The sequence below is a fragment of the Eumetopias jubatus genome, unplaced genomic scaffold, assembly GCF_037043125.1.
Source record: "Eumetopias jubatus isolate StellerSeaLion01/CBP00866 unplaced genomic scaffold, mEumJub1_p1.0 scaffold_14, whole genome shotgun sequence".
NCBI lineage: Eukaryota > Metazoa > Chordata > Mammalia > Carnivora > Otariidae > Eumetopias > Eumetopias jubatus.
Genome location: NW_028274820.1, coordinates 90,946,025 through 91,060,115, shown reverse-complemented (window position 1 = coordinate 91,060,115; position 114,091 = coordinate 90,946,025). Strand labels below are relative to the sequence as shown.

Here is a 114,091-nt window from a genome sequence, read left to right as displayed (position 1 = left end):
TCATAAGCTCTGGAATTGTGAACAGAAGGTAAAGGGTTTTGAAGGCAGAGGGCACTGTCCTGCCAGACGCCAAGGATGGACCTTGCCCGGCGTTCCTGTAGCTTGCCGTAACTGCAGCGAAGGGCTCGGGTCCAAGCATTCCAGAGGCAACTAACATCTTCCCAGCCAGCACGATGGGTTTCTTTGCTTTGCTTGTTTGCTTTCCTTTGATTCTGCTCTTCAAAGGAAATAGGGTGTGTTGATGTTTTCAATAAAGAATGTGCTTTCTGGGTGATCTAAATCATCCTGCAACAGAATGGAAAGGAAACAAAGAGGCAGAGGAAGCAAGCCTCATGGAATACCTCGATAGAATGAAAACATGTGAGTTTTTTATATGATGTTATATGACCATGGATATGCCATTCTGCTATGCTGCATCCTTCATCCTTTACCCCCTAAATCACAGACAAAAAAAAAAAAAAAAATCATAAGCAGTGTGACGAATAAGTCTTACCAGGGGTAGAGATGAGGGGTGGGCATATGGGGAACGAACATGCTCGGCACAGAAAAGAACTCACCACCATCACCTCATTCCATCTTCACAACAGTGCAAAGGGTAGCTAGTGGACAAGCAAACAAAAACAAAAACAAACTCTTCCCACTGCTTCCCAAAGGCAGTGAGGACTCTGTAAATTACAAAGCAGCATAGCGTGTGTTGAAGTTCCTTGTCTATTGACCTTAAGCCAAATGCACTTACTCCTGGAAATCATCAGCTTAATAGAGGTCTCGGTTTTTTAGAATAGATGTGGTATAGATGAGATATTTTTAGCTAGCCTACTTATATCAATCTATTAGGGCTATACTGTTCCTGGTACAGTAGTGGATAGGGTGAGTAATGGGATTTTGCTCTTAAGAAGGTTAAATCACATCTAAGCAGCTGCGGTATGTCGGGATAAGGGAGTTGTTTTGCCTTCTAAGGCTAGAGCGGAGAAAGCCGGTTACAAAGGCTATGCAAGTCCACACAGGCCCCTGAGTCCAGGAGCTGGAAAAAGTGAGCACAGAGGTGAGTATTAGACTCTGCCCCTCATTTTTATTTCATCTGACTTAGACTGGTTTTTAATTGCAGTCTGTGTTGATGTAAGAAATGCCGGGGCTTTGTCTACACCAGCCTGAAAACAACTTGAAGACTAGTCAGCTCTTCAACTTATCTCTACAAATGCCAATGTTCCCCGTATTTGCTGACTTTTTCATTCTTCATCCAGATGTTTGGGCGTTTGTATGTTTAATGCATACAGATGCCAGGACGCCCTTGGAGCCAAACATTTGGATGGCAAAACCATGAGAATATACAGATAGTTGACTTCTCGTTCAGATAGATGGCATTGTGTAAAGACAGTTAAGTTTCAATAATAAAGTCTAAGAATGGATAGCGCTGGCTAGTAGTAAGAGGGAATCCCGCTTCATTCTAGGTCACTATGTATTTTAAAAGCCAGTGAACATTTTTTTTTTTTTTTAAGTAGGCTCCACACCCAACATGGGGCTTAAACTCATGACCCTGAGATCAAGAGTCATGCGCTCCACCTACTGAGCCAGCTGGGTGTCCCCGCTAGTGAACCCTTTTATTGGGCCAAAGTTCTACTTGGTCTGAGGCTCCCCCCTATCATAGAGGGCCAAAGGGGGTCACCATGCAGCTAGGAAGAGATCACAGCTGCTGGGGCTGAGCTGAACTCAAATTTGACACAATGCAGCCAAGAACATGAAGAACAAATAACACTGTGATCTAAGGAGTTTTTTGGGCCAGGTTAGAGAAGCCAAATTTTATTGTCAGATACAAAACCAAAGGGGTCAGGAATCAAGGAATAATCATTGAAAGATCAGAAAAAAGAGGAAGGAGGTCCAGGACCATCTCCGTGAATGGGGCTGACATGACTGAGCCTTGTCTTGATCAGATTCATGCTAAGTGCTGGTTTGAAGGTGTAGGTTTGGCAAGGACTGTCTTATAGGACATGAATTTTGGATGTCTGTTCAGAAACAGCTTTCTCTGGGGACTTTCCTGGTCACTGAGAGTTACAATCCATAGCCCTTCCAGAGCAAACACCTCTATAGGCCAATCTCAGCCTGACAAGGACAGATGGTTTCCTTTGGAGTCATGCAGGCCGATACACCAAATCCCTGACCAGGTGGATGGAGAGGATATGAAAAACAGAAATTGGTGCCCAAGAACATAACCTCCATTAAATTTTAGGTCTTTGAGGAGGTAAGGAAGGAAATGTAGTCTAGGCTGGAAATCCTATAGCGAATAATTATAATCATGGACCTCAAATTCGTACATACCAGCATCCAAATCCTAGCTCTGCAACTTAGTAGGTGTTTGGGAACAGGGGACTAACCTCCCTCAAACCTCAGCTATCCCATCTGTAAAGTAAGCATAATAATGGTACCCACTCTACTGGAATTCTAAAAGGCTTGAAGGACGTGGCAGTAGCTGATGTCTGGAGTCCTTACAGTGTGCTGAGCATCTTACATGTATTATCACGTTTGGCAAATGGTAAGAACACAAATGTTTGCTATAATAACCACCTATATTCTAAAATATTCACAAAGGAAATATAGGATAAAGAGTTTTAACCAAGCAACACAAAAGGCAAGTTTTTATTCTTTTTTTTTTTTTTTTTAAGTAGACTCCATGCTCAGTATGGAGCCCAGTGCGGGGCTTGAACTCATGACCCTGAAGTCAAGACCTGAGCTGAGATCAAGAGTCAGCCACTTAACTGACTGAGCCACCCAGGCACCCCAAAAGGCAAGTTTTTAAACTCAAGTCACTACTCATGAACTATTAAAACATTTGTATACAGGGTATGTTTGAGGAACAGTCCTGGGTGCTATGGGACTGCAAAGATGAACTAGTAATGATCTCTGCCCTTGAGGAGTTTCTAGTCTAAAAGGGAAGATCAGATAATTGCTAACTACCATATAGGAGGGTAGATGTGTGCTGAAATCAAGATTCAAAGCGGATTAGGAGCAAGAAAGGAAAAGGGTTCCTTGAATCTGGATGAGAGAATGGAGCCTCATGAAGAAGGGAATGGTATGGCGGACACTGACGAGGCGGGGGGTGCCTCACCCAATGGCCATTCCCATCTCCCTGCCCTCTTGCTCACTTCCCAATTACTCACTTTCCCAGCCTCCCTTGCAGCTAGAGTAGGGGTGGCCGTGTGACACAAGGCTGGACATGAAACATTAAAGGAAGATTATGGAGGCTTCTGAAAGTGGTTTTACTATTTGAAAAATGGGAGATCCATCAATAGTGACACCGTTGCACTTCTTCTTACTCTGGATGTGGACATGATGCCTGGAGCTAGAACAGACACTTTGCAACCATATTGCAACACGCCAACATGTTGAGATGACTGAAAAGAAGTATCCACAGGAATGGGGTCTTCAATGACATCGTTGAGCCCTGGAAAGCCCACCTCTGGACTTCCTATTATGTGAAAGAGTGAATGTTCTTCCTCTCATGGCTGCTGAGGTTTTATGTGACTTGCAGTTGAATGCCTTCCTAACAGATACAGAGGAGGAGAGAGGGAAAACACAGAGTACTTGCAAGGAACGTTGAGTAAACCCTGATTTGTTAGAAGCAGAAGAGGGAACATGGAAAACCAGGCTAGAAAGGCAAGCTGGAGGGCCTCGTGTCAGGTGAAAAGTTTACATTTGGTGGTGGAGAAGAGCTCACGATGGTTTTGCGTAGGGAAATGATATGAAAAGAACTGTGCCTCTGGAAGATGAAACTATGGGTAGCTTGGTTTGGAAGGCAGAGGTGCTGGAAGCTGGGAGAGCTGCTGGTTAGCACGCTGCAGCGGGCGTTCAGGGGGAAAGTGGGGAGTGCCTGGCCAGGGGGTGGTGGCAGTGGGAAAGGAGACAATGAAGGCACAGACTGAATTCTCTTTTAACTTCTCCTCAAATACGGAGAAGTTCCGTGCTTAAAGCAGAACTTAAAAGGACCGTTTTTATGGACTACCTGTATTTCACACCAAAAAATACTCTTATGACTCTCTATTGCTCTTAATAGATAAAAATGCTTTGCTTAGGGCTGGCAACTGCATGCCGGAGTGCTCAGAGAGACCCAACAGAGCCAGCCCCTCAGGATGCCTTCATCTGCCACATGAGAAGGATCCCTGTTTCAAATGAACTTGCTGGGCAAAATAAAACAGAGAAAGCCCTAGAGGTGTGAGGGAACAAAAAAGCACAAATTGTTATTTGCACCTACTTCGTGCCAGACACAGTTCTAAAAGAACATGCACATTTTACCTCACATTTACCGATTTTTAGGACTGGTATTATTCTCTTCCTTTTACGGCTGAGAAACCATGGGTTAGCAAATTTGTCCCTGACTCACATTCCACACCTGTTACCTGGCAGGGCTGAAACCAGGAGTCGAACCCAGAATCCTGTGACAAGCCTCACAGCAGCTGTTATGCACTGAATTGTGTCTCCCCAATATTCCTATGTGGAAGCCTGGATCCCCAGAACCTCAGAACGTGACTGTTTGGAAACAAGATTGTTAGAGAGGGAATCGAGGCAGAACAAAATCATATGTGCAGGCGCCGGTCCAATCTGACTGAGGCCCTGATGAGGGGAGGAGACCAGGACAGAGACAAGCGTGGAGGGAAGACTCGGGAGACTCAGGGAGAAGGCGGCCATCTGCAGATCAGGGAGAGAGGTCTCAGAAGAAAACAGCCGTGCTGACACCTTGATCTCAGACTTCCAGCCTCCAGAACTTCGAGAAAATACATTTCTGTTGTGTAAGTCCCACAGTCTGTGGTACTTGGTTATGGCAGCCAGCAAACTCACACAGCTTTCTGCTCCCCGACGCAGTCACTGTTCCTGCCCCCTCTCCCCAGAAGACAGGGATGCCAGGGGCCTGGTTCCAGGTGAGAAAGGAGGCCTGGCTCAGCATTTTCTGGACCACCAGCATGTTCCAGTATCAAAGGAAGGAGAGATTTATTCCACTTCAAAGCCATAGAAGGTTCCTCAGAGAGCAAAACATATAATCACCATTTGACCCAGCTATTCCCCTCTCTGGTGTGTACATACCCCAAAAAAACTGAAAACGGGTCTTCATACAAATACTTGCCCGTAAATGCTCCCAGGGGCATTATTCATAACGGCCAAAAGGTGGAAACAGCCCAAGGGTAGCCAACAGATGAACGGACAAACGAAACATGGTCTCTCCACACAACGGAATAGTATTCAGCCATAAAAAGGAATGAGCCAGTGATTCATGCTACAACGGCGACGGACCTCAAAAACACGCTACGCGTGACAGAAGCCAGACACAAAAGACCACACACCGCATGAATCTCCTTCTGTAAGAAGTCCAGAATACAAATCCATAGAGACAGAAAACAGATTAGTGGTTGCCAGGGACTGGGAAGCAGAGGGAATGTGGGGTAATTGCTTAATGGGCTCAGCGTTTCCTTTAGGGGAAAGAAAAATGTTCTGGAATGAGATAGAGGTGATGGTTGCACAACCTTGTGGACCGTACTGAGTATCCCTGAGCTGTACCGTTAAAACGGTTTATTCTGTATCCCATGAATTTTGCCTCAGTTTTTTTTTAAGGGCCAGGGGCAGGGAGTAGAGAATGCAGAAGAAAGGGGACCTCCAAAGACATCGGAGGAAGCAGCGTGGTGGTGAGAGGCAGAGACCAAAATGGAGGAGACACCACCTCTGCTGAAAGCAGCCGTGTGACCAGGGGCGAGTCACCCATGCTCTCAGGGCCCATGTTCTCTCCTCTGTGAGAACAGCCAGCTCCCAGCAAGCACATACAGATGTTAGTTATTGTTTGGGACTTTATTATTATTAATGTTATGGATCTATATGGTCTTCCCTAATGACCTTCTCCTAGATGCATCCTGGTTTTTTAAATCAGTTCGCTAGTTCAATCACAGGCAACTTCCAAAACTCCTTGTCAGAGAGACCAGAAGAGCCCGCAGTTCTAATAAACATTCTGTGGAGCATGAGGGGAGGTGACAGGCAAAGCAGAGCCAGCAATTACTGAGTTGGAAGTGCAGGCCTGCTTCTGGCCAACGCTGTTAAAGAAAATACGTTTTTCTTCACCATCTTGCCAAGTCCATAAATCACCCACCGTATAGGATTAAATATGACATTGTATGTAAATGTGATCTGTAAATTCTAAGGCTGTCTACGGAAGAGCTGATCTATAACCATGGGAACGTCTAAGAGGCAAAAACTGGCCGAGCCCATGGGTGGTGACAAAGCCAGTGCCTCGCCCCTGCCAGGGAGCACCTGCAGTGAGGACCATGATGGTGAGGAGGCTTCAGGGCTGCTTTCTCCAGACCAGAAGGGTAACAGGCTGGGCAGGCCCCCGCAGGACACAGCCGCAGACACACCCTGGAGGCTGTGCTCTCTAGGGCATGGTAGAGCATTCCACCCTGTTCCACCTTCCAGAGAACAAAGCCCACATTTTCCCTCCCGGTTGTCCAGGCCACGCCTGCAGGGAAGAACTCCAGCTCCCCCGAAGCACTGCCAAGCAACACTGGCACCTGCAACCCTGCAGGGCAAGTCAGGCCACGGTTGGACGGGAGGCTCCCCTGGGGGGATGGATTCTGCTCCAGGGTGCCGCCCTGTCGTGCCTGCCAACCGCTGGCTAACCCTGGGAGCTCCTGTGCACAAGGAAGAGAAACGTCCAGAGTCATCTAAACACATTCCCCCAGGCCCTGCATTTCCTGATGTTGCCTACATAGGCTTTGTCTTGACCGAAAAACACTCGTATAAGGAAAAAACCAAAACACTGTCACCCGGGTCTACCCTGCTGTCAGCCTGCCCCATGTGCCAACTTCTACACTAGCAAAAATGGTATGTCTATGTCTGTTGCACACCCAAACCCTTGTTAGTACCAACTACGTTACCAGCACTCCTGCTTGGCACAGGGAGAGGTTCATGATAAACAGAAGGCATTTTTGTGAATTCAGGCCCTTTTGAGCTAGAAGGGGCCCAAGTGCCCACCAAGTCCAATGCCCCCTGCCCAGGGACTAGCTCATCAGAATCTCCTGGAGAGCTTCTTTTTTTTTTTTTAATATTTTATTTCTTTATTTGACGGAGAGAGAGAGAGAGAGAGACAGCGAGAGAGGGAACACAAGCAGGGGGAGTGGGAGAGGGAGAAGCAGGCTTCCCGCTGAGCAGGAAGCCCAATGTGGGGCTCAATCCCAGGACCCTGGGATCATGACCTCAGCCGAAGGCAGACGCTTAACGAACGACTGAGCCACCCAGGCGCCCCATCTCCTGGAGAGCTTCTTAAGCACGCAAGTTCCTCACACCCACCAGGACGGGAGATGACACGGGGAAATTGGAACCCTTGTGCATTGTTGGTGGGAATGTAAAATGGTACAATGGCTGTGGGACACAGTATGGCCTGCTCCTTAAAAATTTTAAAATAAAAGTCCCATACGACCCAGCAATTCCACTTCTGGACATCCACCTAGAAGAATTGAAAGGGGGATCTCCAAGACATACTTGTATACCTCTGTTCATAGCAGCATTACTAAATTGTGAAAGCAACCCAAGGGACCATGGACGGATTCACAGGCAAGTAGAATATGTAAAAATAGAATATAATTCAGCCTTATAAAAAGGAAGAAGATGCTGCCGTATCGTACAACATGGACAAATCTTGAGGACACTATGCTAAGTGAAAGAAGCCAGTCATAAAGAAGACAAATACTTTATGATTCCAGTTATGATGAAATACGTAGAGTGGTCAAATTCATAGAGAAGGAAAGTAAAATGGTGGTTGCCAGGGACCGGGGTGGGGAGGGAGAGAATGGGGAGTTGTTTAATGGGTACAGAGTTTCACTTTAGCAAGATGAAAAAGTTCTGGAGATTGGTTGCTCAACAATGCGAATATATGTAACACTGCTGAAATGTACAGTTAAAAATAGTCAAACTGGTCAAATTTACGTCATGGGTATTTTACCACAATTTTTAAAATACAGGTTCCTGGGCTCTGGTCCTAAAGATTCAGACTCAGTAAGTCTGGAGTGGGATTCAGGAATCTGTATTTCTTTCTTTCTTCTTTTCTTTTTAATGTTGGCTAACTGAATTTAAATAAAAATTTTTAAAAAGGAGAAAAAAGGGTATCTATATTTCTAAAGCTCTCCAGGAGCTGCTGATATGCAGCCAGTTTGGATACCTCCAACCCAACCAAGTTCTAATTTTAGAGATGAGAAACTGCAACTCAAGGAAGTAAAATGATTTGCCAAAGGTCACTCAGCTCCCCAGTGACGGTGCTCAGACAAGCCTAGATGGGTGTTTTCTAACCCTGGCCCAACATCTGAGTCATTCACTGGGCCGCAACCCAGACCCACTGAATCAGGATTTCTGGGGGGAGAGGCCTGAGCAATTGAGATTTGTAAGTGCTCCAGGAGCTCTTAACATCCTGACCTGTGGCCAGAATCGAAGCTCCTGACAAAGTCTTTTGGTTCTTTTCACACTCACACCCCGGACACCAGATTCTGACTAAGAACTGAGGACCCTGGGTCTGCTGTTTTGAGGGGGCTGCTACCAGCCAATTTTGGTGGTTTAGCAATCGTGGTTGAGACATAAAGTTTTGAAACAATCAGAAGACCTCACTACTGTGTATTTTGGGGGTCTACTACTTGCATCTGCAGACCAAAGGGCATTCTATCTAGCCTCCCCACACAGCAGCTAGGCACATAAGCTTTCCTGCTCAAGGCAGATCAGATTCCAAGGAGCCACCGGTCTAAAGTTAACAAACCATTCCTAGATTCATTGCCACCAACAGGATGGTGATTCAACCGTGCAAAGCTTTAACACCAACTTGTGGATAATATGTGTGTTTGGCGGTGGTCTCCTGTAGAATAGGCCAATGTGGCTGTCATCAAAAAGACAAGAGACAACAGGATTGGCAAAGGTGTAGAGGAAAGGCGGCCCTATGCACTGTTGGTGGGAATGTGAATTGGTGCAGCCACTATGAAAAACAGTATAGAGGTTCCTCAAAAAATTAAATATAGAACAACCATGTGATCCATCCCTCTGGCTTCTGGGTATGTATCCAAAGGAAATGAAAACAGGATCCTGAAGCGATATCCACACCCCCATGTTCATTGCAGCATTACTCACAATAACCAGGAAATGAAAACAACCTAAGTGTCCATTGACGGAAGAATGATGGATAAAGATGCAGTATGTGTATATGTATGTATGTATATATGCGTGTGTGTGTGTGTGTGTGTGTGTGTGTGTGTGTATACAGTGAAATGCTGCCATTTGCTATAACTTGAATGAATCTTGAGGACATCAAGTGAAATAAGTTGGACAGAGAAAGACAAATATTATATCACTTATTTGTAGAATCTAAAAAAGCCAAACTCAGAGAGACAGAGAGGAGAGTGATGGTCACCAAGGGCTGCGGTGGGGCAGTGGGAAGCAGTTGGCCAAGGGGTACAAATGTTCCATTATAAGATGAACAAGTTTAGGGATCTAACAGCATGGTGACTATAGCTAATAATAGTGTATTATATATTTGAAAGTTACTAGAAGAGCAAATCTTTAGTGTAATTATGTGGGATGGAGATATTACCTAACACTCCAGCGGTAATGATTTTGCAATAGAGAAGTGTATCAAATCAACACTCCGTACAACTTAAAATCACACAATATGTCGATTATATCTCAATAAACCTCAGAAAATAATTAATTAATTTGTAATAATAGAACAGGTCAATATCACCTACACTGAACCCCTGTTGAGGCAGGGAACCCCCTTCTTCCCGGATAATCTCTGCAAGTATTTTTTTTATTTTTTATTGTTATGTTAATCACCATATATTACATCATTTGTTTTTGATGTAGTGTTCCATGATTCATTGTTTGTTCATAACACCCAGTGCTCCACGCAGAATGTGCCCTCTTTAATACCCATCACCAGGCTAACCCATCCCCCTACCCCCCTCCCCTCTAGAACCCTCAGTTTGTTTTTCAGAGTCCATCATCTCTCCTGGTTCGTCTCCCCCTCTGACTTACTCCCCTTCATTCTTCCTCTCCTGCTATCTTCTTCTTTTTCTTTTTTCTTAAAATATGTTGCGTTATTTGTTTCAGAAGTACAGATCTGTGATTCAACAGTCTTGCACAATTCACAGCGCTCACCATAGCACATACCCTCCCCAATGTCTATCACCCAGCCACCCCATCCCTCCCACCCCCCACCACTCCAGCAACACTCAGTTTGTTCCTGAGATTAAGAATTCCTCATATCAGTGAGGTCATATGATACATGTCTTTCTCTGATTGACTTATTTCACTCAGCATAACACCCTCCAGTTCCATCCACGTCGTTGCAAATGGCAAGATCTCATTCCTTTTGATGGCTGCATAATATTCCATTGTGTATATATACCACATCTTCTTTATCCATTCATCTGTCGATGGACATCTTGGCTCTTTCCACAGTTTGGCTATTGTGGACATTGCTGCTATAAACATTGGGGTTCTCTGCAAGTATCTTAAGGAATTCTTTAGCAGCTGTGATCTCCAGGCCACGGTATCTGCAGTCACCCCCTCAAAGAGCAGATAATTCATGAAACAGAGTAGTTACAGTCTGCCCTTTCTTCCACGTGTATCTCTGGTTGTATTTTCAGTTGCAACAAGGAAGTAGAAGCAATGCAGTAGACCCCAAGATATATAATGGTAAGGTCTTCTGCTTTTTCCAAAACTTTATTTCTCAAGAAGAGGCTTTGAACTAATTATACAGCTTGTTAATGGTTCAGCAGCAACATTTTTGCCAGTTTTAGGCTTTAAGGTCCTGAACAAACTCCCACCTGTCACCTGGACCAACAATAAGACAAGACTTCCAACAATGGTGCTCACCTTCTCATCATAACTGAAATTTGGATTTCATCAACCACTTTTCCTTGTCTTCTTGTGACTTGACAAACATCTCCTGTGTTGTTTGGTCTACCCTTGTCCTTCTAACCATCCCTACGGTCTAGTAATAACTCACCATGCATATGCAAGCACAGAGTACAGTAATAAACAGTATGGCTGCCAGGAGAGGGCCCTGCGGGAGCTGGAGGAGAGGTACACTCGGGCTTCGGAGCGGTGCTCTGTGGGTTGCAGCTTTGGAGACGGAGAGGCTTCTGGGCTCTGTTCAGTTGCCCAACAGCCCTGTTCTCCACCCTGATTCCTTTGCTCCTAGAACATGTTGTCACTTCCATTACCAGGGGCCCAGGAGCCCAGGACATGCCCATTTGCCCCAGGAGTGACTAGGGCAACATAGTGGAGACTCCAATCCACAGAAACGGAGGCAGCAAAAGGTACGATACCCTCCTCCCTCAGCACTGCCACCAGCCACATGCATCCCAGGAAAGAGAGTAGGAACTTGAAATTCAAATGTTACAGGTCCAATAACCTACTCTCCCCATTCATACATTCAGGAAGATGCACACACACACACACACACACACAGCCATTTTCCCCCCAGGGCTATATTCATGGCTCCAAGATGGTTGGATCTAGAGTAGTTCCTGAATCAGCCAAACACCATGGCCAAAATTAAGTCCCGGGCCAGAGCCTCCTGCCCTATGGCAAGCTTACCCTCAGAGCCTCCTCTTATGCTTACCTGCCGTCTGACCTCTGTTGGGCAACTCAGTGCACAACATACCTTGCAACAATATTGAATATTCTTTTTTCCCATTGTTACTGAGATAAAATTGACATATAACATTATAAAAGTTTAAGGTGTACAACATAATGATGTGATATATGTTATCTATTGCAAAATGATCTCCACCATAAGTTTAGTTAAAATCCATCACTTCACAAAGGTACTATATTTTTTTTCCTTACTACTACTTTTTCCTTTTTCCTGGTGAAAACTTTGAAGATCTCCTATCTTAGCGACTTCCAAACATACAATGCAATATTGTTAGCCTCAGTCACAGCGTTGCACATTACAGCCCCAGGACTTATTTATCTTATAAACAGAAATTTAAACCTTTTGACCACCTTCACCCATTCCCCCATCCCTCACCCTCTGCCTCTGGCAACCACAAATCTTCTCTCTGTTTCTATGGGTTTGTTTTTTTTTCAGATTCCATATATAAGTGAGCTCATATAGTATTTGTCTTTCTCTGTCTGACTTCCTTCCAGGTTGTCATAAATGGCAGGGTTTCCTTCATTTTTATGGCTGAATAACATTCCTGTGTGTGTGTGTGTGTGTGTGTGTGTGTGTGTGTGTGTATCACATTTTCTTTACCCATTCATCCATCAATGGACCCTGAGGGTGTTTCCATAGTGTGGCTATTGTAAATAATGCTGTAATGAAAAATTACATTGAAAATGAAAATTTACAATGGGGGTGCAGACATCTCTTCAAGAGTAGTAATTTCATCTCCTTAGGATAAATACCCAGAAGTGGAATGACTGGGTCACACGCAAGTTCTATTTTTAACTTTTTAAAGGAACCTCCATACTGTTTTCCACAGTGGCTGCCCCAATTTACATTCCTACCTGAATTTTCCTTTTTTTTAAAAAACATTTTATTTATTTATTTTGATGGAGAGAGAGAGACAGCAAGAGAGGGAACACAAGCAGGAGGAGTGGGAGAGGGAGAAGCAGGCTTCCCACTGAGCAGGGAGCCTGATGCGAGGCTCAACCCCAGGACCCTGGGATCATGACCAGAGCCGAAGGCTTAACGACTGAGCCACCCAGGCGCCCCTAAAAAGCCATTTCATCAATAATTTTCCTAGAACAAAACAAGGGAAAGCAGTCAGAGAGATGAAAATTGGAAAGGAAGAAGTAAAATATATCATTATTTATGGATTCTATGATGATACACCAGGCAACCCAAGAAAACTGACAGAAAAACTACCTCAAACAATAAGAATATTTGGTAAGGTAGAAGGCTATAGAAGTTGTAAGGAAACAATAACTAGTCAGAAGATAGAATGTGGGTGGAAGGAGGCCCCATTTACAATAGGAACCAGAGAGGAAAAAAAATAAAATAAACTTAACCAAAAAGGTTTAAGTCCTGCAGGAAAAAAACAGTTCTGAAGGAAACAAAAGATTTGAACAAACAGGCACGCCATGTTGTGATATGTCAACATTCTCTAAATGAATTCATAAATTTAACACCATATCAATAGTAAGTACCAGCAGCCTTTTTTTTTTTTTTCTGGAGCTAGACAAGAGGATTCTAAAGTTCTCAGAGAAAAATAGGGGCGCCTAGATGGCTCAGTCGGTTAAGCGTCCAGCTCTTGGTTTCGGCTCAGGTCATGATCTCAGGGTCATGAGATCGAGTCCCGTTTCGGGCTCCATGCGCAGCATGGCGCCTGCATAAGATTCTCTCCCTCCCTCTTGCTCCCTCTGCCCCTCCTTGCCCTGCTCATGCTCTCTCTCTCAAAAAAAAAAAAAAAAAATTAAAACTTCTCCATGAAGAAAAACAGCCAAATGATTTATTATAAACAAAGACAAATGACAAATAGAAAAATACTTGCAATTCACACCCCATATATACAAAAAGTTCTTACACATCAACAAGTAAAAAGACCAATGGCCCAAGAAAAATGGGCAAAGGAGAGCCCACTAAAAAGGACATAGAAATGCTCTCCCTCAGACACAATAAAAGATGCAAATTAAAGCCATCGAGATTTCATTTTACCTAACAAATTGGCAAAAATCCAAATGTTTAATAAGGCGGAAGCCAGTAGAGGAAACGGGTCCTCTCCTTATGGCTAGTGGGAGTGCAAAGTGATACAATCTGTTTGGAAGCAACTCAGCGATGTCTGTTAAATCACAAAGGCATGTCCTCTTTGGCAAAAAACTCCACTTCCAGGGATTTACCCCACAGTCATTTTTTCACACATGCAAAATGACCAACATACAGAATTCTTAGTTGAAGTGTTGTATGTGGTAGCAAAAGACTGGTATCAAGTTAAATGTACACCAATAAGAAATGACAGTCCAGCCACACAGTGCAATACCACACAGCTCTAAAAAGGGACAAAAACGCTCGTAAAGAACTGAGATAGAAGATGTTAGGTGTTAAGAAGAAAAAATAAGTACAGGATATAAAGAACACTGTTAGTTGTTTTTTAAAAGCTGAGGGGGGTCGCCTGGGTGGCTCAGTCGGTTAAGTGTCTGCCTTCGGCTCAGGTCATGATCTCAGGATCCTGGGATCGAGCCCCGCATCGGGCTCCCTGCTCAGCGGGGAATCTGCCTCTCCCTCTCCTCCCTGCTCGTGCTCTCTCTCCCTGTCAAATAAACAAATAAAAGCTTAAAAAAAAAAAAAAAACCTGGGAGAGGAAAGACAACATTCACACCTGTTTATACCTTTCATAATGCCTCTTAAAGGCCACCCAAAGCAACTAAATCATATTGGACACCTGCTGGAGGAACAGAAACTGGGAGGACTAGGGACAGATTTGAGCAAGAACCAATTTATCTATTTATAGCTTTCATTTTTAAACCATGGAAATATATGAAAAAAAATAACCTATGGGAATGTATTACCTATTCTTAAAAGAAAATGGAAATTTTTTAAAGACTATGCCAAACAAGGGGGTTAAATGATACTTCCCTTGCTTAACACAAGTTGTTCAAGGCACTGGGATGAACCATCCCATCATAAACAGAAGCGGGGCCGCTGTCCGCTGATTGCAGAGGGGCCACCGTGCTGCCATTCCACTCCTCAACCCGGAGCCTCAGTCCCCAGGACAGGGGACAGTGAACTGTTGGCTCCTAGTCCCTGGTCTAGAGCCCCACCCACCCCAAGCATTCCTGGGTTGGTAAAAAGATATAAAGCAGACGGCCTGGCCCAAGACAGTCTTTCTTTGGGAAACTAAAGCTTATCTCCCAAACCGCAGAGTAAAATTTTAATGAGTTTATGCAAACTCAATACTGGTTATGAAAATGCGACTAAATAATCTGCGGTCATATTGTAAGATAAACATTCCTTTTGGAGCAAGGGTACAAAAGAACACAAAGCCTAAATGCATCTGACATCTCCCGCTGGTTGTTCATACTGTGTACTTTTAAACACGGTGGTGGTTCGCAGATCTCTCAGAAGCAACGCTATCCTGGAGAATGCTCTGCCACTTGCTAGCTGACTATTGGGTGCATTATGCTAGTTCATATGTCTCAGATAACACAGCCATAGGAAATCTATCAATTCCTTTCTTTCCATGAGAACGGTGGCCATTGAAGCCATTGAAGCATATTGACATGGGCTGTCACTCTCTGAGTTAAAATGGGCACATGGAGGCCCTTTGTGGCTGCCCAATGTTGATCTCTCTCCTCCCTAGGCTTGTACACGAAGCAAGAGCGTGTTTGGAAAGCCCGGTTTTACTCTTCTTCTGAGGGGCTAAGCTCCTACTGTAATATTTGCTGTGGTCTCAGCCAGGAGTCCCAAGGTAGTAGGGACAAAGGAAAGAAGGGGGGAGGGCATGAGGAAAGCAGTGTTTCTGTGGGTGCCTGGCATCACTGCTCTCCCCGCTCCAGCGTACTATTTTACCTTCCTTGTCTGCTTAAGTCCTAGTCATTCTTCAAGACAAAGTAAGGTATTACCTCCTCCGAGAAGCCTTCCCTGACTCTCCTGCTGTACTGAATGCCCATCATTATTTCTTCCTCAGTGTCCTGTGCCCATCTTTTATCAAAGCACTAATCATATCATGCTCTAATTGTCTTACTATGTGTCTACTTTCTCCTAAACTGTGAGCTCTCGGAAGCCAGGAGATGTGCCTTATCCATCTGAATCCTCAGACGAAAGAGTATCTCCAGGCACACCATAAGTGCTCAGCAAAGATTCGATAAATGAGTAATGGTTCAGAGAGAGGAAATTGTCACCTACCGATGGTTAGGAGACAGCAGAGTTCAAGCCCTACCTTCTATTACCAGTTAGCAAACACCGGAGGATTATCTAGGAAGCCTGGGGAATGCCCAGGGACCTAAGCTGTCCACGAAATTTCATCTCTGGTTGCATCTTTAAGCGGGTCATTTTAGCTTCCGTGGACAGCTGGGCATGACCAGTAGGACACCACCTGAGCCAGCATGCTTCCCCATAAAGTCCCTGAGTCAAAGAAACTGAACCCACAGGGGCTGAGGGAGCTTAGAACAGGAAAGAGTAAGGTGTTCCCAAAGGGAAGACCCCACGGAAAAGCTGAATCTCAAAGAAAGGACGTTCAAGACCTGAATTGCCAAGGAAAAGGACAGAGGCACATGGCAGGGTGCCTAGGGCTAGCCAACCAGAAAAGTGCACATGAGCCCCTCTCTTGCCCTACCCCCTTCCTGCCCCCCGCCCCCCGCCCCTCCCCCTCCCCTGAGGATTCAAGGTGGACAGATGATTAACGAGATTAGTGAGGCTGTAAGTGGAGTACGTCAAGGTTATGGCAGAATCATCTGTACCGGACCCCTCTCCACCCGGGCCCCGCGTGGTTCTGCACTTGGAAGAAGGAACCTGGCCTGTCTTTAGGGTCTGTGTGCTCTACACTCGGCAACTTTGGTACATGTTTTCATATTTTAACTCAAGGACAACTTTTATGCTGTGTGATGTTTAAGTCCACTGCCTGTAAACTCAGAAGATGTTTAAAGATTTACCGTTCTTTGGGGCCCCCTCTTTTTGAACTCAAAGCATCACTGGCTGTAACGGGCTTTGAATGGACAAGCTCGGAGCGAGCCTCACTCGGGTAGCTCTGCTCGCCAATTTGCAGGCGGGCCTGTTTTTACCTTTTGGCTCTCGTGTAATTATGGGTCTCACTTCACACCACTGATAGGAACCTGGCCTCTGATTGAGTTCAGCTTTGAATCAAGTGTTCAAACTTCATGGAAATCACATCTTTTCTCACTGAACGTTTCATTGAAGGTAAATACCTTACTTGAAAGGAAAAAGCAGCTCAGGAGAGAAATAGTATTCTTCAAGCAATACCCTCCCTGTCCCAAATCCAGTCAACAGGGGGAGGGAGTCCCTGGAAAGCACAGGGCCCCAGACGGATGGGGGTAAGGTGGAGGCTATTTTTAGGCCATGAGATCACCATTAGTGTCAGTGGGCGAAGGAGGGCTGGCCCACGGGACTGTGTTTCTCAGCCCACGTTCCAGGAGCTGTTGGCTGATGAATGGTTCTTTTCTGCAAAGAAAAATGTGCTGTCCCGATGAATGGAGGGTCTGTCTGGGGACTTGCTGGAAAAGGCCTTGGTGTATTTCAAAAGGAATCCTGGCTGAGACCGCAGAGCTCCATTTCCAGGCCTGCCCCAGTCGCCTGCCCTCCCCTCCCTCACTACCCTCCACCTTGGCCTTCCCTTGTCCCCTGCCCTCGTCCCCTTTAATATTGTACCAGACGGTTGCCTTGGCAAGGAGCGGAGGCGGGGAGATACGTGAGCCCCTCAACGGGAGGTGGGGCAGCTGCAGCCCACAGGTCACAGGATCCCTTCCCGGATGAATACGACGTTGCCAGAAACTGGGTGTTTCCATGGTGACGGACGGACGGGACCAGGTTCAGTGACTTCTACTCCGGTTGCACCCAAATGTCACAGGGTATGTATCCTACATCATGTCCTATGAGTAACTTTGAAATGAAAAGTGGTATCAGTTGGGAGGGTGGACATGCAGGATAAAAGAACCCTAGAACCAGGGTAACCGGCTTGAAGAAGACTAAATTCAGGTCAACACATCTTACTGGGGATTCAGGAGCCCATCTATCTCCCTGCCTACAATCGGGCCTGGCCCTTCCCCAGAGCCCAGCGGTGAGGTGAGAATGAGGTTGGAGACAGTTAACCGGCCCCCTCTGCTGGGGTGGGAGAGTTCAGACAGCCAGGCTGGTCTCCGTGGGGTTATTCGGGAGAACTACCCAGGGAAGTATAGCAAGGAACGTGGGCAGGCCTGAGGAGGCCTATGGTCCCGACTCAGAGTCCCCGCCTCTTTCAGAGAAGCAGGTAAGTGCCCTCTTGCCAAAATGGTGGGCAACCAGGAGCCTAGCCTATAATAGGTGTCTGTTATAAGGGCCTCCTTAAAAATATCTCAGCATAGGGGCGCCTGGGTGGCTCAGTCGTTGGGCTAGGTGGGAAGCCTGCTTCTCCCTCTCCCACTCCCCCTGCTTGTGTTCCCTCTCTTTCTGTCAAATAAATAAATAAAATCTTAAAAAAAAAAATCTCAATATATATATGTATCCCTGAATGAAACCTTCTTTGGTTTTTCCATGTTTGCAAACGACGTAAATGGAGTCACTGGGGATGTATTGATCTGTGAATGTCTCCTTTCACTCAGCACTGCTGCTGAGATTTTTTTTCTCCCCAGGTTAACCTATGAGCTGTCATTCATTTATTTTGCACTTACGTAGTACAATTTATATATTCATTTTCTCCTGGGTGGATATTTGGGCTATTTTCCGGTTTTTGTTATTAGCAACAGCCCTGCTATGAAAATTCTTATACATCTCTCCTGATGCTCATTATGGGAGAATTTCTCCAGCGGATACACAGTGGAATTTCTGGGCCATTGAGGTATTGTGCATCTTTGGCTTTTCTAGATAATGCCAATTTTCTCCCACAGTACTAATTTACACTCCTACCAGGAGTGATTTGCTCCACATCCATGGTATTGTCCGAATTATTAATTTTTGCCAGTCCGATGGCATAAAATAGTATCTCCTCCTTATTTTAATTTGCATTCCATGATTCATAATGAAGCCGAACCTCTTCCATATGCTCTTATCTGTGTATCCTTTTCTATATTTTTACTGTTCTCATGTCTTCCATATTTGCATATTATGTGATTTACCGGGTTCTTAATGATCTCTAGGAGTTTTTAATAGATTCTGCATAATAATCTTTCTTTCGTTTCCATGTGTTAAAGATGTCTTCCCACTCAGAGCTTCTATCCTCCCTCTTTTTATAGAGTCTTATAATCGTTTTTAATTAAGGTAGTAGGATTATCAGTCTTTTTCTTGATGGCTTGCACTTTTGTGTAATGCTTAAGAAATCCTTCCCCACCCTGAGGTCTTAAAGATGTTCTGTGTTTTTGCCAAAAGGCTTCAAGTTTTACCTTTTACCTTTCATGAGTTTTTTTTTTTTTAAGATTTTTTATTTCTTTATTTGACAGAGAGAGAGCCAGAGAGCACAAGCAGAGGGAGAGGGAGAAGCAGACTCCCCGCTGAGCAGGGAGCCCAACGTGGGGCTCAATCCTGAGATCATGACCCGAGCTGAAGGCAGACACTTAACCAACTCAGCCAACCAGGCGCCCCTGCCTTTGAGGTCTTAATCCAGCACTGGGTTTTGTACGTGGAAAGATACAGCGCTGCAATTCCATTTATTTTCCATATGGATGATTACCAAATAGTCTAGCACTTCCCCACTTTTCTGCAATGCCACTTCTGTCATTTATCAAGTTTCCACATATGCGTAGGTCCATCTCTGGGCTCTCTGTTTTGCTCGTCATCCTTTTGTCATTGGCCGCACAAATAACTCACTGTCTTAGTTACTACTGCTTTATGATGAGGCTTGAGAGCTGGTAGGACAAATTCCTCCAATCTGTCCTTTTGCTTCTAGACTGTGTGGGCTATTCTTGGACTTTCGCTCTTCCATATAAATATTAGAATCAGCTTGCCAACTTAAATGAAAACCATGTTGGTATTTTTATTAGAAATGCTTTGAATCTCAAGCTCAAATTTGGAAAAAAAATGGACATAATTTCCTTATATTTTTATTGCTATTGTAAATGACAGCTTTATCTAATTAAATTTTCCAAATGGTACTGGTATATAAAAATACAATTGACTTGTTTAAATTGGGTTTATAATTGGCAACCTTGCTAAACTCTCTTATAAATTCTAACAAACTGCCTATGACTCTGCAAACAATTATATCATGTATGAATGACAGTTTTTTTTCTTCCTTTCTAATCCTTAAACCTTATAAATCTTTTTTTTTTTTTTTTGGCCTTATTGTACTGGCTAAAAACTGGTGAAAGCAAGAATCCCTGTCTTGTTTTTAATGTCTAAAGGACCTGCTTTTTTCTATTTCATCATTCAGTGTTGGGTTTGCTGTAAGTTATTTTTTATAGATAGTTGTCCTCGATCAGGTTCAGAAAGTTCTCTTCTACTTCCGGTCTGCTAAGACTCTACCATAAGTTGATGTTGGATTTTATCAAAAAATTTTTCTGCTTTTATTGAGAGAATGCCACATGAATTTTCTCATTTGTTCCATAAACGGGATAACTATATTAGTGGATCTCAAATGTGGAGCCAGTCTTGCATTTCTGGGATATGCCCCCGTTCCAATTTAGCCATGATCTGCTGTCTTGTTATATCTTGTTAATTCAGTTTGCTAAAATTCTGTTTAGGCTATTTGTATCTGTGTTCATGAGTGAAATCAGCCTATAATCTTCCTTTCTCATATTGCCCTCATCTGCTTTGGGAAGGAAGATTTTTTTATGAGCTTCATAAACTGAGCTGGGGAGTGTCCCCTCTTTTTCTATTCTCTGTAAGAGTTTCTGTGATATTTTGAAAATCTGTTTCTTGAAGTCTGTGAAACCTGCTTCTGAAGCTCTCTAGGTCTCACATGTTCCCAATGGGAAGATTCTTTAGTACTAATTCAATTTATTCAATTCAATGATTATGGAAGTAATCCCATTTTTATTTTACTTTTCAGTGTTGATAAGTTGTATTTTCCCATTAATTTGCCCATTTCACCTAAGTTTCTATTTTGTTGGCATATATTTGTGCTTAATAGTTTCTTACTATATTTGTAAGCTCTGCTGTATCTGTTACATATTTCCTATTTCATTTCCTAATATTGACTACTTCTGTCTTCTCTCTTTATCTCTATCAATCTTGCTAGAAGTCTGTTAACTTTGTTCGTAATACCAAAGAATGAACTCTTTATATTGATCATCATTTTATTCTATATTTTATTCTCTATGTGTTTACCATTTCATCAGTTTCTTCTCAAATCTTGATTGCTTTCTTTATTCTACTTTCTTTGGGTTATTTTAATGTTCTTTTTCTAACTCCTTAAATCAAACACTCAGTTCCTAGATTTTTAGCCATTTTTATTTCATAATATAAGTGTTTAAGGCTATAAAATTCCCTATAACTGCATTTCACAAATTTAGATATGTTGCATTTTCATTATTTTCAAATCAGAGCATTTTATTGTTCACAAAACAGCACAGAGCCCCATGATTTATTACAAAATGAACATTCAATTAACCAACAACCAGGTTGAAAAATAGAACATTACTTGTACCCCCCAAAAACCCTGAGCATCCCTTTTCAGTCAGTACACTATCCCACCCTCCCCGAAGCTAACCATTACCCTGACTTTTATGGTTATCTTATCCTTTTTTAATAGTTTTTTACTCTTAAGTGTTCACCCCTAATCACAACAGTTTTGTTTCACAACGTTTTTGGTTTTTCTGTTTGTTTACATAAATGGGCTCATCCAGAATATATTCTTTTGAATCCGGTTTCTGTCACTCAACATTATACTTGTGAAATGTATCCACATGATTGTTTATAGCTAGAGTTTGTTCCTCTTCATTGCCATAGTCCTCGTTGTATGAATATATCACAAATTTGTTATCGTTCTACTCTTGATGAACACTTGAGCTATTATGAGTCATGTTGCTGTGAACAAGCTTGTAAGTCTCTTAGCACATATGTGCCTGTATTTATGTTAATTAAACACCTATCTGTAGAATCACTAGCTCCACGGGTATGAGAATCTTCAACATTGGTAGTAGTGACGATCTTTCTCTAAGAGAGCCATACCAAATTATACTCCCATCAGCAGTGCAGCTACTGTTCCACGATCTCATCAACACTTGAAATTGCCTTTGGTTTCCATTTTAGCCATTCTGATGAGAGGTTTATCATTTCTACTTGCATTTTCCTGATTATAATGCTTCATAGGCTTATTGAGCAGAAGAGAGTATTAGTCACTGCTAAAGAAAGAATTGTAAACTGGAAGATAGATTTAGAGGACTCGGCCAGAATAGAGCACAGAGCGAAAGAAAGATGCTGAAATTGAGGTTATATGAAATGGAAGATAGAGTTAGAATATTTCATGTATCATTTCTTGGAATTCTGGATTAAGATAATGTAAATAATGGAAGAAAGTAATATTTGAGGAGATATTAACTGAATGTTTCCAAGAGTTGATGAAAAGCACTGATCCTCAGAGTCAGGAAGCCCAGTGAATTCCAAGAAGTACAAATAAGAAAAGAATCTGCATTAAGATTCTGATAGTCAGGGCGCCTGGGTGGCTCAGTCAGTTAAGCGTCTGCCTTTGGCTCAGGTCATGATCCCAGAGTCCTGGGATCGAGTCCAGCTGAGCAGGGAGCCTGCTTCTCCCTCTGCCCCTCTCCCCTGCTTATGATCTCTCTCTTTCACTCTCTCACTCTCAAATAAATAAAATCTTAAAAAAAAAAAGATTCTGACAGTCAAAGACAAAATACTCAAGAGAAAGAGAAGATCTTAAAAGCAACCAGAGAGAACAGAAAAATTACCTACGATAGAATAACAATTAGATTGACTTCTGACTTCTCAACAGCAATAAGCCAGAACACAGGGGCATCATATTTTCAAAGGCCTAAGAGAGAATTACCTTCGACTGTCACCTTAGAATGGATATCCAATGATAGTTTCTTTCAGGAGCAAGGACGAAATAAATATCTTTCAGACCAACAAAGACTGAAAAATGTTTACTGACACTAGACTCTCACTAAAGCAGAACACCAGATCATTGGTAAAATATTGTGGGAGCCATTAAGGAACAGGAGATTCAGAGGAACCAGAAAAGAAAATATAATCTTGAGGGCTGATCCAACCCTCCCCTTTTTTCCAGGAACTACAGAAATACAATTTTCAAAAAGTTAACATGATTCTCATACAAATAAACATATGTCAAGATCAGTGCAACTCATGTATGAGGAAATCAGCAGGATGGTGGGAGCTGGCTCAAAGGAGGAGCAGAGAGTGAAGGATTACATCATCATTAAAGAAAGAAAATATTGGAATAAGATTGTTAGATTAGGTACAAAACTAGTTAATGTGGTTTGGGCAATAAAATCATAAGCTTTGATTATATTTTCTACCAGATAGAAATAATTTGAATATCTGCTGGACAAAAATCTATAAATTATCATGTAAGCTTCATAGAATCTGGGTCTTTGATCAGTAGCAGAAAGTGAATCAAATAAAGATAGATCTCCTAGATAATTAAAGAACCTTTAGGTGGCTAAACAATGCTTCAACAGGACATCAAAAGAACGTGCTGTCCTCCTTTTGCCTTATTTCCAAAATTGAGATAATTTTTCTTAACAGAACAAATCTCCACCTAATGAAGTGAACCACAGCGGTAATGTCGGTATCACATGACTCTGCCCCGCTCACAGACTAGGTCACCACTGACCCAACCTAGGTTGCTCAGCTTCTCTACCAGCTATTGGGAATTGGGGCATCCTCAAGGCTCCCCCTTTGAACTAGGGAGCAGTCTGCCACTTTGCGACAACCATGTTTATCCATGCTCATGCCAAAGAAGTAAAAGCTTGTCTATAGAGAAAAAGAACACAGATCAGACATGGAGAAAGAAGCAAAAGAGTCCAGGTGACCCCAGGTGAGAGAGAAGAGTCAGGATAAAAGAACCAACGAGGTTCTTGATGATTTTCCATCCACCATCCAGGCCTTCATGAAGCTTAGGCTGTAGCTCTTGGCCTTGGGTGCTGTAAGATCCTCGAATATTCCCCAGTAAATTCCCTTTTGTGCTTAAGTGGAGTTAAGTGAGTTTAAAAAAAAGAGTAAACTACAAATTGAAAACCGGAGAATCAAGACAGAGCAACGCGAGACTGTTCAATCATTCAGCTCCACAGGTCCAGGTGCGAGACCCCCTTGCTATGTCAGAAGACATCAGTTTTCATGTGTTTCCTGTTAACCCAGGGTAAGGGTATTCCACTGTGCAGTTAAGGGCCACGTGGAAGACAATCAGTTGGGACTTACCATGAGCTAAGAGTTGCACTTGGCTAAGCCCAGGAGCTCATTCCCACAACACATGTGGCAGATCCAGGAAGACAATCACACCTCTCCCCTTTCTAGCTTCTTATCATTCAATCAGATGGCTTATAGCTGGTGTCTCTCAGCTTGCAGCATATCCTCTGTTGCCTATAGTGGTATAAAGAAAACCATAAGAAAATCTCCACAGCTCTTTAGTTCGATTTCTCAGGTCAATTCGAGGGTGCATCATGAAATTAAAATACCCACATGTCGAGCGCATTCTTTTGCTTATATTGAATATTTTTTCAAATCTTCAAGATTCCAAGCCAATACTAGGCTCTAGGACATCTCTAGGAAGACCCGGGGAGAAAGGAGAGAGCCCCACAGGGAGCTGGGGCAGGAAGGGCAGTGGTGCGTGGACAGGAAGGAGGCTGGCGAGGGATGGGCTCCTGTGAGAAAGTCGAGCTGGGGCCGAGAAGACATAAATTGAATCTGATCATCTATGGCAAACAAGGGAAAGCCAGATCTCACCGACTGTTTACCCTGTATGAACCTTTTTAAAATCACCCTTGTGTGTGTGACAGAAAGTAAGAACCAGGAAAGGGGCTTTTATGAGAAAGCTTCTCAGAATGTGTGAAATAACAAAAGGTCTGGTTTTCCATCTCAGCTCTTTTGTGCAGTCACATCAAATGGAAACTCAGCAGGCTGGCGGGCCACCGCTGCTTCTAATTAGGGCCCCAAGGTAAGGCAATGCTTCAGGGGGTATCATCCCAGCAAAACAGAAATTCCACCTCTGTCTCCAGCAGAAGGCTGATCTGGGCTTGGTGTGCTGTGTTTGTTCTCAGCTTGCACTAAAAATGGCAGGCCGCACCTGCCTTCCAGACACCCTCCAAGCAAGTTTATTCTAACGCTGATTCTCTTGTTCAAACAACTCAGAGCACGGATAACAGATGTTAAATAGAGGAGGAATGAGAAGCAAAACATTTCCCCCTTTATGTGTATTTTTGTGTGCCTGTGTGTGTGTGTGTGTACGCGTGCGTGTGGAGAAGGGGTATTGTACGTAACAGGATGACTATTGCTTCCCTTTGCAAAAATGCTGCCCCATCCCATCACACAGGAGTCAACTCTAAAATTTTGGGTGTGCCGGTAAGGAGCCTTATTTCAGCCACATGTCTCAAGGAGGGGGGTTCTCAAACTTTACTGATCATCAGAATCTTCTGGAGGGCTTGTTAAATGGCAGATTATCAGCCTCACCCCTAGAGTGTCTGATTCTGAATCAAGAAGTCTGGGTCGGAGTCCGAGAATTAGCTTTACTAACAACTTAGAGACAACGCTTTGAGAATCACTGTTCTAGGACAATAAAGAGAAAGAGAAAAGGTGAAGAATTATGGGCTCAGTGACCTCCAACCCAGCCTGTGGATATTTTGAGATACAGCCAATAGACAAAGGAGAAAGAGCTGCAGAGGATCTGAGCAGGTTTGTGGAAGGGCAAGCTGAGGGCAAACAGAAGGGTTTTTTAAAGGATTACCAAGTGTGGGATGGTCTGTTAGGAGAAGAGGGTGTTAGCCAGAGAGGGGGCTTCACATTTGCTGCAGGAGTGGGAATGGGTCTCCTTCACCGCCGCCCCAGCTTCCAGGTCTCTACTGAAGCCCCAGGCAGGGTCTCACTCTGCATTTCTTCCCTCTCTTAAAAGCTGTGGATGCCCAGACCCCCAGTGGTTGCCCCGCTCTTGCTCCCCACTTCCCCATATCTCCCCTGGTTGGAAAACCCGGTTGCTGGACAAAGGAGTTTCCTCAGTTTGGTTTCTAGCGAGGAGGGCTGAGAGTCAGCACATTCTGGGTGATATTGTTTCAGGCCTGAGCTGGAGGGTGCTGTCTGCCTCCAACTGCAACCTGGGCCAAACATCCCTCCCAAACTGTCCATCCTGCCAGAGGTGGGTCATTCTATCAATCTTGGGGGGTGGGGGTGGGGAAGGGCATCTGTCGTATAGAGAGTGTTACATTAATTAAACAAGAAGGCCATCAGACTGGGGATGTTCTCTACTGCCATAGTGGCCTACCAAACCAAAATCTAAGCTTGTAATGGTGCAAGATTATGAAATCAAAACACTAAAGGCAACCAACCACAAACAGCCAACTAGGCTCTAAGCTACAGCTAATTAAATAATTTCCTTGTTTTCCTTCCCCACTGTCTCCATATAAGTCTTTCTCCTGGCTCTTGGGGGCAGAGCGCTCCTAACCCCTTCTGGTTTGACGCTGCCCGATTCAGATCGATTTTTTGCTCAAATACACTCTTGGAGTTTTTAAGATGCCTCAGTTTATCTCTTAACAAGGGAAACAAGAATACAGCGTTCATGTTTCCGTGAGGTTTTTCCTTCCTCAGGGCCCCCACTTTCTCACTGGTTTTCAGTGACAGACTCCAGGCAATACTAGTAAAACAGCGACAGGCCCTGATCTTGGCCATACGCAGCATGAATCATGGCAGGACTGACCACATAATTTTCAGGGCCCAGTGCAAAATGAAAGAGTGGGCCCCTTGTTCAAAACTCATTAAGAATTTCAAGATGGTGACAGCAGAGCATAAAACCAAGCATGGAGCTCCTCTATGTATGCAGCTCTGGGCAACCACACCAGTCGCATGCCCATGGGGCCAGACCTGGGCATGGGATCATCTACAGGAGCGTTGAGGTAGGAAGCTCCAAGCTCTCCCTAAACTGGGCTGCTGCCCCCTATTTCCTGTCAAAAAAGTAGGACCTGACCTCAGAGACTCTCCAGGGCCTGGGGAGGCAGACAGACACCAACCACTGAAGAACAGATTCTTGTGTACAACTGCACATGGGTAAAATGAAAAGGCTGACCATTGATATATCTAACTCTGCTTGCTAGCACTGTTCAGCAAGGTTACCTAGGAAAGGTAAGCACAGGGGACCATTCAGTGTCAAGGGCAGGAAAGGGAAAGCTGAAATAAGGAGGCTCAGGCACCTTCTGTATGATCACGGAATTTTGCGATCAGTTTCTGGAGGGCTCTGACAGTATTCAGAATTCTAATGTGCAAATCAGAGAGCCAACCTGCATGATTTCTAGGTGTCTCCCAGCCCTATGAACATATACCCAGCCTTCTTTACAATGAAAGTCCTGGTGTCTGTTATGTAACAAACTCTCCTAAAACTTGGTGGCTTAAAACGACCACCATTGTAGGGCACCTGGGTGACTCAGTTGGTTAAGCATCTGCCTTCAGCTCAGGTCATGATCTCAGGGTCCTGGAGTCAAGTCCCACATCGGGCTCCCTGCTCAGCGGGGAGCCTGCTTCTCCCTCTCCCACTCCCCCTTCTTGTGTTCCGCTCTCACTGTGTCTCTCTCTGTCAAATAAATAAATAAAATCTTTAAAAAAAATAAATAAAACGACCATTTTATAATATCCCACCATTTTGTGGATTTGAAATTCAGACAGGGCTCAGCCATTCAATTTTTCTGCTCTATGTGGATCAGTGAGGGAGGCCCCAAGATGGCTTCACTTACATGCTTGCGCCTTCACAGATATGGCTGGAAGGCTGAGCCCAGCTGGGATGATCCTCTGGAGCTCGCATGTGTGGCCTTTTAAGCCTGGACAACTCAAGGTAGTAAATTCTTACCTGGCAGCTCCCATAAGCCCCATGGAGCTCAGGGCTCCCAGAAGAAATGTTCCAAGGAGCCCAGCGGGGAGTTCCAAGTCTAGCCATGGAAATCCCAGAATGTCACTTCTGCTGCATTCTGTCAGTCAAGAAAATCACTAAGACAAGCTCAGATTCAAGTAGAGGAAAAGTAACTCCACCTCTCAATGGAAGGAGTAGCAAAGCCATTACTAATCCTTATGAATGTGGCCCAGGTAAGAAAGACAACAGGGAACGCCAATCAGCATACCCATGGTCAAAGAAAAAGCCCAGACTCAACATTTTAATATTAGGGAATGAATGTACATTTTACATTTTAAATTAAAATAAAATGCTTAAGATATATAGGTCCTATTTTTATCTTGATTCTACCTTTTTTTTTTCATTTCGACCTATCATATAAGGATCTACTGTAAACTTTTTTAAAAATTCAAGGACCTAGATCCATGACAAGTCCTTATTCGTCCTTCAGGGCCCAAATCACCAAGCACAGAATGTGTTTGCTAATTCAGTGGTGGTGGGGGGGGTGCCCACTCTTTTTTGCCCCAGAGCTTCCTGCCACAGTGTCTACAGTTTGTAATGTGAAGTTTCAATTCTTACTGCTCTATCACCTTTGTTGTAGGCCATTTTTACCCCTTGTCCCCACTGGCAACTTGGCCAAACCTGCCACTTTCCAGGGGGCACCTCAGCCCCATTCCTCTCAAACACAGAGACTCTCTCTTTCCCTGCCTGCTTCTCACTTAAGCTGGGGGATGCTTCTCACTCCAGAATTCCAAGGAAAGCCAGTGTTTTCCTTATACAGATTTTGAAATGCCCATCATCTACCCCCCTCTCTCCTGAAGCCATGATTGCTTGGGGCCCTGACAGCTTCACTAATGATCCAGCCCCAGGTGCCATCATACCCTGGGCTCCTGTAGGCCCTGCCCCTCAGCGGCCACTCCTCCTCTGTTGCCATGGTAACCATCTCTGGGCTTCCGCCCCACCCCCCTCATGGCCATGGCGCCTTCTCCAATAGTCTCTGGGCAAAGAGCACCTACACTTTCTTTTTTTTTTTAATTTTTTATTGTTATGTTAATCACCATATATTACATAATTTGTTTTGGTGTACTGTTCCATGATTCATTGTTTGTTCATAACACCCAGTGCTCCATGCAGAACGTGCCCTCCTCAATACCCATCACCAGGCTAACCCATCCCCCCACCCTCCTCCCCTCCAGAAACCTCAGTTTGTTTTTCAGAGTCCATCATCTCTCCTGGTTCGTCTCCCCCTCTGACTTACTCCCCTTCATTCTTCCTCTCCTGCTATCTTCTTCTTTTTCTTTTTTCTTAAAATATGTTGCGTTATTTGTTTCAGAAGTACAGATCTGTGATTCAACAGTCTTGCACAATTCACAGCACTCGCCATAGCACATACCCTCCCCAATGTCTATCACCCAGCCACCCCATCCCTCCCATCCCCGACCACTCCAGCAACCCTCAGTTTGTTCCTGAGATTAAGAATTCCTCATATCAGTGAGGTCATATGATACATGTCTTTCTCTGATTGACTTATTTCACTCAGCATAACACCCTCCAGTTCCATCCACGTCGTTGCAAATGGCGAGATCTCATTCCTTTTGATGGCTGCGTAATATTCCATTGTGTATATATACCACCTCTTCTTTATCCATTCATCTGTCGATGGACATCTTGGCTCTTTCCACAGTTTGGCTATTGTGGACATTGCTGCTATAAACATTGGGGTGCACGTACCCCTTCGGGTCCCTACATTTGTATCTTTGGGGTAAATACCCAGTAGTGCAATGAGCATCTACACTTTCTAACTGTCCTTCCCCATTAAGCCTCTTCCAGTTAGCCTCACCCATGGCTATTCTTGCCTCATTTTAAATCCCAGTGCTCCCCTACCCTGCTGCCCGTGCCATCTCTCTCCTTGTACCCCATGCATCACATGAAGACGGCTTCTAGACTGTCACGCATCCGTCTTATTGCCCACGAAATCGCAAATGCTTTGAGAACAGAGACCATGGCTTATGCGTGTGGTTTCTTTTCCCCTTTGGGTATAAAGAACAGGACTGGGCTTCCCAATACATGCTCTAAAGACATATTAAAATTAAATATCTAAGAAGTGTACGTAAATTGTGCCAAGCACTAGACTAGGCAATTAATGTGATTTAATTTAATCCATATATTTAATTCTTACCCCGTACCACTATTACCTTCTCTCAGGTCTAATTTTAACAAAATTCCACCAAGAGGAAAGAATTTGGATGTCCCACATAGTTCATTATAATGGGATTTGGCGTCTGGTGCAAGGGCAGCTCAGAATGCCAACTAGAGGCATGCGCATCATCAGGTGGGGTCCATGGCAATGATTTCCTGGCAGGTGAGCTCGAGTTGCATTAGGAGGGATGTGGCTCAGACCCCAGGCAGCGAATGGAACAGACAAGAAGTAGGTTTCCTATTCTAGAGGAAAGGAACCATGCAGAAGTTGTGAGGAGTTGTGGAAGTGATGGGTGGATCCCACTTCCTCAAAAAAGTCAGACTTTAATTGTCTTATTATATATTCTACAAAAATTGGAACCAGGGAGAAAAAGAACAAGCCACAGAAATTCGTTCTTGGCTCCTATCCGACAATTGAGTCCCAAACCACAGTCCCAAAGTCTGTTTGCTATTGAAAAGGCGATTCGAAGACCAAAAGGCACTGGCACGTCTGGTGGGCTCCCCGGCTCAGTTGCCAAGTTGCAGGGTTGGGAACATTTGCCAACAGCCTGCTCTGGTACATTCTGTCCCTGCCCCAATCTACTGCAGTAATTAGCTTTGCTCGTTAGTTTCAAGTAAATAATCTCCTTGTCACAGCTGGGATCCTTTATCAGAACAGTGGATATTAGGGTTTGCAGAAGCAAATAATTTTTTCCCCTTGGAATTCCCTGGAACACTAAGTTATGACCTAGAGATCTGAAGGAGGCAAGTAAACTTCCAAAGATGTCTAAAAATTCCAGGGAGTAGCTCTGCCTAAGAGGTGGAAGACTCAGGCATTAAAAGACAAACACATGCAAAACAAATACACAGAAAACCTTTGGAATGGATATGGATCTTTCCTTCAGTTCAGTTTAATGGTTCAGATCAACAAACATGGGTAAGTATCTGCTATGTGCCCAGAAATGCAGTCCTGCCCTCATGGAGTGCCCAGTCTAGGGGGGGAGATGGACAAGTAAACTGGTAGTAAAGACACTGATGCACTAAGAATGTACTCTAAAGCAGAACGCATGGAGGGAGAGCGCCCTAATCCAGCCTGGATCTTCAAGGAAGACATGGAGATGGAACTCCAACATCAATTTAAGGAAGATGAGAAGGAGCAGTCCAGAAGCCCCTCTGCAAGGCTTGCGGAGTGAAGAGGCATGGAGTTGACGCCGAGCATCTTTAAAACAATTGGCAAAATACATTTTCTCATTCTTTTGTCCCTTGGCATCTCATCATCATGCCCATTTCAAAGAGGGAGAAAGCGAGAAGAGAGACTTCAGCTCTGCTCTGGGTGGCCTACAGGGTTGCAGCTGGGGGTGGGGGTGGTGTGGGCAAGGTGAGGCAGATCCCCAGCCAGCTTCAGAGAGTGCAGAACACCCTGTCCCTGACCCTTTCAGCTTAGCACCCCTCCCCCCCACCCCCTGGAAAGGGGTGCCAGGGACATCGCAGGACCCTTAGTGCCAGGGGGGATCCTAGTTGCCAGAGAGGGAGCCAGCCTGTATATAGCTTCAAAGCCTGCCTGTGCCAAAGCTCAACACCCATTCTCCTTCAGTGCAGCAGATCTTTCCAGGAGTTGAACCCAGGGCTGCCCACCTGAAGAAAGGAGACATGGGGAGTTGGAGGGCAAAAGGGTTATCTTTTCACTTGGATTAATGGGAAGTTACAAACTGAGGAGAAAAATAAGGCAACGAGTTAAATAATTGCATGGCGGTTAATAGCCTGAGCTTTAGAATCAGACGGTGCTGGGTCTAAGTCCCAGCCCTGCTACATCCCAGCTGTACAGGCCCATTCCTTGATCTCCCTGAACCTGTTTCCCCATCTATAAAGGGGGTGTAATAAGAGTACTCACCCCAGTGGGTCGTTGTAAGGATTAAAGGCAATAATATGTGTAAACGCTTCATGCAACATCTAGCACATAGTAGCTACTCAATAAACATCAGCCAATGTTTTCTTCTGTCCATTTGTATCCCCATGTCCACATACAGGATGCCTGAATCAACCAAGGTTTTACCAGGACAACTGACTTTTTTTTTTTAAGATTTTACTTATCTATTCATAACAGAGAGAGAGAGAGGCAGAGGCAGAGGAAGAAGCAGGCTCCCCGAGGAGCAGGGAGCCTAATGCGGGACTTGATCCCAGGACCCTGGGATCATGACCTGAGCTGAAGGCAGATGCTCAACCAACTGAGCCACCCAGGTGCCCAGGACAACTGCCTTTATGGGGTCATTTTGGAGCTAGCCAACAATATTTTATACTAGTTTTTTTTTTAACCAGAAAATGAAAAGATACTTTCTAGTAGCAAAGAAGAGTTCCCAGGGAGACCAGAGCTATGACAAGGCTGTCCGCCAGGAAGTGGGTTCCCATGTCCTTTTGGGCAGAGGACTTATTTAATGGGACTTTGCCTTATCGGCTCCCAGCCTCTGCTCATGGGCACGTTTAGTAATGTGTGATGTCTCACCATGGGCAATCCCTTTGAGCAGCCTGGCTGGGCACCAGCGTATCAAGTCCTAGGATGAGCTGAAGTAGAGATGGGGATGAGCTGAAGTAGAGATGGAAAAGGTCATTGGTTTATTTAGACTAACTCACATCATTTTACTTCGATTAGCAGCTACTGTGTTCAAGGCACTGCTTTAGAAATCACTGTCAAAGCCTGGGACAGTAGGAGCAGAGTCGCCGAATGGGCTGCCCCTAGATGATCAAATCCACGCTCTCCATCCACAGCCGGGATCACGATCTGCGAACAATACTTACCTACAGCTGCATAATCGCTCAGCATTGGAAATACGCATTCATATCCATGGCCTCCCTGTGACAGAGGCAATTGGGATTTTGATTTTATCTTCCAGAGGAGGAAAAGGTCTCCAAGAGCTTATGTACTAAAGTACAGCACCATGCAACTGTGGCCTCCTGATTCCAAAGCTCTTACTGTCACTAAATCAGATGGATTTTGTCACACGGAGGGGGCACACTGCAAAGTCTTTAGCATGCATTCTAGAAAGCACATTTCTAGGAGAGCTGGCTTGTGTCCAGGTACGGGCTGTGGCCCTAAGAAGCCCTAATCTTCATTTATGTCATGATCTATCCATCCAAGGAGGGAATTTTGTAACTGGCTTTATCACGCTCCAAATTCTGCTGTCACCTGAATCAGAATTACTCCGTCAGCTGACCCAACCTAAGTAGAGGGAAATCTCTGGGACTTTATAGGCCTTCTAGGGGGAGGAGGACAGCACAAGTCATTCTTGATGGAAAATTACATCTATTGCTCCAGCTGATCCAAGCTTTCTGACTTTCAAGCCACACACTGTATCTCTTCTCAGGCTTTAGTCTTCAGGAATGAAATGAAACCACACTGACTGCAGGGTAAGCATTCTTTGTGTAGGGGGAGCAAGAGTTCTGACCACTGCTCTTCTGTAAAAAAGTTTTGGGTGGAGGGCTTAGGAATGATCAGCCTGTGCCCAGAGAATCCACTGGAGAGCCATGCACCACCTGGACCCCTCAGCGTTCTTGGTCCCCCCCAAATAGAGGGGAAGCCACACGGGGAACCTGAACAGGGTCAAATATCTGACGGGAAATAAAACATTCAACCACCCATCAAAGTGAACGGCACTGGAAACCCAAACATCAGGATGGTAGAATTTCTTTCAAATGGCAAAAAGGCCCAGAATGCCAGGGCTACACTGAATATGTTCTAGTGATTTTCTTCCGCTTTCTTCAGCTTACTTAACAATGATTCTGAGCCCTCACCGCTTGCCCCCTTCTGCTGTAGGACAGCCAACAGAGTCTCTATCCCAGGTGGCATGCTCAAGCACTAAGTCAGCCTGTCCTGACTGCCTTGCACTTGCTGTCACATGAGACAAAAAGACCCCTTGAGGTTCAAGCCACTGGATGTGGGTTCTCTCCCTGCTGCAACCAAGCAGAACCCTTCCCCTCCAGGCTCTTGTGTGTCCTCCTGGCATCTGGGAGGAGAGAGGTAAGAACTGAGCAGAACTGACTTGCTCTGAATGACACAGAAGAGCGGGACAGGAATTCAGTTGCCCTGACCTTGGCAATGCCCAACCCCGATTTGTCTGGAGAGCTGGGGACACTTCCACTCATGGGAGCCCCAACAGAGATGGTGGTAAAGCAGATAGCTTCACCCCACCCACCCTCTCTCTCCTCCTCCTCCCCCCTCCCCTTCCCCTGTTCTCCTGAACTGCCCAGACCCTTAAATTTCTGGGCTTTCTTCATACTCTCTCTCTGTGGGTCAACCCCTCTGTAGCTCAGTCCCCACAAGAATTACCTAACCTAGGATCCAATAACCAACCCCAAGACCCTGTTCTCAACCAAATGTGGGGTTAGAAAGACTCTAAAGAATAAAATCATTCTAAAAGGATAATGGCTTAATATGTTTCTCAGGTATATGTGCATTTTTAAAGGAGAAGGTCTCTTATCTTAAGACTTAATGGTAGACCTTGGGGGATTATGACAGGCAGTGGGGAAATAATGTGTAGCAAGGGGTTGTATCACCCCTTGGTAAATTCCCACCCCCACCCCTACCCACCCTCCATCCACTGTGGTCAGTCCTAGGTCACTGCTTTTCCTCTGAAATCAGAATCTCTTCATCCAGCTGCTGAGAAGAGAGAACAAAGCTGCCAGCTGATTATTATTCAAGAACAAAGCAGACCATTTATTTTAGCAGGTTCAGAGCCACTATCCCCCCAGGACACATGCTACAGTGTATGCTAGCTTTATCTAGCCACATTTCCCTCTGTCCTCAAATCCTTACAGAGTGTGTTGTTCCTCTCTGGGGAGCAAGACAAAAGGGAACTGGAGAAAGAAATTTGTTGTAGCAATGACCTACAAAATCTCTCTCCTTCCTTTGCTGCCTGGATGTCTCCAAAGCAACAGGATTTCCTGTCTCTTCCCGAAACCCAGGTGAATGAGAGAAGGTAGGAGAAAAGAGGTCCCCGGCAGCCATCTTCCTTCTGAAATACCGGCAGAACCACACCCTCAACCTCACCACCAATCAGCAAGGATTCAGGCTCCTTTGCTGCCAACAGTCTCAAAAAAGGATTGCCAGATAAAACACAGGAAGCCTAGTTAGATTTGAATTTCAGATGAACAGTGAATAAGTAAGTATTTAGTATCTAAGTATATTTCATGCAATATTTGGGACATACCTAAACTAAAAAAGCATTCATTTTTCAGATGTGCTAAACATGGTGACCGACCACATTATCTCTCCCTCACCTCCATCACCTGTACCCTCTCCCCCAGCTGGCTCTGGTCTCCACACCGTCCTAGACTGGACACCAGAAGTATGACAGAATTCCTTTGCTGCAGATGAGGATTTATGCGGGTCCACACCAGAAGCATATAGAATGATGTCGATCTGTGTTGAGCATTGAACAGTGTCAGAGATAAATCCCACTAGGAGATGCTTCACCTCCGGCTGCTTCAGACTTGCTTGCCTGAGGTCATGCCGAATACCTAAAAAGACCAATTGATACGTTCTATGGTCTCAGAAAACACAGGGACTACTTCTCTAGAAGAGACAGTGAAGTTTAGGAGGGAGGCCTCCGGCTTGTCTATGTCAATCTCCCTCCGCCCCATTTGAAAACTGCGAGATGCAAAAAATCCTTTCCTGCTCAAAATTCTGTGAGTCTATCGCCCCTGGCTGGCTGAGAAGTCCAGTCTTCCTCCCTCTGGTGCTGCTCAGCCTTGCTCCAGGCCCAGGCCATCCAGGGATCCGGCTTCAGCCCCAGCAACTTCTCTCACCAGCAGCCCCAGCAGCAGCCTGTCTCCCAACCATTCCTGATGCATCTGACACTTCTCCACCCTCCCATCCTGAAGGTGGGTCCTATTTGGAGGTCCTTATCTGAGTTAGCACCCCAAGCCCTCTGGCTCGCTCACTGGTCCTGGTGTATCTATCTCCCACTTCCCCGAGGGCAACCAGTGAATAATAAGCAATGGTCACACTCCCTAACCAAGTATAGGCAGAGAGCAATCACATGAATCCTAATACAATGAGGGCTCTATGGTGTTGTCCCTGAAGCGCAGCGGCAGCCTGGAAAAATTCACTTTTAAAGTAATATTAACCCAATACCACCCATCCTTCCCTCTTGCTGCCATGTCTTCATCCCTTTTTGGTCCTTTTGTTCTATTTTAACTGTGTTCTCTTTCGCTAGTCACACTGAAATCAATTTGTCCATTTGAATTAATTGACCAGTAAAGTCCTTGGAAAGGTCAGTCCATCTTTTTGTTAAATGAATTCCCCTGTGGGACCTATCTAGCCAATAACTTGCATTTTCTCTCAGCCTCTGCTGGGTTTCTTTCTGCCCAAAGCAAACCATAAAATAAAAATTTCCAGTAACTTTCAAGATTCACTGGAACTTATATTTTGTAACTTTGCATCTAAGGTCCTCTGAAAGCACTTTTTTTTTTCCTACAAAACAAAAACAAAAACAGAAAAAAACAACTCTACCCTCTCAAGCATGTTATTGTTTGGAAAATAGACACAGAAGAGTTTACCACTTGCCCAAAATCAACACTGGTGAAAATTTCTGAAATTAAGAGAAAAACCAAGAAGATGGGATTTTGTGGTAGAGATTTTTCCTTTTATATTTTATTTGTGATTTTCCCAATGCCAAAATTTATGACCCTACAACAAATATACTCCTGAGGTTCTCATGGCTGCTAATGGCAGTATTTGGGGGCTTTTTCCTTTTAACATGAGAATCTCGAGGCTTCACATTCCAGAATGCTGGCTTTACCCCCAGTGAGAAAAATCTCTTTGGTATAGTATTTATTTCTATTGTTTTATAAGAATGAAAAGAAGCCACATAATTAAGCCTGGAGCATGAGAAGAGGAGCTCCAGGAAAAGATGCCTTTGTGGGGCTATGACAGTGGATGACAAAGCAGGAGGCCCCCACTTCCCTCAGATAGAAGGTCATGCAGGTCCTTCCTTTGCCTCTTCTCCAGGCTGGTGTTTCAGAGGATACTAGAAACCCAGCAAGTTTCTGTTTCAGGGTCTCCCAGTGAGCTGGTTCATTCATTCATTCAAAACCATTTATGGCCTCTCTCTCCCAGGCCGAGTACTATGCCATGCACAGAAGACATCAAGGTGAATGGGACCCAGTCTGTGACCTCAGAAAACTTTCAGATTAATGCACGAGACAGATCTACAAATAATAAATGCATCGCAATGCATCTCTATGTATTGAACTGTAAGAACTGGCTCTCTGTTGCCGGGGTTCTCAACCATGGGTGAGTTTGACCCCCTGGGGACATTGGGCAATGTCTGGGGGCATTCTGGGTTGTAACCACTGGGGTGAGGGGGTACTACCAGCATCTAGTGGGTAGAGGCCAAGGAAATTCCTAAATATCCTACAATGCATAGGCCAATGCCCCACAACAAGGAACTACCCAGCCCCAAATGGGGGTGGTGTGGAGGTTGAGAAGCCCGGTGTAACTGAGCGAATATGATGGGGTCATTCCTATCATGGTGGCCACGTGTGCTGTTTCCCTGGCTCTGTCACTGATGGGCTCTTGCCGCTAAGCAAGTTAGTCCCCATCTCGGCTTCAGTTTCCCTGTCTATAAAATAGAGTTGGAGTCTCTAATTTCCAATTCCCTTCCTGTCTAAGAATCTATGGCTTTATTGGGCCAATAGAGCACTTGCTCTGAGCCCTGCTCCTGTTAGGAGAATGCCTTGGCCAAGGACTGTTGACTCCACCCAGTTCGAGGAGATAAACTTGCCTCCTGGGTTAATCCTGAGGCTAAATGAGGGAGGGTGAGTGTGACCTCTGCCCAAGGACCTCCAGTTAGAAACCTCCATCTTCAAAGGCTGTTTTCCCATCAGCAAATAAGAACCACTTAATTCGTCTGCCTCCCTGTGTCAGGAGGAAAGGAATGAAGCAAGATGGAAAATTACCCGGATGCTGCTCCAGTGATTAAGCCCAAATGCTACAGTCCACTTCTCTCCCTCCTGGGGGCTCTGAGGCAATGAACGGGTACGAGAGACTCCTCTCAGGACCAGGTCTGTGGCCTAGGGAGGTGGGCTTGGCTGGGGAGGGGTTAGTATCTCTTTATAGGTCTTTGGAACTGCCTCAAGGAGGATCTCTGTCATTTGTCTCCCTGAGGGGAAGTTAGACTTGGATTCTTGGCCACATATTTGAGGCACTGGGGCTGGGTATGAGTCCAGTGCCCTCAGACACTCTCTCTCTCTCCTCTCTCTCTGGCTTCAAACTCCTTCACCAAACAGAAAGACCCTTTCAGGGCCAAGAGGCTGGAGAGCGAGAGCCGCTTTGGAGCACAGAGGAAGTTAGGCCCTGGGCCTGAACATAAGGCCTTTCTAGTGCTCCCATGGTGCTGGCTGTGGACAGAAAGGCCGGAGCAGGGAGATGGGGTCGGGCTGCCAATGCTACATTTGTTTCTGTGTGACTGGGCTCACTGTGCTGGCAGGAAAGACCCAAGGTCTGTAACTGGACTCTGTGTGTCCTCTCTCCTGCTAGACCATTTGACGTGGCAGCTTCTGTGTGCAAGGAACAAATGAACCCTTTTTTTTTTAATAGGGAGAAAAACTAAAATTCAGAGACATCAAGTAACAAGCCCAAGTTACTTAAAATGCTAGGCAAGGGGACTTCTTTTCGCATTGCTGACTGTTAGATTTGCTTCGTGAGCATGTCAACAATAAATGGACCTAAGTCCCTTAACCACATATTTCCCATTCTCTACGTGTCCATTGTTTGGCTTTTGGTTTTGAGGGTTTTTTTTTTTTCTGGTACAATTTACATTCAGTAAAATGTGCAAACCTTAAGTAAACAGCTCAGTCACACACACACACACACACACACACACACACATTAAGCTTTCATGGGGATAAAAATATAAAACATGTCCATCATTCCAGAAAGCTCTCTCTTTCCCTGTTCTAGCTGGAACCCCCCCGCACAGCCCAGGAAGTCACCTTTTTTTTTAATACTTCTATTGCCATAGTCTAGTCTTGCTTATTCTTCAACATCGCATCTACCTCATATTCTTTTGCTCCATACAATGCTTTTCAGGTTCCTCCATGATGTGTCAGTAATTTGCTCCTTGTTATCGTTGGATAATATCCCACCGTATGAACATACCACCTTTGGTTATCCACTCTCTTATTGATGGGTATTTGCATTGGTTTAGTTTGGGGCTATTATGTTCATTTGATTTTTTTGGTAATTAGTCTTATGTGCATATTTCAATTCTCTATTCCAGTGAATTGTAATGAAAGTCACCCTCCACAGGACACAGCATGATGAGAAAGAAAGACGTACTAGATGATCTAAAGTCCTGTCAGCCATAAGACCCTCTCATCAACCTTGTCCCTAAGAGCGGCTGCCAAGCACCTCCTTGCACCGGGTTATGACAACGTCCTCTTGGAACAGCAGGGCAGAGGGTGATTGCTTCCTCATACACAGGGATGTGACTCTGTACTTCTGGGTTCACCAACAAAGACTAGAAGAATTACAAGAAACACACCTGTTTCTCTTCACCAGGTGATAGCTGTCTCAAAGGAAATATGCTCCCCTGTTCTACCCACCGGAAGCAAGTTGAGGGAGGCCAGCACACACGGTAAGACAAAAATAAATGTATCTACTTCAGCCAACATCTCTGCCCTCCGTGGAAAACAACCATTCTCCCTTGAGTTGTGTGGGAAAGAGCAAGGCTCACGCGGGACCATAATCAGGTCTCCAGAGCATTTCCATCAGAGAGAGTTTACAGACCCTTGAATGAGTTCCTACCACTCATTCTTATTCTTTCTGATTCTTATTTTGTCTAACAACTCCATATTATACCTTGAGAGTCTAACTGCAGGGCACAAACTCTATCGGAAGGTCAGGCATCCATTTAACCACAGCAAAGGACTCCGATATCCTCCTGGACATGCAAAGAAAAGATTGGCAACAATCATCGGGACGATACACGTGAAAAAACAAAAAACATCCCTTTGCCTTAAGATTTATTCAACAGATATTTATTGAGCCACAAAGACCGGACGCCCTAGTAGTCCAAATGAATACTGTTGTGCTCCCGGTGTGCACGAGTTTCAATCAATGACGGCCTCCCTTCTTACATATGACCTCCTCACAGGGAATATACTGGTGGGCAGAGCCGGAGTGGGGGCTGCGTGACACAGATTCACCCCACTCCCTCCTCTCACCCCTCCTGGCTTGGCCCTGATCTCACCTTTCTTCCAACTTCTCCTCTCCTCTCCCTTTCCCTACTAATTAGTTCCATCTCTCTCCTGATCTCTACTCTGTGGGGTCACAAGAAAAGGGAAGGGAATGTAACAACAAAATGGCCTCCACTCACGCAGCAGGAGGTCCCTGCACTCACCTCTCACGTTCATCCGCACGGCGAGCGGCCGCGGCGCTCGTCTGTTAATCAACTCCTTCTTGTTCCTTTCCCAAAGCTGCTTTCACCCTTTTCTTAAAATGACAACCCCATGTATAATCAGCTCCTGACAGCCCCATCCCAGCCCCTGGGGCACACTAGCCCTGATGGTGCCATCCAAAAACCAAGGTATTTTTCTCACCTCTCCCCTACCCCCCACCTACCTCTTCTTTCGGGAACAAATTCTTTTCCCCAGAATTTCTGCCTTAAGAGGAAAAGAGAGAGGAGAGTTTCTTCCATTTTGATAGCTGAGGGAAATAACCTAGTTGTCAGTTATTTACCAAAATTTGATTCAGAAATGAACGAGCCCTGGACTGGATTTGGATTTTAAGGACTAACCTGAAAGAGCTCCTGAGGTAACATTTTAAAAAATTTACCGAAAGCGGCCAGGAGGTAAATTTGCTCCACTGTGGTTATTGGCATTAGGGGTTGCAGAGGCAGGAAATTCCCTGCATAACTAGCCTCTCTTCCCGGAGCCTGCTGGGATCAGGCACCTCCAACTCCTCCCTGCCCGTTTCTCCCCATTCCCAGCCCAGCCACCCACTGGCTCTGAGCAGAGCCCACCTGCCATTTACTGTAAGTGACAGCTTTGTAGCATATTTTCACACCCATTCATCAAATCCCTGCTAGGCAAGAATTCAGGGTGCAAGATAGGATTTAACTTGCAGAGACACCAACACTTCCTCCTTTATGAAGTCTTGGCGATATCTTCGGCTTCTTTGGAATCCTAGCCAAAGAGCAGCCAAGATGCCCTCCCCAGAGAACTTTCCGTTCTGAGAAATTCCTTCTGGAATCACCCAACCACCACCTCCACCTCTCTGACACTTACTCCCACCTTCCCCCAACACACATAGACATAGACACACACACACACACACACACACACAGTATATTGATCAGGGCAGGCCTAACCCCTGTAACAGACACTCCCAACATCCCAGTAGATTAACATGCTGAAGGGCTATGTCTCACATTTAATGCCTACTGCTTTACCAGATAATGCCTTGATTATAAGTTTTTTTCTAATTAAATGTCTTGCCTTGTAAGTCATAATTCTTTGAGGGGGGTATGACTTCTACATTTTTATGTACCTGAGAGGCCCCTCTTTATCATTTGCAGTACAAATAGCAACCACCAACCTCGACCACATCCCATAGTTGGTAGTAGCTGGAAATCTAGTTTATGTTTTCCAAGGCCCTAGCTCCTTCACCTTTACATATCCAAAAATATCCAAGTTCTTATTGGTATGTAGGTAGGGCATTGGAAGAGAAAATGCAAAGGAAATGAGAAGTCTTGCCGAGGGATCAAATGGTCTTTAGTCCTCACGAACTGTGCCAACAGTAGTGGCGAGCTGAGGGCTGGAGAAGACTTTCACTTCCCTGGGTACAGAGTCGCAATAAGCAGAGTGCCTTCTGGAAGCCACAGAGGTGATCTCTCTGGACTGTGCTCAGGCAAGAAAACTATGCCAGTGGGGAGCGGAATGGGAGGAAGGTGATCCAGAGATACAAACTTCCAGTTACCAGATGAAGAAGGACTAGGGATGGGGCACACGGCCTGATGACCACAGCTAACACTGCCGTGTGACGTATCCAAACACAGATCCTGAGCGTTCTCATCCTGAGGAGAATTTCCTTCCTTTTATTATAGCTATGTGAGGAGGTGGATGTTAGCCGAAGCTCTCGTGGTCATCACTTCACAACATAGGTAAATCAAACCCTCATGCTGAACGCCTTAAACTTATATGGTGATGTATGTCAATTATTTCTCCATAAAACCCGGGGGGAAAAAAGCTATTCTGAAGATCTGAGACCCCCACCCCCACCCCAAGGTTCCTTCAGCTGCTTCCTTAGGTGAGGCAACCCTGGGGAGAACTGCATTGGGACGGGTCCCAGCAAACATTTCACAGACCCAGAACTCCTACCCCCTTCTCTCCCGCATCAGTCAGGTGGAGCTATCAATCCACCTGTCTGTCAGTCTGTCTGTCTATCTATCTATCTCAATCTCCCTGGTAACTTCATTTGGGAGATCCCGTTTGGCAGTTCCTTTTGCTAAAGAAGAAAAAATTGATTACCTCTCAAAGGACAGCGCCACCACTTATGTTTTCCCCACAGTGGCTTGTAGTGGTGGACACAGTGAATGTTCGTCATCTGAAGGCAACTGGAACAATCCTAAGAAGGATTAGTAGCATCATAATTACCGTTCGAAAACCTAAGGGATGGATGGGAACCTCTAGAATTTGTTCCAGCTAAATCTGTGCATATGCTATGTCCCTGTTTTAGCTCCCCCCCCTTCCCACCCACACACACACACACACACACCCTAGAAACAAGGGGCATAATTGGTTATTTTTAACCTGAGAAATGCAAAGATCCCAGACTGGACAAAGTCCAACAAAAATACAGCCTCCTCTCCCTGGCTTCCCGAGACAAGGCACCTGCATTTAGAATGGGGAGTACGCAGTCACGTGGTCTATACAACAGCCAGGCGGCCGAGCGGATCGCATTGCAGGCGGTGCGGGGCAGTGGAAACCCAGCTCCAGAGGCTTTGCCCGTGTGGCCCGAGCTTGACGGTATTTCCACCGGAGGAGAGATCTGGCCCATTTTGTTCAATTGGCCCATCGATGCACGGGCCTCACCTTTACAACCCCCCCCCCCCGCCCCCGCCAAATTACTGCTCTGGCTCGCAGAGCCGTCAACAACTGGATGCGGAGGCCTTGCATGGACACAGGAGCTCGATTGCCCTAATGCTCCTTTTAGCTCCGTGCACAGCGGACGTCTGCGTGGCAGGAGGGTGGCCTGGCCAGGGCTGGCCCGAGTGTGCACGTAGTACTGAGTCATTGATGCTGGCAACTCTTCTGGGCCAGTGACTTTTCTGCTTTAGAGGCTGGCACTTCGTAATTACAGCTGTGTTTCTGTTGTCATACCAAATTACCTCACTTACAACCTTAAAACAGAATCCAGCCTCAAGGTGCTGGCTGCACAAACAAGGAGGAAGGCTTCACAAGACCCAGAACCTGGGTACGGAGCCAGGGGGCAGGCCTCGAAGCCAGACACAAACGTCCTCACTGTTAAAACCTATGTCTCCTCTCTTTTCTCCTCCTGGTGGAAACAGAGCAGTGCCATAAACTGTCTGTGTCCAAACGAGAAACGAGAATGACCTTGGAGTTCTGTCTCTGTCATGGCCCCATTCATTTTACTTACTTACTGGATGGGCTCTACTCCCCTTGCCTTCACATCACTCTCCCCCTTGGCCACTCTGCTGTGTGCCTCGGAGGCTTCCGCAGACCCCATCACCCCCACTCCCTTGCCCTCCGGCTGCCCATTGGGTTAGGCTAATGGGAGCAGAAGATGGGAATTAGAAAGTGGGAGAGGAGAGAGGTCAAGGCATCTATCTATTCCCCTGTTCCCCGCTAGGCTGTAGTTTGCCTTGGCTGCATCCTTCCACCTGGGCCACAGCTCCTGGCTGGTGACCGCTCTGCTACAGGTCATTGCAAACAGTGGATTTCCTCCCCTTGTCCCAGAAGCCCAGGAGGGGTGTAGGAGTATCCCAAAGCTGCTGTCCCCAAGCTCCACCAACTGGACGGTTGAAGACAAAAGTGTGTTGTCTCCCAGTTCTGGAGGCTCGAAGTCTGAAATCAAGGTGTTGGCAAGGCCACGCTCCCTAAGAAACACGTAGGGGAGAATCCTTCCTTGCCTCTTCGAGCTTCTCATGGTTGCCAGCAATCGTGGGCCTTCCTTGGCTTACAGGGGCAGCCCTCCAGTCTCCATCGCCTTCCTTACATGGCTGTCTTCTCCTTACATGTCTCTGTCTGTGTCTCCTCTTCTAAGGATACCAGTCATACCAGCTGAAGGCCCACCCTAGTGACCTTACCTTAACTTGATTACATCTGCAAAGATCCTATTTCAAATTAAGACTACGTTCACAGAAACTCGGGGCTAGGACTTCCAAATATCTTCTTGAAGGATATATTTCAGTCCACAACACATGGTAACAGCCTCCACTGTGATGAATCCCTGGACTAGTCCCTTAACCCTTTCACTCCCTTCGTTAGACTCTTCATTTCCTTTTCAGAGAGTGCCACCTGTTTTCTGCCAGGACCTTGACGGAGACCCCTACTGCCTCACTGCCTTGCTGGTAGAGCACCTACAAAGTGCCAGGAGGTTCTAGGGATACAATGGTGAGCAAACACGAGCATCGTTCCTGCATTCATGGGGCTTACAGTCCACAGTTTAAGAGTCTTCAGCAAAATATCGCAAAGATTGCAACCGGGCTGAGATACAGAGGATCGGTTCCCAGTGCTAGGAACGTGCTTAACTGGGGGAATCACTCTAGTCAGGGAGGTCGGGAAGGGCTTCCCAGGGAGAGGGACACCGGCGCCAGAATGCAAAGGATGAATGGAGTCAACCAGATAAAGAAGGGAGCTCTAGTCCCCCTCTTGACTAAGGGAGAAGACGCCAGAAGAGTTATGCCATGGTGTCCATATTTCCTTCCACTGGGGGATCTGTTTGCATTCACATCCCAATCCGTCCACAAGTGACCCCCCTCTCTGAGAAGACTTGACCCTGTCTCCCACCCTCACAGCTGCAGAGCACAGCAGAGAATCCGGATGTTGAAGGGCGCGCTCGAAGAGTGAGAGGCCACTCCCAGGGCTCACAGGCAGCCACACAGTACAGATGGTACGGCAGGGAGTGAGCACCTAGAAACCAAGTAACGTGAGGCCCAGCACACGAACTCAACACTTCCACACCAAAATCACAGCATCCCTGAAACCAGCACCTCCTCCTTCTGTGCCCACAGTCTCAGCTGAGGACACCCCAGAACTTTTTTGTTTGCCCCCCTCTCCCCCTCTCAGCTCTCATTCTGAGGAATCACTGTGTGTTCCCAATTCTGCCTCTTCAGTCTCTCTCGAATCATGCCCTCCTCTCCTTCACCACTAGCTCCTGCCCTGATTCAGGTCCTTATCATCTTTCCCAAGACCTCTGCATCTACTCCCTCCTTGACCGGTCGCTACCCTATCAAATCCACCCTCTGCAGCAAGGCCACCATAAGCCTAGCCACCTCGCTCCCCTGGTGGCGGCCTCCAGGATTCCTTATTCCTGGCAGGAAACGGTCCAGGTGTGGCACAGAAGGCTCCCTATGACGGGGCCCTTCCTCCCTAGCAGCCTGCCTCCCACTGCTTCCTGCTTCACCCTTGATCTTCCGACAAGGCCACCACTTTCATTTCCACGTACACGTCAAGTTCTTTGTCCCCTCTGTGCCATTTTTCAAGTTGTCCCACCCCCCCACCACCATCCCTTCCCCCACAACCTAATTAAATCCAACTCATCCCTAAAATATTAACTCATGGGGCGCCTGAGTGGCTCAGTCGTTAAGCGTCTGCCTTCGGCTCAGGTCATGATCCCAGGGTCCTGGGATCGAGCCCCGCATCGGGCTCCCTGCTCAGCAGGAAGCCTGCTTCTCCCTCTCCCGCTCCCACTGCTTGTGTTCCTTCTCTCACCGTCTCTCTCTCTGTCAAATAAATAAATTTAAAAATCTTAAAAATAAAATAAAATAAAATAATTAACTCAGGTGTCGACTCCTCCAAGAAGCCTTCCCAGATAACCCTCCCCTCTCGTTTCCTACCATAGGGTCCTCCATCATTAAATCTAACGTCTAAATAGCTATGGAGGTGTCTATTTCCTCCTCTATTTCCTATTAGAATAAAGATCCTTGATGCCAGGGGACCGTGTCTCCTTTGGTTTGCCATGCCTACTGCCTAGGATGGAGCTGATGCCCAAAGACTAGATGAATGAAGGACTGCATGACAAACAAATGGGTGTTGACCGTGGTGCTTCTGCACTGGAGCCCTCAGAATGAATAGAATCCTCCCCCACCTGTTACTCCCTAGTACATGGGCCCAGCCCAGCAGTCCCTCAGCTGCATCATGCTTCCCATGTGTAGAAGCTGCTTTACTGGTGTCGTGTTTTCATCTCGGGCCCTGCTAGGTAGGATATCGAGTACTTACCATTTAACAGTTGTCTGACCCTAGCCCTTGATCTTTTCTAAGCTTCAATTTGCCATCTGTAAAATGGGCTCTATTATAGTATCCACTGAACAGAACTGCTATGAAAACTGAGTGAAACAAAATAAGGTGTGTGGTCAGAACTCAGTAAATGTTTGGAGTAACTAAGCTATAAAGCGACCGGTGCTGACAAGAAGTACAAAGGGAAGTGCAGTGGTGGTACAGAGACAAAAATGTCCTTGAAAACGGCTGCCTTGGGGCGCCTGGGTGGCTCAGATGGTTAAGCGTCTGCCTTCGGCTCAGGTCATGATCCCAGGGTCCTGAGATCGAGCCCCGCATCGGGCTTCTTTCTCAGCGGGGAGCCTGCTTCTCCCTCTCCTTCTGCTGCTCCCCCTGCTTGTGCTCTCTCGCTCTCTCTGTCAAATAAATAAATAAAATCTTAAAAAAAAAAAAAAAAAAAGGAAAACGGTTGGCCTTAAGGAGCACATCCTCACCACCCCCTAAATGTTCCTTGTATAATCAGTAACTCGGGGAAGCTCCACTGTTGTGGGTTTATTGTGTTGCCACAAAAGGCTTCCATTTGCTTGCCAGTCTTACCCGTGTATAAGACAAACAAGAGGAATGGGACAAAAATCAGTGCACTAGGCCAGGGTTTTCCAAGACCTCAATGAGGCTCCTGGAGAAACGAGGCATTTCCCTCCTGCTGCCAAGTTGTATTAGTGAGAGAGAAGGCCTAGTTCATCATCTCATGAAATGAAATTAGTTACGAACACAACCGTTCCCAGCCCAAATCCAAAAGCCAATCTTCAATCCAGCTTAGGAATTAGGAGGTGACAGTTTGGTGATTTGAGCCTACCTATGAAGAACTCCAGGACTGGAAGCCAAGAGTGTGATTTCTGGCCCTGGTTTCCCCGTGGCCAGGCAGTCATGTCCATCTTCCCTCCCCAGCACTGCCTCGCTCACGGGAGTGTTGGCAAGAGAACAGGGGGGAGCTGGAGCTTTCTCTGCTTCCATATCAGTCAACAAATATTGGCTAGGTAGCTAGAGTGCCCAGTCCCATGCTAGGTCGTTTGGGCAATCTTTGCAGATTTAGAAAGGAAGTACACTGAATAGCAAAGGAAACCATCAACAAAATGAAAAGACAACCTACAGAATGGGAGAAAATATTTGCCAATCATATTCTGGTAAGGGAATAATATCCAAGATATATAAAGAACTCATACAAAAAAAAAAAAGAACTCATACAACTCAATAGCAAAAAAACAATCTGATTAAAAAAATAGGCAGAGGAATTGCACTACTGGGTATTTACCCCAAAGATACAAATGTAGGGACCCGAAGGGGTACGTGCACCCCAATGTTTATAGCAGCAATGTCCACAATAGCCAAACTGTGGAAAGAACCAAGATGTCCATCGACAGATGAATGGATAAAGAAGATGTGGTATATATACACAATGGAATATTATGCAGCCATCAAAAGGAATGAGATCTTGCCATTTGCAACGATGTGGATGGAACTGGAGGGTGTTATGCTGAGTGAAATAAGTCAATCAGAGAAAGACATGTATCATATGACCTCACTGATATGAGGAATTCTTAATCTCAGGAACAAACTGAGGGTTGCTGGAGTGGTCGGGGGTGGGAGGGATGGGGTGGCTGGGTGATAGACATTGGGGAGGGTATGTGCTATGGTGAGTGCTGTGAATTGTGCAAGACTGTTGAATCACAGATCTGTATTTCTGAAACAAATAACGCAACATATTTTAAGAAAAAAGAAAAAGAAGAAGATAGCAGGAGAGGAAGAATGAAGGGGAGTAAGTCAGAGGGGGAGACGAACCAGGAGAGATGATGGACTCTGAAAAACAAACTGAGGGTTCTAGAGGGGAGGGGGCTAGGGGGATGGGTTAGCCTGGTGATGGGTATTAAAGAGGGCACATTCTGCATGGAAAAAAAAAAAAAATAGGCAGAGGAACGGAACATTTTTCCAAAGACGACATACAAATGACCAACAGGTATATGAAAAGGCATTCAACATCACTCATCACCAGAGAAATGCAAATGAAAACCACAATGAGATATCACCTCACACCTGTTAGGTTGGCTAGCATCAAAAAAAAAAAAAACCCAGCAATTACAAGTGCTGGTGAGGATGTGAAAAAAAAGGGGACCCTTGAGCACTGTGCGTGAGAATGTAAATTGGTGCAGCCACTGTGGAAAACAATATGGAGGGCCCTCAAAAAATTAATAATAGAATTATCATATGATCCAACAATGCCACTTCTGGGCATATATCCAAAGGACATGAAATCCCTATCTCAAACTGACATCTGCACACCATGTTTATTGCAGCATTATTTACAATAGCCAAGACATGGAAACAACCTAGCATCCACTGACAGATGAATGGATAAATAAGATGTCGTGTGTGTATACACAAACACACACACACACACTAGAATATTTTCAGCCATAGGAAAGAAGGAAATCATGCCATTTGCAACAACATGGGTGGAAGTTGAGGGCATTATGCTAAAGTGAGATAAACCAGATAGAGAAAGACTAATACTCTATGATCTCACTTATATGTGGAATCTAAAAAAACCAAACTTAAAGGAACAGAGAACGGAGTGATGGTAGCCAGAGGTAGAAGAAATGGGTGAAGGTGGGTCAAAGGTGCAAACTTCCAGTTGTAAGATAAATACGTCCTGGGGATGTGATGTACATCATGGTCACTACAACTAATAATACATCATTGCACATGTGACAGTTGCCAAGAAAGTAGATGTTATGTGAGGTGATAAATGTTAACTAAACCCACCGTGTTGCTCGGGCTACAGAACCCACACTCTTACCTTCTAGCCTTGTTCCACCCACGCAGTAGCCTCTGGTCACATGTGACTGTTGAATACTTAAAATGTGGCTGGTCTGAACCAAGATGTGCTGTGGGAAATACACATTGGATTTCAAAGACCTGGTCTGAAAAAGAATCAAAAAAATCCTGTTGATATTTATATTGATTACACATAGAAATTATATTCCAAATATATTTGGTTAAATGAAATGTATTATTATGATTGCTGCAAGACTGTTTCTTTTCGCCTTTTTTTTAACGGGGCTCCCAGAAAATTTGAATTGCATTTGTGACTCATGTTATACATCTACAGGACAGGAGTGCAGTCCCGTACTATTAACCGCATAGCTTTTGGTGCCAGCATTAAATCAGTCGAGACAAGGAGAGGACCTAGTGCAGTGCCTAAAACAAATTAAGCACCAAGAGCTATTGTTAATATTAGTAAGATGAGTGGTTTTCAAAGTTTATTCTCAAGTTTGTTTTTCAAGCCATTTCTTATAACATTTAAAAAAGGAGTTCTGGGGACGCCTGGGTGGCTCAGTCGGTTAAGCGTCTGCCTTCAGCTCAAAAGAAAAGACGTTCTTATCAAAGCAGAGAGAGCTTGGCGTCTCCCCAGGGACCCATTCACCCTGGGCAACACCTCCACAGGTTGGAAACCCGCCTGGTTAAGTCATCCTAAAATGTCCTTGAAGCTCTAGCACCTTCAGAGAAGGTGAAGAGGTGATAGGAGACAAAAACCAGGGTGTCTGTCTATGGCAGTCTTTAAAAATGATCATGAACATCTGCACACCATGAACAACAGAAGTTCTCACCAGAAAAAAGGAATGATGATCACGTGACATGATAGAGGTGTTAGCTAACACTCCAGTGGTCATCATATTGCAATACAGAAGTGCAGCAAATCGAGTTAACACATTGTACACCTTAAGCCTACACAATGCTATATGTCAATTATATCTCGATAGAAGTTAATTAATTAATTACCCAAAACAAGATCATGGAAGAACACTACCGTTTTGCTTGGGAGAATCAAAGTGGTTTGGTCCTGGGTCTAGCTAGACACAGTCCAGCAGTCGGGGTGTCATGAACGTGAATGGGAGGAGAGGTCACTGCGGGTCCCCAGATCATTAGCGGCATATACAATACCCATGCACCACAGTGCTGTTCTACCTCTGCCCCTCACAACTGCTGACTCCCCACCCATCCACGACCTGGGGAAGGCTCTCGGAGCTGACCCTGGGCACCAAGATGCCTAGGTCCAGCTCCGGGGAAGGGCGGCAAGTGATCCTCAGCCCAGACACTACAATGACTCTGCTGTCCTGAAGGCAACTCCAGGCTGTCAGCCCCAGTTTCTGCCAACCAGGCCTCCCGGCTCTTCCAGCAGCCCTCACCCCTGGCTCTGCTCTGTGTGTGTGTGTGTGTGTGTGTGTGTGTGTGTGTGTGTGTGTGTGTGGATGGGGACAGCAGCCAGCTCTCTAACAAGTTCCACGAGTCTGTTTGTTAAAGAAAAATTCCAGTGGGTCCATCCAACACATGGAACTCAAGTACAGAAATTATATTTATCCACCCCACTGCCAAGGAGATCACATGCCCCATGAGTCACTCCAGATGTGCTCAAAAACAGAGTCTGTCTGTGGAAGCCCAGTCCCCCAATCCCGGAGAGAGTCGAATTAGCAGAGGTCCCAATTCCTGTCCCCCCCCACCCCACCCCCCTCAGGAGGTTGCCTCTGCCTTCACCCTTCTGGGGCAGGAGAGGGCATCTGCGCACGTCTGTAAAGGGAACAGGGGTACGAACTACATCTTCGTGCCGGGAGGACCAGTACGGGCATACCTGTAGCTCCCAAGGTCCCATTGGGTTTGAGGACAACTTTTCACCTTTTTAGAGGAAAAGATGTGCTGGAAGACGCTGCTGCTTCTGCTGTTGTGTTACGATGCCCAGGCTACTGTGTCCCACAGGTGGAACAGGGGTAAGTTGCTTTCTGTTTGTCTGTTGGATGTTCATTACTCTTCCTTAAATACAATTAGGAATTTGGGGGGGAAGGAATAAGGTGGTGGAAGGAAATTAAAAACCCTGCACCAACCCCCCTCCTTTTATCTCCTCTCTGCCAATCGCTTTAAGCTTCTTGACATGTTAGAAGGTGCTAGAAGCTAATGAGGGATGGGACACTGAAAAATATCAAAGCCACTGAGGGAACTCGGTGGAGGTGAAGAACGCAGAGGGCATGCCTTTCTGACATGCCAGAGCTAAGTCATCTCTGCTTCCAAGAATGTGAGCAGACTCCCTTGAGACTCCCACCCCCAGCTGCTGCAGCCAAGCAGGGCACGTGAAGAGCAGGTACCAGGACTGATGCTAGTATCGTGGGACTGTGGGTGCTGGGGTGCAAAAGGCCTGCTACCTGGGGGACCCCGACAAGGGGTCCTGGGCATTGGCTGTCCACATGGAGGTCTCCGTGCTGCTTCCGAGCAGAGGTGGACACATCTTTCTGGCTGGGGACAGTTGGCCCAGTGGCAGGAGAAGAAGAGTGACCCCTTAGCATTCACTCAGGTGTGTGTCAGACAGCTACACCCACCTGTGCCGAGGACCACCTCGGAAAGGAGGGAGCCGGGCAAGGCTGTTCCCTCATGGCTGACTTCCTTTCCCCCGGGACCCCATGGCATCTTTTCCCTATGCCCAGGACTGGCTCCACTTGGCAGACACTGGTAGCATGTCCAGCCAATTAGAGTGGATCACTGTGGGGACTGAGGGAGCAGCAGTGTGGACCACTCCATGCAAAGCTCAACTCAACCCTCTCCGCTGCCTAAAATCAACTGAGGTCTCTCTCCCCAAAAGCACTGGAAAAAGAAGTCAGGCTCATAGGTGTTTCTAGAGATCCAAAGGAGGACACAGACTGGCACGGCGGGAGGGGTGGGTGTGGGGCTGAGCCTCCAGGTTCTCAAGGAGAGTGTTGAGGAAAGAAGGGGCATTGAGTGTGGACCAGAGATGCACAGAGCAAATGAATCTGACGCGGGTGGGGAGCAAAAGCCATTCACTTATTTGGGTTTTATGCCCTCAGTTTTAAGCTTGAGATCAGTGATTTGCCAATTCTCTGAGCTGAGCTGTGAAATGATTGTTACCCAGAGGCAAATAATTAATGGAGCATTTTCCTTTTTTTTCTGGGAACATTACACACACACACACACACACACACCCTCCCTGCTCATGATGCGCACAAACTTTGGAGGCAACACTTAGGAGAGCAAAGAGACCTTGGCGTTACTTTCGACCACTTACCCCTGTGTGCTACTGGGGGCCTTCCCTAATTTGCCTATTAGAAAAAGATGATAATACCCACCCTCCCAATGCACAGGCTGTGAGAAAGCCAAGTGAGATCATTGGATTTGTAACAAGGCTGTAAACACCACAGCCACGTCATGGGCAATCCTGCAAGAAACGCAGACTTAAGCTCTGCCTTTCATTGGCTGTGTGATGTCTGGCAAGTCTCTTAACCTCTCTGAGCTTCGGTTCACTAACGAGTCACATATTAATAACAGAGCTTATCTCCGCTGCGTGTGGTGAGGGTCATATTCAAAATGTAAATAAAATGCTTTGTAAACGGTGAAGAAGCTTACCAGTGTGAATTCTTACCTACCACCTAAACCAATGAAAAAAATTTCATTGAAGAAAGTTTGAGGTTCTCATTCCACAGAAGGTTCTATAGCAACATCCGGGGAGCTAGTGCTCTGCCCACCCCCTCCCTGGAGAAGGTCAGCCCCTAAATAATAATAACAAATCTATCTAGAGACAGGAAGCCAGCGCAGCTGGAACAGAGACCGTGATGAGGCAGCTTTGTTAAGTGCTAGATTAGCGGTTCCCGGCAGAGTCAACAAGCGACAGAGTGCCTCCAACCATCATCAAAATGTCTTCCACGTAGTTGATTTTTTTTTCATTTTTAACATTTTTTTCTAATTATAAAAGGAATACCCAATTGCCATTTTTTAAAGATGGAATGGGAGTCACACCCATATAAAAAACAATTTTTCCGAATGTACTTAACTGTTCCCTTCGCCTTCATCCTTACCCCAACCCCCACCCACCCCAGCGCCAGGCCTAATTTAGAAGAGTTCCCTGTCGAAACAGCCTGAGAGCCACCTCTCCCTGCAGGGTCCTCCACCTCTACCCGCAAATCCCCCCTCCACCCCCTCCAACCCACTCCACCCCGCCTCTCTCCCCCCTTCCCCGACCCCCACCCCCCAGCACCCACACCCCGGCCCCCATCCTCCCCCGCCCCATGCCCCCAAGTGGAAATGTAGAAATCAACCCAAAAGGAACACACCCTGCTGTCAAGACGGCCTTTTTCCTACCATTCTCCGGGCCTCTCCCTAGAACCGCTCTCTAGGATTCGGCCTCTGGAGGCAGTTTTCCACGCCAGCCTGATCCAGCCCCGCCAACTTCACAGAGACCTGATGACTCACCTGTGGTTAGCTGGTGACTCACCTGTGGTCAGCCGGACACACCTGGCCCAAGCCCCCAGGTCCTGCCAGAACACTACCTGGGGGGCTGAGGAGAACTAACCAGTCTTCAAAAAAGAAAAAGAAAAAAAAAAAAGAAATGTATGCATTACATACTATAACTTTTTATTAAATACATGTCAATTGTTCTTTCTAAAAGCAGGTTAATAGGGAAGGATGGCCCTTCAGTTATGTGGTAGAATTTACATCATTGTCAGGATTCCCTTTTAGGGCTGTGTGTGTTTTCAGGCATGAAGGGAAGGGCCCGTGGTCAGTGTTCAGTACGTCCTGACTGACTGACAGGACTCAAGCCACTGAGCACAGCCCCGTAGCCCCAGTGACTCAGCGGGGCAGGTGCTCTCCTGACCACACACAGGGAAGGACCCTAGAGCATGGGTGAGCAGTCGAGGAGCCCAGATCACTCAGCCAGAAGGCTAGAGCTGGAGGTTGTCACCCACCCCACGTCTGTGGCATCAGTCTGGCTGCCCTCCCTCATCCCCTTCCCACCCCCCAGGTGCTCCCTGCTCCCTGTAGCCCTCTGACCTTCTGGTGCTCCCAGAGGACCCCAACACACGGGGCCAAGATCCTGGCTCCCTCAGAATGTCACTGAAGGGTGGGCCCAGGAGCAGAAAAGTAAATGACATCCATAAGATCTCACAAAAGAGCTTTCATAAATGAGAGTTTCTCCTTTCCACATCCAAACCATTTCCATGGAGTTGCTTTGACTGCATCGTTAAAAATATCGTTGTATTTTGGCTTGATACGGTGTGCAGTTCGAATCCTTTCCAACAAGCTCTTTGGTATAAATGCTGTGTACAGTTATGCGGGAACAGTGCTTAGCCTTACTACCATTCTTTTCTACCAAACATGTTTGGAAGATGGCGGGGACGAAGATTTTCATCCCAGATTACAAAAAGTCAACGAGAAGGTCAGGCTTCAGAGCAAAGACAGGCTCTTCCATTTAAGGAAACTTCTGTCTGTATGTCTGGGCAGGAAAGCTTGGACAAGCTAAGGTGTCGGGGAGACAGGCGCCCGCCTTGACTGAGATCATTAAAAGGGGCTTCTCCCGGGCAAGAATACAGGCTCCTCGGAGATAAAGGGAGGGGGTGGTAGAGACAGGAGATCACATCTACATGTTGATAATTAGCCAGCACCTGGAACTAAAAATAAGTTCTAGAATCCTCCTGTTAGAAAGAGAAGAATTTAGGGGCACCTGGGTGGTTCAGTCGGTTAAGCATCTGACTCTTGATTTCGGCTTTGGTCTTGATCTCAGGCTTGTGAGTTCAAGCCCCGCCTTGGGCTCCACACTGGGCGTGGAGCATATTAAAAAAGGGGGGGGGTGGGAGGGGAGAGAAGGATTTAGTAAAACACACTGTTTGAAAAGAATGGGGTTTAGTGACAAGGGTAGTTAATGTGTTTCTATGGGATCATCTACTCCTTCGATAGTTGTGGGCAGGATGCTATGCACTGGGAATACAGCACTGAACAAAACAGACAAGATCTCACGCCCTCAGGGAGCTGACATCCTAGTGAGGGAAAAAGACACAAACACATATATAAATAAGACATCTGGTTTGTTTGCTGACAATAAATTAGGGACAGAGTATAAAGGATTATACTTTTAAATAGAGAAATCAGGGAGGGTGTCCCTGAGGAGGTGACTAAAGGCCTGAAGGAAACATGGGAGTAAGCCATGCAATCGCTGGAGGAATTATTCCAGGCAGAGGAAAGAGAAGTGCAAAGGCCCTGTGGCAGAAGCATGCCTGGTGTGCTCACGGAGCAGTGAAGAGGCCTGTGGCTGGGGTGGCAGGAGCCAGGGGGGAATAACAGGCTCAGAGAGGCAGGAAGAAGGTAAATCATGTAGCACCTGGTAGCCATTTGAAGATCTTTGGCTTTTACTCTGAGTGAGATGGAAAGCCACTGAGGGTTCTAGACAAAGGAATGACAGCATCTGACCTATGTTTTCATAGAATCACTTCAGTTGTATTAAAAATAGAATGATGGGACTTCTGGGTGGCTCAGTAGGTTAAGCATCCGACTCTTGATTTCAGCTCAGGTCATGATCTCAGGGTCATGAGTTCAAGACCCACATTGGGCTCTGGGCTCAGGAGGGAGTCTGCTTGAGATTCTCTCTCCCTCTCCCTATGCCACTTCCCCTGCTCACACACGCTCTCTCTCTCTCTCCCTCTCAAATAAATGAATAAATCTTAAAAAAAAAAAGAAGAACAGAACAAGGGTGGGAGCCAAGGATGGAAGCTAAGACAACTTTAGGAGAGGTGCTCAAGCCTTGAACCAGGAGTCTAGCAGGAAGTAGACGGGTTCCAGATATATTTTGAAGGCAGAGCCGGGAAGATTTGCTGATTGGTTGGATGTGCGATGTGAAAGAGAAAAATCAAGGATGACTCCAAGGTTTTTGGCCTGAGCAACTGAGAGAGATGGGGAAGACTATAGACAGCAGGATGGGTGTGTGAGGGAGCAGCGTTTGTATGTGTGTGGTATGTGTGTGTGGTGTGTGTGCATGTGTGTGTGGCATGTGTCTGGTTTGTGTGGGGGTATGGTGCATGCATATGTGGAGTGTGTGTGTGTGTGTGTGTGGTATGTGGTGTGGTGTGGTAGGTGTGTGTGTGTGTGCACACAGTGTGGCATGCGTCTGGTGTGTGTATGTGGTATGTGCGGTGTGCGTGTTGTGGTGTGTGCATGTGTGTGTGTGCGTGTGTGTGGTACGTGTGGTATGTGTGCATGTGTGTGTGTGCGGTGTGGCATGCATCTGGGGTGTGTGTGTGTGGTATGTGTGGTGTGGTGTGGCGTGTGCATGTGTGTGTGCGCGTGTGTGTGCGGTGTGGCATGCATCTGGTGTGCGTGTGTGTGGTATGTGCGGTGTGGTGTGTGGTGTGTGCACGTGTGTGTGTGCGCGCGCATGGTGTGGCATGCGTCTGGTGTGTGTGTGTGTGTGTGTGTGGTATGTGCGGTGTGGCGTGTGCGTGTGTGCACGTGTGTGTGTGCGCGCGCACGGTGTGCCATGCGTCTGGTGTGTGTGTGTGTGTGTGTGTGTGTGTGTGTGTGTGTGGTATGTGCGGTGTGGCGTGTGCGTGTGTGCGCGCGCGCTGGGGTCGGGCCGGGTATGGGGCAGGAGAGGCAGCTCTCACCAGCGGGCACGGAGATGCGGGCCGGCGGTTGGGTGGCCGGACGTCGGGTCTGGAGGGTGAGGCCGGAAGTCCGCAGGGCAGTGGTGTGGCCAGAAGTGAGGAGAGGCAGGGCTTGAGGAGGACTCGGCCGCGTGAAGAGGCAGGTGAGAAGGAAGAGCCGCCTGTACAGAGGGCTTTATGTTTTTCAGACAGAAGAAGTGTTGGTGCTGATGTGAAAGATCCAGTAGCAAGGCGGGGGGTGGGGGGGGCGGTGTACGACCATGAACTCACGATGAGAACACGTAAGACGGTTGTGTTTTCCTCTGGCCACATCCGAGTGCACAGGTGCAGCAGGGGACACGGGCCGAGATGGGCTGTGACTTTGCCAAGCAATTGCAGAGAACAAAGAGGGAGCAAAGGAGTTGAGGGTCTAGAGTGATCACAGGGCCCTAGTAATGTGACCTTTCGTACCACAGGATTATAAATCGAAGTTAGAGAATTTTTTTAAAATTCTGTGTGTGGTAAGGGGCACCTGGGTGCCTCAGTCGGTTAAGCGGCTGACTCTTGAGTTCAGCTCAGGTCATGATCTCAGGGTCATGAGATCGAGCCCTGCATTGGGTTCTGCGCTGGGCGTGGAGCCTGCTTAAAATTCTCTCTCTCCCTCTTCCTCTGTCCCTCCCCCAATCACGCACACTCTTTCTCTCTAAAAAAAGAAAAAAATTATGTGTGATTCATTTCAGAATATGTCTTATACCAAATGCACTCATTCATAATTAACTGCACTATCTTTCCTGAGCCCAGTGTTCAAGGCGATACACCTACAAAAAGATAGCATTGTTCTCCCTATCGGTGAGATAGGGTGAGATAGGGTTCGGGAGCCTGCGAGGTCTGGATTTAATCTCAGTCCTACGGCAAACAAATTGGGTGGCCTAGGGCAAGTTTCTTAACCTCCGCGTTTCTTCATCTGTGAAATGGCATGTTAGTACTCACCTCACAAGGTGCGTATGGAACGCACGAGCACGTCGACTACAACACAGTGGGCTCATGTGCTGTTACGGTATCTGAGCTTCACATTTTAACAACTTTGGTCTGCGGTCCGAACGCGTCTCTCAGCAGAAGATATAGACAGAACATGCCATAATACAGACTCTCGAATCTCTGGATCCAGTTCCTGGACTGGATCAGTGAACGTGCATGACCTTTAGCAAGCAAATCCTTTGTTCTATGCTGGTCTGTCCGATATATCATAGACCCTCAATGTCCCCCCACCCCCAAGGCTCATATGTCCAGGGAGTCAGGGAGGAGGGGAGAAGCTCACGGTCTCCCTGCCCCGAGACCAGCCTTGCAGCAGACCTTCGTGCTAGGAAACGTGGAAGCCTCTGATGTCCCCTGGTCACACTGAGTGGTCCTCATGGGCACATTCACATCCTGAAGAAATAGCTGGAGGGCAGGCTGGCTGCAGAGTATTGAGAGGAAACGTAGAAAACAGATTGGCCCAGTTTTACATCAAGCAAGAGGCACATGAAGTCAGTGATTTCGACAAACCTGTCCTGGTAGCCTTCTTGCTTGAGGCTCCACGCTCGGGTGGGGTCCTTCTGCCTGTTTCTGGCCTCCCACACGGTCCCCGCTCTCCCCTCTCTCTGCAAAGGTGCCGTCGCTAATGGCCATCCAGTGGGGACCCCTCAGGTCTCCCTCGCATCAGCCTGGTCGAGGCCGTGCTGCCCCAGATGAGCAGGCAGCCAAGCTTATGATGACCTCCATCAAGGCAGGCGATGAGCTGGCCGGACAGGAAAACCTGAGCAAAGCCTGAAGAGTCTGCACGGCTGTTTTGGTTTGGTGAGGCTTTTTAAAAATCCCTGGCTCATCTTTATTTCTATTTAAGATTTTTTTCTTAAGATTTTATTCATTTATTTGACAGAGAGAGAGAGAGAGAGAGAGCACAAGCAGGGGGAGCAGTGGAGGGAGAGGGAGAAGCAGGCTCCCTGCTGAGCAAAGAGCCCGATGTGGGGCTCGATCCCAGGAGCCGGAGATCATGACCTGAGCCGAAGGCAGACGCTTAACCCACTGAGCCACCCAGATGCCCCCAGAATCCCTGGCTCATCTTTAAAATCATCCCCACATATATACTGAGCCTTCCCTTGAAGCCCAGCGTTATGCAGACATCGAGGTCAAGCAGGGGGAGCGTAAACTTCCTCCCTCGTTCCCAGGAGCCGGCCACCCTGACGAATGCTTTCAGGTGACAGACAGCAAGATGGGAAATGAGACAGGACGCAGAGGGCATACGGAGCTGGAGAAAGGACACCGGTGGCCAGTGGGGTTGCAGGGAAAGGCTTCCTGGGGGAGCAGGGCGGTGTGTCTAACCACGCAGGAGAAGGTCTAGCTTAAAGCTTCGCTCATACATGCCTCTGGGAGCTGGCCAGCTCTCACGTGGGCCATTTGCATTTCTGGCAGAGTCCAGCCTTCCCCTGTCGCAGACAAGAACGTCGGGAGTGACTGTATATTTAACCTTTTATCCAAATGTTCTGCCAAGGACCAGACATAGCTTATTTCTTGCCCCACCCCCACCGCGCCCCCTTCCAGCATCTCTGCAAAGGTGAATCTGTCCCTCTCTAGGCCTCACCTTCTTTCCAGAGAGTCAGACCCCGGCCTCTCAGATGTCTGGCCCGGAGACGGCTGCATTTCCACATCCAGGGCAGTAGAAAAGCACCTGCTGGACACATCATCCAAGCAGCCCCAGCAACGGGCGGGGGTCCGATAGAAGGTGGTGGAAGCATGTGAGCAGGAGAACAAGGGGGGAGGTAGTCCATCTTTCAGATTTCTGCGCCCCCCACACATACACTTTCTGGGGCAATGATCAGTCTCCTGGTCTAGAGGCTGAAGCTATTTCTGACGATCTTCCCCAAACTGTGTTATCATTCTTAAAAAGAATCAGAACAAGGGCTCTTGGAAACAACAAGTTTTCATGATTAAGCTGAGCTTTGAATCCAGAAGTATTTTCTTCCCCATTCTTTGAGAATTCAGGGTCCACTTGGGGTGTGTGTGTTAAAGGAGTGTTGGTGTTCACAGGGAGACAGTTCAGCTATGAAGAACTTTCTGGAAGGCAGCCATCCCAAGTCTGAGAAGACAGGAAGCAGAAAGGGCTCCTTGCCCAGGGCATTCATTCCCTCCTATCCCCTTCACCTACTGGGGTGTGAATTTTTTTAAGGGAACAACACCTGTAATTTCACAGTAAGAATGGAATCCGGGGACAAGAATTAAAGAAGTAAAGGTGGTCTCGGATCCGATCCTGAGAATGGGATTTCATCCACCCTTTCATGGTAAGAAGAGAAAAAGGGCACACGGAAAGAAGCAGGTCACATCTCGGTCTAGAACCGGGTTTGATCCTGGTGTTATCTCCCACCAAAGAGAAATTAGAGTCAAAGTACGCACACTCTTTGTGCCTCTACTCGTTTGTCTCCGAGAACATGATGGCCCTGGTCTCTTCAGATGACCCCCTCAGATGGGAGTGGGGTTTGCCTCATAGCAGGGCACCCGCTGCTTGGCTGTGGGTCTGGATAACCCAATGCCTGCCCACTGTAGTGACCTGGAAGCTGTAAAAAATCCCATTGCCTACATCCACCCCAGGGAGAGGCCCATGAATTGGCCTGGGAGCTGGCCTTGGGCATTTGGGATTTTCCAAACTCCCAGGTGATCCAGATGTCCGGTCAAGGGTGACAACTATCAGGTTACCCTAAGAGTGGCCATATGGCCAGGGCAGCTCCTTCTCCACAACGTCAGGTCAAGCACCCTCTGATTCTCAACCTTGGCTGCCATTAGAAGCTGCCATAAGAAGCCTAGGAAGCTTTGAAAAAAAACTCTTCCTGTCCCATGTGCACCCCGCTCAATTAAATCAGAACCTCTGCTGCTGGGACCCATGCATCAGCCCCTTGGGTCAAGGTTGCAAATCAGTGGAGCCGGGGATGCCTCCCTCCACCTGATACTGTAGGCAGAGGCAATGAATGAACAGAGTCCAAGGCCTTCTCAAGCCCTAAAATCTGTGATTCTGTGGGAAGTTGGCACTTTTCTGACAAAGAAAACAAATTTTGTTAAACTGCTGGGCTAGGAACTAGTGCTCAGCAATTCATAGGCTCCTTCCCCTGAAATGCTCTGGGGAAGCAGAGTTGGTCACTCTGCCCATCAAGGCTTCCTTCAGTGCAGGGACTTGGTCAGCCTGCCAGGCTCTGCTGGGGGTAGAGAAACACAGAACCATATTTATCCCAGCCTGCGAGGAACCTGTGGTATAGATAATAAATGAGTTACAGAGTAAACAGTATTATAGCAATACAACATCCAACCAGCTTTTTCCAGGAAGTAGGAGATGCCCACCAGTGAGCTTTCCAGGAAATGTCCTTTACACTGAAGATGTTTCATTTGTATCACTTCGAATTGAAAACCTTCTAGAATGCTTAGGCAATGCCCTGCCTTCTTTAACCAGAGTACACTGGACATCACTAGACTCTTTCTTGGTGGTTCCAAGGGCACCATTATCAAGAAGGAGAACTGTTGTGTATGGTTGTACAACTTGTGGTTCGCACAACTTCAGGGGGCACTACTTACCTCCAAGTCTCTTGGATTTTTACAGTTAGCTGCCCAGGCTTCTGGCAGATCACATTCAAGTGTCTTGAAGAAGATGCACCTTTTTTTATCAGCCGGCAGCAGGGAGACGAATCCCTTCTGCACAGTGCCCTGCTACAAGGTGGGGCTGGGGTGAACGGGGCTGTCTGCTCCTACCCAACACGATCCTGGAGAACGGCAATTTGTCCTGATTAGTCCCATACTCTGTAATAGTTGGTCTCCTCCTTCACCTGTCCTCTGTCAGTTCCCAATTCTGCTACCCCCTCTACCTCTAGCAGCTCATCCATCTTCCTCCAGCTACAACTTCTAAATGCAGTCACCAAGGAATAACACTGACAAGTCATTGACTTCATACCAAATGCATCTCTAAGTCAGCCAGCCCTTGGGGGAAGCGCTGAGCTTGGCTCCCCACACCCCTAGGGCCAAGCGTCAGGGTCTTGTGGCAGCTCCTTTCCTGCACTTTGTCACCTGTATTCAGATTCTTGGCAGCTAGATCTCAGATGGCCGGGGACTAGCCAGAAGTCTGATCCTCTCATTAAAAGGGTTGTCAATAAATATAAACCAGCCCCTCCTATTGATAAAGGGAACAGTATTATTAGAGAACTCATCTATTGAATTGGGGCAGGGAGAGGGCTATCAGTTTGCTCATTTCTGTTTTATTTTGTTTTATGTAAATTCTCAGGGTATACATACCCCTAGACATACATATTTTTCAAAACTTTCTGGGATGATTCTGATGAGCAGCCAGGTTTGAAATCGCTGGTCTGAAATAGTAACGTCTGACATGCCTAGGAGTTCTCGGGGACACACCAGAGTCATCTGTCACCTCTCGCCGCTTCACGTCTACCACCACCTGGAGTCAGTCACTCTCCGGACTGGCTGACCGGCCTCCAGGCCATGTGCACAGCGCAGCCCCTCGAGCTAACTCTGGTTTCTTGCAGCCGTGCTGTTTCCTGCTGCCCATCGGCCAAAGAGATCCTCATCAATGCCCTTGAACCCCGTCCTGCAGAACTCCCTGGAGGAAGTTGAACTGCTCTATGAGGTAGGCAGAAGGGAAAGTGGTCAATTCAAGTCACGCAAAAGGCATTGCACCTTCTCTATGTTTTTTGGAGAAGGGACCTAAGCGCCAGAGGGACTGGTCTAGACTACTTTGCGGATTCATCCCATCCCAGAGCCAGGTCTTCCTCGTATCTCCCCCCCTTTCCCACACACCATGACATGGAAGGATGGCATCGGGAGTTCAGTCAAGGCAAAATTAGAGATTTCCGTTTGGCCCGGAGGTGCCACCGCCAGCACCTGAGCAGCAGAGTTGGGCAACATTCCCAAGCAGAGGTTTTGAGGCAGGACTGGTCAGGAGTGCTCGGGCAATGCCACGCCAGGTGTCTCAGGAACTGCATGCTGGGGCAGCTCCATTTCTGATGGGCTGGGGCCACCGCGAAGCTCTCTTCCTCTGCCTCTCTCACCTGGGCCCCTAAGACCTTACTCATCCTCCAAACCACAGGTAAATTCCCCAAGGCTGCTTGGACTGGCTCAGTGGTAAAACTCCCAGTTCAAGATCTGAGCTGTCGTTCTGGTTCTGGCCCCATCAGCTGGGTGACCTCGCGTCAGCCGCCATTGCTCTCTGGGTCTGAATCTCCTCCACTGTTAAATGAGGAACTACGATGATCTCCAAAATTCCCCTCCTGCCTTGATATCCTCTCACATCCTCCACGTCCCAGAACTGTCTGGCTAAGAGACAGCATACTGCAGCCAAGCAGTTGAGCTGGGGGAAGGGGAAGGGATTTCAAATCCCACCACGGGGGACAAACTTTGCCAAGTCTTGAACTTGGGAGTCACATGAACAGATCTGTTCTAGAAAGATAGCAGACAGTAGCATGGAGGATGGATTAGAGCCAGGAGGAATCGGAGACAGAGAGGAAAGTTAGAATTTGAAGTCCAAGAAGTATTTATTACGTTGCTGGGATGAGCCCAGCACAGAGCAGGGGATGCACGTGGCCGACTCCACACTACTCTTAAAGAACAGGTGAGAAATGAGGACAAATCTCTGTATCCCACTTAATTCCTGGCACAATTCTCTGCCTCCTTCGAATTCAGCTTCTGATTTTAAATTACCCAAAATAGTCAGTTCGTGCTCTAGAAGATCTTTGGTGAGTGGGTGGGAGGGGGATCAGGAACTAGTGCGCTGGTCCAGGCCACTAGTAACAGTAAGCAGTCCCTGAAATAGTGGCTTTGTACCAGGCACCATATTTGTCTTACTTACTTCTCACAATATCCCAGTGAAGTGTTGTGGTCACTAATCATCTCACAGAGGAGGAAAATGAGGCTCAGAGAAGTTAAGTAACTCATCCAGCTGGTGGGAAAGTCAGAATTGGAGATGCAGCTGCCTCCCCAGATGAACATATGTGATAATGAACACAGTGATGTCCTCAGCGATGCCCAAATGCTTCATGTCTTTCCACATCCCGTGTCTCTCTCCAGTTCCTGCTAGCTGAACTTGACATCAGCCCTGACCTGCAGATCTCCATCAAGGACGAGGAGCTCGCCTCCCTGAGGAAGGCCTCTGACTTCCACATTATCTGCAATCACGTGATCCCCAAGCGCATCCCAGACATCCGCCGGCTGAGTGTCAGCCTCTCCAACCACCCTGGCATCCTCAAGAAAGAGGACTTTGAAAGGACAGCGCTGACCCTGGCCTACACAGCCTACCGCACAGCCCTGTCCCAAGGGCATCAGAAGGACATCTGGGCCCAGTCCCTCCGTAGCCTCTTCCGGGCCCTGCAGCACGACTTGATGCGGTCCTCAGGCCCCAGAGTGTCTCCCTGAGAGACTGGCCGGCACCAGGACCACGGACCAGGGACCGACACACACAGTAATCCAAATACTCTTCATTCTCTACTCCGTTTACAGAGCCCAGCAACAAAGCACATGCCACCAACTCAGAGTAGCAGAGGTAAAATAATGACACCATCATGTTCTTTGCCCCTTATAGATTCCTGACAAGCACGTCTGATTCATGTCACAGTGTGACCTGGGCTGGAAGAAAGGGCTAGAGTGGTAATTTTGAGATGCCTCCGAAGGCCCCATGATTTGCCTGGCGACATGTAGAAGTCTCAGCCATGCTTCAACACCGAGTGACTGCCACCAACACCCAAGGGCGAGCACAGAGCTAGAGGAGAAAACACAGAGGTTTGGGCATGGCGGGAAGATGGGGGACAGACCTCAGGCTGTGAGGCTGATTGAACATCTTTCCAAAGGTTCTATAGTAAGAGACTAAAAAAAAAAACAAAAACAAACAAACAAAAAAAACCCAACCTAGAGCTATAGCCAAATAAATACATTGTTATCAGAGATATACTTCTCACCTTTTCCAAAAGTTGCCAAGAAGAATCAGTTAGAAAATCAGTAATTTTATGATCTATGGGTCTTGATTCTTCTTCTCTGAAAGTTGATCTAATATGGAGGAGAAACGTGAAGGGGGCCCACAGAAAGGCTGCAAAAGTCATGCCTTGTCTTCCAAACAGAGAAAGCAAGCTAATGCAGAGAGGGTCACCCTCATCACCCTAATGAAGAGGTGGCACCAAAGGCCATGTCTAGCCAAATGCTTAAAATCATTTAACATCACCAGAAAATGAGGTGCTCCAAATAAAAATGATTTTTCAGATGACAGGATTTCCCCTTTCAAATGCCAAAACTTTCCTTTGAGCAGTATTGACCTGGTATCTTGTTAAACTCTACATACGAAACAACTTAGGCTTTTATTTAATATCTTTGAAACACCCTGATGAAGGAGTTGGATAAAATAACCTCTAACCTTGCTTTAACTGCTTCTGAAATGCCCATGATCATTGAGCTAAGTGTGAGCTATTACAGGGAGGACAGCAGGACCTAAGGGACCTGCTGGACTGTTTGCCCCGATCCTGGAAGGCCCCAGGCTCTTCTAATTCTGCATGTGCTCTGAGCTCTTCGGCCGCCTTCTTCACGGTGAGGCTTTGAGATGCACTTTTCTTTCTTGCCGACAGAACCTGCCCTTTGCAATGTGTTCTTTTTTTAGCTGCTATCGCCTGAAGAGCAAGATGGCTAGGCTTGTTATAATTCTAGGTTAAGTATGAGTTAGCAGATGAAGATCTCTGCTAGCAGGAAAGCCCTGGGCTCTAGGACAGACTCCCCACCAGCTCAAGGATCTTTCTGGCTCTCCTGGGTTGACAGCTGGGTTTTGGAGGCTACCATTGCAAGAGGTCTAATGGTTGAATGAGTGAGACCTTATCGGGCTAAATTCGATTCTGAAATGGGTATTTAACAGTTGTCATTTGATGATGCCTGAAGCTACTCTGGACCTCTTAAAACCTTTGAATAAGTGATCTCCGAGCTGCACAAGCTGCATGATCACCTTGGAGAAACAGTAGTATGTGGAGGAAGAAGGTGTTCACCATCAGAGAAGAATACAGCTTGGCAGCCTCATGTGCTTCGGCTCAGAAGATTAGTAACTGTCCGTCTCTCTGGTTCTCATTCCCTGGTTATACTTCTCTCTTACCTCCCTCAAATGCAGTCTCTGATATTTGCTTTTTGTTCAGTTTTTCTCTTTCTAATATTACGTATTCTCTTTGACATGGTTACTAAGCTGGTCTCTTTATTTTAGTTGGTGTCTCTTCTGCTCTAGCTTTGGGCCCAGTTCTGATTATCTTTGTGTCCACTTCTTAGAGGCGTCTCCCAATCTCTTTGGGCAGACTTTTGCTCACTTGAACTCTGCCTGCCTGCACTCTGATGCTCACTGTCTTTCCGCCCCCTTCGGGTATCACTGTCTGACTCAAACAAAGGTCAATGTACAGGGTTGGGATTTCCCAAAAGGCAGATTAGCCTCATGGTCTGCCTCCACTATTTGTGCTTTCCCTGGATGCGGGGTGGGGAGGAGGTGAGCAGAGGCCTCAACCCGTCGACATTGGGCAATAGCCCAGCCTCAGAGTCTTGCATCCCACCCCAGGGCTCCACCCCCCTTAGGTTGGATCTGAGTGCTTTCTTCCAGTCACTGGGTGGAAAGACCACCCTCTAGGCCCTCCCTGTCTTCCATGTTATGGTATACATGCCTGCTCCCAGGGGTAGGAGATCCATGAATGGGAGCATGGTTCCCAGGACCAGTGATAAAACGGTAGTTCATTCACCCTGCAGCAAAAAATTAAAGGCACCTGTGTAGTCATAAATCGGGGCCCATTTTATGTGGCAGTCAATGACTGAAAAAAAAAACAGAAACAAGAAGGGCATAACCTTTTTAAAGACAAATGACAATTCCACTTTTACTAACTAGATGACACTAGTAACGACTATTTTAGGCTGACTACAAATTGACTATTTACCCACAAGAACAGTTTATAATAATAACTTCATTTACAAGCAAAGTCAAATATAACACTCACCACCACCATCCCCAAGACCCGACCCTTTGCTCAATGAACAGTAAAGTAGTAGACTGGACAGAAACAGACTGTCCCATTTTGCCTCATTAATACCACACTGTAACACCACGATCACAACCGGGTCACATTTTTGTCATATGTACACACAGAATAATCTAGGGCATGGTGTCTGTCATGGAACTTTGCCTGTAACTTAGGGAATTTGCCCGTAACTAATTCTGCCATTTCTATACTGCTGGGGACTTTTAGGATTTAAAAATTCTGGAAGCATCTTCTAGAGTTGGCACCCTCAAGGTGTCACTCAAGAGACATTGAAAAACATCTATGTGCTGAAACTTCCATTGCTCTGTCATCTCACCTTGAATCTAAAAAAAGAATCGCCTCAGTGATAAATCAGTCAGAAGGTATTTCCACAGGTGAACGCTTGTCAAATGTCTTTACACGGCGCCCCTTAGTCGCCTAACCCATTTTAACATCTTATATTTTTTTTTATTGTGGTAAAAAACACGTGAAATTTACCATCTGAATGTCTAAGTGCACAGTACAATAGTGTTAGCTCTATCCATATTGTGGTATGACAGATCTCTAGAACTTTTCATCTTGCAAAATTGATACCTCTGTAACAACTCCCCTCCCCGCCCCCAACCCACCCACCCCCCCCCCCCGGCAGTGCCTGGCACCTGCCTTTCCACTTTCTGTTACTAAGAGTTTGACTACTTTAGATACCTCATCTAAGTGGAACCTGCCTTCTATTTCTCAAGCATAGTATTCTGGAAAATGTTTCCTTCATCTGAAAAAACGGATAGAGTCACGAAGAAGAACTACTGGTCTTAATTGTGTCCCTCGCCTTACCTAACTTTATTTAACAATTATTCACTCATGGTGTAATAAAAAATGTCCTGATCAAGTTTACTAGGCTCCATGGAATCTATGTTATGGAATCTTTGTTAAGGAATTTGAAGTGGTCTAGGGGTGAATGGTGGATGTTGAGTTCCTCAGCTGTTTATTATTTTCCAGCCTATGGGTGGTATTATTTGCCAGCCTATTACCTTTGGGTGGTTATATTTGCCACCCAAACATCACACCTGTGGTCTTGTTCATTCTGAGTTTCAAAATCAGCACAAAAAGGAGGCCCGAATGTAGCAAACATGGCAGCCAGTCTTTCACATGCATTTAAAGAGATGGGTCATCATAGCCTATCCTATAGTGGCAAGATAACCGGGAAGGGAACCTGGGCTGTCCATAATTGCCCCTGCCTTGGAAGTCAAGAAGAACTGGTTTTCTGGAGTCACTTCTCCAGTCTCTTTGCGTTTAGCCTGGGGACCATTTCCAACTGCAGACCTTGGAATGCCATTCTTGCATTCTGTGAATTCAAGAAAAACATGGGTAACCTTACCCACATGTCCCTTCTGAGAAAAGAGGCTAACAGCTTCTCCCGATCTCTAAGCAGCAGAAATTGCAGGGTGCAACAGCTGCTGAGGCCCTGACCCTGAACTTGTCAACTTCCCTGCCCTCCCACCTCCTTCCTCCTTGCATACCGGCCAAAGGAAGCTTTCTGCTTCTTTTTTGGTAAAGAGCCTCTTTGGTAAAAGAGGAGCATTTGAGCACCTACTCCAGTCAAGAAAGACCACTGACATCTGGGCTCCAAGGGCCTTTGAAATGAGAGCGGCATCTAGACTTTTCCAGAGAGGTAGTAGCCACCCTTCCCATTCTCCCTAAAGGTCTGTGGTCTTTCTTATCGGCTAACACCTTCTGCTGACCCAGATGCTTCGTATTCACTCAGATGCTGAAGCAAATGATCTTTGTCATCAGGGAAGTCCGAAGGGCTTAATATTGTACACTCGGGGGGCAAATTTCTCCAGAATTATTATTTCATTTTCTCCCTGCCACCAAACACATCTTCCTAAGGACAAGGTTCGTAAGTGCTCTCCCAGGGAAAGCTCTGCGTAAGTGGGATCATGTTTACGATGATGATCATCACTCCAGCCCCTAGGATGTTTGAGAAACAAAAATAAGCTTTACAAGTTGCCTAGGTTCTGCAGACTCAGCAGGCCCCTGCTGGGACCAATCCAGGGCTGCCTCTGGAAGAGATACTGCCTCGATCTTTCCAACGTACTGATTGGCTTTGAGGCATGGGCGGGGCCAGGGCCACTGCCTGGGTCCGGCTCCCCATAGGTGAAGGAAAGTTAAGGTGGGCTTCCAGCAAGACTTTTGTCCGGTGACTGCAAGGAAAGTCTTGGGGATTCTTTTTTTTTTTTTTTTTTTTCCTGCTTTGGAGGCCCAGGTTCAAGGCAAATTATAAGTGGGAAACCATTTTGAAGGAAAGAAATTTGAACTGAGTTCAGGTGCCAGGTCCTGGGAGAGAAGACCAGCCCTGTTTGAAGTCTGCATCCGCCGCTGACCAACTTGGGGGCCTGGGTTAAGGGAAGGGGGTCCAGCAAGCACAGGCAGAGGAGAAAGGGGTCTGTCCGCCCCAGACAGACCATCAGAGGGAGCAAAAATGATGGAGGGCACCAGCCCATGCACTTCGTGTTTTTAACTGGGTAAAGCCTTTATATGATTTTTCCAAGGCGAACCAGCAGCAGCAGAGGTGTGCCTTTGATTGGCTCGGGGGCGGGGGGGGCTTTCTGCGGAGCCCTAGAATGAAGTTTCTCTACTACTAATCAAGCAAAGGGGCAACCCACTATGCCTCGGCTCAGCCTCCTCTCCTGGTCCCTTTCTGCTGGGCGTAAAACAATGCTCCCCAATCCCACCTAAACCAGGAGGCAAGGAGCCCAGGCTTTTTGTGCACACGGGACCTGTCACTGCCTGCCTTTTCTGCCCCCAAGACAAGGGAGGACTCTTGGAAGCCGAGAAGGGTTTCAGAAGTCTTTCTGGCCTGAGCCGAGCGTGGTGAGGAGCGAAGGCCCCTGGCGGCCGGCGGGAGGCGGGAGGGGGGCGCCGAGGGCCACCATGGGCCTGCTCAAGGGCCTCCTCGGGGCCAGAAACCTGCTGCTCGTCATCTGCGTGCCGCTCCTGCTGCTGCCCCTGCCCGTGCTCCACCCCAGCAGCGTGAGTACCGCGCGTCCCCTCGGGTCCCTGCGGCCGGGCCGTCGGGGCTGCGAGGGCAGGGAGGGTAGCGGGGGCAGGGGGGCCGAGGGATGGGGTGCTTTGCTCCCGGGCTCAAGGCGTGGACAGCGCTTTCTGGGGGAGGCTCGAATGCTTTCTTTCCCCCCCCCGCCCCCCACGCTGCCACTTTCGTCTCTCCGCCCCCTCCCCGGGGCCCTGACCGCGTGGCCCCCAGCCAGGGGTGAGGTTGGCGGGGCGGCTGAATCGGCTGAGGGGTGCTACCCGGCCGTCTGGCCGCCGGAACGGCGCGGGGGGCCACGCGCTGTGCCCCTGAGGAGAGGGACACGCTGCTGGGCTGGCATTTGTCCTGGGCTCAACTGGGTCACCATGTGACCGGCTCTCTGTGAGGGAGCTGGAGAGCAGGGAAGCTTCCCAGTAAGGACACCCGGCGTTGGGGGGGACGTGGGAGGGAGGGGATTACGCTGCGGGACTTGGGGGGGGGGTCGCAGGCAGGGGCGTGGGGGGGGAGGAGTTCCACGGGGGCTCCTCCGCACCCACCAGGGTCTGTGGTCCTGATAACCACGCTTTGAAATGCAATCGCTGAAGTCCCTCTGAACTTGACGTTGAAAGCAGAGCTTGGCATCTTGCCCCAGTCCCATGCATATGGCTCTTTGATCATTTGTATCCTCTGTGTTTTCTTCTCTGTGCTCTTGAAAGAGAGACTTTCAACCACGCGATAAAAAAGAAATAAGAGCCCCCAACTCTAGACCATGACCCAATTTTTGACCAGGTTGCACCAGCAGAGATGCCAAAGCTTTGGCTCTGCCTTTTGCCAGCTTCTCAGACCTTCGCTGGCCTCCCTTCCCTTCCTGTCTCCCTCCCCCTCCTCCCCTCCTCCCCCTCCCCCACCTCTCAGGGGCTTTACCCCTTGTCCTGCAGGCACTACCCTTGAGACTTGAGAAAAAATAAGCTAAGAGAGGTTAATCATGTTTGTGGGAGGGGAAGAGATTTTCCAGGCAGCTCTCCGAGTAACTTGGTAACCAACATTGAGTTATAAAGTTAAGTAGAGGGGATTAGAATGGTTCGTCTTAAAAACAAACTGGCTTAAATCTTTACTAGAATAAATACCCCAGAGTGCCAGGGAGACGGTGATTAACAGGAGGCTGCGATTAGCTGACGGTGATTGTTGCTGACAGTTTTCCTGGGCTCACGCTCGTCAATTCTCTGCCCTGTCCAAACGGGCTGTTTGTTTTTTCTTTCTTTCTTTTTTCAAGGTTTGTTGTTGTTGTTGTTGTTGTTTTTCCTCAATGTCTGATGCACTTAAGGGACTGTTCACCAAAGACACAGGGCCCTCCTCTTCATGGTGGTATCAGGCACCTCTGTGTCCCCCTAAGTCAGCCCCATCTTTGGGGACCATGACTCTAGGGTGTGGTGTTGCCTACTTTTCATTCGGGGGCCCTGGCTTTGAGCTTCTCAGTCACCAATGACTAGTAAGAAGTATCCACAAGAAGAAAAAAATAAAATAACAAGTTATTGAAGTAGGCAAAATAATCTATAAATTTGATGGAAGACAGGTGTTATTTTAAAAAGAAGAGAAAAAAATCTTAAAAAAAAAAAGAAAGAGGAGAGTAAAGGAAGAGCAATTTGGGTCTGTAAGTAACCTCTGAAGAGATCTTGACAGCTGGACTTCCTGAGACCAAGGGACACTGCCCTTTCTTGGCCTAGCTCCTTCTGTCAGACTCAGTTTCAACTTCAAAGGGAGTTTCTCAACAGCCACACCAGTGACATTTGGGGCCAGATAATTCTTTGAGGCAGGGAGGGCTCTCCTGTGCATGGTAGGATGTTTAGCAGCATCCCTGGTCTTCACCCATTAGATGCCCATAGCACACAGTGCCACCCCCTCCCACTATGACAGCCCAAAATCCTTCCAGATATTACCCAATATCCCCTGGGCCTGTGGGGGGGGGGGTGGAAAATCGTCCCCTTTAAGAACAAGTGCCTTTTAAGAAAGTAGACCTCCCACTACCTCAGAGCTTCCCAGTCGGCACACAGGGGTGGATACTGTGCGTCCCATAGCCCCAGGGACAGCTCGATGGAGCCTGGCGTGACTGGTGCCCTCAGAGCTGGACACGGTTGCTTGCCACTTACCCAGGGGGCCCTACAAAGATGATTTCTCTGTGGGTCACCGTGTCAACAACAGCTCTGCCCTTCTTCTACAATGACATAAAATCACCTTGAGGTCACCAGCGCCCACAGGAAGCACAAACCAACACAGAGAATGTCTCTCACCCATTCTTACTCCCGCGCATCAGGCTTTTAGATTCTGATATTTAATCCCTGAGATTCCTAAACGGACCTGGTTGCTCTGGGCTGGAGCTGAGGGAAGGGGACCCGGCCGGGAGTTCTGGGCCTGCCATTCTGATGGTTCTTCGAAGAGATAAGCCATAGCTACATTCTAGGAAGGATTAGAATGATCTTCCCCCTTTTCTCTGCCCGGCTCTCTGACAACCAGGGGCCCAGACTTGGTCTCCCATGTTACAGAAGAGTAGGGCACAAGAAGGACTTGTCCGTAACTGAGCCCTGCCTCAGTGTCCCTGGAGGGACAAAGGTTATTTCAGAAAGGCCTCATAGTCATTTACGACAGCAAATAAACAGACCTCAAGCCCCTTCCAGTGAAGTTTGAATGGGACATCATTGAGGTGATCAGACAGCACGGGAAAGGAACAGATTTACACATCAGTTGGTAGCAGAGTCAGGAAATATCCTATATAGGGAATGTCACTTTTGAGCTCCCTCCTTTATTTGTAAACAGAAGCCAAAAAGAACTGAAAACACTGTCCTTTAAAGGCACTGCCTGAATACTCATCGGCCCCTACACACCTGCTGACTAGTGGCAGTGATAAGAGGTCAAGAGTTTCCAGACTATTCTCTCCAATAGATAGAGAAGAGAAACCCGACAGCCAGCAGAGGAACCCAATTCAGTTCAACCAATGTTAACTGCCAGACACTGACCAGATGTGCGAGCCCGGGATTCCTGTGATCAACCCTCACAAAGATTTTCAAGGGTTATCTAAATATAAGCTTACCCATTGAATTTTGAGAAGGTTCAGAAGGAGCAAAAGGAAGTTTATGTAAATTCCATGGATGAACTGGGTGAGAAATATGGAAAGGGCCTCTGGAGGTGGTCTCTTGGCCATTCTTGTGCTCTAAGGAAAGTCCAGGTAAAAATGATGATGGTGGTTTATCCTGTTCTTAATGCTGGATGAAGGTGGCTTGCTGACTTCCTCCAAGCCAACCTATTCTAATTCGTAACAATAATTACAATCAAAAAGTGTACCTTGGCTTACCCAAGTCCTCCTAATTCAAACTAAGATGGTGCCTGGGAGAAAGTTTGTTCTCCATCTTTCTCTCTCTCATTCTTTCTCTTGGTCTGTCGCCCCTTCCCCTCTCCCTTAACTTGTGGCCTCTTCCCCCCACCTTAATTTGTGGCCCTGTAATGACAAGAAAGACTAAAGGTTCTCAGGAAGGAATGAGGGACAGATATCCTGTCTCCTTTATCTTCAGCTGGAGTTAAGACCCGCCATTCTGTTTCCCAGGAAAGAGATAGGAATAAGTGAGTTCAAGGGGGCTCAAGGCTTTGAACTTCTTTAAGTCGTTTTATTTCTGCAACGAAGGAGGTTATTTCTCTAAATTGCATTATTTTCCAATAGAGCCTTTTTTTTCCCCCTTACTGATTATGTTGTCTTATCGGCAACTTCCAAAAGTTTTAACTTCTCTCTCATCTTTTGGCCCCAGAGGAAATCTCAGTGGGAGCTACAGTCAACAATCATTGGGCCCTGTTGCTATTTCTCAAACCCCAAGGCAATAATCCATGCATATCAGGAGGGAGCAAGGTCCTATCCAGCCAGGCTGGGTTAATCACTCCTGACGCCCCTCACTGATCATGGCGACCTTTTGTAACTTTTGTGCAAGAGTTTGAGTACGCGTGTTCTGAACCCAAGGGAGAGATAAACAGAACAAGATTTGTCAGGCTCCTTGATCACCAGCCAGCCTCAGGGCAGGTCAGACCTGAGCCCAGATGGTTTAGAACTAATGTATAAATTGAGGAAACCAGAGCCAGCTTGGACCTTCTCTACAGCGGCCCTCCAAGTCCATTGTTAAGGTCCTTGGACAGTGACCCCTCCCAAGAGTAAGCCAGTGACCTTTCTCGGCACCATTGATGAGCATGACTCCAAGCAACCAGCATTACTAGAGGCTGAGGTTAAAGAGGCCTGGTTGTTGATAACAGTGTTGTACTTTTTTATTCTATGCACCCCAAGGTTGTACAGCCAGCAAAGTGAGGGCTCCAGGCCTTCTCCTGCAAGTAGGTAGCACTTTTTATTCTCTTTATCAGAGGGACGTTTCCATGTGCATCAGGCAGGGGGAATGAAGTCCCAGAGCAGTGAGAACCAGACACTGGTAAGGACATGGGCTCTCAACCAGGGACAAATTTCCCCCCAAGGGACATTTAGCAATGTCTAAAGACATTTGTGGTTGTCACAATTGGGAGGTGCCAATGACATCTAGTGGGTGGAGTCCAGGCATGCTGATAAACCTCTTAATGCACAGGACAGCCCCCCACAGCATGGAATTATCCAGCCCCAAAATGGGCCAGTCTCAGAGCTCACACGTGAATCAGTTACACAAACAGATCCCAACTTGCAACTACCCCAAGAATATCTAGTGTCCAATCAACTCAATGCCAAAATATTCTGCCGCCATGTTAAAGCTGTGAACCCCACCTTTAGAGGCTGTGATCTTGGGTCTGGACACTGAGTATTTCAGTCCCCATCCTGCACAGTTTCAAGCACCGCCTAAGTCTGGTGGCTACGCAGCTGCAGACCACGTGCCACGCGCCAGTCCACCCAAGACGCAGACATTACTGCACACACCCAAGTATGGGTCCCGCCAGGCATCCACCGAGTTCCCCTGCCAAGGCCAGCTTTGCACCTCCCAGGGCTGTGTCCTGGGGCCCGTGAGTCTGGGTGCCTACTGCCTCCACCCCGGGTCTTATTTGGATTCTCTGCAGCAGTGGCTGTCCCTGTGACTAACCGCCCACTTTCCTCCCCTTACAGGAGGCTGCATGTGCTTATGTGTTGATCGTGACCGCTGTGTACTGGGTGTCTGAGGCCGTGCCTCTCGGAGCTGCAGCCCTGGTGCCTGCCTTCCTGTACCCGTTCTTCGGAGTGCTCCGATCCAGTGAGGTTAGACCATTTGTGGCCCAGCTCCCTGGTCGGGTCCCTCCTGGGCCAGTGAAGGGGGCTCAAGGTGAAGGGAGAGCCCCAAAGCACTTGAGGAGGGGGCTTTCTTCACCCTCTGGAACAACCTCTTAGCACTAAGCCTGTGCACCTGCTATTCCAGACCCTGAGTTCCTCTCCCATGACCCTCATCTCCCTCGAACTGCCTCTTTCAGGAAGCCTTACTTGACTGCTCACATCCAATTGCTCCTTCAGTCTGAAACCCTCTAGGCACTGGTTGATTGGCACCTATAAGCAACCTGCTGTTGACATTTCTCAGTCTTTTGTATATCCACTGAAACTATAAGGCAGGAATCAAAGGTAGGAATCGGGTTTCCCAGGTCTTTGGAATCTCATTATAAACCTGAGTCCGTGTATAGGAGGTGCTCAATAAATGTGTGTTGACAGAGAGACTCATCATGTTTTCCTGAGTCCTGACAATGTTTTCATCCACTTCGCCTAAAAAAAAAAAAAAAAAAAAAAAAATTCTATTCCTTCTTCCCCAACTCAGGATTACTGCATATTCTTTCCTGACCTCTATCTACCTAGAACCTGCCCTCTCTGTCCACTCTCTCTCTCTCTCTCTCTCTATGGCATCCTTAAAAGCTCAACCAGAAATTGTCAATTATCAAGCCCAGGCTGTGGTCAGATTTCAGGGCAAACACTTAAATCAGCCACAAACAGGAAAGAAGAAAAACACAACCAGAACCCAGAAGCAAGATGAAAGATGGTCCTCATTCATTAACACCTGGTTCTGTTTAGACTGTCGTTATAGCACCTGGTCTCTGCTTAGAGTTTCTGATAAAGACTAAGGACAGAGGCACAGAAGAAAGACAAAAGGGAACTGATGTTTGCAGGCCTATTAGAAATCAGGCACTATACTGGAAGTACTCTATCAGTTATGTAATACCCCTGAGATCTCTACAAGGTGAGTGTTGATATTTCCACTCTACAGATGAGGAAAGAGGCTCAGAGAGTTAAGAAACTCACAAGGTAGGAAGTAGCAGAACTGGATTCAAACTCATGTCTATTAGATTTCAAAGTCTATATTCTTGCTTGCTATTCTACCAGATGGACTCAACTAGCCAGTTTGTTTGTTTGTCTGTGTTTGGGACATTTGGGTTTTTGGTTTTCGTTGTGTTTTTTGTTGCTGTTGTTTTATTCTGTATTGTTTTTGTTTTGGGATGGGAGGGTTGGTGGCAATGAGTAGCTGTAGCAGCCTTAGTCATTCCATAAAGGATGGGATCCCCCAAACCATCAGCAGTGCTTTTATTCTTGCAGATGGGTACACCACCAATATCCTGGAGACCCACATAAAAGCTAGCCCGTGACCTGCATCACCAGGCAGTTGCTCCAAAGTGTCCCCTTCTTTTGTGGAAACAAGAATAGGTAGTTTGGTCTGTGTGCCTGCCTAAAAGAACCACCAACCTTAAACATGACTTTTCTTAAGAAAAGCGTTTAAACTTATTCTGCACATTTCTCTTTATTTTCTTTATTTTTTTTAAGATTTTATTTATTTATTTGACAGAGAGAGGGAACACAAGCAGGGGGAGTGGGAGAGTGAGAAGAAGCTTGCCGTGGAGCAGGGAGCCCGATGCGGGGCTCGATCCCAGGACCCTGGATCGTGACCTGAGCCGAAAGCAGGAGCTTAGTGACTGAGCCACCCAGGCACCTCTGCACGTTTCTCTTTAAAAGTGAAAAACCAGAAGCCCATGAGTCAGGGGGTGAAAATAGAGGGCAGAGGGGGGAAAAAAATGACATTATAGAAAGAATTGAATCTTAACTAACATTTAACATGAGCTAACTATTAATTAAAAGATTTCTATCTTTGTGTTTCACTTTGGGGCAGCCCAAAAGCCGACAGCATGCCTTAACCTTGAAGGAGATGATGTCCCTATTTCTCCAAGGGCTGCCTGCAGCAGGAATTCTCCAGAGGGGTGGCCCAATCAGCGCCTCTGCATGGTTAGAGATGTTGCTAGGCAACCATTCATCCAAGGGCCCGCCCCTCTGCACAGCCAGGCAGGCCAGACCTAGAAGGCATCTCTTGAGTCAGTGGTTTGTGGGGTAACATGACTGTGAGGAGAACAGGAAGACTGTCCGGTGAAGGATTAGGCATTGTTATTGCTGGGGCTGGAGATGGAAAGCCCTGGAGGAGCCAGAGGGCAAGTCTTATCATTTGAAGTGAAAACTCCTACACCATCTGTCTGATAAAGTAGCAGTGCCTGGCAATGATATTTAACAGCTGGGCTATAGGAAGCAGCTTCAGCCAAAGATAGTCTGCTTAGTGGCTTTTTAAACTCAGAGTAGAGGAAAATGCTGGTAAGTAGAGGACATGGCTTAGGCCCCTTTGTGAGCCACTCAACTTTGCAGATGGAGACCTATTCCACCACCACTAGCCACACCCCTACACCAGCATGTGCCAGGGCTCCCCAGGAAAAGGCGGGCTGGGGGTCTGCAGGAGCCCCCTGTGCAGACAAATCATCTACTTGTCACTCCCCAAACCCACCTTGTGCTTGCCTAGCGTTCCCTTGACTCAAAGTTCTCTCCACTTCCCTCCACCTTTAAAATCCTGTCCAATTACCCTCTGCAGTGAAGCCTTTCAGAAGACCTTAGCTAAAAGTCTTGCTCCCTTCCCTTGGAGCCGATCTGATGTCTTTAGCCTTTCAGTGGTACATCAGATATACCTGATAGAAACTTTCTGTGGACATGTCCTCTCTCCACAAAGATTCGCAGCCCCTAGGATTTGTGGTGTCTATGGCCTCCATCCTTGTGCTTGCCCTAAGTGAAGGCTTTTTGGTTGCAGGGTTTCCAGACGGTGTGCAATAGTGTGCTCTCTACCTTGAAGGAAGGTATGTGGGTAGGATCGGTGTGACTCGGGAACCATGGCTTTTGTCCCTTGTGTTACTCAATCAACATTCAGAAAAATATTTCCTGAGCTCTGTATCTACCATGGGCCATCTGGGACATTATAGGGACCCTGAAGGCGACAAAAATGAAACACGTAATTTCTGCCCTCTTGAGACTCACAATAATGCTTCTCAGTTTCCCACCGTTGGCTTGGATGTATGCATACAAATGGTTCATTTTTATGGTGATGACTTGATGGTCGGCAGGTGTTAAGAGTTTGTTGTGTGCAAAGCTTAGACTTCCAGGCGCCTGGGTGGCTCAGTCGTTAAGCGTCTGCCTTCGGCTCAGGTCATGATCCCGGGGTCCTGGGATCGAGTCCCACATCGGGCTCCCTGCTCCGCGGGGGGGCCTGCTTCTCCCTCTCCCACTCCCCCTGCTTGTGTTCCCTCTCTCGCTATGTCTCTCTCTGTCAAATAAATAAATAAAATCTTTAAAAAAAAAAAAAAGCTTAGACTTCCTCTCTGTCTTGCTGAAAAGAGATACAAAATGATAGACTCCTGACCTTGAGAAGTGTCTATTCTAAAAGAGAGAAGGCACAAACCAAATAGAAAAACACAGAACAGCCATGTGGTAATACCTCGTTTTCTGGCACTGCGGAGGATTGTTCAGGATCCTGAACAATTCCCCAAGAGGGAATGTTCTAAATAAATGAAATTTACCCCACCAGGTGCCCAAACTTTATGTTGACCACTTTTTGACTGACGTCTTTCTAGAAGGCTTTATAATTTCCCCAGCCTTTTAAACGGAAGTTGTTGAATACAAATTAACTTTTTCTTTGGAGCCTTCACAATCTCCAGGGGAAAAAAATTCTCAATCAAAGGAGCCAATGTGGGCTGGATGATAGCACAGTTGAGTAACTTGAGTGCTGGCCCAACAGCTGAACCTAAAGAATCTTGAGGAACGTGTTGGCAGTGGACTAGAGAGAGAGCCCAAGTGAAAACCTAAAAGACGCATTATCAGATCTGCAGATGACTCAAAGCTGGATGGGCCAACTAATGAATGATGACAGAAACAATGCTGATAGGCTGAGACAATAGCCTGGGACTGACAAAATGATGTTTTATAGGGATAAATGTTAACAGTGTGTGTGGAAAAGACCTTGGCTTTTAGTTGAGTACAGATGCAGCATGAATCATCTATCAGCCCAATGTGGCTGCCAAAATTTGGAGCATTTACCGTATGCCAGGCACCATGTGAGGTCCTTTACATGCTCCACATCACTTCACCCTCTGTAAAGTGGTTCTTAGTTCTGTTTTTACGGAGGAGTTCAGAAATGGAAGTTCAGAGAGGTTAAGGAACTTACTATGGGGTGGAGCCAGGACTGGAACCCAGGAATGTGTGCCCCCATTAACCATTGGCCAATATGTGCTGAAGTCTGCTGCGTTACTAAATGTATGTGTCCAGAGCATCAAATTCTAGATCAGGAGCTCATACAGTGGTGGGTAGCCAAGATGTCCAAAATCTAGAATGTGAGTCACACGGGGAAGGAAGAGAAGTCTCAAGAGGGACATGATTTTTGGCTTCTGCAGCTCAACACACGAGGCTCAGGGGATCAAACCAGAACCAGAATCCAAGCACCGGAAGAGAGACCCGCTCCATGTGAGGGAAGATGCTGGACTGGGCAGCCACATGGGGGTCTGGGTATTCCTGTTCGTGGGAATGCAAGCCAGGCGACCATGTCAGGGACATTAGAGGTAGATTTCATGCCTTGGGAGAGGGGATGGACTCAAAGGGCCCTCTGACTTTGGGATTCTATGACCTTGTTGGCATCCTGCCACTTCTTCCCTCTGCTGGTATACAGAGCTCAGGCCTGGATTTTAGGTTTGTTCTTTATTTTACCTCCATTGTGACTCTCGTGACTATCATCGTATCTGCCTCGGGAATGGTCTGGGTCCTTCTAAGGCACTGCCATAGCCAGGGACAATCAAGTTAGCTAAGATTTACCGTTTCTAGGAGGGTGGGAGCGAGAGTGTTCTCTGGGCCGGTAAAAGGCATGGTTTGAATGCTGGGGCTTGGGAATAGTCTCCAGGGTGTCCAGGGTCAGGAACTACTTCCAATAGAGGTGACATCTGCTTTCTATCTCTCCCCTGCCCAACACACACTCACACTCACGCCCTCTGCTGTCCCCGCGGCCCTACACTGCAGGACCCTGGCAAGTCTCCTTGGCATTCTAGCTCCCGCCAGGACAAGACAGCCTCCTGTGATAACAAAACAGCCTCTGCAGCCCCATGACACCGGGGTTCAATGTCATGAATCTGCTTCCCTGGTGGTTTCTGATCTTTCTGACCTGCCAGATTCCTGACCATCACTGAGACCGTGACTTTCTCTGTTTGTTTGAACCTGGGCCCACTTCATATACTCCTCTCCACTCTGCCTTTCTAGGCTCTGCCCCCCATGGAGGCTAACCGCCCCCCCCCCATACAGGCCTGTGGAGAGGTAGGCTGAGCCTCGGGGCCCAGCCACCTTCCTGAACCCAAGCAGCTCATCACCCACAGCCATCCAGACGCAGCCCAGAGCTGAGCTCCATACCCAGGCCATGAGTGGGGCCTGGACCAGGAACCTACAGATATTGCAGTCTCTTGAGGCCAAGTTACTGGGGGGAAGAGCTATTCCCTACATATGAGCCAGGCCCTTCGCCTCTGGACTCAGAACTCAGACCCCTGCCTTAGTTTCCTCCACTGGGGGCAGTTCTTAAGGTCCCAGAGAAGAAACTGGGGGTACTTTATGAGTCAGCATCTCCGGGAGCTAAGCCGACTTCCGGGCCAGGTCAGCGCTCATCTGAGTCTCTCCGCTTTAGACTTCTCTGTGGTAGGGTTTGCAAAGAATGTTTTTTTAGCAACAAAACCTTTTCTTTAAACCACATCTTGGAAGGCTTAATACATAAAACAGACGGAAGAAGAGGTCCTACCCAGATTGGGCGTGGAAGCCCAGAGCCCCAGCTACTTGGGCCCTTCCTGCGGGCCTCCTGAAATTTCAGAGGCACTGAGTGTGGTTTGCAGACGTCTGGCCTTGGGGGGAGTAATTAGGTGATGAGGAGGGTGTTGGAGCCCGCAGAGACTTATCCAGCAGGAACAGCATTCCTTTCCCCAGGGAAAGGCCCCGAGTCAGCTGCACTGGATTTGGCTGCCTTGCTGGGGCACTGGCTGGAATGCAGTAGCCTGGACTCCAGCCCTGCCTGGGGGCTTAGCTCCATGCTGAGGTTGGGAGCCACCCTGGGCAGCCCCTCCTGGGGTCTAGAGGATTTTCCTGCAAAATTGTTCAGATGTCCAGAAGAGCCGCAAACTAAGTCCATTGCCAGAGGCCACCACTGGTCTCCTGAGGGCTTGCCATGTTCCCGCCACTTCTAGAGGCTCCCACAGCTGACCTGCAGAGCGCTGACTGTCTGCGTTTCTGGGGTCACCCCACCCTTCGCGAGCCACCAGATGTCCACCTCAGGACACGCTCAGATCCACCACACCTCCTGTGGTCTCTGGCTGCTGTCGCCAGGAGCAGGTAGAGTGGCAGCGTGGAAAGGGTCAGGATCCAAGCTGGGAGTAGGGTAGACCTGAGTTTGAATCCAGTTCTGTCACTAACCGGTCTCGAGCAAGTTGCATAATCTCTGCAAACTGCCCTTTGCTCTCCTGAAAAAGGAGGATCTAGAAATAGCGACCTCGCGGGGAGCTGAGGCTTTTCCACTAATGGTGAGTGTGCAAGCCCATACCACGTACCACAGCGTCAGTGACAGGGAGGATGGGTTGGCCCATGGGCCTCCTCCACCGGGATGGCCCTAGGGAAGCCAACTCACACTTCTCCTGAGAAGAGCACTGAGCCGAGCCTGCTGTCCAGAGTTCCCTTTTCCAACGTCTAGGAATAGAGCCACAACCTTTATAAAAAATTGTTTTAAACATTTAAAACCTAACCTATCTAGAGATCAATCAATAATTCCGCCTTCAAAGAAAGTAATGTTTTAAAAGCTCATCACTAATGGATGTTGCCTGCAATTCACTAACGATGAGCTAGGTACTGAAGGACCACATCCGCCGGCCCTTCTGTCTTTGGGCCTCTCCGTCCAGCCTGGCTCAGAAAGCTCTTTTGGTGTGCTCACACTTCGCTAAGAAAACTTGGAGGAATCTTTGGTGTTCAGGCCCCACCTTGCTCCTTCTTATTTCATTTCTTTCTCTTCTTCCCTCCTTTAGTCATGCTGACCTCCCTGGCATCGCCCTCAATCTCATCTTGAAGCTTTTTATCCTTTTTTTACTTCTTTAATAATATGCACATTTATTGAGCACTCCCTGTATGCCAGGCACTGTTCTAAGACCCTACCTGTGTTATCTTATTCGAGGCCACGCCATGACGGATTAAATGAGCTGTGTATCATGACTCTCGCCACTTAAAACATTGGAATGATGGGGCCACGGGGGTTCCGTGGCTTGCCCAAGAGCCTCCAGCTCATCTGCAGGGAAGCAACCCTTCAAACCCGGCTGGTCTGAACTCCAGAGCCCATGCTATTGCTCTTCTCCGCCCTGCCTTTCCAAGCAGACTCCTTGAGCGCATCTCTTCTAAAACACTGTCCAGGAACACCTCTGCTCTCCAAGCTCAGGGCTCTGGAAAACAGAGAAAAACCACAGAGCAGAAAAGCAGAAAAGGCAAACATCACAGACACCGTGGACTCTACCCCTGGGAGGCGCTCCTACTCCTCTTGGCAAATAATTCTAACAAGCTTTGTTATCTGGTTTCCCAACTCAGACACTATTAGTCTCAGAAGTTAGGTAGTGGGAAAGGGAATGCCCACAGCACGCAGGAGTAAGCAGCGCATGTTAGAAAACAATGAAAATAACCCTCAAGAATCCTGGAACCCCGGTGTTCCCTGAGGGGTTCTGAATAACCAAGGTTTGATTGTAAAAACAAACAAACAAACAAACGAAAACCCAGTGGGCTGGACAACTAACAAACACCACCGTCGGATAGAATTTTAATTTATAAAAGTGGAAAGGCAGTTTTGTGGCTGGCCCCGCTCTGTGTGCAGATGGCCGCAGAGCGTGTCGGCCTTTGTGTGGACCACTGAGCGATAGGAAGAGCTGCCAAAATTCCTGGTTGTCCACCCGGTGGGCTCTGCTAGCTGATTTGCATCTGTCGTTTACTCTTGACGACAGCTTTACAAAAGGTAGGGACTCACATACTTTTTTTTTATTTAGATGCCTAAATGAAGCCCAGAGAGGTTGAGTAACTTGCCCAGGGTCACACAGCTGAGTCCCGGCGGACTCCGGAGCCCTCACTCTTCCCCACTTGGCTGTGCTGCCTCTTAATCACAAACTACAGCCAGGCTGCCTGGCCCAAGCACAGGACACCGATTACAAGGGGGCAGGGAGGCCACGTGAATAGACCTAAGCCCACCCAACACCAAGTATGAAAACAGCCCAGAGCCAGTCTCCCACTAAAGCCGGGCCTGGGGCTTCCAATCAGCCAGTGTCAGGACTGTGATTATGAATGAAGACAGAAATGTGTGCCTCTGCATGCTGTCACCGAGACCAAGAAGATTCCCCTAGAGTTGAGTTAGACACATGGTTTCCAGGTGGCCCACCCTGAGTGACATATGCAGTAGGTTTGGATTCAGGAGCACCTGGATTGATAGCCCGCCCCTGCCCCTCACGCTATGACCTTGAAGACTTCCTTAACCCCTCTGAGTCTGTTTCCTCACCTGCAAAGTGAGGTGCTAACAGTACCTGCCTCCTAGACTGTTGATGAGAAAGTGAATGCGAAATGCAAAACTCCCGTGGTGGAGAGGGCCCTCTCTGCAGGTGGGTTCCTTTCTCCTTGCCTTTGAAAGGAATCCCGAGAAAGCAGCCCCACCTGTCCTCCAGGTTCTGGGCTCCTAAAAGGCCATCACAAACTAGTATTCCGATATGTGCCAAAGAGGCAGAAAATGAAAATGTTTGCAGCCGGTCCCCTGGGAAAGTAACCACGATGGCACTGACCTTTTTAAAGGCTTTGCAGGGGCCTCGAGTCATGGGGCCAGTGGCGGGACGGGTACTGCGTCTGATGACTTCTGTCGGTTTCCCTTCTCGGAAGACGGAGGAAAAGAAAACACCGATTCCGCCACAGAGCTGCCTCCTAGACTTCTGGGAAGGTTAGGGTGCAGTGAGACAGGTCCTGCACCACCCCCCATGCGCACCACCATCCCCCCCCCCGCCCCGCCCCGCCCCGCCACTTAGCCGTGGCCCTCAGGTATCCCCGCGGTGCCCCCACCTCCCACTAGGGGGCAGCATCTTCACCCATGCGCACCGGGGCCCAGAGGCCTACCCAACCCCTCCCAGAGGGGACTCTGCCCTAGAGTCACCAGCCCAGCAGAGCAGGGAGCCTTCCCTACCCTCAGGAAGCATTAGTGACAGTGCCAACTGACGACTGGGTTTGGGGACAAGAACTAGATTAAGCAGAAGCAGGGGGCTCCTCCAGGAAATGGTCACAGAGAGGGCAGATGACCCTTCTCTTGCTACGCAAACCTCATCAACCAAACACAAGGACATCTCTGTGGGACAAAAGAGAGAAGAGAGAAATGGAGCACACTGCTTTATTTTGGCTTTTTCATTGTCAAAGTGTTAGCAGTGTTTAAAAATCACATAACACTGAAAAACTCATAATGCAAAACCAGCAGCTGCCTTCGGCACCCCTACCCCTCTGCGCCCCCACCAAGTCCCCCCTCCACCCCACCCGCATCCAGGGTCAATAACTTTCATCTTTGTTAACTGATTCTTCTGGAATTAAGCACCATATGGTATTCTTACGTGATAGTTAAGATTTTTTTTTTTTTAAGATTTCATTTATTTATTTGGCAGAGAGAGACCCAGCGAGAGGGGGAGCACAAGCAGGGGGAGTGGGAGAGGGAGAAGCAGGCTCCCCCCTGAGCAGGGAGCCCGATGCGGGGCTCGATCCCAGGGACCCTGGGACCCTGACCTGAGCCGAAGGCAGACGCTCAACCAACTGAGCCACCCAGGCGCCCCTAAGATTTTATTTTTAATCTTTATACCCAGTGTGGGGCCGGGACTCACAACCCCAAGATCAGGAGTCGCATGCTCTACCTACTGAGCCAGCCCGGTGCCCCTCTTATTTGATATTCTTACGTTAATTCTTGAGTCATCACTTGTAGACATTGTCAGTTGATTTCCAGCAACAGCAGATGAGGATTTTGTCCTCTTACACCTGCCCCCTATTCCTGCCCCCAGACCTCCCAGTGCTATAGGTACACCATGGTTTTGGTTAATTCAATAATCAAAGTTTAACAGTATGATTATGTAAATTTTGTTTCTTTCCAACACCACATATTTTACTGTATTTACGTTTCCTGCAATTTTCATTTTTCCTGCAATGAGAAATGTTCTTGTTTTCCCACTTTAAAGAGGGTTTCTCAATTAGAAATTAAACTTCTCTGTATCTCTTCCTCTCAATTTCTGTCATGGTTCCCTTGTTGGGAACAGTTCTGTATGTGATAAATATTTACTGAGCATCTACTTTTGCATCTTGGTGCTGGGGTTAAGAGATTTACAAAGAAACATGATCCTTGGCCTTTTTGCAACCTGAAATTCAGTCGAGAAATGACAGAGGTACACAGAAAAAGAGCATGAAGCGAAAATTCAAGCATCGCCCTGCCTGCTCTGTGATCGGTGGAATTAATGGTGCCCACACTCCACTCTGGAGTCAGAGGCCAGAGTCACAGGGAAAGTTTTCTTTTCTCACAAGGAAGGCCTGAACTGGGCTTTGAAATTCGATTGTAAACAGAGAAGAGAACGTTCCAAGTGAGGAAAACAGTGAAGGGTTGATCTGTGGACCATAGACACATGAAACATCTTAACAGGCCCCAGTCTTAATTTCCTTGTCATTAAGGGGCAAGAAGAAGTGAATTACTGGTATTTGGTTGTGGAAGAGAAAAACCCCTCTTCTTAAGAAACGGACACCGAAGTATTTAGGGGAAAAGGCTAACACGTACGTGACTTACCCTCAAATGGCTCAGGGGGAAAAAAAATGTAGACAATGTATGGGCATTCCTTATGTAATTATCACTTTGGAACTCTTTGCAACTTTGGAATTATTTGGAGTTTTTTAAATATTTAAAAATTTTTAAAGATTTAAGGCAAGCTATTAAGTTACCCTGGAGAACTCTAACCTAAGGAAATAATCACATTTATATAAGGTGAATGATTTAAGCAGATTCTTTGTTCCATTTGTAGTTTAAAAAAAAAGGAATTAACCTAAATATTCAATAAAAAGAAAATGGCCAAATTCTGTGGCACATGATGCTTCTATTAACATGAATTTTTTCCAACAAATTTAAGTCGAATAAGAAAGTGATCAGGGTATGATGTAAATAGGGGGGAGCAGAATACAAAACAGCATACTATGTAAATCCAATTATGTATCTATATAGACATAAATTGGAAATATATCAAAGTAATAACAGTATCAGGATTAAGGGTAATGTCACCTTTAAATTTTTCTGTATCTTGACGTTTTCCATAATGAGCATGCATTAACTTTCTAATTTTAGAAATTAACATAATTTTCTAAAACCTAAGAAAAAAATGAGATTTGGGGATAAGCCCAGAGTTATTTTATGCTTTTTTTAAAAAATTTATTCATTTGAGAGAGAGAGAGCCCAAGCTGGGGGAGAGGCAGAGGGAGAGGGAGAAGCAGACTCCCCCACTGAGCAAGGAGCCTGCCACCCAGGCCGAGCCCAGGACCCTGAGATCATGACCTGAGCCGAAGGCAGAGGCTTAACCAACTAAGCCACCCAGGCGCCCCCCAGAGTTATTTTAATAATTTTTAAGGATTAAGATAAAATTATATATTTATTCTTTGAAATGATATCGTAATTAAATACAGGGTGCTTTAATATTTTTTTAAATAAATAAATAAATAAATATTTTTTAAGCATGGAGAAGAACATCTACCCTATTGGGTTACTGGCCAGATTAAATGAAATCATCTCTGTAACGTGCTTAGATCAGTGCCTGCCCAAGGTAGTAGGAACGTATATATATATACTATGTGTATGTGGGTATATATATATATTATATATGTGCGTGTGTGTATTATATCTATAAATACACAATGTCAAGCAGTCGGCTAGGTCAACAGCCCGCACCTCCCCGCTTCCCGCTCGCCAGCGCCCGGTTGAGCACGCGTTGTGCGGGGCGCAGGTGCTGGGTCACGGCCGGGGAGGGGCTGAGCCGTTGCCTTCCCACAGGTGGCCGCCGAGTACTTCAAGAACACCACGCTGCTGCTGGTGGGTGTCATCTGCGTGGCGGCTGCCGTGGAGAAGTGGAACCTGCATAAGCGCATTGCTCTGCGCATGGTCATGATGGCCGGAGCCAAGCCGGGCATGTAAGTAGCCCTTGGGGTGCCCAGCCACCGTGCGGCCCCCAGCTGCCAGGGGCCTACCTGGACAGGGGTCCTGGGCCCCCGGGTGACGTCCAGGTCAGGGTGTTTTTCTACTAATGGGATGGAACGACATCAGGCCTGCTGGGCTCCCACGGCTCCCTCCGGCGAGAGGGCCCTCGATCGTGCAAGAGAGATGTGCGTGTGTGACGTTGGTGTCATTTATTATCACGGTCTCAATAATTTATCGGAGCCACATAGACCTCCCGGCAGCAGGTTACAAAATACAAGGGGCCCACTGGGTAAAACGGGAAGGACCAACGTAAATTGTTTCTCAACCTTTTTTCCGGCGTAACACGGAACGGGCTGGACAGGGAAATGGGTGTCTTCTCCTTTGCCGTTTAAGGAGACGTGGGGGTTTCCTCCCATCCACCCTGAGTTTTTGTTGTCACTGGTTCAGACTGCAGCTCAGACATGTTGCCCCTGACCTGGCGTCCGCGATGCCTTCCAGGCCCTCAACCCCGTCCTGGTCTCTGTCTGCTATGGGGAAGGCCAGGGCAGACGTTCCCAACCTTGGGGAATGTGCAGGAAAGTCGGGAATGAGTTTTATGTTAACTTCACCTCTGCTGCATCGAATAACCCTACCCTTCTCTTTCCTTCGGAATATAGGTCTCACCTCCTTCTATTTACAGGTTTCTTGAGACATTTTATGTAAGCGGCCCTGACTCCTTTGGGAGTCCAATGGCTTATAAATAAATAATATGGTATTGGTTTTCAACATTAGTCATTTAGATGAATACAGGTTAGGCCTCAAAGGAGATTCCCGTCTCCCACTTAACTACAGCTTCATTTGGTGTCATTTGTCCCCTCACTCAGTAATAGCCTTGTACTACCCCACACTCAGCCTCCTAGGCACATAATGGCATCTACACATCATGCTGGGACTCCGCAGCTCTTTGAAACCTCTGTGTATTCAACTCAGACTCAAGAATGCTGCTCCCATTGCATTTCCACTCTTCATTTGCCTCCTCCCCGAGCATGTTTCCACCGCCTGCAGGGCTCTCTGTCTGCCGCTGGTGGGGGTCCCGGGCAGGCAAACTCCTGTTGCTCTCAGCCTAAACGGAAAAACACCACCAGGACTTCGGCCTGCCCAACCTAATCCACACGACAGGTGTCCCCCATTGCCCGACGTCAGGGATCCCACCTCAAGTAAGAAACACGGGTGGTCTTTATGTTGGCTTTGTCTTATGGAAGCGAGAACCACGTCTGTTCCAACACGTTGTATGTTTCCAAAGTCAAAACGAAATAACCTGAGGGTTATTTTTGTGAGCGCTTTCCTCCGAGGGCTGACTCTTCAAGATACCAGCTGAAGAAGTGTGCGCAGTGACATGGGACACTTGTGTGGCCCGGGGGTGGGGGGGCGGCGGGGGGGGCCTATCCTTTCAGCAAGTGGGCAGCTGGGCAAGTAGTGGGCAGAACCGTGAACCCCATACGTTAGTCTCTGTTTGGTCACTAGTAACTACAGTGACGTAGCTGCAGAGCAAAGACTGTAATGGTCCCTGAAGAACTGCTGTTTGCAGGGCAGAAAAAAGAATTCCTTTATGCACCAAAAGCACACCTCATTACCAAGCGAATGTCTACAGAGCCGTCCAGGCCCGGTGACCCTACTACCAAAGCTCGTCTTTGCTTAAGGAAGGGCTTTTTGCTTACTGAGGCCATCAGCCCAGGAAGTGTGATTTATTCATTCAACAAATATGAATTTAGTGTTTATTCGGTGCCAAGCCCTGGGAGCTGAATGCATGACATAAAACCCTAACCTTCTGGATACATGCCAGCACCTCCCCCCCGACCCCGGCCCCTTCTCTAGGCCAGCTCTGTTGGTTCGTAGGAGGCCCCAAAGGAGCCCCGCGAAGGCAGCAGGGGGCTACCCCAGGGAGTGGCCATGCTGTGGACACTGCGCCCACCCGCCCTGCCTTCCAGGCTCCTGCTCTGCTTCATGTGCTGCACCACACTGCTCTCCATGTGGCTCTCCAACACATCCACCACAGCCATGGTGATGCCCATCGTGGAGGCCGTGCTGCAGGAGCTGGTCAGTGCCGAGGACGAGCAGCTCGTGGCTGGCAACTCCAGCGCCGAAGAGGCCGAGCCCATCAGTACTGTTTGCTGGAGTTCACCTCCCCTTCGCCCCTGGACCCTCCTCTTGGGACACCGCCCAGCTCAGGGCCGCCCCCAGAGCCCTCGCCCACGCCCCTCCCCTCCCCTCAATCCCAGGCCAGCCCTTGGAACCTGAAGCTCCCTTGTGACCCCACATTCCTGGCTCTTCCTTCCTCCCCTGCTCAGAGCAGCCACCTCTGCTCCTTTCCCCCAAACACTCGAGGGTTCTGGCAACACCCTGGGCCTGCCTGTGTCCACAAGCCCTGCCATGCTTTCAGAGCAGAGGGAAGGGCAGTGGTCATGCCTGCCTCCAGCAGGATCTGCCCTCATTTTCCCCGTTCAGCCCCAGCCCTGAGCCCCTGCCCTGCACGGTCGGCTCCAGCCTCCACATCTCACGTCTACTTTCCTTTGCTACTGTAGGTCTTGATGTAAACAACAGCCAACCCTCTCTGGAACTCATCTTTGTCAATGAAGAGTGAGTATGACTGCCCTCTTCCCAGATGGAGCCTTGCCAGGTCTATTCCAGAGGTCGGGAAAGCGGGTACCTGAACACCTCTTTTAGATGTATGGGCCCGGCTCACGTCCTGCCACACCACCACCTCCCTCTGCCCTAATTTCCTCTCCGCACCTGGGAACCACCAGCCAAGAGCCTGAGGGCAACTCCCTCAACCACAGGGAGTGGGAGCCATGAGGGAAGAGACAGAAAGACTGACTGAATCTGATTGTCCACACATCTACCAAGTAGAACTGAAGTAGAAGAATACTACATTTAGTTAATGGAAAAACATAATAAATGTCACTGGAGATTCTCAGAGAATGACAGAGTATCTTCTAGATACTAGACATGGTCTTACTGGATTTGCCCTTGTCAGATATGACAAGGAAAGATGAGGTGACGGGCAGTGGATTTGAGGACAGTTGATGAGAGAGTCGCGTGAGGGTGGGGAGAAGCTAAAAGAGGAGAAATACGCCCCCAAACATTCATGTGAGACAGATCCATTAATAGCTCATTTATTCCAGAAATTCTATATCAAAATTGGTCTTCAAGGGATACTGTGATGAATATTGCCTTTAAAGGTTGGATGTGCTGCAGAGCTGAGTTTTGCAGTTTGGTGTCTTTTTGGGCAATGAGAGCTGCCCTGAGTGCAACCAGCATGTGTGAGGGGAGAACATAGAAAGGTGGGGACGAGCTTTGCTCTCCCCCACACTGCTGCCTTCAGTCACAGCTGCCCGATTCCCCTCCACGGCCCTGGATGAGATCTCAGGCAAATTTCACTGCTCTCTGGTTCTCTAAGGTGTTAGAACAGAATGAGCTCCTTTGCAGGTAGTCAGCAGTCTGGTCCAGACTCTGAAAACTTCCATCTCTCAGCCACAGTGCCTCCTGCCTCCTGTCCCCCAGGCCTGCAGGGTCAGAGGTCAGAGTGCATGGGGACAGACTCCTCTTTCACCCTTCCTCCTCCCAGGCTCAGGGCTCCCACCCCTCCCTCTGCTGCCTCTGACCCCTCCAGGCATCGTCCCCTCTCTGAGCCTCCCTGGCTCTCCCACTTGCCGGGGGCCCATATTCAGCATCTCTGGAGTGTGCCCTTGAGGCGCCCTCTGCAGAGCGCCAGGCCTGATGGCGGTGGTGAGGATGACCACTCACCCCCTCCCCTCGGTTCTGTGCTTTGCTGCCTCACTCCCCCAGAGAGTCTTCGTTCTGGGGGTTGCCTTGGCCTCTAGGGTAGGGCCTCTTCAAGACGGCTCTGGCCCTGCCACCTTCCATGTGCGTCACCCGCCACGAGACTCCACATTATGCCCTGCCTTTGTTCTTCTCCAGACCTAAATATATGTCCCCAAACTCCGAAGCAGAAGCTCAAGTTGTCCCTCGAACTCCCTCAGCAGAGTGCTGGTGGGAGCCTGGCCATTTGCGGGGGGATGATGGCAGTCTTCCTGGGGTGGCTGGCACCTTCCATGCTGTCTGAGGGGCTCCAGGCCTGCCCTTCTCACCCGATTTGGGAAGGAGGGAGGGGAAACATCATACCACTCTACTTCTTCCAGGGTAACGACCCTCTCCAAAGAACGCTTCCCTCCGAACCCCCATCAACCCCTTACCCTCCCCTGGGGTAGCCTGGACATGGCTATCGGCCACGGGACTCCAGGCCTGCACACGTGTCCAACACCTGTCTTTACAGTGAGCTCATGGCACCCACTGTCCTCAGAACTAAGACAAACCGAAGCATGCATTTAGCACTGAGCGTAGCCAGTAAGCTACAGGTCAGTTCCCACCTCCCCTCACCCCCATCCTCTGGCTCTCATCTGCCTTTCTCCATGTGCAGCCCAGACCCTCTCCACTCCTGCAACCTCAGAGAAGCATTTCACAAGGTTCTCCTTCTAGACAGTGACCTTCACCGAGTCAGCCGGTGAGAATGTGGTCAGGGCTGCTCTCTGGGCCCACTGTCTACTCTGTACGTGCAGGTAGGAATACTGGCGCCATCCATCTGTTACGAGGATAACAATGTTGTGAGGACTAAAGTCCATATTTAAGTGCTTGGCCCCTAAAAAGCACTCCCTGTTAGTTATTAGAGGTGTCAGCACTGCTTCTGAGGAAATGCTGTGTCCCCGCAAATCCTGACAGCATCTCTGGAAGGCCAGGAAGCCTCGGGTGAGATTAGTCTTCTTTGTAGCCTAGGAAACTGGACTCTAGAGGGGTCGCTTACACCAAACTCCAGTGGGGGCGTGGGGCATTCCCATCTCATGAAGTCGGATCCACTATTGTTTTCTCATGTCCTTTGCTTTGTTCCAGCACATCGACTGCAGACTTCACCTCTCTGATGCAGAACAAGGTAAGGCCTTGGGCTTTTTCTGCGCTTTAAGATCACTTGGAAGTCCCTCAAGATAACTCAGGGACAGAGATGTCCTAGAGCCCAGTGGCAGCCACTGATGTGAAAACACAGAGATGCTCCCACGAGCCCGGACGTGAGAAGGGCTCCACGGGCTCCAGGCGAGGGCCTGCATACCTCTGAACCCTGGCCCTGAGAGGGCTTAGCCTCATAAAGTACAGGTTAGCCTTTTCCGTGGAAACCCAATACTCAGCCACCCAGATTTCCAAAAGTCACAGATTCACCCTCAGGATTCCTTGCAGTGGGGATTCCATACAAAAACTATATTATAAAAAGGGTTGCATTTAAAGATTTATTTATTTATTTTAGAGAAAGAGAGCACATACTTGTGTGGATGGGGGGAGGAGCAGAGGGAGAGAATCTTCAAGCAGACTCCCCGCTGAGTTTGGAGTCTGATGTGGGAATCAATCCTATGATCCATGAGATCATGACCTGAGCTGAAACCAAGAGTCGATGCTTAACCGACCATGCCACCCAGGTGCCCCAGAAGGGTCACATTTATAGAGGAAAGCAGAGTTTATGGCCTTACCTCTTCCCCCAGAACTGGTTTCACATCTCCTTATATCAGCCCAAATTTTGATCACCAAACTGTGGACTTGATTGTGGTGAGATTTTTTTTTTTCATTTTCTTTGTGTTAAGGAAAAATGAAGGATTCTTCATTAGCTAATGAAGTTCCAGAAAGTCAAGCTGTCCTACAAGGACAGAGCCATGTTCTGCCAAGTTTCAAAAGTCTCTGCAAATGGGCTGCTTTGCACCCGCTGGATGGGACTCTGTGTCTTGGAGGCACGGTGGGGTGTTTCCCCACTGCATGCTCTCCCTGGCTTCTGGTCTCCGATGGCCACAGTGCTGAGGCGTGGGATGCCATGGGGCGATTACACGGCCCCTCTGGAGGCCCGCCACATCCTCTCCCTGACAGTGGGATGGTCTTTGTCCCCACAGAACGTGAATGGTGTACCCACAATCACCAACCCGGTCAAAACAGCAAATCCCCAGGGCAAGAAGCAGCACCAGTCCCAGGTAATGGAACTCACCCCCTGACCCTGTTTCCTACATGAAATGCCTTGAGCTTCCCAAGGGGCACTGGTCTTAAAGTTAGGAGGGCATCAGGCTAGCGTGCCGTCACCAGGCAGTCCATCCACAGACAAGTCTGACCTGCGTATGCCATGGGGATAAAACATCTAATTCACTGTTGATTTTCACAAGTCATTCTACCATCTGAGCCCCTGCTTTTTTCTTCAGCTATAAAAGCTGGGGGTTGGACTAGATCAGAGGTGTTCAAAGTTTTTCCTTAAAGGTGCTTCGGGGACAATGCAAGTATCGTATTTGAGTATTCTGAGATTGTAAGGAAATTGCTTTTTTTGTGTGAATGAGTATTTTTCCTGCTACTTGCTATACCACTGAAACAAAATAGATCTTGAAGTTGGCCTAAAATTGCGGCTATCACTTATAGACCTTGATTTCAAATTTTTGTGTCCATCCAAATAATCTCAAATATTTAACATTCATCATCAGCATAAATAAATGCCACCATTTCTGAAAAACTGATTGTGTACCAAGCACAATGTGCTGAGCATTTTCTCCCTAGTCTTGGCTCAGGGAGGTAGCAGTCTTGAACTCTATTTCTGCAGATGAGGCAAAGAGATGACATCAGGTGGCCCAAGGTCTCAGAGCCAGTAAGCAGTGAGAGGAGCATCTTGATTTAAATCCAAGTCTCGCTGGCCACACGTGTCTACTTTCAGTTATAAAGCAGACATATGCTGATTAAATGCTATGTTACGTTTTATATATTGGAGGTCCATGAAAATTTTCATTAGAAGAAAGGATCGTGGAAAACCACTGGACCAGAGAATCTGTGAGGTCCCTTACAGCTCTGATAATGAATCTCTCAGGAAGGCTTACAAGGGTCCAGACTGACTTGGGCCCTCCTACTAGGTGGGGCACTAGGTAAGCTTTGAGAGGGAGGCAAGGTAGCCTCTTCCCCGTGGTTTTCCCAGGATCTGGCCTGCTGATGTTTGCCCCAGGTGGCTCCTGGTCTCATAAAGACTCAGTGGGGGGAGACCAGGACTAGAGGGGCAGAGGTTGCTGCTGCTTCTTTTCTTTTTTAAGATTTATTTATTTATATGAGAGAGAGTGTGCAGTGGGGTGGGGGGGAGGCAAAGGGAGAGGGAGAGAGAGTCTTAATCAGGCTCCATGCTGAGCTGGGAGCCTGACACAGGGCTTGATCCCAGGACCCTGAGATCACGACCTGATCCACCACAAGAGTCAGACGCTTAACTGACTGAGCCACCCAGGTGCCCCACTTGCTTCTTTATCTACACTGGAGGCCAGGGGTCAGCAACCTCTGGCCCTGAAAGGCTACCATCTGGGCCAAGTAGGGCCTGAGAGGAGCACCGAAGGCTAGCCTAATATGCAAGGGGAGGGGGAGCGTGGGGAGGCAAAACCAAGAGGCAAGAGGCAGAAAAGAGTGAGGAGAGAATCCCACACTGGATTCCCTCCGCAACCCAAGGCTTCTTTCTCAGTCACCTCCCGGTCAGGACCGTCACTCCAGCTCCAGAGAGAACCACCACCTTCCATGTGTCATTCACACGCAAAGCGGAGAGCAACCAGTTTTGCTGGAGTTCAAGTGAAACAGAACATGCTGTGACTAACAACAAAAGTAATAACAGCTTACCATTCGCTAAATGCCAGGAAGTGTTGTTCTAAGTGCTTTACATATATTATTTCAATGACTCTTCAACAGCAATCTGGTGGAGAAAACAGGATTTTCTTCATTTTGCAGAAGAATATGCAGCTCAGAAGGGCTGCCCAAGTTGCTGAATGGTAGAACGAGGATTGGGATTTGTCTTTCTGACACCCGAGCATAAAACCTTTCCATGGCACCATGGTGCCCCTGCCTCCATGCTTTGTGTGCTGGACAGCCCACACTGGGTTGGAAAGATGCACTGGTTTTTCTCTGATAGGAAAAGCCACTAGTCCTGATCCCCGGCCCCAGGACCCAGGAGCTCAACAGAAAGTACAAGTCCCAGCATGACCAGATGATCTGCAAGTGCCTCTCTCTGAGCATATCTTACGCCGCTACCATTGGGGGCCTGACCACCATCATTGGCACATCCACCAGCTTGATTTTCTTGGAACACTTCAACAAGTAAGTAACTCACCTGGTCAACAAATAGCAACTAACCACCCACTCCGTGTCAGGAGCAGAACTAGGTGCTAAGGATAAGGCAGAAAAAGAAACTAGAGCAGTTTCCATACCAAGAGGGAAAAGAGACGATGGAGCACGACAGTTCAGTGTGACTGGAGAAGGGTGGGGTTCTGCTGGGAGATCCCACAGGGGCCACCCAGTCATGGGGAGGACATGCCTCCCCAAGGACACAGCTAGAGAACAAGACCAGAAGCACAGTGGGCATACACTGGATAAAGGGAGGTTTTCCAGACCAAGACAACAGTGAGCGGGAGGATTCAGGGGTGAGAGAGCAGGGCACATATGGGAGAATGGTAGGGGGCAAAGGGAGGCCAGGGAGGTGGACATGCAGATCACAAAGGGCTTCTTGAGGCCCACGAAGGACCTTGGACTTCATCCGAAAAGCCATGAGAAGTCTTTGAAGAATTTTAGGCAGGGAGTGAGGTGATCAGATTTATAGTTTTGAAAGCTGATTCCGGACTGAAAAAATGGAAAGAGAAGGTACGCCTATTTTCAGCGGGAGGACAACTTTGGACACCACTGCAAATGCCCAGGAGAGAGCTAGTGGTGGTCGGCTGACCCAGGCAGTAGTGAGGAGAAACAGTCAGATCTGAGAGATAGGCAGAGGTAGGCTTGACCAGCCTTGGCAGGATTAGAAAAGGCCTGAGAGAGGGAAAGGCCAAGTCTGATTGTCAGACTCATGGCCTCCACAGCTGGAGGAACAGAGTTGACCCTGACCTACATGAGCAGAAAAATAAGGAAGTGTTGACATAGAGGTTGAGATGGCCAGATGGATACACAGCTCTGAATCTCAAGAGAAATTTCTAGGCTAAAGGCATAGATTTAGAATCAGTGGCCTTCAGAGCTGTCTTCATGAGCACACAACCTGTATGATCACACCAGACCACCATGTTCAGAAGGGCCCCACACTTAGCTTGAAGCTCTGCCCTCACCATCTGAAAATTCTTAATCATTTTTGAACAAGTGGCCCCACATTTGCATTTTGTACTGGGGCCCCCAAATTAGATGATAGTGGGTCCTGGTGGGATGCATATGGAAATTGAAGCCAGGAGAGTGAAGAAGATCGATCACTCAGGGAGAACATATAGAGTTAGTAGAGCAGGGGCCATAAATATTAAGCTCAAATATTTAAAGTAGACTGTAAATGAGAGAACAATAGGTATCACACAGGGAAGAGAAAAATCTGGTGTCGTTCTATCCAAGGGAAGAAAGAGTTCAAGGAGGATGGAGTGGGCCATACTGTTTAAAGTGGCTGAATAAGCAAAAGGACAAAAATATGTCCCTTCAATTCAGTGACGTGGAGGTTACTGGTGACCTAGGCAAGAGCAATTTGGTGAGCTCCCTGGATCTCCACTGGTCTGAAGGTGCCACCATGCTGTTTTTCTTGGCACTGGTGAACAGACCACCCCCAGAGTTCATTCTGGCTATGCTTCAAAAATCTAGAGATTAGTTGTTACACTTTCTAAAGTGCTATAGATGGGAATGGGCCCTCATATGTATCCACAAAAGTCTACTTAATCTATTCTAAAAACCCATTCCCTTTCCTGGGTCCAGGAACAGGGCCTAGATTTCTATGTACAGGGAAGAGATGACGCAACAGACTTTATGCCTTTTAGCCCCTACAGGCCAGAGTGAGTCAATGACTTATACCCCCTGGTATCCTTCTAGCTCCAAAAGCCCTTCTTTCCACCCCCCTCCACCCCCCGACTCTCAGTGCCCCACTCTGGCCCTTAGGGGAGGCACAAGCTGTCACAATTTCCCAAGAAGCACATGGATGGTAAAGGTAAGTCCCTGACCAGGCCACAGTGCAAAAAAGCAGGTGTCTCCATGATGAGAGAGAAGGTGAGGCACTCTTGCATCCTGTGTTTCCACTGCACCCTCTCTGGGGGCAGGGTGGGGGGATTCTGCTCTTGGTCTGTCTCTTTTTCCACGCAGTGCCTAGTGTGAAAAGAGGGGCAGTCTCCTCCCACCTTAGAGGTGGGAGAAGAGCCCAAGAGGAAAGGAACACAGGTGTTGTCTACGTTAAAGTCATGGCTCACATGTGGCCCATCCCAGCTCCCCAGGAAACAACACCTGGGCTGGGGGGCCACAGCTCTTCCTGATGAGTGAAGAGTCCTCCGGGTAACCTGCCTGAGACCCTAGGGCAGCAGTGGATGTTGATGAAGGATTTGGACATTCCAAGTCATGGTTCTCCTAGGGGCACAGTTAATACCTGGAACCTTCATGATGCTCTAGAGTCCAAACTTGTCCAGAATCGGTGCCTTGCATCCCTCAATCAAAGCTCACACTCCTTCAGGAACTTTATAAACCAAGTATACCAGACTGCCCTTTCCATTCTCTGTTGTCCTGAAAACCAGATGAGTAAACTTATAAGAATCTCTACATAAATTAAGAGCAAAACAGCTCCCGATTAGTTCTCCTGAGTGCAAAGTATGCATACTTCAGTGATATCAAGTGTGGTCGCTTAGGTGGTCGCTTAGGTGGTCGCCCTTTTTAGCTTACTTCATGATGCTTGGCTGGGCCCTGTGCAGTTGCAACTGTCAAATACGTGAGTTCTAGATAATGTGTTACCACGTCATTACCCTTAGCTCTGATGTACGTCTTCTTAGGGAGTATTTAGCTTATGACCCCCAGAAACCACATGAGAATCCATCCTTTTCTTATCACTGACCTGGTTCTTTCCCTTCCAGCCAGTACCCCGCTGCAGAGGTGGTCAACTTCGGCACCTGGTTCCTCTTCAGCTTTCCCATCTCCCTCATCATGCTGGTGGTCAGCTGGTTCTGGATGCACTGGCTGTTCCTTGGCTGCAAGTGAGTCCCAGGGCCCTGCCGGTGAGGTACCAAGGCTCTCCTATCCAGAGTCATGGCGGGAGCCCTGAGGAGCACCACCCAAGGGGGAGCTGCCAAATAACCACGGAGGGTGCGCAAGGAGAAGACACTGGACTAGACAGGGAGTCAGGCATCCCCTGTTCTAGACACTCTAAACATACATGATCCCGGCACTTCACTATGAGCTCTGCAATGGAATGTTCTTAATTCCAACTCACTGGTTAAAGGAATCATCAGATTTATAAAAAGTCTGAATGGGAGGGTGGTTAATGTAGTTTCATTTCTCTCAAAGCATACAGAGTAATTTGAACTAACTTTTAAAGAAATGTGACTCCAAGTAGAAGTTTCCTTAGGCTTAATTTTATAGACATGAGTGATTCATACATAGTAGTTGCATGAAATATTCATGTACCTCTCAAAGTCATAAGTTAGATATTCTTCTTGCAATATTATTTCTGACGTTAATCTGCCTAGCAAGCCTTTCTTCATAACTATATTTCAATCAGCCTCAAACACATAAAGGGAAGATATATATGTTTTGCCATTGGTCCATGGGACCCAAGACTCCCATTGCTCAGGGAATGTTCTCTGAGCTGCTTTTTTTTTTTTAATAACTCAGAGGTTACTATCAAATCAATGATAACTGTATGTTTCTATATCTCCAGTATGTAGAAAATACCCCACATAAATACACTCGCACAAGTCTGTAAGACATGATACTTCACGTCGATACACCAGAGATGTACCCAAATGGATATACCTGGAAGCCTAGGGGAGAGGCTGAGGGCAGGCTGTGTAACCTGGCAGATAAAAGTCACAGGAGAGCTGGGGTTGGAGAGAAGAGGGGACAAGTGACCAGAGCAAGCCACAAGCCAGCAGTCTAGCATTTGCTAATCCTTGACTCCTGTGGGCCTCAGAAGCATGTTTCCTTTATTCTTCTGCTCGTTCTTCCTTCTCAGTTTTAGAGAGACCTGCTCTCTGAGCAAGAAGAAGAAGACCAAAAGGGAAGAGGTGTCAGAGAAGAGAATCCAAGAGGAATATGAAAAGCTGGGAGCCATTAGGTAAAAATCAGCCATTCACCCTCTCTCCTTCTCCAGGAGAGAGAACATGGCAGGTAAAGTGAGCACACAAGCAGCCTTGTTCTCCACAGCCCCTTGAGCTGGGGAATTTGCCACAACTATGAATCCAGGCCTTTAGAGATGCTACTGAATGCCCGAGTCGAGCGGGCCCAGAGTCCAGGTGGCCACCCTTCCCCTTTGCCGTTTTGCAAGTCCAAGGTAGAGCCGTGGTGTCGGGGTGGATGGCGCAGATGGGGCCTCCAGATGGAAAGAAGAGACAAGCACAGCCCCCCTCTTGGAACAGGCCCAGTTCCCCACACCGCTCTGACTGGGCCACCACCAGTCCTGTGGCCACTCCTGGGGAGCTGGGGGGCACCAGGCATTCTCAGATACAGGCTTGAAGACAGAGGGCCCGAGGAATCACCACCCCCTCGGCCATTATCAGCTTTCCCCAGTGACCCCATGTCCTGTTTGGTGCCGTTTTTCTCATTTTAGGGCAATAGGCGGGTACAGTTTTGGGCAAAAGGATCCCGGTAAAAGCAGTATTTTAAAATGTTTTAATTTATAAAAGGAATACCCGTTCACTGTAGAACATTTAGAAAATACAGGAAAATATAAAGTAAAAAACTAAAATTGACTTCTCTTTATTCAGTGTTAACTGTTAACAACTGTTACCATAATGTACTCTTCCTTCCATGCTTCTTTTTGGTGCAAAATTGTATGTATTTTTGCTAAAATTCAGTCCAAACTGAAGACAGTTTTAGATCTTGTCCCTTTTTCACTTGGCTTTAGACTGTCATGATATTCCCAGGCCATTAGCTCTGCAGTGCAAACATGATTGTTAGGTACGTCTCATTCGAACCTGTTGTTATACCAAAATGTATCTGATGTCATGGAATATCTTTGAATGTGTAGATTGCTTCCACTTTGAATGTTCAATTTTTGGATAGATAACATATCACTGTGCATTTCTGGTTATTTCCTTACATGAAAGGAAGGACTGAATTTAAGGCTCCTGACATACATCATCAAATTCCCTCCAAAAAGGACCCCGCTCCTCCCCCCACTCCCCCCCCCCCCAGCATTCTCCTTGGAGGCCGTGCTCTGCGCCGTATAAACATGCTACCGTACCACCTCACCCCTTCCCGCCTAGCTTCTCCAGGAGACATGGGTGACGTCACGTTTTCTGGCAGCTTCTCAGTTCTCTTCCGGCTTCTCCTCAGCGGCTCGGAGTGGTGGGGCAGCCACCGTTTTGTCCCCGGGATAGGGGCTCTGAACACAGGCACACCCCACGCGAAGGGAAAGAGGGAAGAGAACTCTCCCAGCTCCTGGAGCGGCTTTTCCTGTTGTATCTTACAGCTACCCTGAAATGGTAACTGGATTTTTCTTCATCCTGATGACCGTGCTGTGGTTTACCCGGGAGCCTGGCTTTGTTCCTGGCTGGGATTCTTTCTTTGAAAAGTAAGTGGTACTGTCTCCTCCTTAAGAGTAAGCCCCTGACGCAGACCCTTCAGACAGTTCCCACCAGTGTCCCTCCTTGACTCCTCGTAGGGGCAGCCGTGAGCCCAGAAAGCACTCCGTCCCCCTGGAAGTGCCCCCTTCTCAGGGAAGCCCGTGCGGAGTCAGGAAGAAAATACAGTGTGTGGTGTCGGGTCTGGGGTTGGCATCTGGTGCTGCCCCGGACCAGCCGTGTGACCTTGGTCTTGTACTAAGCTCTTGAAACCTCAGCTGTCTCGCAGGTGGCTCTGAGGCTGAGGCGTAGAGATCAAATGCCCCTGTGAGAGCCTGAGGGGTGGCTGGAGCCTTGGCAGGCAGAGGCCCCCCGGCCGCCCCTGCAGGACCCCTGAAGCCCAGGCCAACAGATCTCTCAGCTCGGCTTCGCAATTGCACAAAGACACACACGGAGGTGTGACCCTCGCAGGAAAAAGAACTCATCCTTTTCAAGTCCCCTTTACCGAAGTAACTCCTGATCTCTCCTTCTAAGGGGCCCATAGAGCCACACTAAGACGTCTACCCTAGCCGGGCCCAGACTCCAGACTCCAGATTTGCCCGCTAAATCCACCACTGGGTAGCATGGCAGCAGCTGCAGGAAGGAAGGCTGACCACCCGCCAGACTGGGTCCTAAAAAGAGGCACTGTATTCAGACATACTGTCCTGAGACATCGTGCCCGCCCCCCCTCGACCCTCCGCCTCCAGCCCTGCTTGTCTCTTTGCTAGGAAGGGCTACCGCACCGATGCCACGGTCTCTGTTTTCCTCGGCTTCCTCCTCTTCCTGATCCCAGCAAAGAAGCCCTGCTTTGGGAAGAAGAGTGACGGTGAGAGAAGTTCAAGGGAAGAAGTCAGGGCTGTCTCTAGTCAATCATACCCAAGGCCGTTCTGAGTACCGCCCCCCCCCCGCCCCCAATAGCAGAACAGCCTCCCAAATCATCGGTGCATCAGTTAGACCCTTGTCTCCACAAGCCCCATCCATTAGGATTCATCCGGCTCTCCCGCTGTCTACCTGTGATCCAGGGCAGAACTGGGAGCCCTCGCTGGGGACAGAGCCCATCATCACATGGAAGGACTTCCAGAAGACCATGCCCTGGGAGATTGTCATTCTGGTGGGAGGAGGCTATGCTCTGGCTTCTGGCAGCAAGGTAACTCTTGAATTGTTCTTTTGGGGCCAAAGATTTTTTTAAGCAGCTTTCCCTAATGAGTCATTCTGATTCTGGAAGGAAGATTCACGGGCACCGAGGGAACAGTTGAGCCAGGCGTGCATCCCCTGTCCTGCCCCGAGCCTCTAAGTCAGTGCTACTGAGATCAGCTGTGTTAGGGAGTCACGCCCACCTCACTCACCGGCCCACACTGCCACAGGCAAAAGATTGACTGCATTTTATAGCCATCTCCTTCTGGGCATTTGACAGTGGTGGGAAGAGATGTGTCTCTAAGGGTCGCACACCCACACACAGCAAACTCCCTCCCTCGGTCAGTCCATATGCTTATGTTGAGCCCCTTAGGAGAATGTATGCTAAAGCTGGCGTAAATGCTATTCACAGGCCCTGGTTTCCTGATTGGGAGGAATTGGGATGCGATCTTATAAAAGGGGCTGGTGGGAAACAGTTGAATTTCCTAAAGTGTTAGCCCTTCCTGAAATAGGAAACGATCCCCCAAATGAATCAGGTTCACACTGTTTCTCCCTTCACTTTCGCTATATTCATTAACTTGGCTCACTTTTTGACTGCCCATTCGTCGAAGGTCAAGGCTATCTGCATCAGTAGTAATAAGATCACAGAATCCTCCACTTGGAAGGAACCTTGGAGGACACCGAGTCTGGTCTCCTACCCAGTTGAGAGAATTCCAACCCCTGGGCTTGGAACCCACCAGTGACAGGGTGCTCCCTGAGCAGGGAACAAAGAATTGTTTTTACTTTTAGCTCAGATCTTCTGTATGTCTTCCACTGTTGGCTCTGGCTCTGTCCTCTGGAACCCCAGAGGTAATAATTATTAAAGTCATAAAAAGTAATTAGAGCCCCTTAGATCTTTTTTTTTCCTCCAACAAAAATTCCCTAGTTCCTTCAACCATTCTTCAAGAAGTAGTGACCCCTTACCATGCTGGCCTCTCTCCTCAGCCTCACTACACTTTGCCTTTGGCCTTATTTAAATGTGGTCCAGAGGTGGTCAGTCTACTGCAGCGTAAAGTAGTCATATTACCCAAGCCCCATCTCTCACCTCTGATCCAAGCACCAATCTGTATTTTTATGGAAGCTTTTATAAGGCTTCACTGGTACTCATGTCAACATTTATACTGAAATTGCAGCCAACTAAAAACCCTCATTCTTTTAATTGTTAGCCACTATTAAACGTCCCATCTTTCAGCCAATCCTGTATATGTGCTGTTGGTATTTCTAATTCCAAGTTCAAAATATCATACTTATCTTTATTGAATTTCAGTTGTTAGTTTTGGCCCCTGAGTCTAGCCTGGATTTTTTAACCAAAATTTTGTATGTATTACAGATAGCATAGTTGATATTTCTGTAAAATCTGACTCTACTAATTTAATAATATAATTCAAGTGTGATATAGGTGATTCCTACCGAGTTTGAAATAATTTCAGTCTTGACATGAGGAAAATCCAACGTAAAATGTTTTGGTATCAAGGTTTAAAACAAAAAAAGACTTCCTTTGTTGTGCTTTTTTCTAACTTGGCAATCTAATTTATCAATTTATTTCAAATTACAATATAAAATAGCTTCTGGAAAAATTAGCTATTAAATTTTTTTCACTTTACTTCTGAGTACCATCTGGATAATGTGATCAATGGAACTCCATTTCTTTATAAGTACTGTTTCTACTCAGCTAACTGCTCTTCCTCCCCTTTGTCCAGTGGGTAAGGTTTAATGTGTTATAAGAGGTAACAATCCCAGAGTTCCTGTCGGCCCCAAAGCTCGGTACCAACCGTGAATTGCTGTAGTCCCCACGTGCTGGATTTGCAGCTCACGGGCAGTGGAGCAAAAAGAGAAAAGAAAGTGCTCCCAGGGGGCGTCTGCCTTCAGCTCAGGTCATGATCCCAGGGTCCTGGGATGGAGCCCCACATTGTAGTTGGGCTCTCTGCTCAGCAGGGAGCCTGCTTCTCCCTCTCCCTCTGCCTGCCGCTCCCCCCTGCTTGTGCTCTGACAAATAATATCTTAAAAAAAGAAAGAAAGAAAGAAAAGAAAATGCTCCCAGGTAAAAGGGCCACAGCAGAGATCAAAAAGCCTTTGGTGAATTCGGAAAAGGGGAGAAAAATCAGCCTGCTGGTAATGTGGTGAGGCTGTCTCTAACAGTAAAATATGAGTAGGACTTAGAGCTTGAGGAATCATAGAATGTCTCACCTTGCTTTGGGCCCTACTCTCCATGTCTGTAATGCATTGGCAGTCTCTAGGAAAAGTTAGAGCACATCAGCCGTAGAAGAGAGAGGAGGTGGCAGGGAGGGCCGGCGAATGCATATGGCAACCTGAGGTCTTTAGTACAAAAACTCAACCGTGTCCTTTAATTTTCTGAAGGAGGGAGGGAATCTTCACTATTGACAAAGGAACAGCTTCTAACCAAAGAAGTTATTCCAAGTGGGAAAGATTCATTTATTGGAGATCTATATAAATTTTGCTAATGGAAAAGGTTTGAGAGTGGCACCATGCCTCCATATCTTGTGTCATGAAAAAGCACTGGTGGACTGTAGATACTGATGTCAGCCATGATGAGATGGAACCTGAAACAGGCCGGACGGCCATGATCAGCTTTGTGGGCCAGCCGGGTGGCACCCTCCCACTGAGTGCGGATAGACTGGGACTCCCTCTATGTAAAGCTTCTAGTGTTCAGCCCTGCCCACTGACTCCCCATAAGCCACAGGAAAGGTTACTGTCCAGAGATGTTGATAATCTTCCCCCCTTTCACAGGTGATAAGAGAGCTAGATTTCAAAAGGAGAATTCAGGATTACATTGGGGAGTCTGTGTCAAAATCACTGTTGACTGGATGCACAGAGTGAGAATGTCAGAGGCTGGAGAGAGTAATAAGATTGAAGTTGAAGGGCCCGTTGCCCCAAAGATCTCTAGCCCCTGCCAAGCCGTCATGGCAAAATCCTGAGAAGAATCATAGCCATTAGGATGAACGGCTCTCCATGCACTGTGACAACTGCCCAGGAAACCCTAAGACTGAATGTTACTACGATCATGAAGAATTTTCTGGGCTGAAAAAATGATCTCATCATCAAATCAGTAATGCTTCTGGGTCCAGTCTGCCTGAAAATAGGATGGCAAATTAGATGCCTCCTAGTGGTTCCTTCCAGCCCCCCAACATCCCTGACCTCCTGGAGTCTAAGAATTCCACAGGGAATGTGTTCTTCCTCCTCTCTTCTTACTCTATCACCCGTCTCCCTGCAGAGCTCTGGCCTCTCCACGTGGATTGGGCACCAGATGTTGTCTCTGAGTGGCCTCCCACCATGGGCTGTCACCCTTTTGGCATGCATCCTGGTATCCATTGTCACAGAGTTTGTGAGCAACCCAGCCACCATCACCATCTTCCTGCCCATCCTATGCAGCCTGGTGAGTAGGGCAGAGTCCCCAGATGTCTGGAGGGGCTGCCTCGGGCCCAGGGAGCAGCTCCCCAGCTGTACTCTCTCCTCTGGTCATTGCCAGACTTCAGTGATTGGTCTCCAGCCATAGTTTGGAAATGAAGTGTTTCAAATTTGATAGACAGACAAATTGTAGCAAGGGTTCTAGAAACCCTTTTCTGAAAGACTAGGATTAGTTTAGAGGCAGTCCTGAATGGAAAGAAGAATGCACAGAATCTCCTTAAAACCCTAGGATTCCAATTCCTCACAATCACCATTTCTTTCTCTCCTAAGACCTAAGAGTAGGGCCAGAGGAATAACTACAGAAAATGGGGGCAAAATGTTCCCAGAGGTTTACAGTTTACTCAGCTGTAAAGACCAAGACCATAGCTCTATCATCACCACCTCCCCCCAGTTTCCCTGTCCAGGGGGTTCTGAGAATTGAGGCAATGCCAGCCTCATCTCATGGTCTCAGAACAATTTGTTATTCATGAATGAGAGGAGGGGAGCAACTCCCAGATCTCAGCCTGGCTAAGCAGCCCCCAAGATAACGGACCAGACACAATGCTGCATCTGTCCCATTAGTGAGGGGAAGCCTATCAAATGAAGGCTCCTCCCCATCCCCAACAAAATAATATCCTTCTGCTTTAACCCCAGACTACCCCCAGCCACTGTCTTTGCTCTTTGCTCAGGTGTCTCCTTCCAACTGCTCCCTCCATCATCTCATTTGTGTGAGCCTTGGCGTGCACTTAGTTAAAACTCGGCAACACTGAGGGCAAGACCATGGGTTTCAATCCCATACAAAGCAAACATCACCTAGAAAAACACCTTAGTTCTGCACCCCAAGGATGAGGAACCCCTACCTCAACCCAAGCAGCTCATTCATGAGATTTGAGTTTGAAGAATGAATCTCTCAGTTAAAGGATAAAATTAGACCAGCACCAAGAAATGAAACATCCCTTGTAGGAAGGAACTCAGAGCCCGTGTTTCCATGGGAGTGAGCAGCATGAGGCCCTTGAGAGTAGTGATTTAACTGCCCCTAGCACATGGTAACCAGCCAAGGTTAGCCAAAATCAAGCCACCTTTTAAAGCATGTTTGTGATGTGAAGCCCAAGAAATGCGAGCCACATCTCAACGCTGATGTTTCTGTGACTTCTCTTCTCCTAGTCTGAAACGCTGCACATTAATCCACTCTACACTCTGATCCCAGTCACCATGTGCATCTCATTTGCAGTAATGCTGCCCGTGGGCAATCCCCCTAACGCCATTGTCTTCAGCTATGGGCATTGCCAGATCAAAGATATGGTAAGTCGCGGATGCCCTCTTCCTGCCATGAGGACAGGGATGAGTGGTTCCACAGCCTTCTCCTGAGGCTTATCATTTTGTAGCAGTGTCTGTGATCTGTCAACACTCACTCTAGTGTGGTCGAAAGAATGGTGCTGGCAAAAAGGCCTTCAGCTGGTCCACAAGCACCAAGAATAGCAAGAATGCGCTCTCCCAACCTTCTCCGGGAGAAAGCGGGTACATAGACGGAGACAGCTGGAGCAGACCCGAGATGCAGCCAGGGCGAGAGGGCACAAGGCTCTGCCTCAGTTTCTTCACTGGACCAGTGGGGATGTTCATTGCAAAAGCTGCCAGTTTACTCACAGAAGCGAAGTGGGAGAAACTGGAGGAACCCAGGGTGAAAGGTCTGAGGGGACAGGACCCTCCGCTGAACGCGAGGCAACAATGGCAAAACAAAGCACCCGCACCTCATTCCCTAGTTCTCGCTGGACCCCCACAAGATGGCTCCGAGGAGACATCTGGTCAGAGTGTAGTGTTGGGCCGATTTACCCTCGACCCCTCAACGTATACTCACTGCTGTGCTCCTGGATATCCAGGCCACTAGGGGAAAGATGGAAACCACTCCTAATTACTGGGGCCGGGCTGTCTGAAATAGGGCTCAGTCCCCCTTCCCGAGGGTCGCACACATCCAGCAGCCCTGTAAATAGCAAACGGAGGAGAGGGAGCGCGAGAGCTTCAGGCCGGTCGCAGATATTCAGGTCCTTTCTACCATTCAAACCACTCATCAAAGTGGTCTGTAATACCTCAGGGAAGGGAGGGCACGGCCATCGCCCCCCGTCCCCCTCATCTCTTATCGCACAACCCTGTCTGCTCGAGAGTTGAGCTCGGTCCCAACTCTCCTGGCCCCCCACTTCCTCCCCTGGGCACCCTCACCACTCACCCCCGCCCCATGCCACCGTCTTTTCTGGAATCAAGTGATCAGAGATAGTGCCTCTCAAAGGTACCGGATGACAAGAAGTGAGCCAGTCGTGGGTTCTATTCCCAGCCCAGCACTGACCTGAGACCTCCATTTCCTCATCTGCAAAAGACAGAGATTCCAACTAGAAACTCTGCGTGGTTCCTTTCAGCTCTAAGTGACTTGAATTCAGCCCCTTTAGAACCTGCCTCCTCTGGCTAGGGGACCTGGGCAGTTCTCCACGCCCAAAGCCCAGGGAGCCAGGATAATGAGTAAGTCCCGGGCTCTGGCCAGAAAGCAGAGAAGCAACACATCTAGTCACTCGCTTGGAACATTCATTTTCCCTCACAGCTTTCCAACTTAATGCCAGCTAGTGGACCCGTGGTGGCTACAGCGCTGTGCTTTGTTCCTCCCTCACAGGCTGCCAGCCACCCTTACCGTCCTTCTTTCCAGCTGGCCCTGGCTCTGCCAGCCATCATCCCTCACAGACCCCTCAGCCTGTGTCAATCCCATGGCAGAAATGGAAGGGTTCAGGGTCATGGAGGTGACATTCCCTCAGCAGAAAGAAGCAAAGCTAGTGTGTCTGTGTCACCCTCCACGGAAGGAAGGGCTGAGCAGAGGCAGCTGACCTGGTTCTCCAAGTGAACCCAAGGGACACTACTTTCCATAAGCTGTTCCTTTGGGAAGGAAAAAACAGTTAACAGTGGCAAAGGCTTCGTAGGATAGGGCCTCTCCTACAGGCCCCCATATGTGTCAGCACAATAAAGGCTCCAAGAAGTTCCTGCCTTAAAGCATTTCCCTATCATGTAGCTACAGGATCCTCACGTGTAATAACTCTTAACATTCTAAGACCTGGTGTTCCAAGTACACACCTTCCAGGCCTCCACTTGGGAGTGAGAATCCAAGTGGAGACGGTTCTTATGGCCTCTCCCGTCCTTCCACAGTCCCGAGCCACCCTTGGAGGCAACCCTACAGATCCCAGGCAGTGACTGAACAGATCAGGACCAAGGCCTGGGTGGGGGGCACAGAGAGGAGCACTGGGGGATCTGTGCTGCTGCCTGCTCAGTGACTACGGTGGGCTGGTTTGTGTCCTGTAGGTGAAAGCTGGCCTGGGGGTCAATGTCATTGGCCTGGTGATCGTCATGGTGGCCATCAACACATGGGGAGTTAGCCTCTTCCACTTGGACACTTACCCAGCCTGGGCGAAGGTCAGTAACATCACTGATCAGGCCTAACACAAGTGGGCAAACGGTCCAACCAAGAAGCTGCCAGCACCTAACAGAATCTGACCAAGAGGCCAAGAAAGCCATCAGGAGCACACAACCAACACCGTCTGCCACCTCAAGTGAAGTGTAGCAAGCCTCTGACAATCAAAACACATGCTTGGATGTTAGTGCCTTCTGCTCGGCCCCCTTCCTTAGCACCATAGTTCAGGAAGACCTGTGATCTTTCTCACTTCCCATATCTTGGGCTCTCCTTTCTGAAGACAGGAAGAGAAGAAGACCTTAGTTGCCCCTCAGAGGCTAAGCCTCACAAACTAGCCTCACTAGGTTTATTCTTAATATCTTACCCCCTTTTTAGGAATTGAAGGGGAAATCCAAATCATCCTACCTATGCACAGATAATGAAACCAGTTACATCTCCTCTTTCAGAGGAAAATCTCCCCCAGAATTTTCTCTTCAGTGTTTCAATCCTAAGCTCTTACCACAAAAAGGCAATCTTGGTAAGTCCTCTTTATGGCAATCAGTACTCTTTTATCATTACTTAAGCATCTCCCTTCAGTGGCTTCTCTTTACCTTTGGCACCAAATTCCCATAAATAGCATTCTCCCTTAGAAAGGGGCTGGTAGGGTTCTCTCTGTCAAAGGAAGAGTAAAGAAGACATATTGAAGTTAGCACAGGTATCCCCCATTTTTCAAAAGTTCTAGTTATACCACTTCACTTTTACAAAAGACCTACATTAGTACCTGTTTTCGCTAACCGAAAGAAATCTGAGGAGGATTTTCAGGTTTATGAGAAAAGCCCAAGTAACGTTCAGCACTGGTTTTGCAGCGAGCCCTTAGAGGAGCAGTGTGCAACCTGAGCAGCTAGAGTGGTGCCACCATGCCCCCTCCCGGGAAACAACACCTAGTATCTCAACATCCAGCTGCCAGAGTTGTGAACATCTGGGCTTTATCTTTATTTTGTGCCCCCCTTAGCAAGTGTCCTAAGGTATCAGAGAAGCCTAAGAGAGGTTCTTTTTTGAGTCTGCGAATGCTCAAATATTTTTCCATATAAATGAATGGTAACTGCTTCTTTGCTCAATGCCATCGCAGCTTACAAAAGGTTTCATAGGAATGCTCTACTTTTGGATAGCGGGGGACACCTGTCTCTCTCTCATCACTTACCACTAATCCTCAATACCACTGCACTGGTTCAGTTGGAAGGGAGAAAAAATTCTCATACCTGTCTTATTAATGAGGCCAAAACTATCATTAAGACCACAGTACTATTAATGATATCTGACTAGCTTTCTTCTGGATGTAATGAGGAATTCGTTCCTGAGAAGATGAATACAGAAAGTTCCAAATGCATCAGTCACTTTCTACAAGTCAGTGAGGCCCTTGAGGGGAGAGAAGATGTCTTATGTTCCTGAAAGTCTCCAGCAACTTATACAATATAGTAAACTAACTACTCAACAAATGTTGCCCGTGAGAAAAATCACTTCGGAAATCAAGGCCTCCTGCTTCCTCCTGAAAACCATGCCATTTTCCCCACGACAGATGTCCTTGCTATATGACTGGATATAGCTCCCAAGCCCCCCGCCAGCTTGTAGGCAATACATAGTTCTGACTTCTACCACCAGTTCCTTGCTAAATCGGTCTTATTGGATAAGGAATATCCCACAGTTACTCCATTCTTTTAATTGATTTAAGTTACTATTGATAGCATGGGCAGTTTTCCCACACAACTTATCAATAAAGTCACTCCCTAGTTTATCAAGTATCTGTGAGTTCTAAAATTTCTTTTGTGCCGGCCAACACTAGCATGCTCTGACTACAGCACAACTGACCAGATTTACCACAAATATTACTGCTTCTGCCCTATCAACTGGCTTAGGCCATGTTATGACTCCTTACAAAAAAAATAAAGACCTGGGCGCCTGGGTGGCTCAGTTGGTTAAGCGACTGCCTTCGGCTCAGGTCATGATCCCAGGGTCCTGGGATCGAGTCCCACATCGGGCTCCCTGCTCAATGGGGAGCCTGCTTCTCCCTCTGACCCTCTCCCCTCTCATGCTGTTTCTCTCTCTCTCAAATAAATAAATAAAATCTTAAAAAAAAATAAAAATAAAAAAAAATAAAGACCTACTGAGCCCAAATAAAATACTAGTGTTATGTACACTATAGCTGGTTTGATCGAGTCAGCATCTTGACAGTTATTTTGCTATAAAATGTTCAGAAAAGTCAGGGTGTTCTCGTATTGTCACAGCTGCCAAATTGTCAACTGTCTGACCCATTACAGAACTTAGCCACCAAGACTCTAGTCACATTAAGACAACGGTGCAAATAATAAGATTTTGGGAATATAGCTAAGTAAAAAGAGAAAGAAGAGGTGACTTAGAATTAAGTGGACTTAGAATTCCTGGCCACTGCTCAGCATTTGAGAACCTCATTCAGTCCCAAAGGGAAAGCAGTGCAACTCCCCTCCGCAGCTGCAGCCAGATGCTCCGAGGGGCTAGTGCACTCAGTTTAGAAAGAGCATTTATTTCCGTCGGCTCCACCGACTCTTCCCAAGAGCAGCACTCTTCCTTCCCAAGCCAGAGTGCAGGCTAACCAAGCCTGCTCCTTCCAGTGACAGGAAATGTCAGCGATGACTAACAACGCCTTGTCATCTAAAATCACTCCACTGGTGGACAGTAAGGGCTCGCCTTAGTATTAGTAGTCTTAGGTCTCTTGCACATATGTTCTAATTTGATTTTTATCTTCTAATATCACAACACTATATGGATGAAAAGCAGTAATGATCATCTTATACCAGCTCATTTTATAGATGACTAAGAAACGAAGACATTAAGTATAGTTGCACCTTATTTTCAAGTCAATTACATATCAAACTTGCTTAATTGCCTTTGAAAATTGCCTTTGACATTCCTTGAAGTCACCCATGAAGTACATGGTACAATCTTTTATATTAGGATTTACATAGCAAAGACTCATGAACCATCTTTTAGTAAATAAAAGATAGCTAGTTTTCCCTCAGAAATGTCAGAATAAATCTGTTTCTTCAGTTGAATACCAAAGAATGCAGTTGGCTTCACACTTAGGGACCATGTTTGAAAAAGTACATGTGGGGGCACCTGGGTGTCTCGGTCGGTTAAGCGTCTGCCTTCAGCTCAGGTCATGACCCCAGGGTCCTGGGATCGGGCCCCGCGTCGGGCTCCCTGCTCGGTAAGGAGTCTGCTTCTCCCTCTGCCTCTACCCTTACCTCATGCTCTCTCTCACACTCTGTCTCAAAATCTTTAAAAAAAAGAAGAAAAGAAAAAGTACATCTAAACATTAGAATAACTCTCAGTATAGCAAAATGTTCAAACCATTGGCACACAAAGGCCAGAGAAAACCCTAGTACACAGGTAACCCATCCTGCGGCTGCCCTCACTAAACAAATTCCAAGCACGACTGCCCGGCCATTTACGTGGTGACTCTTGTCCCGATGCTGTACAGCTGCACGTGCAGGAATGATGCAACCACACTGCCCCTTTCAGAAGGCCTTGCCACATGGGCAATGATCCAAGCAGACCACGACTCAAGCTTTGCAATGCCCCACCCTGTTCACTTTCCATAAAACCCCACTGTTCTGTCATTTCCCAGTGCCTTGAAAAAAAAAATGTACTTGACTAAATTATGATGCATGGAGATTTAGAAAAGGTATAGACTAAACTTGAAAATCTAAGTGTCACAAACTCCCCTATTAAGACCAGGCAAGATCTCAAAATATGTTCCCTTCACCACCCTGTTGCCTTCCACAAGGCCCTAACAGTCACTAGGGAAAAAAGAACTCATTCATGAGTAAGGAATGGAAATGTTATGTGCAGAGTCTAAGATGGTAAGTTTAAGAAGAGCCTTATTTGCTCCAGTACAGTCTGTGGTGTTCCTTCCGGGAAAATACCAGAAGAAGTACTAAAAAGGCAAGAGACCTCAGCAGAAAAACAAACACCGGCAGAGTATCTAGGGAGTGAACTGCGTAGTGGAAATGAAAACATTATGCGTGTGTACATATGCTCTATGAACCTGTATGCACAGACAACTAGAATAACCACACATTGTAACTTTCTCTGCAGTCCTACAAATGAAAATTGAGTAAATGGGTTAGAAAAAACGAAATTGTTCCTTTAAATCAGGAGGTCACTGCTTAATTGCATAAAACACCAAATCAAAAGAAATGTCTAAAGGCATCAATTGGTAACTTCAAGTCCTAAAATATAGCCCCTTTTGATGATTTTAAATACAGTTGTTTGGGTTTTTCTCTCCCTTTGTTTGGGAGGATGATGGTTTAAGGATAAACTTTTCAAGTTCATTGTGTTTATGAAGTTCCCAACATCAATCCTAAAGTCTTATTTTGTACAGTTGGTAACCTTCCTTTTACGATCAGGTATGGCCAAAAGTTTGCTTAAATCACATCAACAGGAGTTTTCAAACAGTTTTAAAAGAAGAAGAGCATGTCTTGTGATTCTTCCCATCCCTCCGATGGTTTGTGAAGCAAAAGTCCCTACAAAACCCCCGGGGAACGCAACTCTCAGTGCCACAATCACATCACTGCAACCCTTACCCACATTACAAAGTTTCAGCCACACCCTAAAATCTGTGATGGTTCTGAGCTCCTCTATCTCAGGGAGGATAATCTCACCTGAGAACTCGGAGCCCTGTTTCGCTGCTGCAAGAACCTAAAACTACAAGAGGGTACCTGAAGAGTGACCACTGAGGCAGCCTTTTTTCACTGTGTTGCAGTTCACATGAAGGTGAATGCAAGAACGGAGTTGCTGGATGGTTCCCACTGGTAGAAATGAGCCTATTAGCAAAGGGAAGAGTCAGTCATTCCTGAGGAAGCCCTATATCCAAATGAGATTAGACATAATAGAGAGATACTTAATCTCCTACTACCTAAATTACCTTTATCCCTAAAAAGCCACTCTGGAAACAACACACGAGCAATCATGCTACCATAACTGTGACAAGGAATCCCTCTTTGGAAGCCCCTTTCTAAGCCTGTAGCATTTTGAATACCCTCAAAGGTGGTAAAACTTTATCCTTCAAGGCTGCGGTTCATTC

At 47.4% G+C, this 114,091-nt stretch overlaps 2 protein-coding genes and 1 long non-coding RNA gene across 4 annotated transcripts; all 3 read left to right on the top strand.

Annotated features, from left to right (window-relative positions):
* The first annotated feature begins 36,837 nt into the window (after window positions 1-36,837).
* Window positions 36,838-45,858, top strand: LOC114211795 (uncharacterized). 2 transcript variants are annotated; one of them, XR_003609832.2, is made up of 6 exons: window positions 36,838-37,125; window positions 37,759-37,895; window positions 39,113-39,469; window positions 41,939-41,995; window positions 44,363-44,468; window positions 44,873-45,858. It is a non-coding gene; the product is annotated as an uncharacterized LOC114211795 (long non-coding RNA). The 2 variants fall into 2 exon arrangements; XR_003609833.2 differs by lacking the exon at window positions 41,939-41,995.
* Window positions 45,859-51,036: 5,178 nt separating this feature from the next.
* FAM180A (family with sequence similarity 180 member A) lies at window positions 51,037-64,195 on the top strand. The gene is made up of 3 exons (XM_028106187.2): window positions 51,037-51,112; window positions 62,314-62,414; window positions 63,851-64,195. The coding sequence occupies exons 1-3, from the start codon at window positions 51,037-51,039 to the stop codon at window positions 64,193-64,195; spliced, it is 522 nt and encodes a 173-aa protein (XP_027961988.1).
* Window positions 64,196-69,732: 5,537 nt separating this feature from the next.
* On the top strand, window positions 69,733-109,022 carry SLC13A4 (solute carrier family 13 member 4). Its single transcript, XM_028106472.2, has 16 exons — window positions 69,733-69,831; window positions 74,943-75,071; window positions 87,229-87,365; window positions 89,340-89,512; window positions 89,934-89,988; window positions 92,296-92,335; window positions 93,333-93,410; window positions 95,354-95,538; window positions 98,289-98,408; window positions 99,386-99,487; window positions 100,844-100,945; window positions 101,702-101,799; window positions 101,996-102,120; window positions 105,379-105,540; window positions 106,716-106,853; window positions 108,885-109,022. Exons 1-16 carry the CDS (start codon window positions 69,733-69,735, stop codon window positions 109,020-109,022), a joined length of 1,881 nt encoding a protein of 626 aa, XP_027962273.1.
* The last annotated feature ends 5,069 nt before the right edge of the window (window positions 109,023-114,091 follow it).

Bases quoted from the DNA above. Each gene is read 5' to 3' on its own strand.
- FAM180A (XM_028106187.2), top strand. From the start codon at position 51,037: ATGTGCTGGAAGACGCTGCTGCTTCTGCTGTTGTGTTACGATGCCCAG. The intron at 51,113-62,313 runs GTAAGTTGCTTT...GGTTTCTTGCAG, and splicing joins GTCCCACAGGTGGAACAGGG to CCGTGCTGTTTCCTGCTGCC. The intron at 62,415-63,850 runs GTAGGCAGAAGG...GTCTCTCTCCAG, and splicing joins AAGTTGAACTGCTCTATGAG to TTCCTGCTAGCTGAACTTGA.
- SLC13A4 (XM_028106472.2), top strand. From the start codon at position 69,733: ATGGGCCTGCTCAAGGGCCTCCTCGGGGCCAGAAACCTGCTGCTCGTC. The intron at 87,366-89,339 runs GTAAGTAGCCCT...CCTGCCTTCCAG, and splicing joins GCCGGAGCCAAGCCGGGCAT to GCTCCTGCTCTGCTTCATGT. The intron at 95,539-98,288 runs GTAAGTAACTCA...TTTCCCTTCCAG, and splicing joins TTCTTGGAACACTTCAACAA to CCAGTACCCCGCTGCAGAGG.